This window comes from Stegostoma tigrinum, chromosome 12 (genome assembly GCF_030684315.1).
Source record: "Stegostoma tigrinum isolate sSteTig4 chromosome 12, sSteTig4.hap1, whole genome shotgun sequence".
Classification (NCBI taxonomy): Eukaryota; Metazoa; Chordata; class Chondrichthyes; order Orectolobiformes; family Stegostomatidae; genus Stegostoma; species Stegostoma tigrinum.
Genome location: NC_081365.1, coordinates 69,795,598 through 69,939,776, shown reverse-complemented (window position 1 = coordinate 69,939,776; position 144,179 = coordinate 69,795,598). Strand labels below are relative to the sequence as shown.

The 144,179-nt window shown below is 43.7% G+C and overlaps 1 protein-coding gene across 3 annotated transcripts; it reads right to left on the bottom strand.

Moving 5' to 3' along the window:
- Positions 1–23,228: 23,228 nt before the first annotated feature.
- mid1 (midline 1) lies at positions 23,229–129,134 on the bottom strand. 3 transcript variants are annotated; one of them, XM_059650415.1, is made up of 11 exons: positions 129,083–129,134; positions 128,239–128,957; positions 109,254–109,355; positions 82,151–82,246; positions 62,891–62,998; positions 56,781–56,929; positions 48,512–48,639; positions 44,989–45,132; positions 43,640–43,801; positions 31,052–31,259; positions 23,229–27,341 (listed from the first exon to the last, which is right to left on the bottom strand). In XM_059650415.1, exons 1-11 carry the CDS (start codon positions 129,132–129,134, stop codon positions 26,993–26,995), a joined length of 2,217 nt encoding a protein of 738 aa, XP_059506398.1. In that variant the 3' UTR covers positions 23,229–26,992. The 3 variants fall into 3 exon arrangements, with proteins under 3 accessions (XP_059506398.1, XP_059506399.1, XP_048396945.1); XM_059650416.1 differs by lacking the exon at positions 109,254–109,355 and adding an exon at positions 85,022–85,033 and having other exon boundaries at positions 129,083–129,133; XM_048540988.2 differs by lacking the exon at positions 109,254–109,355 and having other exon boundaries at positions 129,083–129,131.
- Positions 129,135–144,179: the final 15,045 nt, after the last annotated feature.

Sequence of the window (144,179 nt, the reverse complement as noted above, 5' to 3'; positions counted from 1 at the left end):
TAGAGTTTGTGGCTCAATTTTTCCCCCAAAAAAGGTGTGCAATGACCTTCAGTCCCAGGGAGAACTGTTGAAGTGAATGCCTTAGACACCAGCAGGTTGTGTGGTGCACCCCTCCATGATGATAAATCACGAGAGTAGACCACACAGTGATTTATAATCAGGCTTTCACAATGGGCTTTCACCACTGGTTGCCTCCAGCTACTACTTGATAAATTGCCCACATGTGACAAGCCTAATGTTTGATCAGCATTTGCAGCCTCTGGGCTAATTGGAAAATATTGCATCAATCTCACTTTGGAAAGCATTGACACTCACTCATAACACATTTTCTCCTAAGTTTTGCAGGAATAACCCTCCAAGTTACTGAGTGCATGATTAGCTAGTACAATATATAATATCTCCAGGGCACTGGGCGTTGCAACTTGCAAGCTTTTGCCTCCATTATTTAAAGATAATGTAAACTTCATTTGAAAAACAACATGGAAAGGCCATTAGGCTTAAGGTGTAGGAAAGAGGCACAGAATGCTCATTATTGTTGATGCAGCATTGCAGATGACCTTGGAAGTGAGAAGTGCACATGCGTAATGCTGCTTCAACGAAAGCCAGTGTGGGCGGCTGTGCTTACTCGGAGCAGGACATTGGAAACCCTTGGCCTGTACTCCAACAGCTTGACTTGGCACAAACCACGTGGCACTTGGCCTAACGACGATGGCCAATCTGGAAGACACAGAGTTTCTGGGAACGAGAACAGTAGGGTGAAACACCTGCTCGCGCCTTTTTCCATTGCAGTGTGCCAGCGATAGCATTCTAGAGTATTTTTTCTTTGGGATATTTTGGTGACATCCAGTATTTTCCAGAAAGTGTTACCACGTCCTCACAGGGGCAGCACAGGAGGTGACTTGTGCTGATGAAGGCAGCGACAGTGGAGGTGGGGAGACTGAGGTGCCTCTGCAGCTGTAGGGCAACAGGGTGATACAGCAAAGGCTTTAGAGAGGGCACGCTCCACTTCAATACTCTCTGCCAACCCCAACTTAGTGGAGACTGATAAAGAAGGTGAAAGCACGTTGGATCCAGATAACTTGTTGGCACGGTGCTACGAGACAGAGAGGGGTGGCAGAAGGCAGTTTGTGTGACTAGAGGCCAGTGTGCTGTGGTGTACCACAAGGATCAGTGCTAGGTCCCCTATTGTTTGTATTTTATGAAAACAGTGGAAATGAGATTGTAGGGGTGGATTGATCAGTAAGTTTGTGGATGGCATGAAGATTGGCTGGGCACTTAATAGTGAGGAAGTTGTTTTCAGGTGACAGGAATATATGGACAGGTTGGTCAGACAAGTAGGTGCTCCTTGAATAGCAGGATATTCTCCATCCCCAAAACCAGGCTGGTGATGAAACCAATGACCACCAAAAAAGCTTTCTTCTTTTCTCCTTTTCCTTCTCTTCCACTCTGTAGACACTGCGATCGCTAAAATTGCCACTTGAATCCTTGATGAGCTTGTATCTAATTGAGTTTCTCTCCCACTGGCAAACCTGAAATCCCATGAACATTTCTCCAAACTGTAATGTTAATATTCAGCAACCCTTTTTCCTGTTTTGCTATAAAGGACACATTTTAAAATATTTTCATCTTGCGAAGTCAGTATTTGTGATTGTAGGGTAATTGGAGCAGAAGAGGAGGAAATAGCAGTCAAATTTCTCTCTATCCCTTAAACTGCGTAATAAGAATTTCCAATGATCGCCAAACCCATCCGTCAGCCCGCTATCACTTTTTTTTTACAATCTGACACTGCAGAGAGCAACCATTCGATCCATCAGGATCATGATCATGCCAATTCTTTGAAAAAGCTTTTCGACGAGCTTCATAAATCAAGGTATACATTCTCTGTTATAAAAGTGCACAGAAACTGTAGGACTCAAGTGTGCAGTCACAAAGCAAATGGCACTTAAAGGGCAATGCGTTCTGGATAAGTTAGTAGATTACCAACGTGTCCCTTGCATGCAGACGATGAAATTTGTTCAGACAGAATGAATTGCAACCCAAGACAGTTTGAAAATGTTAAAGCTTTTTCTCTGAGACAATGATTTGTCTTGGACTTCTGCAATCAGGGTGGGATTCAGTTCGCATAGAACTCGACAAAAAATTAACTGCCCAGAGACTATGTTACAATTTAAGGACCAATGCCAAGCATACTTTACATACTGTTTAAAACTGAGTACGTGCATTATGATAATGAAATGTGAGGCTGGAAGAACACAGCAGGCCCAGCAGCATCTCAGGAGCACAAAAGCTGACGTTTCGGGCCTCGACCCTTCATCTGACGTGCATTATGTCTGCATTTCACAGCGAAATATCAAACCTTTACAGGAACAGAAAAGAACTTTAGAAATGCTAAGTAGGGGATTTCCCCATCCAGCTTACGCATTTTCTGTAGAATTTACAAAATTGTGATTATATTTGTAAGGTTCTTTTTGCTAATTATGTTTGTGGCTTCCATAGTTCACTCACGTTGCATAAAACTAACCAAAAACTAAAATGTTTGACTGTCACAGCTTCAAGATCAGCCCCAAGCCCCTTCCAATCGATGATGCACTTTTTGGAACATAATCAGTTTTGTGTTGGAGGAACCAAAGCAGCTAATTCAAGTCAAAACAGCAATGATCTACAGTGCAGGCAATCATTTTATAGTCATTAAGATTTGGTGCAGGATGTGGAGAGAGGTAGCAATGCTACAGTAATGCACAGACAAACTGAGAAACCAATGACAGCTGACAGCCTTCACGATGCAAGTGAGGGCCCGAAAGCAGTGCCGCAAGAAGTTTCATGACTGTGTAAAAAGGGTCAAGGTCATTGAGCTCATCTTCTCATTGCAATATCCCTACAACACGTTGCTCAATGCACCAATCTCCAGCTGCTTCACCAACCTCTCAGCAACCTCCATCAATCAGAGTTCAGCTTCATAGCCTTATCTCACCCTCACTGGATCAGCACTTTTGCATGACTCACACCCACACCTCACAGCTTACACGCAGCTATTCAATCATGACAGGCGTAACACCCAATCACACTGTCCCACCCTCAGTGACACACCTCCCTCTCTTCACTTTTGGAAGGCAGATTGAGTTAGAGATGGGGAAAGCAGCTTCTGACCAGTGGGGTGGGGTGTTGGGCAGTGGGGGGAGTATGCACAGATTCATTTCCTTATCACCAAGGAGGAGAGAGCCCTGGCCATGGTTGAGAGCTACCATGCATAATATAGTGACCTGAGTCTAGAACTGAAAGCCAGACTCAGCAAGGATGACTGTGATATTATCATCAATTGTCATAAAGTTCTATCCAATTCGCGAAGGAAACGGTGTCTGGCACTCCTACCTGGTCTGGCCTAAATATGGCTGCAGATCCTCAGCAATTCACATCTCACTGTGAGATAAGAACCTCCTGCTGAGAGTGCCTTTCCCCTCCTGCTCTCCCTCTGTCTGCGGGGGTTTCCTCAGGGTGCTCCAGTTTCCTCCCACAGTCCAAAGATGTGCAGGTTAGGTGGATTGGCCATGCTAAATTGCCCGTAGTGACCAGGGATACGGAGGCTGGGTGGGGTTAGCTATGGGGGACTCAAGGGTAAAGCGCTAAGCTTAGGTGCAATAACCTTTGGAGAGTTTGTGCAGGCTGAATAGCCCTGACTGTGCTGTAGGGATTCTAAGAGACCAGGGTACATTACATTGCAAATTGCAATGTAAGCATTGTGTTCTTTTATTTGTCTGTGCTTTGCTAATCTTGTTCATGAGTTTAAACTTGATTGATCCAAAGACTGCTTTCACTCAGTGCCAGGCAGATGGGCATCCCACCACCCGGAGGACTCAACACGAGTTCTCCAATTTCAAATAACTTTCCCATCCCTGGCTCCCTTTCCATCCCCATCTCCTCCCTTCCATTCCACCTTCTGACCCTCCCTTCCAGCTACCAACCGGATTGATCCGTCCCATCGACCAACTAGGTCACACCTAAGGGTCTAGGCCTGAAACATCAGCTTTCGTGCTCCTAAGATGCTGCTTGGCCTGCTGTGTTCATCCAGCTCCACACTTTGTTATCTAGTTCATAACTACTACACCATCATTCTGCTACATACCTCCCCATTTCTCCCCACCCACTTTATCTGCAGCTCCCCCTACCCCCACATCGAGTCCTGAAGAAGGGTAATACCTGAAATGTTGACTGCTCCTTTCCTCCAAATGCAGTGTTCTTCCAGCCTCCTGGTTGTCTATCATGGGCAAGTTTCCTTTACTTGTTGCAGATCACTTTATTAATGGGCATTATGTCAATGCCTAGATTTTACAATGGGAAATGCTCAGGTTTGATCTTGTCTAACAATTCCTCTCATCTTTGACATGTAATGATTATTTCTCTATCAGAACCTTGTCTGTACACTTGTAGATTTTAAACACTAGGTTCCTGTTGTTGTGAGACTGTTTTCAACATTTGCAGTTTCTCTTGCTATTTTTAGTTGTGTCTATGGTGGATTTCACTAATTTGATATTTGGTTGTCACTGCTGGGTCAGTATTTAAGAGCCATTCCTGGATTGTCCTGGATATAATAGAGTAGTTGGTTTATTAGAAGAAAGTTAAGAGTCAGTCACGTTGGTGTGGACTGAGTCATGGTTGGACTGGACAAGGAGGACACATTTTATCCCCAAGAGACATTGGCAGGAGAGAAGCATTTGGGTTTTTATGACAAACCTATGGCTTTATGGTCACTCTCATGGAGACTGCAATTTTAAGGACAAAATTCAAGGCCAGGTTTTGAGATTTCAACTCTTGCTCTACAGCTTTTTGAGTATTATCATCATGACACAACTACACCCCTATGGCTACACCATGATATTTTCAATTAACATCTGCTTCATTTATCTTCACCTTTGTCTCTTACTCATTCTCTTCATTTCATTCTTTTTCCTTTTGCTGTTCGCAACATAGTTTCTTCTATTATCCTCCTTTACATTGTCAGCATCGAGCTCTATCAGTAGCTGGGACGTTTGACTCCTCCATCCCAATGCTCTTCTCTTTTTTTTAAAGATGGTAGCAATGCTAATTTAACAACAAAGCAAATGGCCATCCCTCTCACCCTCCAAATACAAGCAGATGAAATCAGTAGGCTGGAAAGATGGGCTGTTCCAACAAGCCTGTCACTATAGTTAACCAGACAACTCTTCCCTCACCTGCACCTCTCCATCTCACCCCTCATTCTAAAGAAAAAATAGTACAAGGATTACTCACAATGTTCACTCATACTCTTACATCATTACAAATTATTTCTGTTATTAAAATGGTAAAGCCTTCACTCACACCCTGACAGCATCAATATCATGTAGATTGACTCCAGAATCCTTTAAGGATAGTTGATGCAGATTTCCATTTAGATTCACATCACTGCAGCAACTACAAGCCCATTTCTTTTTTAAAGGTAAAGCTGCCATAGTCTTACCAGACAGTGCACTCTTTCATGAGAGAGAGGTGATTGAACCTGAGGGGCTACCATACCTCAGGCAAGGGGAAGAGTTTGAGAAAGGGAGTCCATCATGGTAACCTCTGCTGGTGTAGGAATTGATCCTGCTCTGTTGGTCATCACAAACAGGCATCCAGCCAACTGAGCTAACCAGAGCCCCGAAAGTTCTTGTGATAATGGGAACTGCAGATGCTGGAGAATCCAAGATAACAAAGTGTGGAGCTGGATGAACACAGCAGGCCAAGCAGCATCTCAGGAGCACAAAAGCTGACATTTCGGGCCTAGACCCTTCATCAGACCCTGAAGGTCCTTGTTTTTTAATGCCTTGCTGTCTCATGCTTTGATGCTCTCTGTCCATTGTTGGGGCCTGATTAGGTCTACGATTACCTGATCCTCCCAAAGCTGTCATACTTTACTGCATCACATCTCAAATTACTCATCATTTACCTTTAGTGACTCAACGTTTGGTACAGTGGCTTCTCTATTGGTTTGACATTAAAGATGAATCATTGTTGAAGCTGCACTTGTGTCTTAATGTTGATGGTAAATATCACTGGAGATTAGCTCCACAGTGAATTTAACTGAAATAAAACAAAACAGAATATTCAATAATTCCTGCCATTCTCAGGGTCATTGGGAAAAATCATACTTCCAAAAGACCTGAACTCCCAGTCTTGACAGGGAGGAAGGGTTTTATTCCCATGCATGTTATCACTAAAAACAATGGTCTTTAAGTCAGACACATCTATTGTTAAAACCAAAAATTCAAGAAGCTGCTTTTAGAGTCCCGAATTCACAGAAAGACAATCAAACTTTTCAAACCAATGAGCAAGGTTTGCTAAATTGCCTAATTACTATAAAATTAGACTGATGCGTGCAGGAGAATGGAAAATTACACACTATTGCTTGACTGTTATTGTGTGAGATTCATCATTCAAATGCACATAACATTTGCAGCCACTAATTGTTTGAACACTGTTACAATCTCGTCAGCTATTTGGGACATTTGACCCCTGGGATGAATGAGACAAGCTTTGTTTCTCTTAAACATTCAAATCTGCTTTGGTGGTAAGATGACAACATGTATTCAAAAATATAAAAAAACTGAAACAATTTTTTCATACCCATGATCAGGTGAAACACATTTTTATAAGCCAGACTACTTTTGGTTGCCTTGATACGGGCAAGTAGTGGTGCAATGATAATTTTAGCTAGAATAGATTAATTCTATTGGGAGGCAATGGCCTAGTGGCATTATTGCTGGGCTGTTAATCTAGAGACCCAGGTAATGTTCTGGGGACACACATTTGAACCCTGCTCATGGTAGAAGGTGGCATGTGAATCCCATAAACAATCTGGAACTATGAAGCTATTGATGACCATCAATCGGATGGTGGGGGGAAAACCCATCTGGTTCACTCATGCCGTTTAGAGAAGGAAACTGCCATCCTTACCTGGCCTGGCTGACTTGTGACTCCAGACCCACAGCAATGTCGTTGGCTGTGTGGGATTTGGGATGGGCAATATATGCTGTTTGGCCAGCAACATTCTCAACCCAGTAATTAATAAAGGGAAAAAAATCCAGGCTACTGATTTTAGAAGTATGGGTTTAAGTCTTGCCTTAGCAACTGGCAAAATTTAAATGCAATTGATAAATCTGGAATATACAGTAATGAGTCCAAAAATGTACAAGCTAGGTGGATTGGCCATAAGAATTGCAGGATCACAGGGATAGGGTAACGGGGGATAGGTCAGGGTAGGATGTTGTTTGGAGTACTCGTGGGCCAAATGGCCTGCTTCCACAATGTACAGACTATCTGATTTTGGATCGACAAAGCATAGATCAGGGTACTTTCTAGACAGTAAATAGAACAGATGTCCAAACAGATTTGGGCGTTCAAGTGCACAGATCTTTAAATGCCACATTAGATGCAGAGAGTAATTGAGACAGCTAATGGAATATAGGCCTTTACATCTTAGGGACTGGAATACAGGATGCAGAAATTATGCTGCAGTTACACAAAACCCTGGTTACACCCCACAAGAAGTGCTATGGACAGACCACACCTTAGGAAGGATGCATTGGTCTTGGAGGAAGTACAAGGTGGGTTCACAAGAAAGCCACCTTCACTTCAAGGGTCAAGTTATGAGATGAGATTATACAGATTAGGCCTGTTTTGTCTAGAAATTAGAAGGTTACATGGTGACCCGATTGATCAATAGATTGATTGGTTGATTGAATTTATTGTCGCATGCACCAAAATACAGTGAAAAGTTTGTTTATGAGCGGTACAGGCAGAGAACAGCAAGCAAAGGATGTACAGATCAAAAAGGCTTACAGCTTACTTTGCAGGTTACATTATTTGAGGCTAGAGCCCATTCAATGTTCTGACAATGGCTGGAAAGAAGCTGTTCCTGAACCTGCCTGTGTATGTGTTCAGGCTTCTGTACCTTCTGCCTTACAGAAGAGGCTGTAGGAGGTCATTACCAGGGTGCCATGGGTCTTTGATGTTGGTGCCTTTCTGTGGCAGCGAGCCGTGTAAATAGATTCCATGGATGGAAGGTTGGTTTCTGTGATGGTCACGGCTGTGTCCACCACCACCTTCTGTGGTTTCTTACAGTCCTGGGCAGAGCGGTTGCCAGACCAGGCTGTTATGCACCTGGACAGTGGTGCGTCTACAGAGATTAGTGAGGGACCTGCCAAATTTCCTGAGCTGCCTGAGGAAGAAGAGGCCTTGTTGTTCCACCTTGACTGTCGCATTAACATGGGAAAGTCCAGGACAGGTTGTCTATTATTGTCACTCCGAGGAAGTTGATGCTCTCCACCCTGTTGATCTCAGCTCTGTTGATGTAGATAGGGGCGTGTTCTCCTCCTTCCTTTCCGAAGTCGATGATCAGTTCTTTAGTTTTGGCGATATTGAGAGACAGATTGTTTTCATTGCACTGTGACAGCAAGCCCTCTATCTCCCTCCTGTATTTTGGCTCCTCATTGTTAGATATCCATCCCACTACAGCGGTGTCATCAGTGAACTTTGGTGCTCATTTGGAAATTGGCAACACATTTGTCAGTGTACAGGGAGTATAGTTGAGGGGGGCTGAGGATGCATCCTTGGGAAGCTCCAGTGTTGAGTATTACTGCGGAGGAGATATAGTTACCTATCCTCACTGATTGAGGCCTGTGGGTCAGAAAGCTGAGGATCCAGTTGCAGAGGGCGGAGCTGAGACCAAGGTCAAGCAGCTTTGAGATCAGACTGGAGTGGATAATAGTGCTGAAGGTTTGAGCTGTAGACAGCGTACAGGAATCTGATGCTGGTATCTGTTGTCCAGATGTTCCAGAGATGAGTGCAGGGCCAGGGATATGGTATCCTCTGTGGACCTGTTATGTCAGTAGGCAAACTGTAGGGGATCGAGGCAGGCTGGGAGACTGGAGTTGATGTGGGCCATGACCAGACTCTTGAAGCACTGCATGATTATTGAAATCAGAGCTATTGGGCTCAAATGAGTCTTCAAGGGTCCAATATCCTTGCAGGGAGGTTTGTGTGTGCTGCTGGAGAACTTTAAACGGAATGGCATGGAGTGGAGAACAGATTGAAAGTCGGGAACAAGGCCCAATCAGATATCAAAGGAACGCCAAGACAGTCCAGTATGTGGAGAAGACATGGGCAGGATAAGACACGTGGGAGGTCCAGAAAGCTAAATTGTATTTCTTTTAATGTAACATGCTTTCCTCACATAGTTGAAGGAAGGACAGGACTGGCAGCTCAACATCCCAGGAGATATACGTTTCAGGTGGTATATTGGTGAGCTTAAGAGAGGTGAGGGCTTTGCATTATTGTTAAAGGAAACTTGCATCGTAGTAATGAGGGAGGATGTTTTTAGAAAACTCTTCAAATGAGGAATCTGGGCAGGGCTTAGAAATAAAAAAAGGGGTGATCACTTTCCTTGGATTATACTGCAGGCCTCTCAACAGTCAGAGGGAGAGAGAGGAGCTAGTATGTGGGCAAATCACAGAAAGGTGTGAGAGAAACGGAGTTATAGTTATAGGGGACTTCTTCTTTGGAAACGATGACTGGGATCATCTCAGCGTGAAAGGATCAGACAGGGTGGAACTTTTAAGCGCATCCAGGAGAGTTTTTTGTGCCAGTATGTAGATAGTCCTACGAGACATGGGGCAGTGCTAGACCCAATCATAAGGAATGAAGCCAGTTAATTGGATGTAGCTTCAATGGGTGAACGTATGGTGATAATAACCTAAATTCTACAGGTTTGAAAGTCAGTATGGATTAAGCGTCTAAATTGGAGGAAGGCCAATTTTGTTATCATCAGACAGAAGCTAGTAAACGTAGACTGGGAGCATTTACTTGCAGGTCAGTCTATATTTGGAAATTGGGCTCTTAAAAGTAGGATAGTGAGCGTTTCAGGGTCAGTGTGTTCCTCCAAGAGTGTCAGGCAAGGGCAGCAAGTCTAGGGAATTCTGGATGTCAAGGGATATTGAGAGTTTGATAAAGAAAAAGAAGAAAGCGCATGTCAGGTACAGTGTATTAAAAGCAGGGGTGAACCTTAAAAATATAGAGTGTAGGAGGTTGCTCAGAGAGGAAATTCGGTGGGCAAAGAGGGTCCTCAAGACATCATTGGCTATCTGGATTACAGCTCCTCGCACACATCCTCCTGCAAAAAGTGACCCTGTTCTCCCAATTCCTCCACCTCAGCTGTATCTGCTCCCAAGATACATCATTTCCACTCCTGAACATTCCAGATGTCCTCCTGTTTTAAGGACTGTAGCATCCCTCCTCCAGCGATCAAAAATGCTCTCAGCCACATCTCTTGCATTTCCTCCACTCCTGCCCTCAGAAGCCCTCCTCCCAACAAAAATAAAGACAGAATCCACCTTGTCCTCACATATTATCCCACAAACCACTGTATCCAGTGTATCAATCTCTGCCACTTCTGCCACCTGCAATCTGACCCCACTACGAAGGATATATTTCCCTCCCCGCCCCATCTGCCTTCCAGAAGGACCGCTCTCTCCACGACTCCCTCGTCTGCTCCACACTCCCTACCAGCCCCACCACCCCCGGCACCTTTCCCTCCAACCGCAGGAAGTGCTACACCTGCCCATACACCTCCCCCTCCATTTCCTGTCAAGACTTCCACATCCGACAGGGATTCACTTGGACATTGCCAACTTGGTCTACTGTATCCGTTGCTCCCGATGTGGCCTCCTCTACAAAGGTGAGACCAAGCGTAGACTCGGAGACCATTTCATGTAGCATCAACGCTCCGTATACAACAAACAACAAAACCTTCCGGTCGTGAACCACATCAACTGCCCCCTCCCACTCCCTGGGTGACTCATCCTGAGCCTCCCCCAGTGTCATAATGATACCACCCAGAACTGGAGGAGTAACACCTCATATTCCGCCTTGGGAGCCTACAGCCCAATGGCCTAAACATGGAATTCACCAGTTTTAAAATCTCCCCAACCTTGGCCTCATCCCATGTCCAACCCACCCACTCATATCTGCCTCCTTGACCTGATACAACTTGTCCATCTTCTCTCCCACCTATCCAGCCTTCCTATTCCTCTGACCAATCCCCATCATTCCCTACCTGCATCCACCTATCACCATCCCACCTACCTTCCCCAGTGCCACCCCTCCACTCTATTTATTTCCCAGCTTCCTCCTCCCTCCCCATTTCTGAGGAAGGGTCCCTACCTGAAATGTCAACTCTCCTGTTCCTCTGACCTGGCCTGCTGCATTCCTCCAGCTCCATACTGCGCTATCTCTGACTCCAGCATCTGCAGGTCTTGCTATCTCTGAAATATCTTTGGCACATGGGAGCGAGGAAAACCCTAAGGCATTTTATAAGTATTTTAAAAATAAGGTTACCAGGGAAACAGTGGGACTTATTAGAGATGAAAGGGTCAACCTGTGGATGGAGCCAGTGGACTTGGGTGAGATTTTACATCAATCTGTGTTCGAAGGGAGGAAGGTGTTGTAGCTGGGGATTTCAGTTGGAATGCTGAGGTTCTAGAATTTGTTAAGATTAATACAGAGACGGAATTAGATGCTTTAACGGACACACAATTCAATAAACCCCCAGTACCTGATGGGATATATTGTAGACTGCTTTGAGAGGCAACAGAGGAGATTGCTGGGGCCTTGCCTGAGATATTTACCACTTTGCTGACCACAGGTGAAGTGCTGGATGACTGGAAGATAGTTAGTGTGGTTCCTTTGTTCAAGAATGGCAGCATGGATAGGGCAGGTAATTGCAGACCAGTTAGTCTGAAGTCAGTGGCAGGGAAATAAATGTAAAAAAACTCTGAAGGACAAGATCAATCAACACTTGGAAAGCCAGGGATTGATGAAGGTTGGTCAGCACAGATTTGTTAGAGGGAGAACTGTTTAATTTAATAGAGTTTGTTCACAAGGTGCTGGTGGCATAGTGGCTCAGTGGTTAGCACTGCTACGTCACAGCACTAGGGATGTAGGTTCAATTCCAGCCACAGGCAACTATCTGTGTGGAGTTCCCACAGAAGGATGGCCCAAGGCAAGTTAGCAAACTAGCTTACAATTAGGAGGCAGAGGGCAGTGGTGGAGATTGGTTTTTGTAATTCAAAACCTGTGGCCAGCGCTGTATCCACAGCATGTGACCAAAGAAATCCAGCTAAATTTCTTAACATTAGCTTTTTTAGTTGCCCTCACAATCTCGGTGAACCTAACTGTATACTGTGTAATGGCAATTACTTAAAACATCTTAGATAGTGGTGGGATCAGACTTTCCCCTGAACACTTTACTAAATAACAAATTTTCTCTTTCCCACTAAGATTTCTGTGACAACCTTCATTATCTTATCTGGTTGCAGTGAGTGTGATGGCCTTCATTCTGATTTTGGAAACTACTGCCTCGTCTAAAAATTCCCTTCAGGCATAGTCAACTCCAGCAAGTACTTACCGCAGGCACTTGTTAAATGCCTCAAGCCTCTCAGGCAGCACTTTCCATATCCTTTATACCGTCTGGTGAAAAAAAAACGTTCTCCGGATCTCCTCCAGATTTCAACAAACAGCAATGGATGCTGGAGCAGTTGTTAATGTCAAATCTGGGATAGATCAATTTTTATTGAGGAAAAGTATGTGGAAAGGGAGGTCAATGGAGTTAGGCTACGTGTCAGCCTCAATCGCATGGAATGGTGGAAGAGGCTCAACAGGCTGAGTGGCCAACTACTGGTTGTATGTTCCTCTGACTTGGTATTACAAATGTATCTGATTCACTGAAGTCCTTTAGGGTCCTTTAAATCCTTACCAAGTTTGCCCCACATGTGACTCGAGACTCCAGGTAATGTAAAAACCAAAAGAACTGCGGATGCTGTAAATCAGGAACAAAAACAAAGTTGCTGGAAAAGCTCAGCAGGGCTGGCAGCATCTGTGGAGGAGAAAACAAAGTTAACGTTTCGGGTGGGGTGACCCTTCCTCAGAACTGATGGTGGCTGGGAAAATGTCAGTTTATGTGCAGAAAATAGGGATGGGGATGGGGTGGGGAGTAAACGTTAGGATAGAGCCCAAAGAGAGAGAAAGACAGTTGGACAGACAAAGGAGTTGCTAACGATCAGGCTGGGAGGATGAATAGTTGTTAATGGGGACTGTTAGTGACTAACAACAGGGGGTGTGTAATGGCAGGCTGTGTGGTGACAAGGCCTAGTGTGTGGGGTGGGGGTTGGGCCATGGGAGAGTTTAGGCCCTAAAATTTTTGAACTCAATATTGAATCCGGAGGGCTGTCGCGTCCACAAGCAGAAAATGAGGTATGGTTCCTCCAGCTTGCGTTGGGCTTCATTGGAACACTGCAGCAATTCAGGAGGTAAATAATCTTTGGAATTCCCTATCACAGAAGGCTTTGGAATCTTTGAGTCCAAGATGGAAATTGACAGACTTCAAGGGACTAATGACATCAAGGGAAATGAGGATAGCATGGAAAAATAGAATTATGACAGATGATCAGCCATGATCTAAAATGGTGAAGCAGTTTTGATGGGCTGAGTGGACCACTTCTGTTCTTGTGTTGGCAGGTGTAATTTGAATGATTTTCCAGCTTGATGACATCACAACACTTTCAATATCAATAAATCACATGTTCACTTCCCTTTTATCTCCCCAGTGAGCTTGTGAATCCAGGGTATACTTATGGTACAACCGTGGGCTATGTCCCTTGGCATTGCTCTTCAGTCTAGCTTGCCCAAAAACTCCGGCTCAGATGATAAACTGGTGAGACCCTGAAAGGCGTGAGCTTTTGGCTCAATTAGTAGCGCTGACACCCGGGAGAAAGTTGTAGATTCAACCTTCCACACCAGCAATGGAACATATAATCTGGGTTAATGCTTCAGGGCAGTCCTGAGGGAGTGCTGCACTGTTGGAGACAGAGTCACAGAGCACAGAAGCAGACCATTTGCTCCCACGCCAACCAGATGTCCTAAATAAATCTTGTCCCATTTGCCAGCATTTGGCCCATATCTCTCTAAACCCTTCCTATCCCTATACCCATTCAGATGCCTTTTAAATGTTGTATTTGTACCAGCCTCCACCACTTCCTCTGGCAGCTCATTCCATACATGCACCACTCTCTGTGTGAAAAAGTTGCCCATTAGGTCCCTTTTATATCTTTGCTGTCTTACCCAGGGAAAAACACCTTGTCCATTGTCCCTATCTATGTCCCACATGATTTTATAAACCTCTATTTGGTCTCCGACGCTCCAGGGAAAATAGCCCCAGCCTATTCAACCTCTCCCTGTAGCTCAAACTCTCCAATGCTGGCAGCATCCTTGTAAATCTTTTCTGCAACATTTTGAGGCATGTTTTCAAGATGCTGTCTTTCAGAAAAGACGTCAAACCAAGGTTTGCTCAATTGGAAGTAACAACATTACATCACACTATTCAAATGATTGAAGAAGAGTGGGGACTTCTGCTGGGGTTCTAGGCAACTGTTATCTCTTGAGCAACAGGATGGACGTGAACGCATTGGAACACAGAAGAATGAGAGGTGATCTTATTAAAACATAAAACAAAGAGTGGTGACTGTGAAGATGCTTTTTTCCACGTGTTGTGGAGATGAGTATTAGAGGATATGTTTGAAGAATAAATGCCTTCCTTTGAAGAGACAGATGAGGAGAAATGATTTCTTTCACAGGGTTATTAGTCTATGGAATTGTTTTCTCCAGAAAACAGGAGAATTTGTGGCATTGAAGTTATTCGAGCTCGTTATATTTTTGATAGACAAGAAAGTCTAAGAGTGATGATCGGAGGTGTGGGGGGGATTAGTGGGGTGGTAGCAGAAAGTGGTAGGTCAGGTCAAACATTATTTTATTGAATGGCAGAGCAGGCTCAAAGGGCCAAATAGCCTACCCTACCCTCCAGTCCTATGTCATTTTGCTGAAGTAGGTTATCGGTACAGCCCTCATTCACATGGCCTAGCTTTGTTCAAATTCTCCTCTTTCAGCAATACTTCATTGACCATAAATGCCTTGCGAAAGCTGCTCTGTAAATGTAACTTCTGACCTTCTTTAACTTCAACTAACAGTGTGACAGTCCTCTATTAGGGGCTTAATATGGAGAGTGGTGCTGAGGTTTGTACAGTAACAATTTAATGCATTCCTCTGATTGTACCAGGCGGTGCCTTGTTTCCTGCTCTCATTGCAATGACCTTTTCCTTCTTTCTGCAGGAAACTGTCAAACTGACCTTCAGTGTTTCGCTGTTAAATTGCTCAGCAAGTTTGAGAGGAATTCAAGCAAAATAAACAGTCTGAGCTTACGTTGCCAGGCAAAAGCCAAACTGGGGAGAATCCAAGGGAACAACATGCTCACTAATCTTCAGTCTTGTTAACATTCTGTACAGTTCTTGATTTCTTTGACATTGTTTGACATTTCCTCGTAGAGTTCAGTGAATTCCATAAGAGAGAGAGTGTGTGTGTGTGTGTGTCTGTGTGTGTGTGTGTGTGTGTGTGTGTGTGAACACATTCCTTTATTGACTTGGAATTTGGACTTGAGTTAAATCCACATTGTTAGGAAGAAAATCTCTTTTCACAGCTTTCAGAGGAGTCATGTTCACATTGGGTGGCATGGTGGCTCAGTGGTTAGCACTGCAGCCTCACAGTGCCAGGGACCCGGGTTCGATTCCAGCCTCGGGCCACTGTCTGTGTGGGGTTTGCACATTCTCCCCGTGTCTGTGTGGGTTTCCTCCGGGTGCTCCGGTTTCCTCCCACAGTCCAAAGATGCGCAGGCTAGGTGTATCGGCCATGCTAAATTGCCCATAGTGTTCATGGGTGTGTGGGTTTGTAGGGGTGTGGGTCTGGGTGGGATGCTTCAAGGGGTGGTGAGGACTTGTTAGGCTGAAGAGCCTGTTTCCACACTGTCGTGAATCTAATCTAATCTAATCTAGACTGAGTTTACAATCGAGACTGATTCGTTTCTGGGGTGATTTCACACCGGATTTGATGGGGTATTTAATGGCTGTGACGATAGGTCATTCTAGCAGATGGAGAATTAGCACAATGTTGAAGCAGCAATTACAGTGAGTTCTGGTGGGAATTAGCCCCAACTGAACAGCCCAGTGGGCCACCTGTTCTGTTCCCAGTTCTAACAGTTATAGTGTCATAGAGATATGCAGCACCGAACGGACCCTTCAGCCCAACACCTCCATGCCAATCAGATAGCCTAATTAAATCCAGTCCCATTTGCCAGCCTTTATTCCATGCCCCTCTAAACCCTTCCTATTCATGCACCCATCCAGATGCCTTTTAAATGTTGTAATTGTACCAGCCTCCGCCACTTCTGGCAGCTCATTCCATTCATGCACCACCCTCTGCATGAAAAAGTTGCGCCTAAGGTCCCTTTCAAATCTTTCCCTCTCAGCTTAAACCTATTCCCTCTAAATCTGGATTCCTCCACCTTGGAGAAACACCTCGTCTATTTACCCAACCCATGCCCCTCATGATTTTGTAAACCTCTATAAGGTCACACCTCAGGGTCTGACGCTCCACGAAAAACAGCCCAGCCTATTCAGCCTCATCCTGTAGCTCAAACCCTCCAAGCCCAGCAACATCCTTGTAAATCCTTTCTGAACCCTTTCAAGTTTCACAACATCCTTCCTAAAGAAGTACAGAGCAATTTCTCACTAATTTCTCTCATCATCATTTCACTTCTGACCAATTTGTCTTTAATTGAGATCTAACTTTACAACAAGTACTCATTTACAATCTGAAAAAGTTTTTCTGTAAAAAAAAACCACATCCAGTGTCCACCTAATTAAATCGAGTGCAGAACTTTGCCTGGTACCTGATGAGCTTCTCATATGAGCCTGCTTTGCTCCTATATGGCATCACTGAGATGCTATGGGTAAACTGGAAATGCTGTTTGATTATTATCACTGCAGGAGTGACTGAAACAGATGGAAGTAATATTACACTGTGTTTTACGGAATGGAAAAGCTAGGAATTAAAAGACTATGTCCTGCAAGCTTCGTAGAATCATTGAATCCATACAGTGCGGATGCAGGCTCTTTGGCCCAATGAGTCCACACTGACCCTATGAAGAGCATCTCGCTTAGAATCACCCGCCCTACCCTATCCCTGTAACCCTGCATTTCCCATGGCTTTCCCATAGCCTGCACATCCTTGGACACTTAAGGCAATTTAGCGTGGCTAATCCACCTAACCTGCACATCTTTGGCTGCACTTACTTTCCACTAGTTCCCCATTGAATGGAAAAGAGAGAGGACAGAACCAAAGCTTCACAGATGAGCAGGAGAAAGGAAAGCAGCATTTCCATTTGGCAGACGTAGCTGGGTCTCGGAACAAGGAGATAAAGATTAAGTATTAATACTCGTGCTGATGTTCTTGATGTTTTAAATTACACTGTATCCCCACAGCTGGGCAGTGAATGCCCATTTCTTGCATGGAGGCAGCTGCCAGACATCACATGCCAACTTTTCCCACTGACAGATTTAAAGGGCTATTTCTCCACCATTTGTCAGACCTAATGTGAGTAAAATTGGTTGTTCCATTTCTTACATGTAACAGTGAGCACACTTCAGAACAGACTGTGTGGGTTTTAATAAGCTTTGGGACATGGTAGAAAGCAATGTAAATTACAATGCAATACTCTCAAAGTGAATTTTCCAGGATAAATGCAGTAAATCCAAAAATGTTGCAGTTACACAGTTCACTGCAGACCCTTCCAGGGTGTAGAGAGGGCTTTAAACTAATCAGGTACAGAGAGGGTTTGGGAGATGTGGAATGTAGGTTTACAAAGCAAAAGGATTAAGGCACCACAGCTATTTGAATTACAATAGTGAGAGTGGGACAGATAGGGACAGAGCGTAAATAAACGGAAAAATAGCAGTAGAGTCAATGGGGAACGAAGGCAATAAGGCAAAATTAGTATCTCTTTACCTGAACGTGCACAGTGTTCAGAACTAAATACAAAAATTAAAAGGACAGATAGAGGTTGATGGGTACCAATCTTCTATTCAGAGTCATACAATATGGAAACAGCCCCTTTGGTCCAAATAGTCCATGCCAACCATTTTCCCAAACTGAACAAGCCCTATCTTCCCGCACTTGGCCCATATCCCTCCAAACCTCTCCTATTCATGAACTTATCCAAATGTCTTTCAAATGTTGCAACTGTAGCTGCATCCATCACTTTCTCTGGCAGTTCATTTCTACATACTAACCATTCTCTCTGTAAAAAAAAGTTGCCCCTTGGGTCCTTTGTAAATCTTTCTCCACTTATCGTAACAATTTGCTCCCTAGTTTTGAATTGTCCTGCCTTAGAAAAAAGACCTTTCGCTATGCCCCCATGGGGCATGATTTTATAAACCTCTACAAGGTCATCCCTCAACCTCCTACACTCAGTGAAAGAAGTCCCAGCATATTTTTATAACTTGGTAACTCTTTCCTGAGAGACGTGGTTGCAATGAGATCAAAGTTGAGAAGTACACGTAAGGGGTTTGTGACTTTACAAAAGGACATGCAGGAAGACAATGGGGTTGACATAGCTTTGTCAGTACAAGACAGAGTAAGTTTGACAGCAAGAAATGATCTTGGATTAGAAGATGTTGAATGTGAATTGATGCAGGCAAGAAACAACAAGGGGAAGATGGTACAGGTGGGAGTAGTCCAGAAGTTGTCTAATGGTAGCTACATTGTATAACAGAGAATAAGTCAGGTGGTAATGAAGGCCTATAAAAAAAAAAGCAGTATATTAATCATGGGGAATTTTAATCTTCCTGTAGCTTTGGAAAATCAAATCGACAGGATAGCCATGAGGAAGAATTTATAAAGTGTATATTTAATTAATAACATTAATAACAATGTAACAATAATAGAATAATATTTTTCAATGACACATTAACCGAAGTGACCTTTCTCATCTCCTTCCATTTTGAATAATAGCGATACATTTGCAGTTGTCTAATCCCCTGGGACTTTTCCCAGAATCAAAAGATTCTTATAAATTGACTTGGATGCATTTTAAGATAGTGGAGGAAATAGCTACAGAGATAACAGATACTCCCTACACTCTGGAAAGTCCTGGCCAGTTGGAAAGTTGCCAATACAACACTGTTATTTAAAAAGAGGTAGGGGACAAAAACAAGCAACTATATGCCAGTTAGATTAATATCTGTCACTGGGAAAGTACAGAGTGTTGTAAAGGATGTAATAGAGCATTGAGAAATACACAGTTTGATCAAGCAGGGTCAGCATGATTTCTTAAGGGAGAAATCCTGCCCAACAATTTTATTAGAATTCTTTGAAGAAGTAACAAACAGGATAGATAAAGGATAGATGTAATATGTTTGGATTTCCAAATGGTGTTTGATAAGGCGAGGCTACTTCACAAGATAAGAGCCCATGGCATTGAGATAATATATTAGCAAGGATAGAAATTGTTCAATTGACAGAAGACAGAGTTGATATAAGTGATGCATTTTCAGGATGGTAACCTGTATCTTTTGGAGTGCCACAGGGAACAGTGCTGAGGCCACAATTGTTTACAGTATATATTAATAAGTGAGGAAAATCTTAGCGTGTGGAACATAATGTGAGTTTATGCATTTTGGCAGTGAGAATAGAGGAGCTGAATATTATTTAAATGGTGAAAGACTGCAGGAAGCTGCAGCAGAGAGGGATGGGAGGGATCTTCGTGCATGGTCACAAAAATCTAGCATCCAAGTTCAATGGGTCAAGGGAAAAAAAAATTAGTTATTGGTCTTCATGTCAAAGCGAATAGAGTATATGGAAGGTTTATGAAGGGCAAGCCATGCTTGACTAATTGAGTTGATAAGGCGGGATCCAGTGGATGTGATTTACTTCAACTTTCCAGCATTTTTTCATAAGGTACCATTGTAAGAAATTAGCCTGCAAAATTAGAGCACATGGGATTAGAGGTCATGTACTGAAATAGATCGAGAACTGTCTGGCAGACAGGAAACAGTATAGAGATAAATGGAGATAATGGGAACTGCAGATGCTGGAGATTCCAAGATAATAAAATGTGAGGCTGGATGAACACAGCAGGCCAAGCAGCATCTCAGGAGCTCTGATGAAGGGTCTAGGCCCGAAACGTCAGCTTTTGTGCTCCTGAGATGCTGCTTGGCCTGCTGTGTTCATCCAGCCTCACATTTTATTATCTAGAGATAAATGGGTCTTTTTCTGAATGGCAGGCAGCAACTGTGTATATTCAAAGCCGTGATAGAAGTAGGGTTATCAATATTTATGATAATAATAATTAGGAACATGGAGTTGAAGATTATCAGTTCAGCTATGATCTCAATGAATGGCAAACGTGATCTGATGGGCCACATAGACTACTTCTGCTGCAAAGCCTCACAGTGTTAAAGGAAGAATGTTAAAGAGAAACATGAACCTATCCCACTGAATATATTTTTTCATATGGTCAGGGGTGGGGAGGGAGATCCAGTCATTGTTGTATTCTTTGAGCAGAATTCAGTCGAAATTTGACAGAATTACCACGCAGCCAGGACCAATTTTCAGGCACATCTCTCACCCCACCCTCAGCATCAACTCTTCAGGGACCTGCAATCTTCAGCTCCAGAATTTTGGATTCAAATCCCTCCACAACAGTTTGAGAATAAGACGTCAATTTGAAAATTACAGACTGCTATCATTGAAAGTTACCGGGTTGTTTGACTAGTCCAAAGAGCTTCACAATGTCCTTTAGGAAAAGAAAGGCGTCTTCCTTAGCTGATTGGATGTGACTCCCACCCCTCAGAAATGTGATTGGCTTTTAATTTTTCTCCCTCACAGGGTCATGTGAGCCTGTACGTTGAATCAAAATGGTTCAAGATTCATACAGTGCAGAAAAGACCCTTTGGCCCATTGAGTCTGCACCACATAAATGTGCTAATCCCAATTTCCTGCACTTGTCCCATATTCTTCAGACCAATAGAAATGGTCAATACATGGTGGCTTTCATAGCAAAGACCTCAATGAGTCATACAGCATGGAAACAGACCCTTCGGTCCAACCAGTCCATACTGAACATAATCCCAAACTAAACTAGTCCCACCTGCCTGTGGCCCATATCCCTCCAAACTTTTCCAATTTGTGTACTTATCCAAATGTCCTTTAAACATTGTAATCATTTTGAGACTGAATTGTTCTAAAAATGCCACTTAATATTACCGCTAACAAACTACTTGAAACATGAAAAGAAAAGCTTTCCTATCATATTTGGACTTGGACGAGGGAATTGAAGGATGGGTCAGCAAGTTTGCAGACGACACAAAGGTCGAAGGTGTCGTTGACAGTGTAGAGGGCTGTTGTAGGCTGCAGCGGGACATTGACAGGATGCAGAGATGGGCTGAGAGGTGGCAGATGGAGTTCAACCTGGATAAATGCGAGGTGATGCATTTTGGAAGGTCGAATTTGAAAGCTGAGTACAGGATTAAGGATAGGATTCTTGGCAGCGTGGAGGAACAGAGGGATCTTGGTGTGCAGATACATAGATCCCTTAAAATGGCCACCCAAGTGGACAGGGTTGTTAAGAAAGCATATGGTGTTTTGGCTTTCATTAACAGGGGGATTGAGTTTAAGAGTCGTGAGATCTTGTTGCAGCTCTATAAAACTTTGGTTAGACCGCACTTGGAATACTGCGTCCAGTTCTGGGCGCCCTATTATAGGAAAGATGTGGATGCTTTGGAGAGGGTTCAGAGGAGGTTTACCAGGATGCTGCCTGGACTGGAGGGCTTATCTTATGAAGAGAGGTTGACTGAGCTCGGTCTCTTTTCATCGGAGAAAAGGAGGAGGAGAGGGGACCTAATTGAGGTATACAAGATAATGAGAGGCATAGATAGAGTCGATAGCCAGAGACTATTTCCCAGGGCAGAAATGGCTAGCACGAGGGGTCATAGTTTTAAGCTGGTTGGTGGAAAGTCTAGAGGGGATGTCAGAGGCAGGTTCTTTACGCAGAGAGTTGTGAGAGCATGGAATGCGTTGCCAGCAGCAGTTGTGGAAGCAAGGTCATTGGGGTCATTTAAGAGACTGCTGGACATGCATATGGTCACAGAAATTTGAGGGTGCATCCATGAGGATCAATGGTCGGCACAACATTGTGGGCTGAAGGGCCTGTTCTGTGCTGTACTGTTCTATGTTCTATGTTCTATGTTCTATATTAATGATGGTGGTCCATTTCCAACAAGCATGCTAATTCGCTCACCCAGAAATAACACTCATCAGCCATTTCCCTGAAAGAAGCTGAACTACACCAATTTTCAGAAAGGTTTCTCAAAAGGTAAAAGAAAGGATCTTCTACATCAAGTTACCACACATCTCAATTGTGTAGGGACCAGGGATCAGATTGGGTGAAATTTCCACAAGATTAGGTATGTAGAGCTGGTTTTCACCAGCCTGATATCAACAAACCTTAAAGCAGGTGAACTGTACATAACAAAAAAAGCCTCCCGCAATTGATAACAAAGAAATGTTGTTTGAGGAAAGAAAGAATAGTGTCTTTCACATTCTCAGCATCAAAGTGAATTTTCCAGGATAAATGCAGTAAATCCGATGAAACAAGCAAAAACAAATTGCTGAAAAATACTTAGTCTCTCTGTCAGTTCTGGTTGACTGTTTCTCTCTCATTAGATGCTGTCAATCCTGCTGTTTCTCCAATAATCTGGTGTTGGACTCAGCAAGCTGTTTTACAGCCAAAATACTTTTAAAGTGTGGTCACTTGTATGTGGCTGCCAATCTTCACACAGCAGAGTCTCCCCCCCATGCCCCCTTCTCCTCCACCACCCACTATCTGCAATCCCCCCTCCCTACTGCCCACTCAGTGACAATGGCCAGATCATCTGTTTTAGTGGTGTCAGGTTGAGGGATGCATACCAGCCAGAATACAAGCTCTTCATCAAACAGCATCATGAACTCATTCATGTCCACTTTGGAAATCAGAAGGTTTAATATTTCATGTCAAAGATGGCCACTGCAACAGTGCAGCACTCCTACAGCACCTGCAGCAAGCCTCTGCAGTGGGAGAGTGTTCCCGATGCGGACACCAATTCGAGAAATTCATTACCTCCCACCACACCTTGCTTGATACTAATCATAACGCATTGACACTCTGGGCTTCTGGTTTAACCCAGACAAACAAAACCCCGCACGTATACACACACACACACACACACACACACACACACACACACACACACAAATCAGGCTCGACATGAATAGTCTTTTATTCTGGAATCAGGCATTGAATTCAGTACTGCAAAATTTAAAAAAACAGAGGCTGCTTCATTAAAATCATAAAGAACAAAAAAAACAAAATCAAGCTGGTGGTGGAGTGTGTCTGTTGACGCTAATTACATGAAAATGTCCCTCCAGCCACTGAGCTGCATCTAAGCTGAAGAAAAACAACAGAGCGAACAACAGAGCAGTCTCCACAGTGGAGGGCAATGCAATTGTCCAAATGTCGACTTCATTACCGAGCATGCTAATTGTTAGCAGTCCACAGGAAGGAATGTGTTGGCTCGTACTGAATGGCTCATTTTGTAGTCCAGCTTGAAGTGACTGTTGCAGTTTGTGGTCCAGAAGCTCCACTTATTAGCAGAGGATAATGTGCCTTTCCACGCAGTAACCAGCATAGTCAAATAGAGGTCACTGTGACGTCATCTATGAACAGATTGTGTTACCTGCTTCAATGCCTGAACTCGGCATCCTGACATGCCACAGTGCACCTTGCATTCATTCCCAAGAGTTCAATTACATGCGGGATTTGTAACTGGATACGTTTAAGTCCATTTGTCTTGCCTTTTTAATACCAGTTTGCAAAGTTCTTGGACTTCTGACAGCATTTTCTTTTTTACTCATCTTCCTTCGTCCAAAAAATAATCAATCAATCAGTAAGGAACCATTTCCCATGAAAACTTGCAACAACAGTGGCAACATTCAATGCTCAGCTTTTCAAAGAAAAAACTGTTTGCAGTGCAACACCGACATTAGTATATTTCCCTCATAATGTCTCGTGTGCTGTCTCATTTCAGAGATTCTCTTGTAACCTAGTACCTTTGTCCTTGGAGCAGCAACTTTGGCCCAAGTCAGACAAACCACCTCAGTTTTACGGAAATTGTCACCGGGTTATTGAAACAGAGGCACAGAAGGCACAGAAATATGCTCAATTCTGCAATGAGACATAACTGTATTTTCAAGCAACATTCATATTCCATTTCTGAATTGACTCTTTTTGAAAATCCCTAAATGAAAAATGCAACAAGCCCTACATGTCAAATTCTCACAGTAGTGGTACAAGTGAACACTGGATTAATTTAAGGTTGAGAGGACTTTAAAGAGGCAATATCCCTTTAAATCCTGACCGAAAGGTTTACAATGTTTTATAATGTTTATAATGGTTTATCCTGTAATGATGTTCGATGAGCTGCAATAACAAGGTATTTATAATACATACACATAGGGACAAGAGGCCATTCAGCCCCTCTAATCTGTTTGGTCGTTCAGTTAAATCACACTTGACCTGTATCTCAATTCCATTTACCATCTCTTGAGTCATATCCGTCAGTCCTCTGACCCAACAAGAACTGAACGATCTCAGTTTTGAAAATCTCAATTCGTCCCCCCCCAGTATTGACAGCCTTTTGAGTTACAGTATTTCAGATTTCCACCACGTTTTGCGAGGCAAAATTCCAGCCCTAGATGGCCTATGGTTAATCTCCAGATTCTGTCCTCTGGTCCTGGACTCCTCACAGTTGCTTTTTAGTCACTATACCAAATGAATATAAACTTCCAGTTCAATGATTCTCAAACTTCAAAAGCTCTGGGAAAATACATCCAAGTCTATGCAGCCCATCCTGCTAATTTAACCCTTGTCTTCCGACAAATTCAGCTGATTTCTGAGGCCTGTACACCATTTGAGATGTGGTGCCCTAAACTGATTGCACCCGGCCAATAATACAAATGCCCCATGGCAATTACTTAAACCAACTTACAATTTCACACTCTGATGACATAGTCACGTACCACTAAAGAGAACAGGTTCCCAATTTGACCACCGAAATCAGGTCCGAGTACCAGATATTGGATATGGAAAAACCTCTATGCAGAGGCACCAGCGAGGTTCACCTCTGTGTGCAGTTGTGTATAAACAGGATATTGTCTCTTTAAGGCCAGATCAGCTCGGTTTGGTTTCGGCAGCACATTTGCTGTGTCTGGAGGACGATTTACAAATCGAATGAACCTTACCATTCACTGCACACTGTGTCCAGGGCAACATCCTGTTAATCAATACAGAAGTTCTTGACAGTACTGTTGGGAAATCCATAGTTTCTCTCTAAATTTTCTTTTCATATATTTCAAATCCCCAACGAATCACCAACACATAAATACGATAGTAAACATTGAATGTGCAAAAGCAAAGAGTTCTACAATTTTAGTCCAAAAAAAAATTTCACATAAATAATTTATAAATCCCCCTATATGAGTAAGTACAAAATAAAGGAGTGTTAGAGTCACACGTGGAACATTACTGGGTATAATTTCCTCCGGGTATAAAGTGAATATAAAAGTAAACATGAATGTGTGGTGAGAGAAAATGCAGGCTAGATTGTCCGTTGTTACCTTGAGCTAAAGATACTCCTGGGATGAAGACTAATGGGCACTGGATTCACACTTCATGAATGCCCTCAATTAGCCAACTTTCCTCCATTCCGAAGCTCCATATAAAGGAGCTGTAAAGATGGAATTATTATTCCCACGGCTCACTCCCATTGGTAAAAGGGCTGAGAATTGTTCAGCAAGAAGAAAAAATGTGTACAACAGTGAATGGTTCAAGTTCACATTGTGTTGACATTGTTAAAAGTCCTGACTGAGAAAACAATGGGGACAAAATGCGGGTTCTGACCTGTCAGTTGCTACAGGAAATTAACCGTCTCAAAAAGAAAACGCTGCAGATTTGGGCATCTGAGAGTGCTCGAAAACAACAGGTGGCAGCTTTATCTGTGACTGGATGAGACCAATTTCACCCAACGTGACAACCACTGACCCAAATCAGCCTTCAATTCTGCATGATATTGGACTTTCAGCCGAGATACCCTGCATTTGAGAAAGATGGTCAGATAGGATGACCATATCCAACACCTGACTTCTGGTTTTGAAGGGGATAAATGAATTGAAATAAAACTAACAATGGACCAAATGGTGTGGAGCTGGAGGAACGCAGCAGGCCAGGCAGCACTAGAGGAGCAGGAAAGTTGAAGTTTTGGGGCTGCACGCTGTGTTGTTTCTGACTCTAGCATCTGCAGTTCTTGCCTACTCTGAACAGACCCAATAGGTTGGTCAGCTGGAAGTCTGTGTGGGCCTGTTTGGCATCAAAGGGATTGGATTCAGCAGAGTTCGATCAGGAAGAGAGAGGGAAGTAGTTTGGGTCTGGACACACCAACAATGGTGGAAAAATGTTGGAAGCAGCTCAGGAGGCTGACTGTCGCCCTGCCTCAAACTATTGAACTGCACGAGCAGATTTCCCAAGCAGGCTTCACAAACTCCTACTGGGGGTTCATTGAAGTGAAAAATTGCTGCATTCCACAACTGGGATCAATTAGATCTCTGTTTCTGAGGAGGGCAATGCAGTCCTGCTGCCCATGACAGGGATAAACGAGACAAATCAGAGGAAGAGCCTGATTGATGAGCTTTCTGATCTCAATTTCTGACCCGAATCGGCCACCTTAAAAAAGGACACAAATAAAAAGGGCAGCCGAGAGAAAGAGGAAAATATACCCAGGTGGGAGCTCACTGATTGGGGGTCGGGGGGGGGGGGGGGGGTGCGCGGAGGATAGCACACATTTTGTTTTAACTTCCAGCTGGAGCTGGACACTGAGATGAAGTCTGATTGGACAAGGCAGCTCCAGTCAACTGTGCAATGCACTCCCATTGAAAAGGCCAGGAACTGCCGTCCTCAATCACCACACCCTGCCTAAGGTACCTGTTCTGTGCAATCCAGGTGATCCGGTATAGGGAGCCCCGTTAAGACTGTGAGGGCTTTGTTCCACACAGTGAAGGTGGGGCACACAGGCTGAACAAATGCAATGTCAAAGGTGTACAGGTGCTGAGCATTAACAGCATCGTAGAAGGACAAAGATCCATTGTCATAGTCCAGTAAAAGACCCAGGCGTCGGAGGTGGGGCGAGGGCTCCACAGGTATCTCCTTGCTATTGTGCCTTGCAACCCAGCTATTATTACACCGGCAGAAAACCCAGGAGAAGGCGTTCTTCCCAATCCACTCGTGTTTTGGTGCTGACTTGTAGGCGATCCCAATCGCATACCTGGAAATAAAATTGAAACGGTTTTATTCTCCGCACGCTGCTCTGCGTCCAGCCACATTTCATTGGACTCGCAGCCAAAGAATAGGCCACTCTATCCATAGGGATTTATCTATTATACCGGTCTCCTTTAACCTTGCTCTAATCCAACATTCCAGAATAACCTTCTATCACCTTGCTCCACATTTCCACATCTAGTTTCCCCTTAAACAAACAACAGCTGTAGTTCCCTTTTTATTCCAGGCCAGGCCAGCATCCCTAATTGCCCAGAGGGCAGTTAAGAGTCAACCACATTGCTGTGAGACTGGAGTCACGTGTAGGCCAGACTTGGTAAAGATGGCAGTTTCCTTCCCTAAAGACAATTAGTGAACCAGATGGTTTTCTCCAACAATTCACAATGGATTCATGGTCATCATTAGGCTCTTAATTCCAGATTTTCCATTGTCTTCAAGTTTCACCATTTGTCTTGGTGGGATTTGAACCCAAGTCTCCAGAACTCGATTTGGGTCAACATTTAATAGCCTTGTGACAATGCCACTAGCCACTGCCTCCTCCCACGTTAAGCACTATATTAAGCAATCTAGAATCAAGGTTGAAATACAGATTGGAAGTACAGATCAGCCAGCCAAGAGTAAATTTTGCCACAACTAGACCTAGTCCTAGTTATAGACCACATTGGGATATTTTGTACAGTTCTAAGTATCATTCATTACATTAAGATTGGTAGGAATGCAGCAGAGATTCAGTAGAACATTTCCGGGCTTCCAAGGAGTAGGTTAAATGGGGAGATGACATAAACTGGATTTGTAATGCCAGAAGGACAAAGGGTAATTTGATGGAGGTTTTAGGAGTTGTTAGAGTGGACAAAAGGAAGCTTTTCCCTCAAGTCGGGGAATTTATGACGAAATAATATAATCTTAAATTAAGAACTGTAATTTGTCAGAAAAGACATGAAACACTGGCTGCTTCACTCTGCTGGTGGTAGGATATGCACCTCAGACACAAGCTGATGGATTCTCAATTCATCATTTTAAATCTGAGTCCAATCGCTCTTTGCTAAATATAAATGTGTGGGGATATGGAGCCAGGATAGGTTGCAAGGGATGAATGCCCTCTATCTGTTCCTATGTTTGCTGTAAAATCTGCGAGCACAGAGATGAGCAAGTTGTGCTGAGAGTGGGCTGCTTCGGTCTGCTGTAAATTAAAAGCATGGGTAGGAAATCCCAGCAATTTCTTAAGACCACTTTGCAGTGTCAGAGAGGAGAGTTTGAGAAATAATCCACAGGTATGTTGCCTTCTCTCGACCACCCTCTCCCACAAAAACAAAGGGTCTGTTTCCTTGGAAATGGAAAACCTATAATTGGCTGGAAGAACACATTTCATAATGTCTGCTGGGCAAACAGGAGAGCATCCTGTCAAATTCTTCAGCTTTTCACACTTGCCTATTGAGGATACCCACATAGTGAACCTGCTGTATTTACGTAGCATTGTTCACTGTATAAGTAGACACAAGGTGCTACGCAGAAGTAGCATTTGATAAAGGTTGATGCCAAGCTAATGAAGAGGGCACCACAGACTGACTGAAGCCTTGAGCAGAGAATTGGGTTTTACTGAGTATTTTTAAAGAGGGTGCCAGCCTGGAGACGGTGTTCTCAAGTGGATCTTAAAACATTGTGAAGAAGTCATAGCTGACGGCACACAAGGGCTTTTCAAAATAAGTGACTTATAGTGAAGCTATGTCCTAAATCAATGCCTAAGTTTTCTTTGTTGTGATTTGCTGGCAACAGTTTACCTGAAGAATGAAGTCTAATGTCGTGGAAAATTAGATACCATGGCAGTGCGAGTGGTTTGGGTGAATACTGAAGCTGGCAGAGTGTATGATGATCTCCACTTTTGTGGGTAGTGTTACTCCTATAGGCTTAAGACTGCAACAATGCCCCTTCTGTGAGTTTACCTACCACAGGTCTCGGCCGTTGGGTGCACTACACTATTTGAGGCTGGGCTATTCTATCCCTATCTAAAAGTAACTTTCCGCACACGCTCAGGTTTTGTAATCTGGTTATTAGCACTTTATTAGTATTTCTAGCTCTCTGTTTAGTGTTTCCATTCCACTCCTCTGAGTCCCAGTCTGCTGATGTCAGAATAGCATCATGATTATTAGCATATTAATTTCCCATAACACTCAGGGAGGGAACAGCTGTTAAAATCTATTGCAAAGAAGCCATTTGGGTTACCATGGGATTGCTTATTCCTGATACTGAAGAGGGGAAAAGAAAAAAACTCCATTACTTTACAGCAATCTAGGAAATGCAAAAATACAGGAGCGACTAATGCTGGACTGTTTTGAAATTTGCAACGAGGCAGAGGCAATATTAATTGACGCCTAACTGAATGGCCTCAGGGGCTTCCAGTGGGAAGTGTAATGTTCCACTTGAAATTCCTCCAGCTACACTGCCTCAATGTCCAACCAATCCACCAGCGGGAAGCTCCTTTGGGAAGCCTGGTTTCTCGGCAGTTTGGCTGCAAGGTCAGGGAAAGGCATGGTGATGCTGGCCGAGCTTGAGCTTACATAGCAGCCGTCTCCAGTAACTGCCACAAAACTCCAGAGTAGTTGGGTTTGTTTGTGCATTGGATCGTCTTGGATACCAAGGCCACATTCTGAGTCTGCCCAGATAAACACAGCTCCCACTTAACACATTCCCAAAGCATCCTTCCACAAAGGCAAACAAAAGAAGGAACGAAGCATTTCAAAAGCAATCGATGCAGCTATTTCCAGTTACTTCAAAGCCATTTTCTGCTCTGGAGTTTTGTAAACACGACCTGCTGCCTGATATGCAAACTCATTTTTGTGCATCATTTTGCCGTATTTCAGATCCAATCAGGCATTTAGTTGTTTGGTCATACAGAACGCGAGTATGACTGAAACGAGACAGCTAGCTGAAATTTATTCAACCTGTCTGGTATAGAATTTAAACAAAGCCTAGCAGATGACTGTCAATCATCATTAATTGGTGCATTCTTTGTAGCATCATACCGAGTCCATGTGCCAATGCATTATCACTCTTCTCTCATGCCGGATAAATGCTCTTTTTGCTTTTGAACTGGAATACTTGCCCATTGTCCAGATGAAGGCAGGACTAAAAGCTTTGGCAAAAAGTGTCCTTTTTGGCAAAAAAATCGATAATTGTTGCAGTAAAAATAAGACCAGGTGCAACTGATTCTATAGCCAATTCCTTGAGTTTTCAAATGTAATCTTAGAGCGTAACTTTGCCTCAACTCTACACTAGGTAAGACCTTGATTATCTGTGACTTCTTTCCAAATGCAGAGAACGGGATTATTTTGGTCCTGTTATATCCCTGGTATTCATAACAAGTGCAAAGAAGGAAACAGCTTATGGGTGGACATGGAAATGTGGGTATGGAAAGGGGAAGACATGTAGACATGCTTTGTAAGAGCTTAAGGTGTCTTGTGAACGAATTAGCTCCTGAAAAAATGCTTGAGAAATTATCCTTGTGAAAATGGTAGTGAGTTGCCTATTTAAGTTGGTCCAGTCCATGTGGTGAAGGCTCTTCTGCAGTGCTGTTAGGGCAGGAGTCTCAAGATTTGACCCAGGGACTACAGAGTCAGGGCATAGCTGGTATGAGTTTTAGTAATGCAATTAAGACATGGTACATATACCAACACCGCCCCGCGCAACAGTATGTACTCTCACCATGTGCTTCCTCCAATGAGGATCTCCCAGTAATGACGGCCACTATCGATGTAGACATTGCCAGTTATCCCATAGCTCCCTTGGCTGGTGAACCGCTCTGGAGTGTGGCTCTTCTTCGAGGTGGTCTCATCCCGTTCCACACTGAGGTTGTCGTGGGAGACTTTCAGCTTCTTGTGCGCGGATTTGGGATCCAGCTTGAATGGCTGGCCTGGAGTACAAAGGAGAAAAAAGGTCGTTACCACAGGCATGGAAAACATGGCAGATCCCATGGCGCCTTTCATGACCTCAGGCTAACCCAACGTGCTCTCCAGCCAATGAAGTGGTCGCTGTTGTGACATAGGGGCCGCAGTTACCAACTTGTGCACAGCAAGATTCCACAAACACCAATGTGACAGTGATCAGGGGATTTTCAAAATTAACACTGATTTGAAGGATGAATATTGTCCACAATACCAAGGGTAATTTTGTCAATCTTCTTCAGTGGAGTGTTTTATATCAACCCAACAGACCAGACAGGATCTCAGTTTAACACCATCTGAAACACTGCAACACGGCAGCCCTTGCTCAGTACTGCATTGAAGAGTCACCTCGATTTTGTGGTCAGTTCCTGATTTATCCAGATCAGTCTCAGACTTGTATTGAAGGACCAGCGCCCCTCAAATTTCAAGCTGCAGTCAGCCCTTTCATGGTGTCAGGTATGGTTGACTAAGTAGTACCATTGCTCTGAGACAGAAAATTGTGGCTTCACATTCCACCCCAGAAACATGAGCACAGACATCTCAGCAAGTGCTCCAGCACAGTATTGGTTGTTGGTTGGGGGACGGGGATGGATGGGGAAGCTGAGATACAGCTCGAGGTGCTGTTCCTTGCATGAGGCCATAAACCAATGTCCCATCTCCCCTCTCGGTTGTAGATTTGTCAAAGCCAATGGTACAACTTTAAGAGAAGCAGAGATCTGGCCAGAATCCCGCACCTCAAATCAGCTAAAAAGAAACAGAATGATTGGTCATTATTACATTGCTGTTTGTGGGAACTTCTTGTGCACTCAACAGTCTTTGTTGGTATCATGAGGTCTTGAGAGGAGCTATGTAAATGCAGTCTTTAATTCATTTCTTACCCAATGTTCACATATATCTATATTTACAAGCATTTCATAAGAAGCTTTCATTGGTCGTATGATGGTTTTGTCAACTGTATATAAGATATAGCACATAGTTAATAATTTCGGTCAGTTTACGATCCAGGAGGCTAAACGTCAACCAGTCTCTTCTCCCCTGTACTCACCTTCTCAGTGATACTAAAAATCTGGATCTCTCTCTCACTCTTCTGGAATAATCAGAGCCCTCAGCGCTGAGATTGATAAGATGTTTTCTTACATAAAAGCATCAAAAATATGGAACCAAGATGTGGATATGATAGCACCTGGACCGAGGCCTGCTGGGATAGAGAGCTACAAGGCCTGAGCTAAATTTATCCTGGCACGGAAACAGCTTTACTCTGTTCTGAGTCCCACATTTTATATGTGATGGGATTGGGACGAGATAAGGGAAAAGCAGTCATGTTGAAGCTTTGGGGTCTTCTGAGTATTTCCTTAAGGATGACTGATGGAGCTGCTCGAACCTTGGACCCTGCATGAGAGAGGTGTGCAAACCAACCTAACCATCTGGCCGTGGATTGGCCACAGGAGTCTTGGTTCAGTTTCAAGATTTCTGGAAGCTGCAAGAGGCTCTTGAAGAGAAACTCCTACAGATGTAGTAGCATCCAAACTCCTGTGCTAATGGGTAGGTTGGCTTTGATTATCGTTAGGTGCTGCAGCTGTTTCCAATGCCCAACCCCATGGTGCAGCCCGCTTCAGCTCCAAACCCAGTTACTTCTCCCCCTTTCAATGAACAGGCAGGTTCCTGATACTGTCAGTCAGCAGCCAAGGAGAGCTAACAGGGACCCCCGGAGCATGACTCAAGATGTGTGGGGGATGACCCGTCGAGGCTATTCAACCCCACAGCCCCATCACTGGGCCTTTGGCTGTAATGGTCACCTAGCTCACAGTCTCTGCGCTTTGGTGTGTTTCCACCCTGATGCTGGGATAAGCCCAAAAGAGAGAACGCTCCGATTAACCAGCTAGCCACTGGTCCCGACCGAGTACTACGGTAACCCACCCTCCCTAATCCCCCCTCACCCCCCACAGGATTGTCTGAAGGTAGGGCGTCAGTGCCCCAGTGTGTTCCCACCTCAAATTCTCCACGGGGCTGGGAAGAATCCGTTTGCCGGATTGGGAACGGTTAAAATCAAATCTTAGAAAAGAACTGAGGGATAACACACATCTGCACAGCCTTCCCGTTTTCTGAACAAGATCTGCTCACGAGGCCTGGCTTTCCTCCAACACATTCAGAACTACAGCTGCATATATTAAAGTCATGAGTTCTTTCAAACAGTCCAGGAGATAAATGAAAACAGGATCTTATGACAGGGTGCAAGAATTCAGCTCATTAGAAAGACACATGCTCTTAATATACGCAGGGTTTAGGTGAGGGTGAAGGTCAAGTACAGTGGGATTTTACAAATGTGCTCCAGCAAGCCCAGCATCTTTGAAACAATACAGAGAACGCTGGAGAAACTGGGCAGATCTGGCAGCATCTGTGGGGAGAAAGCACAGTTTAATGTTGAGTCCAGTGACCTTTGTGGGAGCATCTTTGAAGACTGCCATAAACTCTGTTCTCTTGTCACCGATTGCGTTCCCTCTGTCTGGCCACTGACTCAAACTAAACTGTATTGTGAGGTCTGTGTGTTCTATCTGATCTTGGACTGAGCTCATGTAGCCTCTTTATGAGTAACACATGGTGTATTTTCGTACATGGTGCCATCACAGTTATCTGCCACCTGTATCCTACCTCACACCATCACCTCTGTTAAACCGAAAGAACTGCGGATGCTGCAAATGTCAGGGACAAAAACAGAAGTTGCTGGAAAAGCTCAGCAGGTCTGGGAGCATCTGTGGAGGAGAAAACAGAGACACCGTTTCGGGTCTGGTGACCCTTCCTCAGAACTCATGGTGGCTGGGAAAAACGTCAGTTTAAAACGGGGGAAAGAGGGAAGGGTTACTCTTATGAAAAGTGCAACCTTTAGAAACAGTTTAGATGAGATGGAAGAGGCCTGCACTAAGCTTTGAAATCATTGAATCCCTACAGCGCAGAAGCAGGCCATTCAACACATGGAGTCCACACCAACCCTCTGAAGAGCATCCCACCCAGACCCACGCCCTACCCCAACCCTGCATTTCCATTGGCTCATCCAACTAGCCTGCATATCCCTGAGCAGTACAGGCAACCTAGCATGGCCAATCCACCCAACCTGCTCATCTTTTGACTGTGGCAGGAAACCGGAGCACCCAAGGGAAACTCACCCAACTTAGAGAGAATGGGCAAACAACACTCAGGCTGAGGATGGAATCGAACCTGGGTCCCAGGCATTGTGAGGCATCAGTGCTAACCACTGAGCGACCATGCCGCGCTTTGTTAAAATGGGACACTCTTGCTCAATAAGATACTTAACTTTTCTGTTGATAAATAATGTCCTCAGGCTATCATCTGGCACAGAAATCCTTCAGATAATAGTGTTGGACATCAGTCAGAAAACCCAGACCATGGTTGATATGCCCTGTCTGTGGCAATTTGACTCTAGTTCAGGTAGTCTTTGCCGCTATGATTGGTCTCTCAGGCCAACAGCGACATTGTAACATCCTCCTTTGCAGAACTGTGAGGATTACTGGCACTCGGGCCAAGTAAATGTCCTGATGTTACAAATCGAGAGGGAGACAGCATGCTCCACAGATGCTTCTCCCCAAGGTGCCAGGATCAGGGGTCCCGAGTGGAAGCAGCATTTATCTATCAAAAAACAACAAAATATGTTGGGACGTTCTCGCTGGCTTTGCGCTTTGGGTACATGACCTGCTCATTCATAGCATCTGCTCCACTGTTTGGATTTAAGCAGCAATGCTTAAGCAAGTCCACAATATATGGGAGATTGATATCGCAGTAACAATCAGTTTGCAGTTACTTAAGTTCAAAGTAAGAGATGAAATGTCCACAGGAATACCCAAATACGAGAGAGAAAGTAATTGCAATGTTGGTTCCATAAATGGGAGGATGTTGATTTTCTGGAGCAAAAAGGGATGATCCAAATTTCCACTAATAATGATGGCAGAAGAGGAAGGGTGTTGACCCTGGAGAATTGACATAGGTGTACGCTGTTTCTGAGAGGGTCTCAGTGACCCTGCAGTAGGAGACAATCTCTCCATGAAAATTCTACTCCTGTTGCATGCTGCAGCATCCACTGTAGGTTAAAGATCTGCCAGCAATTTCCAGGTTTGCTGGGTTCTGTCATACTGAAAGATGTGATGCCACATTCAGAAATCCTGACCTTCACACTATTATTCCCAGATTGGTTCCAATGGTGTTGAAACAGAGCATGACCTTGAAATCTGGAAGTGGTGATCTTGTCCTGGTCATTTTCATAATTTCCAAGATTGTCTTTCTCACGTTGTTAAGGAAACGGGATTATTTAAACAAAGCCAGGCGGAAAGACTTGCCTAATCTGTATGTAGTGCAGCCCACAATCTCAGATAAAGCTAAAGCACCCTCTAGTCAATTAATGTTGTAATTTACAAAATAATTTCCAAACAGCAAGCTTCGATGAAATAAAGGAGGTAATGATTTGACAGGCAGTTTTAAGAAGGTGCAATATTGCTGAAGAAAGACACATGATGTTGAAGATCTTTGTCTTGCTAATTCTTCACTCTGCAAGTTTGATGTTATAATAATTTGCCATCATACACAATAAGGTGCCTGAACAGATAATTTCTCGCTATATATCACCTAAATTCATGAACGAGCCTAAGGACGTCTCTATTGTCCCGAAATGAGCCCAGTCTATGTCAGATAAGATGTCTCAAAATTTGGAACAACAGGTGAATTCTAGCTGCTACTGTACAGGAACAACACAGACAGCATTTTATTGTTTAGAGATTTAGGCCACAATGGGAACAGCGGATACAGTTTACCACATCAGCAGATTCCGGATCCAACACAGCATCCTCCGACATTTCCGCCATCTGCATTCCGACCCCGCTATCAAAGACATTTTTCCCTCCCCACCCTTATCTGCTTTCCGGAGGGACCACTCTCTCCGTGACTCCCTTGTCCGCTCCACACTCCCCTCCAGCCCCACCACACCCGGCACTTTTCCCTGCAACCGAAGCAAGTGCTAAACCTGTCTCAACACCTCCCCCCTCACACGCATCCCAGACCCTAAAAAGACCTTCCACATCAAACAGATGTTCACCTGCACATCTGCTAATGTGATATACTGTATCTACTGTTCCTGTTGTGGCCTCCTCTACATCAGGGAAACCAAGTGGATGCTTGGGGACCGCTTCACGGAACACCTACGCTCAGTTTGCAACAAACAACTACACCGCCCAGTCATGAGCCATTTCAACTCCCCGTCCCACTCCTCGGACGACATGTCCATCCTGGGCCACCTGCATTGCCACAATGATGCCACCCGAAAGCTGCAGGAACAGCATCTCATATTTAGCTTGGGAGCCCTGCAACTTAAGGGTATCAGTGTGGACTTCACAAGCTTCAAAATCTCCCCTCCCCTGACCGCATCCCAAAACCAGCCTAGCTAGTCCCTGCCTCCCTAACTATTCCTCCCACCTCAAGCTCCACCCTCATCTCCTATCCACCAACCTTATCCTGCCTCCTTGACTTGTCTGTCCTCCCTGGACCGACCTATCCTCTCCGTAACTCCCCACCCACATTCACTTTCACTGGCTCCAAACCCACCTCTTTGACCCGCCTATCTCCTCTCCACCTAAGTTCTCCTTCATCCATCTTCTAAACGCCTCCCCTTTTCTCCCTATTTATTTCAGAATCTCCTTCTCCTCCACCATTTCTGAAGAAGGGTCTTGACCCAAAACATGAGCTTTCCTATGCCTCTGATGCTGCTTGGCCTGCTGTGTTCATCCAGCTCTATACTGTGTTATCACAAGTGAGTAATATGGGATGTGAACCTCAACGCTGGTGTAATGCCAGGTAAATCGGCTGTATATCCCAAATGCTTGTATTTGAAACAGCATATCCCTTCAGCATTGTACAATAAATAAGGAATTGATCATACCTAACCATACCTAATCATACAGAGTCCAACATTTGCTGGATATAATCCTGAGTTTGCCAAGAAATATGCTGACTGCCAATTTAACACTGTCAGAGTGGGGAGCTACATCTATTCATACACAGGCCCCTGGTCTTTGCAGACAGAATGGCATGTTACACACACACTGCACTTGTTTCAACTCAAATGAAATACATTCACAGCCATTCTCTGCTTCATTTCTCAGGACACTGCCTTGATCAATCAGAGTCAAGTTTAAAATTTAAATAGGGCCTGGTCGTTAAGTGTCAGTGACCATTGACTGGTCGTCTCTCCATGGCAATGGTTCTAATTCTAACAATTGTTGTTTCCCTCTTTCCTATGATATTCTTGTGAAGTGTCCTGGTGAGTCAAGGTTAAAAAGTTTGATAAAAGTTTTGCTCGACCATGTCCTGAAGCAAACCAGTTACCACAGTCACATCACCTTCCTCAGCACCTGCACACAGAACCAGATCATCTCCAACGGACTCTTCCTCTCACCCATCCCCTCCTCCCACCCCAAGCCGCACCTCCATCTCCTACCTACGAACCTCATCCCGCCTCCTTGACCTGTCCGTCTTCCCTGGACTGACCTATCCCCTCCCTACCTCCCCACCTATACTCTCTCCACCTATCTTCTTTTCTCTCCATCTTCGGTCCGCCTCCCCCTCTCTCCCTATTTATTCCAGAACCCTCACCCCATCCCCCTCTCTGATGAAGGGTGTAGGCCCAAAACGTCAGCTTTTGTGCTCCTGAGATGCTGCTTGGCCTGCTGTGTTCATCCAGCCTCACATTTTATTATCTTGGAATTCTCCAGCATCTGCAGTTCCCATTATCTCAGATGCTCAGTGGACATGGGTTCAAATCCCAAAAAGATGGCTGGTGGAACTTAAATCCAATTAATAAATCAATCCTTTCAAAAAATAGTTAGACGCATCAGTTACCATGAAAAAAGCCCACCTGTATCCCTCCACGTGACTCCAGACCTACAGCAGTGTGGTTGACTCTTAAATGACATCTGAAATGGCCCACCAAGTGATTAAAGTTTTGCCAAACCACTGCAAGAGCCTCAGTAAAGAATGAGATTGGACAGACCACTCATTATCAGAAACAACAACAGGAAAACACAACCCTACTGACCCTGAAAAATTGTCCTCAGTAAATATCTGGGGGTTTGTGCCAAACATTCTCCCACACAGCAGTCAAGCAACAGACTGATATAATCATATTTATAGGATAATACATCTTGTGTTCCAGTCACCGCTATCTCCACGTACATCCTGCCCCAGCTTCAGTAAAGACTCAGCAGAGATAGTTCAAAGTAGCTCGGCAATGGCATGACTGAGCAAGTTGTCCAAACACATAGCTGCTAAACCAGGCCTGTGGCAGGTGACTAGAGAACCAATAAGATGGAAGCATCTACTTGGCCTCATCGTCTTCAAACGATCTCTTGAAAACATGTCTTTACCAACAGCATCAGGACGAGGGACCAATACAAAGCCATCACAGAGAGGCAATCCTGTCTTTACTTAAGGATAGGCTCCAGCGTGCTATGGAGCACGGTGCTAAATGGACAGATGTCCAACAGATTGAGCAACCCAAAACTGGGCATCCTGTGAGGTGACATGGGCCACCAGCATCAGTTGAGTTATATTCAACCTCCATCTGCAAACACATGGCTCACAGCATTCCTCTGTCCCACCATGAAATTCTTCTGGACCTTTAGGGACTGGCAACTGACAGTAAGTGGATTGCCCTTACCCATCCCACTGCCAGCCCTTAGTAAATTACAAACTAATCTGGAAAAGTCAAGGATTCCATGAGGATTTCAAGGGCTTAAATTTTCAAATCCCACTCACAATCGGTTCTGGTCCTGTATTTCAGTGAAAATCTGGTTCAGAATATCTGTAGCATCTACATAAACAATTTGCCCTGTTCGTCTATACTGGCCAGCTTCCTGCACTCTAATGATCTCTGAACATGGCTCTGTTGGGTATTGTTGTTTGCAAATTGGCTGCCAGCTTTTCAGCAGCTGTGAGCACATTTCAAAAATATTTCATTGATGTGGGATCTGTGAAGGTCATGGAAGGTTGCTAGGTATGAAAGTTTTGCCTTATCAGAATATTTTCCTTCCAGAAATTCTTCCTAAACACTTCACGGAATAGGTTTGTGGCGTCATATCGATGTTCCATTATTCTGGACTCAACTCCAAGTGGGAAGAGTTTCAGCACCTTATTAAAAGCCGTCATCTCTGAGGGCATCTGTTGGATCTAGTCTTAGACTTGCTTCTCCAGAGTAAACAGCCTGAGTCTACATCTGCTAACAACAGCTGTGTAAACATTGTCTCGCAATACTCCCAAGTGTGCTCTAACCAACCCTTGATGTGACTGGAACAGTACCTCCCTGCTTTTGGAATCTCTTCATCTAGCCCCACTCTTTGTGATCTTATTAACTTGTACGGCTACATTCAATAATTAAGAAGACTGTGTAGCCAGATTGCTCACTCCTCCTCTAACCCATTTATAGAGTCATACAGCATGGAAATAGACCTTTCAGTCTAACTTGACCATGCTGACCAAGTTTCGCAAAACTAAACTAGCTCCCAGTTGCCTGCATTTTTTATTCTAACCATTTGAGAAGTAGCTGCTCCATATCCTTCGTATCCAAATGAAGGAGCTAGAGACAGAATCCATCTGCCTTGGTGTTTCTTCTATTTCGAGCCCCTCAGCTCCACCCTGCCCATCAACAGATGCTGTCTCCTCTCATCACCACTTTTTGTAAACCCTTTCTCACCCCCCAGCCCTTGCAGCTGCTGTCTCTTTCACCCCTTCTCCTGTGGTCACTTCCTACCCCAAACTTCCACTCACCCTGGGCTACCTTGACCTTCCTCCCCTGGTACCACAGCAGACAGCAGGCCAGAGCCCTGTCCAACAGTAACCCCGCAGGCCTTGATTCTGATAGATAACCCTCGGTGCCTGCTCCCACAGCCAGCACTGTTTCAGGCCAGGGGTTGTGCTCAGCAGCTGTCTCTCCACCACCTAACTTCCCCCTCCCTCATTCATGGCCTGAGATCATGCTGATGTTGCTGCTCTCATTTAATACTCCAATTTTATATCACCAGCAAATTTCAGCACTTTCCTGGCTCAAATCATTGAAACAGATCAGTGAACAATATAGAGATAATGGGAACTGCAGATGCTGGAGATTCCAAGATAATAAAATGTGAGGCTGGATGAACACAGCAGGCCAAGCAGCATCTCAGGAGCACAAAAGCTGCCCGAAACGTCAGCTTTTGTGCTCCTGAGATGCTGCTTGGCCTGCTGTGTTCATCCAGCCTCACATTTTATTATCAGTGAACAATATAGATCTTGGTGTAAATCACAACGCGACTCCATTTCACACTTCCCACTGGTCTGAGAAACTTACTTTAGATTTCCATTTCTGTAGCCTCCTTTAAACACATCGTTCCAACTATCCCTGAGTCCACACACATTCATCCTAGTCGTGAGTCTCAGGATGAAGACCTTCTGAAAGTCCACATCCACTGCTGTGTCCTAGTTTATAATTGGTTATTTCTTCAAATATGTCAATTAAAATTGATTAAAGAATATTCTTCTCACAATATAATTACTATCTCACCTTTTAAAAAAATATTCCTGTGAATTGCCTTTGCTAACAGCAACATAGAGGATAGTTCCCTGTTTGACCTCCCTTTTTGGAGATAAAAATTACATTTGCTGATCACTGCTCCCCTGGTTCTGCCCATTTTTCAGTTCAAGTTTTCTCTTTGTGGCCTGGTGATCTCACTATCTCCTTGCTAATCACTGTGAACATTTGAGGGTGCAGGAATTAAGTTTGGCAAGTTTACTGATATATCCTTTCTCACTATCTTAACTCATGTATATCTTTTTTTGCCATGTTCCACTGCTGTCGTTTCCTCCAGTTGTCCCTATTCCTGAGACTCAATTTTAACCCCTTTCAAAAAGCTAGGTTAAAGTCGTGACCAAAGAATTCACTCTCTCATTTTCACATCATCCTCTGCACATTTATCTCAGTGACCCTTGCACCTTTGTTTCTCATGTTACTTATGTGTCCATAGAATACCAATTTTTTGATATTTTCATTGCATATTGCCACTCTGCCTTGCTATCTATTTAACTTCCTTCCTACACATATCACTTTGCCTTTTGCATTTCTCTCATTTACTGTTCATCTCTTAATGAATATCTTATGTTCAGGTTCAATTTTAAAACTCATCTCTTTGTTCACCCTTAGCATTTCATTCTTAGTTTGCTTTGTTTCAGCAGAACATCTTTCTCCTGAATTTTATTGATCTTGCTTTAAATAATGACATCTGCCCTTTGACCTCTGTCTGTCAATACTCATCTCCATTTTAATTCCCTTAGCTCCATTTTCATTCCCATGTAGCTGGCTGCCCTCCAATCGAAACAGACAAAGAGGCCAAAGGGCAGATATTGGCAAGTTCATTAGGACATCTGTTTTGCTTGCTTCTTGTGCCTTTAGGACCACACATATCAATTGGGAAGACAGGAAATTATGCCTTTAATGCTCCTCCATATGCTGTACATCACTTGTGAACCCTAGTTATCAGCTATTGCAATGGTGTAGAAATCCAGACCAAGGGAGTCCAATAAATTACAGCCAGTCCATTTTGACATGAAAACACGAAGTGTATTTCTCTCCCACACAATGGGTAGTGGAAGTCTCTGTGGATAGTGACAATAAATTGAAGGTGGATAGATTTCATCAGGTAAACTGATAGGGATCTAAGGAGGTAAATGAAGTTAAGCCACATTCACAGTGCTCTTAAAGAATGGCAGAGAAGGCTTGAGGCTGAATGGCCTGTTGTTGTTCCTAATAACTTCAACCTTGTGCAAGATAGGCTTCCTTGTCCAATATTTGATTTGCTGCCTCAAGCTCATTGGAGGAAGCGTGCAGGAGGTTTGGGCAAAGTTAAATGGTTCACCATTAACAATCCCGATGGTTTGCTGACGATAATCTGAAGCCTGTGTTGGTCACTAATGGTGGCTTTCTACCTGCTCAGTCATACCAAAGGCTGGATCTAGAGCCAGAAGAAGTCAGGTCCATTTCAATAGAATTTTTAGTTTAAGGTTTCTTTGTGGACAAGGAGGAGGCGCTGTGAGTTCCATGGAGCACATAATCAATCTGGCCAGTCTGGACAGTGATCAGATGCGAGGGCCATAAAAGCTGTCTGGGTGTCATGTATGAGAGCTTTGGTTCTTGACAAATGCATTAAACCCACATCCTGTTAACATCAAGCTGGTCTTAGCCTAAATCCAAATCAAAGCCTTCTCCTTTAAGTGCCACTTAGATGGTCAATTCTCACTGATTCAGCTTTCACTAACAGTAATTGAAGAGTTTCCAGTTTATGGTAGAAGAATAGACTGAACTGCCAATATCACAAAGATGTAACAGTGACCTAGCTGAAGACCTTGAATGGCTAAATTCTGGGAATTAAGGACCTCCATTTGGGAACAATGTAGAACCAATTGAATGAAGGGAATCCGTCCCTTTCCTTGGCAACAAGGCCAGACTGTTCACATCTTCAGTGCTGCACACAAGCCTGAGATGAGCTCCCAGTACACATCCAGTCATCAGGAGCAGGGATTTTCATCTTTGCGTTGTCACCCAACGCCACTCAGCCTATTTGCTGTGGAAACCCTCTTTCATCCATTTGTGAACTCGAGACTTGACTATTTTAATGCATACTCAGCTAGTTGCCCGCATCCTATCCTCTATAAACTCAACATCATTTAAACCACTTGCTGCCTGTATCATAACTTATGGTAATTCCTCTTCCACCATCACCCTTGACTCATTTACTCAACTGATTCCCAGTTAAACAAGATGTCAACTTAAAATATTTTTGTCCTCTAAAAACTTTCATGGCCTTTTCCCTCCCTAACTCTAACTTCCTCTTACCCCACGACCCTCCATGACAACTGCTCTGCTCTAATTCTGTTTGTTGTTCTACAATTAGGGACCAGGCCTTCAACTTCCTGGGCCCAAGGCTTCAGAACCCTTCCCTGAATTTGTCTGACTTCATATATCTCTTTCCTCCTTCAAGATGCTCCCTAAAAACTACTGAGTTGACTAAGCTTTCGGGGTCATCATCCCTAATATCTCTCTGCGTGACTCGGCGTCAAATTTTGTTCCTTCCTTCAAATGCTTTGGTTGGGGTGAGGGGGTGTTCTATCAGGTTCTACACAAGTTGTTGTTGTCAAGTCACCACTGATTAAAAGGAAAAAAGATGCAAAATCAATGGTCACACATGGAGTTTGTAACATGGTGTCATTGGTAACAGGTCATTGAGCGGCCTTTCCCAAGCCAGGCAGCGAAGCTTGTACAACTCACTGTTGGTCTTGAGCCTGTAGGGTTCGCTGTTGTGGCTGCCGGCCTGGTTTATAGCCTTGACGACGAAGATGTACTTGGTGCCACTCTGCAGCCCGTGCACCGTGTAGTGGTTCTGCTTGATATTCGGGACAATCATCCAGCTGTCAGCCGAGCTACACAAACCTGCAATGGAACCGGAACAGCAGCGTGATTCGGTGGGGGAAGGGGCTCCGACACCCACATGGGAACCGACCGGGAACATCAGCTCCGGCATGCAACAACTGCTGCTGATACAAACTATGGGAATATCGAAATGATAAAGGGATGTGAGCCCTGAAAATCTATCGAAAGCCCAGCTGCACATGGTGTTGACACTACACAATTTTAGTGTTAATATTGATTCAGGTATAGTACTATCACCTCTGACTCAGACAGTAAGAGGCTCAAAGACCCACTCCTAACACTTGAGCAATGTTGCATTTCTGACTTTCAGATGACATATCAAACTCAGGCCCTCACAGATGGAAGGAAAAGACCCGATGGGACTTTTCCAAGAAGTAGGCACAGCTTGTCGGGTTTCCTACATCATATTTATCCCTCAACCAACACCAGTGGAACTGCTAATGTGGTGACTGGCCCACTGCTGTCCTTCCTTGTTCACAGAGATTCACCCTCTCCAGCTTTCCCGCTCTGAGTTCCTAGCCGGGTTACAGCTCGTTGGAACCAGAAGCCTTACACCATTCACCTGGCTGCCATTATTTGTGCAAGCCTCAGATGTGAATATCAGCAGGCTATTCAGCTATGTAAGGCAGTGCTGAAACCATATTTCTGTTCCAAGCTATGGGATTTCAGTCAAACTGCAGATGTTCAAAAGCAGCATTAATGCGCTTGACTCACTCAGCCTCACTGGATTTTATGCTACATAATTAAACAGTTGGTTGAAGGTATGCTTAATTTAACTCAGCGGATAAGGCAAGAGGATTGAGGCAAATACTGGGAGCATCAGAAATAAAAATCAAAGATGCGAATAATGTAAAATGTGATGGAAAAGTTTGAGCTGCTATACTTTTCTTCTGGGATCACACGTTAAAAGTTTGATTAAGTCGATCTGAATGCATAAAGTTACCGTGGGCAAGTTTTAACTCAAGATTATTGGGCAGTTTTCAGTTCCATTCTGCAGTTCTCATGGGCGCAGGAAAAGCTACCATTTTCTTAACAGTCGAATGATTGTTCTGCCAGCAGTATCCAAGCAGATTTATACTTGATTCCAGAAAATTCTGACTAATGAACTCACAGCAGTTTCTAACTTCAGTTTTGAACTTGCTGGATATTCCCTGAAATGACAACACTAACAGCGACCGTGAACTCACTAACAACATTGGCCAGGCCAGTGAAGATGGTGTACTGAAGCTCGTACGACACCACGCTGAATTCATCGTCAGAGGTCCAGTGAACTGTGATCGTGTCATGTGAGGCAGTGCATAGCTCCTCTCGGATAGCCGGTGGATTTGGAGCTGAAAAGACAGACACAAAAACCTAGGATAAGCATTTGACTCAACAGTTGCTGCATTTCTCCACCTAACTTCACTCTCCTCTAAGGTTAAAAATGTGTAAAGCTCTGTAAGGCTAAACATAAACTTAAATATCATTAAGCTCAATGGAAATTTGAAATAAATAAGAACAGAAATTGTTGGAGAAACTCAGCGGGTCTGACAGGAGTGAGCACATTAGGTGGAGATTGAGATCAGAGAGATGGATGGGAAGAGGGAGAGAGAGAGAGAGAGAAAGAGACAGAGGGGATGAGAGAGATAGGTGGATACAGACAGACAGAAAGGGGGTGGGGTGCAGGTAGAGAGAGAGGTAGAGAGAGAGAGAGAGAGGAGAGAGAAAATAGTACAACAGGGAAGGTAGGTAAAAAACATCGAGAAAAGCGTTCATGCTGTAAAATTATTCAACTCGACACTAAATCCTGAGGCTGTAAGGTACCTAGCTAGAAAATGAGGTGCTGTTCCTACTGCTTGTGCTGAAGTGGCTTGCAACTGGAAGCTCAGGGTCTTTTTAGCAGACAGAACGTAAGTGTTCTGTGAAGCAGTTACCCAGTATATGCATCATTTCCCCAGTGTAGAGGAGACCACATCGTGAGCAGCGAGTGCAGTAGACCGGATTGTGTGAAGTGCACTGTTTCATCTGGAAGGTATGTTTGGGGCCCTGGATACTGAGGAGAGAAGAAATAAATGGGCAAGTGTTACACCTGGTGCAATTGTGATGGAAGGAGCTATGGGAGTGTGGGAAGGTTTTGCGACTGGAGGAGAGTGGACCAGGGTGTCCCAGAGGGAATGGTCTCTGTGGAAAACTGACATGGGACATGAGGGGAATATGCATCAGAGAGGGTGTCATCCTACTGGCAGAAATGATGACTATTAATCCTCTGGATGTGGATGCTGATGGGATGGTAGATATGGTGGACCCTATCACTGTTGTGGGAAGGGGTGAGGGCTGAATAGCAGGAAAGGGTCAGACATGAGAGCCCTGTTAGCCATGGTGGCTGAGAATCTAGCGTGGACATTTCTGAGGGACACCCTGCAGGAGTTGGCATCATCCAAACAGATGAAATGGTAAAAAAGCGAGAATTGAGTGGAATCCTTACAGGGAGCAGGATGTGAGGATATATGTGGGAATCAGTGGGTTTCTAGAGGATATCTGTGGCCAACTTATCCCCAGAAATGGAAACAGAGATTTCAAGGAAGGAAAGGGAGGAGTCAGAGATAGACCAGATGAAGGTGAAGACAGGGTGGAAATAGGAAACAAAATTGACAATTTTTTTCTAATTCCAGATGAGAGACGGTAGCACTGATGATGCTATTGTGGGAACAGAGCTGTGTAGGACAGGAACAGGGAACCTTCAATCTATCCCACGAAGAGACAGGCACAATTGGGGCCTATTCAGGTACCCATGGCCAACTCTTTGACCTGACGTAAGTGAGACGAATCAAGGGAGGAGTTGTTCAAAGTGAGGATGAGCTCGGCCAGGTGGAGGAGGGTGGTGGTGAATGGGAACGGTTCAGGCCTCCTTCCAAAGAAAATCATCAGGAGAATCATGGATACAAGTGGGGAGTGACTGGGCAAGGGGCAAAATAATAGAATTTAGGTAGGGAGAGATACGTTCAGTGAGGCAGGAGTAGACAGAAACAATAGGTCTGACTTGGACAGTCCTATTTGTCCATTTTGGGGAGAAGGTAGAAAGGTTTGGGGAATGGGGGAATATGAGCTGGGAGGCTGTGGGATATGGGGGTTGGGGGTGGAGATCCCCAGAGGCGATGAGCTTGATGACAGAGGGGACACAATGGCTTGATGCTTGATGGTGGGGTCATGGTCCAAGGGGAGATAGAAGGTGGTATCTGAGAACTGGCATTCAGCCTCTGCAGTGTAGATATCAGCATGCCAGACACCAATAGCACCACCGCAGTTGGGGGGCTTTCTGACAAAGTCAGGGTTGGATCTGAAAGCACAGGGTGCAGTCACTTCTGAGGGAGATAGGTTCTAATAGGGGCGGGAACACAGAAATCAAGGTGCCTGACGTCATGATTTCAAGACAAATTTAATTTCAAACATATTCCAAAATGGGGATGATGCACCGTATCAGCTTGTTTTTAAGACATTCCATATCCATGAACAAATTAGTTATGAATGTCTACACGCTTAGTCAACACTCTTTTCTACCACCATTGTACTAAGATTGTGATGTGTAGCAGGACAATGCTAAGAGGTGCACAGGAATTCCAACACCTCCACTTTCCCCTCCAAGCCATCCGTCTTTCCAATTTGGCAATATAATCACAATTCCTCACTGATGCTGGGCCAGACGTCTGGAACTCCCTCCATGACAGCAATGTAGGCACACCTTCACCATATGGATGGTTACAGTTCGCAAAGGTGGTTAGAAGCAGCTGGGGATGGGCAGCCTGGCCAGCAATGGCAACATTTCAAAATTGGATACGTTTTAAAAATAGGTCTCACCTATAAAGCCTTTCTGCTGTTATCTTTTTCTGTTAACATTGCTCCAACTATACATTTCAATGTCACCATTGAGAATAAAAACTGCTTATGCAGACCTGTCACACTGTAATTAACTCACTATGTGGAGGTGATGCTGTTGTGCTTCATTATGCACAGAAGCTGCTATGCTCAAACCAATTCTTGCTCTCTACTTGTCAGATTTCAGTGGATTTTGCTACTGAACTGTGAATAGTATCGAGGTGTTATGTAAAAGTAACGAGTGCGATTGAATTACATTCTCGTGTCCCAGTCGTATGACATACACTCTCTTAACCCTCCTTCAACTGAAGGCCAGTCATGCCCTTTAATCCCCTGTGCAAATCTGTGGCTGCTTCAGGTCAAGGTTGATAGATTTTTAGATGAAGTGGGGATATGGATCACGGACGGATATATGGAGATGTGGTACAAATTAGTCACAGTCTCGAGGAGCCAAATGGCTTACTTCTTTTCTCAATGTTCCCATGGGAGATCAATCAATATGTATTAAGCAGGAATGAATGGGAATGACCATTAGTTGTAATATTAGCCATGTGGCATGTGTAACAAAGCCGACAGATAATTTTGGATTGATGATTTGTAAAAGACTCAATGGGGGCGGGTTTGGGGGGGGTGGGGGGGGGGAAGTGTTTTCCCGGAATACCTCAGCTACTGCAAGTGGAGATGGAGAATCCTTAATTAGCCCAATTCCCACCGAATTAGCACCTTGCCCCGTGGAGAGGGCACAGGTTTGTAAAAGGCTCTGTTCCTGCTGTTGGTTAAGAGCTGAAACATTGTTGACAGCGCATTCCAAAATTCATATCGAGGGGCCAAAGATGCACTTGTCTCCAAATCTCCTACCTGTGAGGTAATCAAGGCTCTCCAGCATCTTCTTCTCTCGGGAAAAGTCTAATGCAAATGTGTCAAATGTATCATTTAGGTTGATTTCTGGGATGAGCACTTGAGAAGATGCAGTTGCCATGGATACTCTGCGCAGAGAACAAAAGCAAGAGGTTCAGTAAACTTGACTTCACCTGCTGAGCTCCCATTACTACTCTTAATTGACTGCAAGATGTTGAGGGAGTTCTAGAGGTCACATAAGGAGCCATTTTAATGCAAGATCTTCTTCCCTGGGAATTGTGAATTGGAAATATCGCAGTGATATTCCAGCATGGACCAGACAGGTTGATTGTCTCTCAGACTGATGCAAGTGGGACTGTTCGTTTGAGAAGTGGACTGGAGCAGCATAGTGAAATAAATTGTACTTAATCAGTACAGTTCACAGTCTCAGAACAACCCAAAGCAATTTAGAGCCAGCGAAACAACTTTGATATTTAATGCTGCAGCAATTTTTCTTTTTGTTTTGGAAGAAGCTTTATCCTGCTTTCAATCCATTCGATTAATGCACTTGAGTGTTTGTAGCTGAAACATTTCACTTTTCAACACAAATATCCCACATTTTCCAGTTACTTTCTGGAGAGCAGAATTGCATTTCTCCGCAAAATTTCATGCGATGTCGAGAAAAGTTCAAATTAGTTTCCTCTTCCAGGATTATTTTGCTTGAGTTATGCTTTGAGCCTGTCTTGGAACATTGTTTCTGTCAAACTGACCGACATTGCACTGCTAATGACCAGAGAGGTGGATATTGATGAGCTGTAAAAAGGGGCCATGACGCACAAGCAACCCGGAATTAATTAGACTTGACTAGTCATTTGTCTTACTTTGCACCTCATTATGACTTCAGGCCCTTGCACATGTGTCTTGTTCAATAACTGGTGGGGAAAACAATTCCTGTCCCTCAGCTTCAGCTCTGCCAGAGCTTCTAATCCTCAGAGAGATATGACTATCCCAAAAGCACATTCAAGGCACACATTTTCCCTGTTATCAACATCAACTGTCGAGGAAGGGCTAAAAGAGAGGTCTATTGCTTTCGCTAGTAAAATCAGAGTACATCCTGGTGTAGGTTTCCTGTCAGTGACTGAACAGCGTAGATTTTCCAATGTGTTGTGTAACAGGTATACAAGGGCCATTAGCAATGGACAGAGCTTCAGGCCATAGCACTAAGTTTTGCTGATGGGTTCTCGGCGAGATGTGGAACAGACACTTACAACATTTTAAACAAGGTCCTGGAGACATTATCAGATTCTTTCACAGTTTGTGAGAACAGCGTGGAATCACACATCGGTGGGGGTGGGGGGCATGTATTATCCGTGGATGTGCACATAAAGAGGCTTTTTAAGTGTGAAATTATTGTTTATGTTTCCTCTGGGTCAGAGTTTGATTGCACACAGAGTCTGGTTTTTGTCATCGTCTTTACTGTCATGTCACCATATTGCCATACGTGGCTTCGTTGCCATCCCCTCTCCTCCACTTTTTTTCTAATTTCCTTATCCTCCGCGTCTCACTCCTTTTCCCTCTCCACTCTTACCGCTGTCTTCTCTTCAATTTTGCACGAATCATCTCTGCTTCCACCCCCCATCCTCTGACCCTAAGAGCTATACTCAATTCTGCGGGTGAACATTGCACAGAAGTTGGCAATGCCACAGGTTTAACTCTCAGTCCTGGGGAATCCGTGCTTTACTCTTCCAAGGCCAATCATTCCGGAGGCGCAATGTCCAGAACTGAATGTAGTTCGAGATGGAGCGTAACCAAGGGATTTGTAGCATTTCTTGAAGCAATACTTCTTCTCTCCTGTATCAAACGATAGTGCCTTACTGAGCAAATGCAGCAGATTCTAGGTTAACCATTCATACTGCAAGGGGATATGCACAGGACTTTCCTAAGGGAACCACCCCTTAAAACAGAATCTTTGAGGAAAGGGTCTAGCTCAAATTTGGAGAACAGCTTTCATGAGCTTAGGGTGCAGAAATTAATTAAGCACCTTTTGAAGTGTGATGCCCATTGTAATATCAAACAATCAATTCGGCCACACTCTTCTCAACTGCATGGGTTCACTAGGGGCTTACGTGGTCAAGTGTTTTTCAGGGTAGCTGCTTCCTGGTCTGAGTAAGAGTCTTGCAGAGTAAACAAGGTGTTTATTGCACATCTGCAACTATGCACAGGTTATAATAGGCTCTAGATGATAACTGCCGGGAGGAACAAGCTGTCAACCTGTCTGCTACAAGATCAGACTTTATTCACACTAAGCCCTCATGACACCATGACCATGGGTGGTCCTTGTTGCACTGAAATATTGACCCTTTTCAGCCCTTCTGGGCCTACATAAAACACATACCAAGGTTTTGGAAACAATAATGTGAAAATGACAATGCAGTAATGATTTAATGATAATTATTAGTGTGGAATACATATCCTTGCTCTTCATCCAATAGCAACGTGGGGTCTTTTAAATCCTTGAGAGGAAGTGATATTAATTGGTGCTCCAATGGCACAGCTCTCTCTCAGGGCTGCAGTGGGCTGTCAGTTATATCAATGCTTAAAATCCACAACTTTCAAACCCTGAGGCTAAAGTGTTACCACCAAACCACAGCTCGCATTGCAATGGAGACGATGGTGGGGACTCTGCTCACTGACAAGGCTGGCTCACATCCCTGTACTTATTCACTTCAACAGAACATTTACAGACATTTAAAGCATTAGTTGGGTCCAAGATTTAGTGCATCCCTCAGCACAAATTCCTAGACCTTGGAATGTGCCAGGCCGCAATATTTAGTCGAGGTCAGCTCCTTATTCTGGAAGACCCACAAGTTTCAGGCAGAGCGAAGAATGTCTTCCAGGAGTAGCCAATGTTTGGCTCGGTGTCCCCCCCAGGGATGAGACTGTATAGCTCAGACCTGTTATCTCCTCCCCGTGCCTCAAACATACATAAAGATAATCTAAAACAAGTGAGAAATGCCTTGAGATAACACAGTGTGGAGCTGGATGAACACAGCAGGCCAGGCAGCATCAGAGAAGCAGGAAAGCTGACATTTTGGATCTGGACCCTTCTTCAGAAAGAAATGCCTTGGGTTTGTTTGCTGGGTACAGTCAAACTCCAATATTTGTTACTTTTCTTCATAGGTTACTGGACAGAACCGAATTGCTTTAGTGACAACATATTTGAAGATATTTTTATGAATAAAGTATAGTTTTGTAATAAAAAAATTATCCAGTTAAACAGAGTTTCCATTCTTGCCTTCACTGCTGCCTTAAACAATATGAACTAACAGCCTGAAATACACACGGTTTCGGGATCAATACAGATCAGTGAGCGTGTTGAGCCCCACTGCTGAGAGGAAGCAGAATTAGCAAGGCACTGAGCTACTGAGTTAATGATTACACCTCTATTAACCTTAATCCAACTTCACTGCTTTGGAGAGGTACTCTGCATGACAAGCTATTAAAAAAGGTAATTGTGACGCTTTGTAGTCTCTCAGTTTTTAAAAGAATATTGACAGCGAATATTTAGCAGCAGCAAGAACTGATATTTATGTTACTATAGCAACAAAGGAGACACCATTAAAATGATCCTTGTAGCTGCTCTGCATTTTGAGTTATTTGTTTTCCTCAAGCATTTGAAAGGCATATGCCTTATTGTTTCTCATTCTAGTGGCTAACTGCGCTCATGCTATTGAAGTATTCCATAAACAGGTCAGTGGCTCCCTGCTTCCTTCCCCCCAGCAGAATTCCTTTTGCATGGAATGTGGTTATACTGAAGAAACTCTCATTTAATGCGGGGAGTAGCAGACTGAAGTATGAATTACAGCTTAGTGCATCAGTTAGCTCGGCGATCCCTGTTTTTTTCTGGGAGAGGAAAGAACTTGTACTAACAGAAATCCTTTCACAAACCAAGGACATTTGAAAGTTCTTCATAATCAATGAAGTAACCAAGATGGAGGACAGGACAAAATGGTGGCTGGAAGAAGTGCTCCTTGTTTGAGGTTTTTTTTCTGGTGTTGGAGCTAATTTCTTTGATTTGTTGGAGCAGTAATTACTGTTTCATAATCTATTGCATTATTTTGAAACTTCGGCAAAGGAAAGATCAGGATAAGGTACTTTAAAATGGGAGGAAGAGGGGCAGCAGGTGGCACATGGGAGGTGAAATGGTGTAGACGGGTATAATTACAACATTTCAAAGGCATCTGGATGGGTATGTGAATGGGAAGGGTTTAGATGGAAAGGGGCCAAATGCTGGCCAGTGGGTCTAGATTAATTTGAGATATCTGGTCAGCATAGATGGGTCAGACTGAAGGGTCTGTTTCCGCGCCGTATGTTTTTACAAATCTAAGTACATAGTCCAGCCTTGCCCAGTGGACATAGATCATAGAATGGTACAGAACAGTACAGGCCCTTCGGCCCACGATGTTGTGCCGACCTATTATCCTACTGTAAGATCAAACTACCCTGCATGCCCTACATTTTACTATCATTCATGTGCCAATCCAAGAATCGTTTAAATGTCTCTAATGTCTCTGACTCCACTACCACAGCTGGCAGTGCACTCCCACACCGACCACTCTCTGTGTGAAGAACCTACCTCTGACATCTCCCCTATATCTTCCTCTAGTCACCTGAAAATTATGCCGCCTCGTAATTGATGATTGATGATTTTTGCAAACAGCAAGGGTGACAGATTGCGCAGTATGGACTTTTATTCCAGGTTGCAAGCTTTTTGTAACCGTTATTTTTGTACAGCAGGTTTAAGACACAGCAATGATATTAAGTGATCATCTGCTCTCACTACGAGTTGGGGGAATCCATATCAGCATGTTGCTCACTAGTTCCTCTGTATTAGTACAGGAACATCAACCTACATGATATGTTATAGTCTGTGGAGTCAGAACCATGGGCTTTTAGCTCAGAGCAGACAGTGTGCTAACCATCTGAGCAATGGTTTGTGAACCCAGCCAGTAAATTAAAGAATATATTTCACTGCTGTTGTGCAATTCCATTTGAGTGCAATCTGTCTTGCCATTCATTTGAGAAGAAAACCATCAAATGAGAAGGACTGGCAGCACAGGGTGTGAGCTCATCTGAGCAATCAGTGACTTTATTGTGCATTAATGCGAGCTCATTCTGCCAACTGGATCAGTTGCATTTCATAATCACCCGATCACCTCATAATGAACGACAGGAATCAAATTACTGGGAATTAAAAAATGCTCTTTTGGTATTATAATAGCAAGAAAGGACTGCAAAAGATGTGGAAATGTTTAAACCTCTGGCTCTCTAAACCCATTGTCCTGAGGGTGGAAGTGCACTTGCCCGGTTCCATTTATACCAGACGAAGCTGGCGAATTCCTAGAATCATAGAATCCCTGCAGTGTGGGAGCAGGCCATTTGGTCTAACAATTCCACAGCGCCCCTCTGAAGAGCATCCCACCCAGACTAAACCTCCTACCCTATCCCTACAGCCCTGCATTTCCCATGGCTGACCCAACGATCCTGTACATCCCTGAACGATATGGGGAAACTTAGCATGACCAATCCACCTCGTCTGCACATCTTTGGACTGTGGGAGGGAACTGGAGCACCCACACAGACACAGGGGAGAATGTGCAAACTTCACACAGTCAGAGTTATACACAACGGAAGCAGACCCTTCGGTCCAACCAGTCCATGCTGAACATAATCTCAAACTAAACTAGACCCACCTGCCTGCTCCAGGCCCATATCCCTCTGAACCTTTCCTAGTCATGTGCCTATCTAAATGCCTTTTAAACGTTGTAACTGTACCCACATTCACCTCTGGAGGTTCGCTCCACACGTGAACCACCCTCTGTTTAAAAAAAATTGCCTCTCATGCCTTTTTTAAAATCTCTCTCTTCTTACCTTAAAAATGTGGCCCTAGTCTTGAAATCCCCGTCTTAGGGAAAAGAGGACTACCATTAACCCTATCTATACCCCTCTTTATTTTATAAACCACGACCAGGTCACCTCTCAACCAGTTACGCTCCAGTTAAAAAAGGCCCACCCCATCCACTATTCTTTATAACTCAAACCTTCCATACCCAGCAACATCCTGGTAAATCTCTTCTGAACCCTCTCCAAGTTAATAATTTCCTTCCTATAGAACGGGACACAGTATTCCAGAAGAGGCCTCACGAATGTCCTGTACAATCTCAACATGATTTCCCAACTCCTACACTCAAAGGACTGAGCAATGAAGGCAAGTGTGCTAAACGACATTTTAGCCATGCTGTCTGTATGTGACGAGAATTGCAAAGAATTATGTACCTGAACTCCCAGGTCCCTGTTCTACAACACTACCCAAGGCCCTACCACGAATTGTGTAAGCCCTACCCTTGTTCATTTTGCCAAAATACAATACCTCACATTTGTCCAGATTGAACTCCATCTGCCATTTTTCAGCCCATTGACCCATTTGATCACGATCCCTTTCTAATCTTAGAAAGCCTTCTCCACTGTCTACAATGCCATCGATTTTGGTGTCATCTGCAAGCTTACTAACCATGACTTCTATATTCTCACCCAAATCATTTGTATAAATGACAAACAGAAGAGGGCCCAGAACCAATCCCTGTGGAACACTGCTGGTGGCAGGCCTCCAGTCTGAAAAGCAACTCTTCACCATTACTCTGTCTCATGTCGTTAAGCCAATTATGTATCCAGTTGGCAAGCTCACCCTGAATCGCATGTGATCTAACTTTACTAATTAGTTTATTGGATTAGAACCTCATCGAAGACTTTACTAAAATCCAAACAACATCTACTGCTCTGCCATGTTCCATCTTTCTGTCCGAGGCTGGAATCGAATGCAGGACTCTGTGAGGCAGCAACACTAACCACTGAGCCTACGTGGCACCCCAATTCAGCTCTTCATCTCCTACCATTGGCCAGTTTCTCATCCACTCGTTTCTCCTTGGCAACATTGTCGAAACTCTCAATGCCAGGTTTCATGTGGACACTCGAAGACATCCAGCTCTCTCTCACCACCTCTGTTTTCAAGCCCTCAACCGTCTCTGACTGGCAAAGCTGCCAGTCCAACTGAGTGAAGTTGCTCCAATTAAATGCCGTGAAGACCAGAGCTATTGTCTTCAGTTGCTGGTACCACCATTGTTCCTGAGTTGTTTGCTTCAATCACCTCTCCCTCTCAGCTGTCGGAGATACTTCCAAAGCATTCCCTACTTTCTCCTCCTAATTATCCCCACAAGTGTCTTCTGACCTTGCCATCTCCACAACATCTTCCATCTCAGCTAATCTGCTGCTGAAACTCCTATCACCTTGATACAATTATTCTGATATTCTCCTGGCCAGTTTCCCTCACAGCTTGACCGAAATCTTCCAGTAAAGTGCTTTGGGATGTTATATCGTATTACAGGCGCTAAATAAAAGTGAAAGCTGTTGTTGGTTTTCTAACTGTTGTATTTTGAGACCACCGATTGGGTGATCTTGAATGACACTCCACTGGTATACCATGAAAATATTGCACTGTATCGGTATCCATGCCCCTGGTGATGAGATCAAAGAAAAACCTGACCCAGTCATCTAGGTGGATGCACATTTTCCACAGCACTTTTCAAAGAAGGGTGTGGAGTTCTCCCAGTGTCCAAGGGGACAAAAAGTCCCACACACGTTCCGAAAGCATGAAAGTCTTCGACATCCCCAGATGCCCTGAGATTGCAGTCCTGTGCTATCTTCTTGCAGTGCTGGGCTGGTTGGTACAAGTGAGTGATCTGTGAACGGTAGGGAACTGTTAACCATGAAAGGTAGGAACTTCAGACTCCCTTCCTTAGTGAATCAGCGCTGGCTGTACAAACCACCTGACAGCTTCATGGTCACTTCTATTCATTAAAACCTTTGATTTCCACAATGCTCTATCGCACAAAACTCAGAATTGTGAATGGGCCACGTTGGGATATAAACTCACATTTTCTTAATTATTTGACTAGACTCCCAGAGATGGGAACGCATGCAACACCTTTGATGCTATTGTGGGGACAAGGGAAAACGGCAATAGAATGAAATGCATTTGACAATTCACACTGTATATTAAAATGACCATATTAGGAAATGAGGGGACACAAACTAGATTTGAAAAGATGCAAGGTTCCAGCTGCAGTGATCAGAACAGACTGAGAGTGCCTTTGCAGTGGTGTGATGTACATTTGGTCAATGGGATCATTACAAAGACAGAAAACAACGAGTGAGTGGCAATGCGCTCCCTTACCTTTCAGAGATATTTTTAGCTGTCTGCAGGAAGCGAGCGTGATCAGTCTCTTTCAGTGTCTGCTCTGCTTGAGTGATGAGGGAGCCTGATCGTTCAATGCACTGCTTGCAGTTTGCGATTTGCTGGGCCAATTTCCGCAATCGTACGACCTTTTAAGGCAAAGAGAGGAGCTCAGACCGAAGGGCATTGGGCTACTTCAACCTCTTTCAGATTTTCTATCACACACCCTCTTTTTAACTGGGTCGGGGGCAGGGGATGGGGGTTGGAAATGGAGGGAGCATGAGAAATCTGTTCATGCAGGGAGTTGTGATAATGTGGAAAAGTAACGCTCAAAGGGAAGGAGAGTCAACAGTAACATTCAAAAGGGATAACACAGTGTGGAGCTGGAGGAACACAGCAGGCCAGGCAGCATCAGAGGAGCAGGAAAGCTGACGTCTCGGTTCAGGACCATTCTTCAGAAAAAGGGAGAGGAGTAGGGGGCTCTGAAATAAAAAGAGGAGGGGTGGGGCTGGGGAAGGTAGGAGGGGTGCTGATAGTGAGTGCAGGTAGGAAATGGTGGGGATTGGTCAGTGAAGAGGGAGGGGCAGATAGGTGGGAGAGAAGACGGACAGGTCAGGGAGGTGGGGCTGAGAGGTAGGTGGGACGGTGATAGGTGAGTATAGGAAGGCAAAGGTGGGGGTTGGCCAGTAAGCCTGCGACCCAATGGTCTCAATGTGGACTTTACTGGCTTCAAAATCTCTCCATCCCCGACCTCATCCACATCTCCTTGACCTGTCTGTCTTCTCTCCCACCTATCCGCCCCTCCACCTCACTGACCAATCCCCACCATTACCTACCTGCATTCACCAATCACCACTCCACCTACCTCCCCCATGCCCAACCCCTCCTCTCTGTATTTATTTCAGATCGGCCCTCCCAGCCCCCATTTCTGAAGATGGGTCCCGACCCGAAACGTCCGCTTTCCTGCTCCTCTGATGCTGCCCGGCCTGCTGTGTTCCTCTAGCTCCACACTGTTTTCTCTGACTCCAGCACCTGCACTTCTTACTATATCTAACATTCAAAAGGGAATTGGATAATTATTCAAAAAGGAAAAACATCTGCAACATTACAGCGAGGGAGCAGGATGAATAGTTGGACAGCTTTCTCAACAGACTGGAAGTTCTCCCTCATCTAAAACACTCTACGCATCATATTTGTTTGTTCGTGCACGGCTTGAATATGGTTGAAAAACGAATTTGCAAAACTCATCACAATGACCAGTACATCCAAGTAATGTGGTATGTGAATTTCAGTACTGGGGCAATGTCAGAGAAGTAGGCCAAATATGTCAAAGACTGGTGGATCACATCAAACAGCCTGTCCCTTTGTCTGTTCACAACAAGCAAGATTCTAACTGTAGTCAACCAATCCACGCTTGCAAAAACTCTCAACACAACGTCCAGCATGAAATGTGACTCTACAATTGGACAACATTTGCTGCATAATGCTGAGTGGGTGAAGAGTCATGCTGGCACCAAATTTAGGATTGTCACTTGGACTGGCATGTACAAGGAGGAACAGATAATCATACATGGGACCTTGCCCTTTGTAGAAAGAACATAGTCAGAAGCGGAACTCCCGTGGATGAAGTTGACTTCGCCTGATGAAGGAGCAGCACTTAGAAAGCTTGTGATTCCAATTAAACCTGTTGGACTATAACCAGGTGTCGTTTGACCTCTGACTTTGTCCACCCCAGTCAAACACTGACACCTCCAAATCAGAAAGAGCATGTGGACGTGCTTCACTGATCAGAGTCAACCTGCCAGGCTTTTATGCTTAACCACAGCTTGGTAGCTAACAGTTAATCATCTTTTATCTTAAACTGTACATCTTCCTCAGAAGCCTTCTTTTGTTTTCCAGAGTTCAATACGGGGTATTCAAACTACCAAATATGGGGTATTCATACTCCCAAATACGGGGTATTTACACTACCAAACATGGGGTATTCACACTACCAAATACGGGGTATTCACACTACCAAATACGGGGTATTCACACTACCAAACATGGGGTATTCACACTACCAAATACGGGGTATTCACACTACCAAACATGGGGTATTCACACTACCAAATACGGGGTATTCATACTACCAAATACGGGGTATTCACACTACCAAACATGGGGTATTCACACTACCAAACATGGGGTATTCACACTACCAAATATGGGGTATTCACACTACCAAATACAGGGTATTCACACTACCAAACACGGGGTATTCACACTACCAAATACGGGGTATTCACACTACCAAACACGGGGTATTCACACTACCAAATACGGGGTATTCACACTACCAAACACCACCCCTCCATGTGCCTTCACGTGAGGTAATTAATTTCAGGGAAACAAAAACAGCAATTGCTGGAGAAACTCAGCAGGTCTGGCAGCATCTGTGGAGAGAAAGCAGTTTTCACGTTTCATGTGGATTTGAAACATTAAGTCTGTGTTTCCCTTCACAGACGCTGAGTTTCTCTTTCAGTTTTTGTTTGCCATTTCCAGCATCCACAGTTCTTTGTTTTATTTTAGCACTCAAGGCGTTTGTAATTTAGGAGTGGGTGTGAGCAGATAATTGGAGAGAAGTATCACAGCAACATTCACCACACTATCACCTTAAATTGATGTCCCTCCTTATTGCCTTTTGGTTACTTTCAGATGGGATAATAATGAGAAAGCAGACTGCTAACTGATTAAATCTTTTCCCAATGCTGTGATATGACAGCCAATTCCAGCTGTCTTACTATCAAAGTAGTCGAACACAAACTGAGGATAAAACCCGCACCTTTCTTAATCCATTGATGCAATGAGATGACCCGAGTTGCTGAATACCCTTTTACAAGACCCAATTCCCGTCCAGCGAACTGTCTTAATCAGCATGTGGACGTACCTTTTCTTTATCCTTTATTCATTAACAGGAGGAGGCCGTTGCTGACCAGGTATGTCAGCCACGTTGCTGTGGGTCTGGAGTAAGATGTAGGCCAGACCAGGTAAGGATGGCAGTTTCCTTCCCTAAGGGACATTAGTGAACCAGATGGGTTTTTCCTGACAATTGACAGTGGGTTCATGGTCATCACTAGATTCATAGTTCTAGGTATTTTGTTGAATTCAAATTCCACCATCTGCCATTTCAGGATTTGAACCCAGGTCCCCAGAATGTTATCTGGGTCCCTGGATTAATAGTCCAACAATAATACCACTAGGACATCGTCTCCCTGAGAAGAAAGCTGGAGAGATACTTGACTTTCTGTTGGGAAATAAGGCAGGGTAAGTGACTGAAATGACACAGAATGGAGCTGGGGGAACACAGCAGGCCAGTCAGCATCAGACGAGTAGAAAAGTTGACGTTTTGGGTCGAAACCTTTCTTCAGAATTCTGGCCTGCTGTATTCCTCCACCTCCACGCTGGGTTATCTCCGACTCCAGCATCGGCACTTCTTACTATCTCAGGGTAAGTGACTGAGGTGACAGTGGGGAAGCGCTTTGGGCAAGTAATCATAGTTCTGATAGTTTCGTAATAGTTATGGAAAAGGATAGAATTGATCAAAAAGTTAAGTTCTACATTCGAGTACGGCCCAATTTTGGCAGTAATAGAACAAAGAACAAAGAAAATTACAGCACAGGAACGGGCCCTTCGGCCCTCCAAGCCTGCGCTGATCCAGATCCTCTATCTAAACCTGTCACCTAGTTTTCAAGGATCTGTACCCCTCTGCTCCCTGCCCATTCATGTATCTGTCTGGATATATCCTAAATGACGCTATCATGCCCGCCTCTACCACCTTCGGCGGCAACGCGTTCCAAGCATCCACCACCCTCTGCGTAAACAACTTTCCACGCATATCTCTCTTAAACTTTTCCCCTCTCACCTTGAAATCGTGAGATTAGTTTAATATAAAAGGAACTTTCGAAAGTTGTTTAGGGGATGCTATTCACATGTAAAGGGATGGCTGGGAAGTGGGAAGCCTTTAAAAATGAGAGAACGAGAGGTCAGAGACAGCGAGTTCCCGTACGTTTTAAGGGCAATGCAATGCCAGGAGCACTAGATGACTAAAGAAATTGAGGCACTGGTCAAGAAAAAGAAGGGACCATATGGCAAATAGAGACCACTGGGATTAAGTGAATCACTGCAGAAATATAAGGCTAATAGGAGTATACTTAAGAGGGAAATCTGGAGGGCCAAAAGGAGACGAGATAGCTTTGACAAATAAGGTTAAGGAGAATCCAAAGAGATTCTGTAAGTACATTGTGGACATAAGAGTAACTAGGGAGAGAACAGGGCCCCCTAAAGATCATCGTGCCAGCCTATGTTTAGATCCATAGGACATAGGTGAGGTACTAAATGAATATTTTGTGTCGGTTTCCATGAAGGGCATGGAAGCAAGTGAACTTGGGGAAATAAACAGCGATGTCTTGAAAATAATCCACGTCACAGAAGAGAAGGTATTGGAGGTCTTAAAAATGTAAAAAGGTAAATAAATCCCTCGGACCTGACCAGGTGTTTCGCAGAAGTTTGTGAGAAGCTAGAGAAGAGATTGCTGAGCACCTTGCTGAGACATTTTTATCATCGACAGCCATATGTGGTGTGCCGGAAGCCTGGAGGTTGGCTAATGTGGTGCCATTACTTAAGAAAAGCTATGAGGAAAAGCCAGCGAACTGTAGACTGGTGAGCCTTACGTCAGTGGTGGGTAAGTTTTTGGAGGGGATTCTGAAGAACAGGATTTACATGCGTTTGGAAAGGCAAGGACTGATTAGGGATATTCAATTTGGCCTTATGTGTGGGAAATCATATCTCACTAGCTTGCTTGAGATTATTTTTGAAGGGGGTGACAAATAAGATTGATAAAGGTAGAGTGGTAGATGTTGTCTAGATGTAATCCTGCAAAGAGTTTGACAAGGTTCCTCATGGTAGAGGGATTAGTAAGGTTAGATCACATGGGAACTAGGGGAAGCTAGACAAATTGGATAGAAAATTGGCTTGAAGGTAGAAGACAGAAGGTGGTGATAGGGAGATGCTTTTTGGACTGCAGCCCTGTAACCAGTGGTGTGCCACAAGTTCAGAGGTGGGTCCACTGTTTTCCATCATTTATATAAATGATTTGGATACAAGTATAGGAGATACGGTAAGTAAGCTTTCAGATGACACCAAAACAGATGGCATCTTGGACTGTGAAGAATATTATCTCAGAGAACAATGGGACCTTGATCAGATGGGCCAATGGGCTGAGGAGTTAGAGGTGGGAGTTTAATTTAGATAAATGTGAGGTGTTGCATTTTGGTAGGGCTAACCAGGGTTAATAGTAGAGCCTTGGGGAGTGTTGCCGAATGAAGAGACCTAGGGGTGCAAGTTGCTTACTTCCTTGGAAGTGGGTAGATAGGGTGGTGAAGGAGGTGTTTGCCTTCATGGGTCAGAACACAGAGTGTAGGAGCTGGGATGTTACATTGCTGCCGTACAGGACATTGGTGAGACCATGTTTAGAATACTCCATACAATTCTGGTTGACCTTCTAAAAGGAAGGATGTTGTTAAACTTGAGACGGTGCAGAAAAGATTTTCATGGATGATGCCAGGACTGGAGAGTTTGTGCTACAGGGAGTGGCTGAATAGGCTGGGGATGGTAATGCAGAGGGGGGTGCACGTATGGAGCGAGCTGCCAAGTGGAAGTGGTGGAAGTGGGTACAATTATAACATTTAAAATTTGTCTGGATGGATATAAGAATTGGAAAGATTTAGAGGGATATAGTCCAAATGCAGGCAAATGGGAGTAGTTCAGTTCAGGGAACTTTGTCAGCATGGACCAAAGTTTCCTTGCTGTATGACTCTGTGACTCCAAGTGTGGATCTAGGAACATCAAGGGCTCTAGTATTGCATTGGTAGTGTCCTACCTTCGGGCCAGGAGGCTTTGGCTCAAATATCACTTGTTCCAGAAATGTTTAATCACATTTGCTACCAAGTTGATTAAAAATGTCTACACTTAGGAATGTCAGAACTGAAGTTGGTCATTCAGCCCCTCAAGCCTATTCCATCAGATCTGCTGTCGATGATGGCAGTCGTCAGTAGCGATCTGTCTCTTACCTTTCCTTCCTTGATTTTTGTGCCAATGATTTGCCTTCTTTGCTGAATGATTTCAATCAATTGGTCACACTCTTCAGTTAGTTTGTCTTCTTGACGTGTTGCATTCACCTGTAAACAGACAAGACCGTCTCCTTTAGTACCATCCTGAACTATCCCAGTTCGCATTATGCATCCAATAGGATTTGTCAGGCCTATTTCTGGCAGTGGAGGAATGTGGTCAGATGGTTTCATGTGCAAAACAAAAGCTGCAAGAAACCTAACCAACAGCTTGCTGACTCAGACCCAGACAATCTGAATGGACAAGTCCCATTCTGCTGTGGTTACATGTACCAAATGTACCTCCTCTTTACCAATGTTGCTTGACCTAAAACTTTTTATTTAGGAGTCTACAGTCAGGAACTATGACCATTTCCAATATTATTCATAAAATAACGGGGCTTAAGAAAAATCTAAATGACCAGTAGTGACAACAGACTTACATGAAGACTTGCAATCTCAACAGCCTTAAATGCATTGTTTCCAATCTACTGTCTTGCGCATTGTCCCTCCTCTTCCAACACCGAATCCACATCTTCAGCCACATAAGGCCCGTGGTCTAGAAATCCCTCCCTAAATGCCTCAGCGGCCTCTCCCACTACACTTAGTCTCTCCAACTATGACTCTTTATTTCAAAAAAAAAGTTCTGCAAATTGCCTTTGAAATATTCACCCATGTTAAAAGGTACGACATGAATATGTTTTTTCTTAAATGGAGTACAGTGTGCAAAGCTGACTGAAAGCTTTAAATATTTTCTTTCATACTTTGGTCCAGAAGATTGAAATGAAGCTGAATTTACTACTGAGTGAGTGGTGGTCTTTGAGGAGGTGAAGGTGCTGTGGTAATATTATAAGATAGACTAGTAACCCAGATACCCAGGCTAATGTCCTGGGCATAAGGTTCAAGCCCCAACACAGCCAAGGGGTCAACCCTGGTTTGATGGGAAGTGCAGGAGGGTATGTCAGGAACTGTACCTGGCATACCTAAAACTGAGGTGTCAACCTGGCAAAGTAACAATACAGTTCTAGTTGCACGCCAAACAGCATAAGCAGCAAATGTCAGGCAGAGCTAAGCAATCCCAGAACCAATGGATCAGATCCAAACTCTGTAGTCCTGCTACATTCAGTGGTGTACGGCGGCAGACAATTAAATAACTCACTAGAGCAGGAGGCTCCACAAATATCCCGATCCTCAATGATGGGGGCACACTGCACATTAGTGCAAAAGATAAGGCTGAAGTTACAAAAGAGGATGGTTGACGCTGTTTGAAGTCAGTCATCCTAGGCCCATGTCATCTCGGTCTAAGCAACTTGTTTGGATGTGTTATTACACACCTTTGGACCGGGTGGGCATTAAACCTGGGCAGCTATTCAGGATAAGGCCCTGGGATCAACCATCATCAGCTGCTTCATCACTGACCCTCCATCCAGCAAAAGATCAGAAGTGGGGATGTTCGTTGTTGATTGCACAATGTTCAGCATCATTCGCGACTCCTCACGTACTGAAGCAGTTTATGTTCAAATGCAGCACAACCTGGATGATATCCAGGCTTGGGCTGATAAACTGAAAGCAACATTTGCACTACACAAGTGTCAGGCAATGTCCATCTCCAATAAAGGAAAATCTAATCATTGCCCCTTGATATTCAATAGCATTGCCATCACTCAATCTCCCACTGTCAACATCCTTGGGGTTAACATTGACCAGAAACTGAACTGGACCAGCCATATAAACACATGGCTACAAGGGCAGCTCAGCGTCTCACTTCCTAACTCTCCTACAAGCGATAATGCAAGACTGGACTGGAATGAAATACTTCCCACTTGCCTGGATGAGTGCAACTCTGATTACATTCAAGTAGCTCAGCACCATGCTGGGCATAGTAACCCAATTGATTGGCACCTCATCCACCAGATTAAATATTTACCATTTCGTACAGCACCCACAGTGTGTACCATCCACAAGATGCACTACAGTAACTCATTAAAGATTGTTCACCACCAACCTCTGTGATCTCTGTTAGCTAGTACCATGCACCAGACCAGACCACCTCAAAATACATTAAGGAGGTAGCCTATTCCCTAATGTTTTCTTTATTTAAAAGGTAAACGTTAGGTGCTGTGTTCCAGATGCAATTTGATTAGCCACACTACTTGACATTAGGCAAAACACAATTTATGCAAAACACCATAGTTAAAATACAACAAGAAAAGGAACGGTTTGGAATAACAACTCAATTGGAAAACTTAACAGTAATTAATTGTTTCAATATAGTAACATTCCATAAACTCACCCCTTGGCAAAAAAGCAAATTCAGAAATCAGATTTTCTCACATATAGCACCCGCTGAAGGGAGAGAAATCTCAGCTTCTAGCTGTAACCGGGAGAGGAGGAATAACAGCTTCTACTTCAAGACTGCAGCAGCTTCCAGAATGTACAGGCTAGAAAAACGCTAGAAATCCTGCTCTGTGCGAGATAGATACACCAAGCCAGGCTGTTTCTATGGCCCTAGAGACCCTTCTGAGGAAGGGTCAGAAGGGATTGATCAGGAGGATCTGTTCTGAGAAAGGGTTGCTGCACTTGAAATATTAACTCTGATTTCTCTCCACGGATGCTGCCAGACTTGCTGTGTTTTTGCAGCAATTTCTCTTTTTGTTACCCATATCGTGTGTGTTTATCTGTACATGGTAGACAAGTTTATCTTCAGTTTAGAAGTTATGATCTTACCAAATTATTTACTCTGAGTGTCTTTAAATTCAATGTTATTTACTGGATGAGTATTGCTTAGTCTTATTAACATTGCAGCAATGACAATTCTAGAACATTGTTCGTTTAGTTTAAGAATGGTGTAGACCACATTCACCACCGAAAATTCTCTGTAACTTCATTTCCAAAAAAAACTCCTACACTGATGTGGAGTGATTGTTTTCTTGTCTGAAAAAAAATGAGTGACAACTTTCCCTTTTGATCTAGAGGTTAAATCCTTTTCCATGTTCCCTTCAGACGTCCTGTGAATCGATAATTCATGAAGACTGATGTGAAACCAGAAGCTAATGCAATTTCACAAAATGCAACTGATGGATAAAAGTAGCCATGAGCAAACTGATAACAAGTAAACAGAGGAGATCTTCCTGCACAAAAGGCTGATTAGAGAAGGTAGTTGCCATGGTGACCTGTAACCAAGTAGTCCAGGCTGCCCTATCTATCTGTGCTGGCCCACTAACATTTTCCTATGCTTCTGGCCCTTAAAGATGTCCTCCTCAAGGAAAGATATAAGGGTGAAGAGGGAAAATTGCAAACCTCAGTGTGAAAATACCTGTTTGCACAGTTACCTGGTATCCCGGTTCCTCTGGAATCTGATCTTCAACAATGTAAACCAAGAGTTCTCACAGAACCAACAAAGGTGCACAAATACAGCTGCATGACTGACCCTTATTAGACTCTCTCACTTTAAGCAGGCCCCGCTCACTCAGTATGGAGAAGGTGAGAATGGAATGGTTCATTGACAAAATGATGAACCCTCCCATTGTTGACACCTTAACATGGCTTTATACTTTGAAGATTGCTCCGTCACAAAGATGTGTCAAGGTTTAGAGAGTGGCGGGGAGAATAGTTCAAGTGCATTCAATCCCCTACACCCCACACAACAGGAAAAACATAAAGCATCTCTGTTTGGCGTAATGAATAGTTTCCACAGCACTAGACGGAATATCTGCCATTTGGTCCAAGAATAACATACTCCACCTTTAACTCATAAAGACAAATATGCTTGAGCACAGTGAGATGTCAGCAACCTCAGTGGGTCTGATCCAACAATAACACTCCAAATACAACACTGCCTTCCTTTTCTCTAATTAACAGGCTTCTCGAGGAACTTGACAGTGGAGAGCATCCCTCCAGGGTTAATACTGACAGAGTCACTTCTGCAATGATAAGCCAACTGCAATTCTTATAACTGTCCCTGGGAGGCTATTAGAAAGAGCTTTGGGGCTGGTGCTGAGCATTGATGGTTAAGTTATTAAAGCTGATCGTCTGTCAGGTAGTGTTAGTATAACTCCTGCTGAGGCCGAAGCTGTAATTAGGCTAGGAAGAGAGACTGGTCAAAGCTCATTATAAAATGGGAAATATAATTGAGCCCTTTTTCTCACTTGACTGCCTCCATCATGCACCCATCATTCACAGAGATACTCACACAGAGGGAATGGGTAGCGTCAAGCTAACAGGGCAACATACAAATACAGATCAAAAGGAGGACATGTGCAGTCTTGCTCTCACTACTCTAGTGTTCTCCTGGCTAGCTGTCCCCCTTCCACACTCTGCAAACCTGACCTCATCTAAAATTCTGCACTCTCTGTTTTAACCAAATCCCTTTCTGCCATCATTTCTCTGTTTCTGAAGTGCGTTGATTCCCAGTCTGGAAGTGCCTTAAATTCATAATCCTTATCCCTTGTATATTGCTGCTCCATACTCTCTTCAGCCTCCTTCAGGTCTGCAACTCTCCAAGATATCCACACTTTTCCAATTGTAAACCTTATTGCATTTTTTCTTCAACCATTAGCAGCAAAACCTTTTCCTTCAGCTGAGCTTTTCGTTATCTGCCCTCAGTGTCAAATTCTCAGGGTCAAACAGGCATAGAGATCTACAGGTCAGGAAAAGGTCCTGTGGCTCATCGCTTCCATGCCAGTCAAAAACAACCACCTAACTATTTTAATCCTATTTTCCAACACTTGGCCCAACGCAAGTGCAAATCTAACTACTACTTACATGTTATGAGGGCATCTGTATCTACCACCATTACAGACAGAGAGTTTCAGATTTCCACTAGCAACTGGGTGAAAAAATTTTCCTCAATTCCTCTAAATGTTCTGTCCCTCATTTTAAATTAATGCCCCCAGTCACTTATTGCTCCATCGAGGGAAAAAAGTTTCTGCCTGTCTACCCAATATATGTCCCTCAAAATTTTAAAACGCCATGTCCCCTTTCCATCTTCTCTGCACAAAGGAAAGAAACCCTTGTCTGTCCAATCTCTCTCCATAAATAAAACTCTCCAGCCTAGGCAACAAGCTGATAAACCTTCTCTCCAGTGCTCTCACATCCCTCCTGTAATGCAGGTTCCAGAACTATACACAATGCTCTAGCTGTGTGCCAGACTACATTTTATACAGTTCCAGCATAACCTCCCTGATCTTAAACTCTATGTCTTGGCTAACAATGTGTCTCAAATGGTTTCTTAACCACCTGATTGACTTGCCTCGCTCCCTTAATGGATGGCTGCAGATGCAGACCAAGGGTCCTCTGATCCTCAGTGCCTCCTGGGGTCCTAGCGTTCACCGTGTATTCCCTTGCCTTGTTTGTCTAGCCCCAGTGAATCACCTCACACTTATTCAATTTGAATTCCCTTTGCCACTGATTAGTCCATCAAAGGAGCCTGGCTATACCATCCTGTAATCTCAGGTTATCCTCCTCCCTAGTTACCACCCCACCAATTTTTGCATCCTCTGTGAACTTCCAGATCAGCCCTTTTACATTCAAGTCCACTTCATTTATATCAGCCACAAATAGTCAGGGTCCCAACACTGACACCTCTGGATTCTACTGGACACAGACTTCCAGTCAGACAAGGTGACCCTCAAACATCACTATCTGCTTCTTGCGACTCAGCCAATGGTGGATCCAATTTGCCAAATTTCTTTGGATCCCACGGACTCTTACTTTTGCTATAAGTCTCTCGTGTGGGACCTTATCAGGTACCTTGTTGAAGTCCAAGTAGACCACATCAAACACAAGGCCCTCACCTATACTGCTGGTCACCTCTCTGAAATGTTCAATCAATCTGGTCAGACATGACCTCCCTTTAACAAAACCATGCTTCCTGTTCTGGATTAATGTCTGGATCTCCAAATGCAGATTAGTTCTGTCCTTGAGGATTGCTCCCAAGTTTCTCCACCAACAAGGTTAGACTGACCAGCCTATGGTTTCCTGGTTTATCCCTGCTCCATTCTTGAATAACAGTTGCACATTGGCTATCCTCCAGTCCCCTGTCACCTCTCCTGCGGCTACAGAGAAGTTGAAAATTATTGCCAGCATGCCTGTTGTTTCCTCCCTTGCCTCACTCAACAACCTGGACTGTGTTTCATCCAGCATTGGCGATTTATCTAGTTTTAAGCCTGCCAGACCACTCAGAACCTCTTCTCTGTCTATATAAATTTCTTTAATTATATCACAGTCCTTCTCCCTAATTTTGATAACATCTCTCTCACCAGTGAATACTCATTTAGAACCCAAACACATTCTCTGTCTCCTTGCACAAATTACTGCTCTGTACTTTGCTATCCTTTTACCTCTAATGTATCTGTAAAGCAATGTAGATATACATACATACATACAGAATCTCTACAGTGTGGAAACAGGCTATTCAGCCCAACAAGCCCCCAACCTTCTGAAGAGCATACCACCCAGACCCATCCCTCTACCCTATCCCTGTAATCTTGCATTTCCCATGGCTAATGCACCCAACCTCCACATCCCTGAATACAACGGGCAATTTAGCATGGTCAATCCACCCTAATTTGCACATCTTTGGACTGCGGGAGGAAACCAGAGCACCCGGAGGAAACCTACACTGACAGGGGGAGAATGTGCAAACTCCACACAGATAGTTGCCTGAGGGTGGAACTGAACCCGGGTCCCTGGTGCTGTGAGGCAACATTGCTAACTGCTGAGCCACCGTGCTGCCCTTAGTCCAGTACTCTCTATTTACTCCTTGAATGCATCTGACTGCTCTGAGACAGATTTACGTGAAAGGAAGTATATACTCCAAGTCAACTCTGTCTAAATCATGTCTAATCATATTAAAATCAGTCTTCCCCCCAGTTGAGAAATTTGGTTTCAGGCCCATCTTCATCCTTTTTCATAACAACCTTGAATTTAGCGGAGTTACGATTGCTGTTTTGCTTCATTACCTAGCATTAAGTCCTGGACCTCACCCTCTCGGAGGGCCTTCTGTGTACTGGTTTAAACAGCTGCCCTGGATACACTTCAAGAATTCCATTCCCTTCAAGCCTTTTATGCAATGGCTACCCTAGCTGAAATCCCCTACTCTCACAGCCCTATTACTTGTACACTTCCTTGAAATTTGACTACTAATCTGCTTTTCTATTTCTCTCAGACTGTTAGGGGATCTATATTACACTTCCAACGTTGTGATTGCTCCTTTTTGGTTTTTCAGTTCTATCCATATGGCTAAATTTAAGGAGCCTTTTCAGACTGTAAATTAACTTGCTTTGCCTGCTTATATTCCTTCATTATACTGGCCTTGGCTTTCGCTTAATCCTATTGTTTCACAGTTAATTGCTTCTTCCACAAAAAAAATACACTATTTTTTTAAAATCACAAATCCTGTCTTATCATGTGCCTCTGAAGCGGCTTTGGGCACACTATTCTGCTAAAAGCACTAGATAAATGCAAGGTGTTGTTCTTTTCATTCAGGAGCAGTCGAAAACTTCTCTGTGGGGTCAACTGAACAACATTACAAGGTTGCAGCAAAATGTTACATGAATGATTTCCTGAGATTGGAGTCACTGCAGTAATGTCTAACCAGATGTGATCACCTTGCTGCCAAGAAGGGTCAGTAATGGTGCATATCTGGCCACCAATTATGGGATAGCTGCAGGCAGAAGTGCTGGAAAAGCAACATAGTGGCTCAGTGGTTAACACTGCTGCCTCACAGCACCAGGGACCCAGGTTCAATTCCAGCCTCGGGTGACTGTCTGTGTGGAACTTGTACATTCTCCCTGTGTCTGCGTGTGTTTCCTCCCACCGTCCAAGGATGTGCAGGCTAGGTGGATTGGCCATGTTAGATTGCCTGTCGTGTTCAGGGATGTGTAGCTTAGATGGTCTATAGGGCGATGGGTCGGGTCTGGGAAGGAAGCTCCAAGGTTTGCTGTGGACTTGTTGGGCCAAAGGGCCTGTATCCAGACTCTAGGGGTTCTATAGAAAGAAAACCCGTCAGTCCAGTACTGTAAAGCCCACCGTCAGAATTTTCAGATCCACCAAGCAGGGAACTTTAAAGTTGCTGATTTGAAAATTCAGCAAAAGGAATTATAGGGACCTTCCACTCATGGACTGCTGCGTTGCTTGTAGAGAAAGCCAGTGTGGACATATGCAGCTGATTGGCCTCCTTCCATGCATTCACCATTCTATAATTTATATTGCCTTTTCAATCATCTATTACTGGGTGATGTTTCTGTCTCTGCTAGCTGGGATTTTTCAGAGTTACCCCTGATTTGTACTCACTGAGTGTACGTTCATCTCTGTTATGTCCTGTCTCAGTTTATCTGAAACCCTCATGCACGTTGCTGTCACTCCACAATTTATGATTTTTGGGCTAGTCCCTATGTATTCCATGCCCCTAACCTCACCAAATCCCATTCAGCTGACTGAACAGCAAGGGGTGCCAAGGGGAGTGTTAGGTGGGGGAGAGAACGGGCAAGTTTCTAGGGCTGAGGGAGGACGCCTCTACAGCTCGTGGTATGATTACAGCTGCTGTGTTCACGACTACTGGGGGGCCACTCGATCCAGCTAAGGCTCCAGCTCAAGACCAGCTGACAGACCTGAAACGTGAGCCCTGTCTCTGTCTGTCTCTCCACGGATCCATCCAAACCTGCTGAGCATTGCCAGCCCTTTCTGTTTCTGCTTCAGATGTTCAACATCTGCAGTAGTTTGCCTATAATTCCTGAAGGCTTCCTGCCTGCAATGATTAACAAGAGCTTCCACCTCATCCATTTAATTCATAGAGGTGATGTTTGAGCTCTTTTGTCACTGGCAAACTACAACAATGCTTAAATTGTATGCCTACTTTTGTTCCTGAAGCCTCAGATGCTCATTTCTTTGGCTGTTTGACAGTAGGGAAAATTAAAGTACACTTTTTGTGACACTTAGCAGACCCTTTGCAAGTTGTTACTGTCTCAGATTACAACTGGACCCCAAAGACGCTCCAAACATCTGTGTTGCACATTACTTTAGATGTTTGTTTTTTTGAAAAAAAAAGGAACTACAACAAAGCTGTGCTAGTTTGCTGGATCTCACATTAATCCTCAACAGTGTCTGGTCAAGGGCACAAAGAATCTTCAAACCCAGGCCAATATATTGACCAATGCTATGTGTAACCTGTGTTTGAGATATTTTATGCAGTCACTTCTGAAGTGGATGGAAAGGAATTTTTCTTCAAATCCCAAACAAATGGTAGCAAAATTTCTTTTACTCCTGGTGTCACTCTCAACTGATAGCATGTGGCACCGAGCATCTCTGTTGGACATAATGTGAGTGAGTTTTGGTGTTGATAGCTTCTGCATTCCAAAGGAAGGCTGGGATTGATTAAAACATGCTGGGGAATATTTTCATTGAAATGTCCTGTTTAATGTATATAAAGTTACGCTAAAAATTTAGTGCTGCTCACAACAATTCTGCAGGCCAGAGGAAGCATCTTGCCCCTTGTTTAACATCGCCTCCTCCAAGCACCTTGCTTCCCACAGTAATATTCCTCTGGCAGCCATCTCCCCACTTTCTGCCTTTCCTCAAGTTTACCCTCTCGCTATTCCTGGAGGCTCACTGAGGTTACAGCAGCCCCAGGGAGGCAGCATCTGAGTGGCTCAGGTTTTTGTTTTATTTCAAAAATATGTGTACATTGAAACAAAAGCAGCTTGGTTCTGCAGAGTTGCATATCCATGCAGCCCAGCATTCTCAGATAAGTAAGAGGCAGAAACAACTCCAGTGTGGAGCAGGCAGAGCAACAGGACTGCAGAGTCTTGACTCCACCTTTGACTGACTGTGGGAAACTCTGAATGGGGACGAGGCTGGGGGTGCTCTCTTGTGGGTAACTGCGTGGAAGCGACGAGGGAGACAAAGCAACTGGCAGAAAATTCTATAGAAAACTGCAGCAGGACAACAACACACGCAAATAGTAAACGATTCAAAACAGTGTGAGTGGGAAGGGGCGCAGCCCCGCAGATTCAACATTTGATGTAATGGTTTGGTGTCACATGTTCATTATATGTTGTAAATGTTCCTATCTTCGTCACAGCATGTTACTGGATTAAAGAAGGCTCTTTCTCACTCACAAACTGCCAAATCCCTCTACTTCCTGGGCTGAGAGATACTCCCCAAATGGAATCCTTAGTTATACTCACTTTAGCCCTGGCTAGGCTTCCCTGCTGGTTTACCTTATTCCAAGGTCATTGCTGAATTCAATATGGCCTAAGCACCTGATTATCCCTGTACTCACTGATTTGCATTAACTCCTTGACCTGCACAAGACTTAGTCACCATTTTTATTTTCAAATCTCACCCCAACCTTTGCAACATCCTCTAGCTGTAAGTCCTTTCTTACTTCCATCCCTCGTCTGAATATGGATTGAATGATTCTCTATCCACGCCCCAATTTTAATCACTTATAAATCACTTTCACAGTGACCCCTACTGCTCTTTTCACCTACAGAAGTCTTCTTGGTACCCATTGTTTTGATTAAACCATTGATCTTGTCTCCCCACTCTTACATCATGGTCTAATATTCATCTATACATTGATCTCTTGTCTGTTTGTTAAAGTTCCTTGAGATGTTTTCTACGTGAGAATCCATTATATGCCGAAGCACCAAAGTTGAAATGCAAACAGAAGACAATGGTGCTTTGTCTTTTGACTTCCTCCATATTTTTCTCAGTCTCCCCACAAATCTGCAAAATCCCAATCATTCCCAAGAACATCAATCCTTTAACGCAAACTGCATGTGCAGCCCTGCTCCATTCCCAAAGCTCCATCATTGGTGGCTGTGCCTTCAACCAGTATCGCCACACACATTGGAATTCCCTCATTTTAAACACCTCCCTTTCTTCAAATCGACTGAAAATCATCCCATGTAACAGATCCTATTTGGGCCTGGTGCCAGTTTTCTCTTATTTTCCTGTGAAGCAGCTTGAGCATTTCACTGTGTAAAACATATGCATCACCCTGCATCTGGTCCGTCAGTCAGACATGCCAGCCCCCATTGAAGGGGAGACTCTAGTATGTATTGAGCTGCTCCCGTACCTAATCAGCCAGCTCTCGTAAAATTGATGAGGAGATCCAAGACTACCTCAACCTTCTACAGGATGTATTTGACACCATAGGCCTCAGATCATCAAAGACCACATGCACAGAGTGCTTGTTGTCACTCCTATAGCCAGAGAGCCCTGCACGGTGTACTAATAAATACATTGCCTGTGCACTGCGTACACATAAGAACACTATAGCAACTTCACCAACAATGTATCTGTCAAATCCTCTCAATGCAACAGGAGGGCCATCATTGAAACACGAGTATTTTTCTTGAAGGCAACACCACAAGGAGTTGGCCAAAGCTCTTACAAAGTCAGCTTCAATGCCCTGGAGCTTGTGTCCAGAAGGCAAAATCATCCCTTACCAAGTCAGAGATTGTAGGAACTGCAGATGCTGGAGAATCTGAGATAACAAGGTGTAGAGCTGGATGAACACAGCAGGCCAAGCAGCATCAGAGGAGCAGGAACGCTGATGTTTCGGGCCTAGACTCCTTCATAAATGGGGGAGGAGAAGGGGGTTCTGAAATAAATAGGGAGTGAGGAGGAGGCAGATAGAAGATGGATAGAGGAGAAGATAGGTGAAGAGGAGACATACAGGTCAAAGAGTCAGGGATGGAGCCAGTAAAGGTGAGTGTAGGTGGGGAGTTAGGGAGGGGATAAGTCAGTCCAGGGAGATGGACAGGTCAAAGGGGTGGATTGAGGCTAGTAGGTTGGGGGTGGGGGTGGGGCTTGAGGTGGGAGGAGGAGATAGGTAGGAGGAAGTACAGGTTAGGGAGATGAGGATGAGCTAGGCTTGTTTTGGAATGCGGCAGGGGGAGGGGAGATTTTGAAGCTTATGAAGTCCACATTGATACCATTGGGCTGCAGGGTGCCCAAGCAAAATATGAGTTGCTGTTCCTGCAACCTTTGGGTGGCATCATTGTGGCACTGCAGGAGGTCCAGGGTGGGCATGTCATTTGAGGAATGGGAGGGGGAGTCGAAATGGTTCGTGACTTGGAGTTGCAGTTGTTTAGTGTGAACTGAGCGTAGGTGTTCACATTCTCTCAAAATACCTAACCTTCCGGGGGAGGGCTAAAGATGCTTCAAAACAAATTTACTCAAACTCTCCATGAAGCATGGTAGTGTTAATCTGAACATCTGGGAGGACCTTGCTACTAACTGTTCAAAATGGGGATAACCTGTCCATCAAACTGGACCATGCTTCAAGAGCCAATGCCCTACTGATGAGGCAGAGTGACAGCAGGGAAAAGGAAGGAAAAGAAAGCTCTCCAGATGCTGCCACCTCATATAAACAGCCTGGCCCAGGCACCCAAACATCAGTGAGAAAGGAAGCCAGCAATTCAGTCAGCAGAAAACCCACTGTAGAAAATCACAACCCAGAGTAAACATCACCTTTGAATCAAGTTCAGCCAGTGATCAGACAGAAATGACACCAGAGCACATGATAGTCAATCACATGACCTCTACAAATGCTATTGTGCCGACTTTAAAAGAACTGGATGACCTTATCCCCAAAACAATCAATGCCCAGGATTTTTGTGATTTGGTCACATTAGCCGCCATGTGATAAATTTCAGGACTCAGAAGGACACCCATGACCAGAAGAACAGTATGTATTAAGACAATGCCTCCGCACTGTTTCAGTGAGCCCCATGTCAATTTCAGACTGTGTCCCAAAGGCTGACATTGCCCGACTGAGGAGACCAGCAGCCCACATCTAACCACCCACACACAGGAGTTGCCTCTGCCGACTCTGCAGCCTTGCTCATGTACTCACAGCTCTGTGGGCAATGCCACCAAACTAGAAGCTGCTTTAACACTATGTCAGGGGACAGGGGCCACAATCGCAAGAGTCTTAAGATTACTGAATCGCCTGGGCATCCAGAGGCACAACTCGGAGAGGAAGCATTTCCCTCTCTTGGAATTTCAGGAAAATGCCAACTGCTCCAGGAAGCCTACACTGTGTCTCAATGAAGAGCAGTGGTACAAACAATTCAAAAATTCTGGAATTAAGAGTATGATAATGACTATGAATGCATTGTCGATTGTTGGAAAAACCCATCTGGTTCACTAATGTCCTTTAGGGAAGGAAACGGCCATCCATACCTGGTCTGGCCTACATGTGACTCCAGATCACAGCAACGTGGCTGACTCTTAACTGCTCTCTGGGCCACTAGGGATCAGCAATAAATGCTGGCCCACCCAGCGATGCACTCGTAATAAAAAAAATACTCTGTCAGTGCAAAATAATCTAAGCTAATTCAGTTTGAATTGGACCATTTGTTCTGTTGAAATGGTGCCTGGCTTGTGAGTATAGATGCTATTCCTCAATTGCTTGACAGTCTAATTCTTCACACTCTCAGAATCAGCCAGCAAATGTTGTCCAATCGCACAATTACATGTAACATTGGACACTGCGTTGTGAATTTTTCTTGCTTGTTATGAATGGCTATGCATCTGCTAAAATACTCTCGCAAGCAACTCAGTTCAATATTGCAACAAATACTGGCACTTTCAGGGATGCACACATCCTGAAAAAAAAGAAGTCACAGGGCATTTGTGGATCATCTATCATTTCAAGGAGGAAGCATCAATAACACACTTCCACTGAATTTTGTAATCCTGTCTCTTAACACCAAATGGTTACTTTTTAAGAACATATTCACATACAACTGGAAACTGCATGTCTATTAAACCAAAACAAAGCCCACCAACAGCTCATTAGTTTTCTAAGAGGGTGATGCAGACGATCTGTACACTGGATAAAGTAAAATCCTCATCAAGGACCGATTTTACGATTTCAACATACCACATCCACTTGGAGGTCTTCCTTTCATATTATGTATGGCAGAAATGCAGCAGGTATTTATAATGGCGGTAAAACATTGCATAAGGTAACGGCTAATCCCCCAGCAGGCAGCTGAGATTGGAACACACTTTGGGCTCCAATTCACAGCCGCAGTAATGATTGAAGTAAATGGGACAGATTAAAGAGGTTGTAAGCGGAACGATAAATGCACCACTCGACAACAAAATAAGCTTCAGTGCACATCTGTGCCGACGGCTTCTTGCTGAGAGAGAAAACGATGTTGCAACATCAGTCACTTTTATTATACGCCACAAAACAAAGCAGCAAATGCCAATGTGCACTGCACTTCTCACGACTGCTAATTCTTTCCAGCAAACGAAGTTCTTTATTGAACTGTAGTCACTGTTTAACGTAGGAAATACACCAACGGCAATGAGATAATGACAAGATAATGAGCTCTGAGGAAACATTAACTGCTGTTTCTTTCCACAGATGCTGCCAGACCTGCTGAGCTTTTCTAGCAATTGCTGCTTTTGTTTCTGGAAACTGCGGAGAGGTCCTCAAGGCACTCCATTGCTTGGATTGTCCTCCTGGCATCTGTTGCAGATTAATTGATAGAGACTTGTTGCTGGAAGTTATCAAACTCTTTCATCAGAGCCGTATCATTGTATCACATCACTGCTAGGATACCAGACTGAACAGGTAGCTTCTTTTTTTGACTAGCGCTGATTATGACGTTCCTCCTCCATACTGGATTCGCTGAGAATCTCACATGGATATGTCATTAACTTAACAACAAGAACCTTTCTGCCACCCTTTTCACCCAGTACATTTGGGGGCTAGCTCATTGTAGTGGTAAGAACAGCAATAACGGTCGTAAATTTATTCTTTCATGGGATATGTCACTGGCACCATATATCTGCCCTTAAGATGAGTGGCTTGCTGAGGTTAGTCGCAGGGCAGATAAGGGCTGTGGGTCAGGAGTCATGTGTAAGTCAGAGCAGGAAGTGAATGGCAGATTTCATTGCCACTTTACGTTGGTGAACCAGATGGGCTCTTACAACAATTGATAATACTTTTGTGACCACCGTTACTGAGGCTAGTTTACAGTTATAGATTTCATTACTAGAATTTAAATTGCTTCAGTTGGCGTGGTGGGATTTTAACCTGTGCCTGAACCGATGGCCACAGAGCAATAGTCTGGACACCATCTTCCCATAATGCCTTCACATTTTATATCATTTTCTCTGACACACTTGCTCACATCTCTTTTGTTTTCCTGCTGTGAGTAACATGGTGTAAAATACCACCTTAAATAGTTTCCAAAGGTTAGGCTACTTTTAGAATACTGCATACAATTCTGGTCTCCCTGCTACAGGAAGGTTATTGTGAAATTCCAGAAGGTTCAGTAAAGATTGACAAGGATGTTGCCAGGATTGGAGGGTTTGAGCTACAGGGAGGGGCTGAATAGACTGGGGCTGTTTTCCCTGGAGCGTCGGAGGATGAGGGGTGACCACACAGAGATTTATAAAATCATGAGGGGAATGGATAGGGTAAGTGGACATGGTGTTTTCCTCAGGGGTGGGGGAGTCCAAAACTACAAGCCAAAAATTTAAGGTGAGAGGGGAAAGATTCAAAAAGGGACATAAGGGGCAACATTTTCAGGCAGAAAAAGCTGTATGGAGCGAGCTGCCGGAGGAAGTTGTGGAGGTGGGTATAATTACAACATTTAAAAAGGCATTTAAATGGAACATACGTACCAGCTTCTGTATGAAAAAAAAGTTGCCCCTTAGGACCTTTGTAAACCTTGCCTCTCTCACCTTAAGCCTATGTCCTCTAGGTTTTAGACTGCCCGCCCTAGGGAAAAGAACTTGGTTATTCACCATGTCCATGCCTCACATCATTTTATAAACCTCTAAGATCACTTCTCAGCTCTGACACAGAAGGGAAAAAAGCCCCAGGCTGCTCAGCTTCTCCCTTTCGCTCAAACCCTCCAGTCCCAGCAACATCCTGGGAACTCTTCTCTGCACCCTCTGAAGTTTAACAGCATCTTTCCCATGGAAGGGCGATTAGAATTGTATGCAGTACTCCAAAGTGGCCTCACCGATGTCCTGTACATCTGCAACATGATGTCCCAACTCCTATACTCAATGTTATGGCGAGTGAAGACAAGCGTGCCAAATGTCTTCATCACCCTGTCCACCCTGACTCCAATTTCACCTGCACCTCTATGTCTCTCTGTTCAGCAACACTGCTCAGACTCCTACCACTAACTGTGTAATTCCTGCCCTGGTTTGCCTTAATGAAATGCGACGGCTCACATTTATCCAAGTTAAATTCCATCTGCCACTTCTCGGCCCATTGGCCCATCTAATCAAGGTCACGTTGTACTCCGAGGTAATCTTTATCACTGTCCATGACACCTCCAATTTTGGTGTCATATGTAAGCTTACTAACCATATCTTTTACCTTCAGATACAAATTATTTTATATAAATGCAAAAAGCAGTGGATCCATAACTGATCTTTGTAGCACAGCACTGGTCACAGGCCTCAAGCACAAAAATACAACCCTGCACCACCATCCTCTGTCTCCTACCTTCAAGCAGTTTTGTATCCAATTGGCTAGCTCCCCTTGGATCCCATGTGATCTAATCTTACTAACCAGTCTACCATGCGGAAACTTGATGAACACTTTGCTGAAGTCCATGTGGGCCCTGTCCATCGCTAAGCCTTCATCAAATTTCTTGGTCTTCAGAAAACTCACTCAATCAAGTTAGTGACATATGATTTCTCACACACAAAGCCATGTTGACTATCCCTAATCAGTCCTTGTATTTCCAAATGCAAGTAAATCCTGTCCCTCAGAGTCCTCTCCAAAACCTACTCACCACTGACACAAGGCTCACTGGTCTATCGTTCCCTGGCTTTTCCTAACAGCCATTCTTAAATAATGGCACACATCAGCCAATCTCCAGTCTTCCAGCACCTCACCCATGTCTGTTGATGATGCAGATATGTCGCAAGGGGCCCATCAATCTTGTTCCTTGATTCCCAGAAGTTTGTGGGAATCATCTGATCCCAGGGATTTACTATCTTTATGCGTTTTATGTCCTCCAAAATCTCTTCTTCTGTAAAATGAACTCTTCTCAAGACATCACTATTTATTTCCCAAGGTCCTTAGCTTCCACGTCCTTCTCCACAGTAAATAAGGACACAAGATATTTTTTTCGTATCTCACCCAACTCCTGTGGTTCCACGCTTCGACAGTCATGTCAATATTTAGAGGGCCCTATTCTCTCCCTAATTACTCTTTTGCCCTTAATGCATTTATAGAATTACTTTGGATTGTCTTTAACTCTATTTGCCAATGTTGTTGTCTCATATCTCCCTTTTGTCATCTTGATTTCCCTCTTAAGTATATGCCCACTGCCTTTATACTTCTCTAGGGATTCACTCGATGTCAGTTGTCTATACCTGAAATACAGCTCCCTTTACTTGACCAGAGCCTCAATTTCTCAGGTCATCCAGTATTCCCTACACCTGCTAGCCTTGCCCTTCACATTAACAGGAACTCTTGTTACATCCTTCTAAAACGTCCCTTTACCTGCAAATAGCCTCCTCATATCAACTTTTGAAAGTTCTTGTCTAATACCTTCAGAATTGGCCTTACTCGAATGTAGAACTTTAACTTGTAGATTCAGTCTACCCTTTTCCCTTATTATTTTAAAACTAACAGAATTGTGATCGTTTGCCCCAATATGCTCACCTACTGATACCTCAGTCACTTGCCCTGCCTTATTTCCCAATAGAAATTCAAGTATTTCTCCTTCCCTTTTAGGTACATCCGCATATTGAACAAAAAAAAAGTCTTGATGTACACACTTGATAAATTCCCACCACCTCCCCACCAAACCCCTACATGCCCCATCCAAACTATGACAGTCCCAGTCTATGTCTGGAAAGTTAAAATCCCTTACAATTAGAATCCTAATTTTCTTACAGATATCTGAGATGTCCTTACGTATTTGCTTCTCAATTTCCTGCTGACCAATGGGAGACCTGTAATACAATCCTAATATGATGATCATTCCTTCCCTATTTTTAAGTTCCACCCATATAACTTCTCTTGATGGTCTCCTAGGAATATCCGCCCAAAGTACAGCTGTAAATGCCTCCCAACTAAAAATGCCATTCCTCCTCCTCTCCTGTCCCCCTTTCTCTCCTTCCTATAGCATCCCAGAATATTAAAACCGCCAGTTCTGTCCATCCGTGAACCAATTTCTTTCAATTGCTATGATATCCCAGTCCCATGTTCCCAACCATGCCCTAAATTCATCTGCTTTACTTGTCTTGCTTTACTTCTTGCTTTGAAATAAATGCAGTTTAATTTATCAGTCTTACTTTGTTCTCTGCCAAGCTCTTTTTCGCCTTGACTGTTCGACTTCACCCTGCGCCCCCTCATCAATCTCAGCCTTTTCTCCTTTCTCATCATCACTTAGGTACCCCTACTCCAACCCCTTACTAGTTTAAAGCTCCTGAGTAGCAAAAGCAAATTGCCCCGCAAGGATATTGGTCCCCTTCCAATGCAGGTGGAACCCATCCCTTGGCTAAAGGTCATTTCTACCCCTAAAGAGATCCCAATGGTCCAAAAATGTGAATCCTTGCTCCCTGCACCAGTGCCTCACCCACGCATTCGCCCACTCTATCCCTGCTGTTCCTACTCTCACTGGCATGTTCTTGGTTTGTGCTTGGTTGCCGAGCTAACTAAATCAGTGAGGGCTCGCCCATGTTCATCAGAAGGATGGTAGTTGTACACCCAAAGACCTTTGTAAGCAAGCTATGAAGTTGGCAGACATGGGCGCTGACAGCTGGCAGACTGGCACTAATGGCCATGCCCTGTGAACACACTGTTTGAATGGGAATCGGAAGAGACAAGCAGAAATGAATCACTCAGCTGGTCAAAGACCACAGAGAAAAGAGAGGGAGAGGCCAAGGAATCGTGTATAGCCCAGTCCAGTGTCTTTCTCCCCAGCAAATGTTCTAGAGATTATTTTGTCAGAGTTGTACTTTTGGGCAAAACCAGGTAATGTTTACTGCAGTGCAACTCAACATGGCACAACATACAGTGTTTTTAGATGGGAGGTTTCGGACTTAATTTGATGCAACCCGTTTACTTATGTAAAACCTTCCTAATCAGCTAACCTATCTGATGTGATAAAAAATACATTCTCAGAATACAATATTAATACTGACTGCTGAATTATTAAACTATTCTTCTTGTATCATCCAGCTTCTGTTTAGTGAACTGCAGTGAGCACTCACCTCTACATGTTGACAAGTCTGAATTAATCTTCCCATTAGTGTTTCCAGCTCATTGTTCCTCTTAATTAAACTGGCCAAATTCGACTCCAAACTTTGCTGTTTAGGACAGAAATTAAACATAGTTAGTTATAAACTGTGGGCACCACAGTCCTATCACATGGAGAGTCAAGTCATAATTGACAATCATGAAGGTGTGCTGAAGGAAATTTGTATGTCTTTGTTTGCGACCCCTACTGGTCATGGGTCACTTGCTGGTGGGTGCTTTCAACTTGTCACTCAGGTATAAAGCCAATGTCTGTCACCTGTTATATAAACCAATGAAAATTCAAATTGGATCTCCCTTCTGCCATCTGTCTTCACACAAGTCTTACCTTGTGGGAACCAAAGCGCCTTGCAGGATGCCTCAACAGAGCTCAATGCTTTTTACGGGCGAGTTTGGATGCTAGTGTAGGTTTGCTCAAAATGGTCTTCTTCATCCACAAAGAATTCATACTTTGTTTGCAGAAATACTTGGCGTAAGCTTATTTATATTGTCATGACCAGCCATACTTTATAAGCATGGGTATTTTTTTCATCACATAATGTTTTACTTTAACTTCTCCAAAGTGGCTATAGCTGACGGTGGTCCCAGTGGTATTACAGAAACATTGCAAAAAGTCATTAGTAATTGAAAAGCACTTCAGAATTCTGAACCGTAGAATCACTACTAAATTATCCAGCAGACATTTCCAAACTGGAGGGAAAATAACTGCATGACAACGCTGCTCTTGCACTTCATATTAACCCAGGGCAAAGAGAGAGCCTTTTCTGAAACATACCAGAAACATTAACAAGGCTCTGAATCTAAGGAAAGAAATCCTTGCATGCTTACCACAACTTTTCATAACATTAAGATGTTCTAATATGCTTTCCATCTATTAAATATTTTTTGAAAAATAGTCACTGTTGTAAAACAAGAATTATAGCAGCGAATTTATACACAGCAAGTCAGAACTATGAAAATAATCTGCAAGCATATTTTTGTATATTCAATGGAGGAACAAACACTGACATGAAATCCTTCACATCCACCCCAGAGGACCCACAGTCTTGCCGTTTAATGTCTCATTTGAAATGTGGCACCCCTGACAGTGTGTCCCTCCCTCAGCAGTACACTGGGAGTATCAATATGGATCATATGCTGCAGTCTCATGAGTGGGACTGATATGAATGAGGGTGATCCCGACCGAGCACAGGTTGACACCCAGGAATTATGATCTCCAATTTGCTCTTTTCCACATAATTTAATCATAGAAACACAAATGAAATCATGGAATCTTCTGGCCTACTGTGTCCACGCTTGCTTCGAAATTGCTACACAATTAGTTCCATTCCCCTGCTCTTTGCCTACAGTTTTTTTTTCTTTCTAAAATAGCTGCTCCTGATATACTCCACAAAAAATCCCTCTAATTCTGGACACTTCTTCTTCAACCTTCCCTTAACCTCTTCTCTAAAGGGACAGCAATTCCATAATCTCTAACCTCTCCACATTAGGAATGACTACATTGCACTGTGGCTCAGTGGTTAGGACTGCTGCTTCACAGGTGGACCCAGGTTTGATTCCACCCTTGGGCGACCGTCTGTGTGCAGTTTGCAGGTTCTCCCCGTTTCTGCGTGGGTTTCCTCCAGGTGCTCCGGTTTCCTTACACAGTCCAAAGATATGCAGACTAGGTGGATTGGCCATGCTAAACTGCCCATAGTGTTCAGGGATGTGTATATTTGGCGGGTTATAGGGGATAGGCCTGGGAGGGTTGCTCTGAGGGGCAGTGTGGACTTGTTCAGCCGAAGGGCCTGTTTCCACACTGTAGGGATTCTATGATTGTATCATTAGGGTTATTGCAGTAAGTGTGACAGAATGTGTCACATGTGCTTGTGAATGATATTGATTTGATGAAAATGAGGGCCATTTCTTCTTTCCTTACCCTTAACGCTTTACCAAACTCTGAGCCAGAAGCTCCAGGTTCAAGTCACACCCCAGGGCTGATGGCCAAGAAAGGAGAAGTCATGGTGGAGTCACACCCCAGGACCCAAGGGCCAAGAAGGGAGTAGTCATGACCCAGTCAAACAGGTTGATTCTCAATTTGTAAATCTTCCCAATGGCAGGCAATAAGAGTGGGTGAGTTTCCCAGTCAGTTATTTGACTGAAATCAGTTGGAGCTGTCACCGTCATGATCCATAGCTCCAAGCTGCAACACACAATGTGAAAGTTTCCATTGCCACAGCAGCTCAAAATGCAATTGGTTGTTTGGTTCATGAGGAACAGATCATGCCAACTGCAGGGGGTTAGATTCCAGTGTGACTAGGGTGGCACTGAACCTACTCCCTGGTGGCGAAGATCACACTCACCTTCAGCAGGAAAAATCAAGAAGAAGAAGAAATGCCTTTCAAAGGTCAAGAATCCTCAATGTAAAGAACATGATTTTGGTTCAAACTGTGCCTGCAGCTATACAAGGCTGAATCTCATGTATTTTAGGCTACGTACCATTGTATCATGTTTTTCAGAGGATTTCTCACCATGATGACTAGCAATATCTCTAATTGCATTTTACCAAAACTTGTCTCATTAGCTACCCATGCATTTGAGAATCAACTGGCTTTTTTTTTAAACTGGTAAAACAGCAGCTTCATTTGTCATCATCACAGTTACCAGGTTGAAACATTTTCAGATTCTCAAAACAGTTACATTTCTCGAACTACCATGGCGTGATACGGATGCAAATTCCCCGGATTAGCTTCTATATTAGGAATAATGTTGAGAAAGGCAGATTGACAGAGGGGAAGAAAGGAGTCAATGAAGGGATAGAGAATGGGGGCGGAGGAAGTGTAGCTTACCTTTTCGAAGGGCTTTATATTCATGTTAAGCATAGATGAAAGAAAACAAAAAGAAATGCAACATTGGCAACCATTCTTTGTCCTCAGGCAGCTGTTCAATGAAATCTCAGCTCATTATATGCTTGGTTCTGACCCTCAATCTCTTTGCTGCTGCAAGACTGCAAACTGAGTCTTCAATACCCTTTCGGAGGTTACCATGATTCTATTCATCAGGACTACTGCAGGTACGAATGCCTGTTCATTTGGTTTGCTAATATCAACAGAGGGTTTTGGATAAAATTACAACCCGCCTTGGCTACAGCCAGTAGAGGCCTGTGTCTGTCAGGGCTGCCCATTCCCAGGGCTGGAACACTGGCTAATTCTCACCCTCTGCTCAACAGCACGCTAATGAAGCCAAAGCAGCAAATACCAGAGACCCTCCATGGACCAGCAGGAATATTGGTAGAGCAGCAACTCTTCAGCAAACTGGGCAGCATTTAAAAAGAAATAGAACAAAGGAAGGGAGGTGGGGTGCAGGCAAACATAAATACAAACGTACCTTACTGAAGTAGGGCCATGAACATGCATAACAGGCATTTTGTACAAATGTACTGAATAACTCAGAAACACATGCATACAAACAAGCACACAGTGACACACATTTATTCTCACACCGAAAATGAAATGGCACGTGCATGATGATAATGAAACAAATCAGAAATGCCTTATGGATTCAATGTGAAATTCAGAGTTACAGACCACGTGCTTACAACCCCACAGCCTAAACCCTGTGTGCTCAGAAAACAGCGTTTATAACTGCAAATTCCAGGCACGGAAACATAATTGAGCAGACGCCTAGTGTACTCAAGCAAAGGTACGGTGCATTAGAATATGTACACGTGTCATTTAACTTCCCAAGCCTGTTCAGTCGTTTTCTGCAGCCATGAAAAGGTGTCATATCAAGGTAAACAGATCCCTCTCCCGTTCCTAAAGCAACTTCAGGCAAGGGAGTGCAAGTAGCAAAAGAGCCAATCACCAACTCTTGCATTGAGAGTTAAACTCTACAATACCATCCCGTTATTGTTTCTGTGACAGAACTGTGGGGATTTCCTCACTGACCCGCCAAGCATAGACCAGTGTTCCTATGTTGCCACTGAGGAATATTTTGCCATCTGTTGCGGATTGCAATGTCATTGGCATGACTGCTGCTGTCAACAAGAGTCCATAACGCAGAGAAGCTGTGATTCATGAGACACACTAGAGTTTGATGCTGAAATGCATAGCCCAAAATGAGGAGGGAGATGACTGGTGCGATTCTTCAGTCATGAGTTACCCTTATTTCAGGAGGTAGAATCAAGCTAAGTAATTAGCCTAAACCTTTATTAATCACTGTTGACATCTCAACCTGCATCTGGTACCCAATTCAGTGCACCATCCTTTTTAAGTGATTTCAAGGCCTTGGAGGAAATTTGTCAGAATGGTACCATGGATGAGGGGGTGCCAGTGATGGGAGACTAAAAACCAAAGCTGGAGAAAAGTTAACAGCAAGTTTAAAAGAGGATTTCAAAATTATCAATTAGCATAGCCAAGGGAAAACCATTTCCACTAGAATCAGAAGATATAAGTTTAAAACAATTATTAAAAGCCAAGAAGCAGTGACAGAAACTGATTTTTGCAGCAAGTTATTACGTTCTGCAATGCGCTGTTTTATAGTGTGAGGAGGCTATTCCAATAGTAACTTTCAAAATGATACCCAGTCATGGAAAAGGGAAAAGCTTAGGGTGTGTGGAAAGAGTGGACTAATTGGCTAGCTCTTTCAAAGACCCAACACAGACAGTTTGGATCAAATGGCCTCCTTCTGTACTAATATTCTATGATAGCTGGGACAGTGATTCATAAAGTAACTTCACCTAGCCTATGGTAGGGCTGTCTATCTGCAGGGCAGCAGCCAGATCTTCTTCAGTTTCAGTCCCTGTCAGAACAATGTGAGATAAATCATCCTAAAGAACCCTGCAGAATGCCTGCCTTCAGGCTATTGCACATATGAATAGCATGGAAGTTAAATGCTGCAGGGACGATTTCTGGAGAGACAGCTCTTCAGGTCATATGTGATAACTCTAACAGGAAGAGATGGCCGAGTGATGAATTCAACACACATAGCATTGGCAGGCAATCAGGCTGTACAGTCCACATCACAGCACTTCATGACTTCACAAGTGCTAATAAATTGTGCGCGATTCGGGTTTTGCTAACAATAGAGTAGCATCCATGCCTGCAGTCTGTATCTCACAAATAATGTCTTTCCAACTACAATAACATTGTCAAAATTAGGGGAGAGGTTGGACTGCCTTGCTATCTCTTTCATTTTACACAGAATAAATGCAAGTGTTAGTGTCAACACAAAATCAAAGCTGCTGGAAAAGCTCAGCATGTCTGGCAGCATTTGTGAAGGAAAGAAAGAGAGTCCGGCAACCCTTTCTCAGAAGCTTTAGTATGTACATTTCAGGCAGGGTACAACTGCACGTCTTGGTTTCACCTAAGTTCTTGTAAGATGATTTGAGAGTTGAACACATTTTACCTGGTAAATCTTTATTTGAATAATTATACTTGCTCTTTAACCTTTCTTAGCTGCCTCACTCTGAGTTGCCACTTATTGTTCTTGTACTGATTTTCTTCCACTTCTATTGTTCCTTTAGCAATATATGACAGTCTGTACATACAGTGTACAACAGTCTTCACATAGGATAGTTTCCATATAGGCTAATCGCTACAAACAGCAGTCAACAGCCATTTCTGATGAAAAGTCACGGACCTCACCTGTTTTTCTCTCTCCACAGATGCTGTCAGACCTGCTGGAGTATTTTCAGCATTTTCCATTGTTATTTAAGACACCAGTCAGTGGATATGACAGCCTTATAACTGTTTCCTATGTAGAGCATCACTTTATTTACAATATACCTGTGTCCCAAGAATCTCCAGGTGGCAGGAGATATTTATTAAAGCTCATACGCATTTCTCTTTCATGACATTTCTTTACGGTCTGAAATTTTCTTTAAAATATTCCTGAGGCTCTCCTAGACTGTGACCCTGCAGTGACCTCCACTGTTGGCCTCCTATTTTTCCCCCTGCCCCTGGCTATTGTTAGCTTACTGCTTTGCTTCCCCACGTGTCCTTTAATGCGCTCACATCATTAGTAACAAACGGCCGATCATGATCTGTCTGTCTTGGTCTACTGCCTTCACACACTCCTGTGGGTATTTTGTTCCCCCTTGAATAACATTGAGCAAGACAAAGGGAACATTATACCTTTAAATGTTAATATTATTCCTAGTACCCACAGGCACTTTATGTTTTGCAGTGCCCACCCATTGTGGAGGAACACAAGTTTAATCCCATCCCGGGACCACTGGTACTTTTCTTGGTCTCGTGCTCAGTAAGAATATTTACAACCCGCTGAGGTGAGGAAAACGTTTACTTTCTTCATCAAACATCTTTACTGTGGTTTCATTTTGCCGCAAGGCTGTGAGACAGAACTGAAATATGTGACATTCCTGCAATGATGTCTACTTGATTCATTGGCAGACAAGGATGGCTCTCTTCCACTTTCAGGGTGAGCACGTAGGTCGTTTTACAGACAAACACGGGCTACTGCAGGCTCTGTTACACTTGAGGCAGGAGGCGGAGGCGATCACAGGAAGGGGTGGGTGGGGGATTGGTGTGGCAGCAACCTCCAGGCTTCCACTTATTCCCCAGCAGCAAGTCTCGAGCTGCTCGATAGCTTCCCAGATGTCCCTCCTCCACTTTAGGCCAGTGAATCCCAGAATCCCTGTTGGAATGCCACACTCGGCCAGTGAGGCCCCGAGGAGTTTCCTCTGTCCACCTGGGTTTGCCTGCTCGTGTTGGAGCTGGGAGTTTCATGTTGGTCATGCAGACAATGTGCCCGACCCACTGTAGCCAATCTAGGGCAGTCAGCAACTTGACTACTATGGCCCATTTCACACAATAAGTACCCTGAAAAATCCAAAGATGTACTGGAGAACAGCGGACTCTTGTGGATGATAACCTTAGCCAAGTCCAGGTAACGATCCCATTAATGGGCAAACCTGGTCCTTTGACTTGTCTGTCGGCACCCTAACACACCAAGTGGGCCATTAGAAAGCGCGCACACCTCATGGCTATAAAAACCCGCAAGCCACTGCTTATACAGCTGTTTAGCAAGTTTGGCAGCATTTCCAGCAGCTGTATTTAATCTGCACTGTGCCTTAAACAGCTTCTCCGAACGACAGCATGAGAGCAAGGGCAATGTACCTTAAATCGGATAGATTGGAACTCAGAGGGACGGACAAAGAATAATGAACAATACGACACAGAAACAGGCCCTTCGTCCCTCCAAGCCTGTGCCAACATATTTTGCCCATCCACACTAAAACTGTCTTCACTTACAGGATCCATATCCCTCAATTCCCTTCCAATTCACCTATTTGTTCAGGTGTTTTTTGAGTACTGCTATTGAGTCTATTTCCTCCACCTCCTCTGGCAACGTGTTCCAGGCACTCACCACCCTTTGAGTGAAAAACATGCCTCGCACATCTCTTTTAAACTCCTCGCCCCAGCCACCTCACACCTTAAACCTTGTACCCGAGTAATTAACCCCTCCACCCTGGGAAAAAGCCTCATACCTTCTACTCTATCTATGCCATTCACAATCTTACAAACTTCTATCAGGTCACACCTCAGCCTCCTGCTCTTCAGTGAAAACAAACACAATCTATCCAACGTTTCTTCGTAGCTAAAATTCCCCATATCAGGGCAACATCCTGGTGAATTTTTTCTGTACCCTCTCCAAAACACTTCCTCTCAAGTTGGGGTGGAAAAAGAAGGTAGGAGGGAAGAGAGACTCAGAGAAAAGCGGACATGGTTGGAGGACCATGGAACGAGGGAGTGTGCATTGAAAAACCTAGGAAGTTGCACAGAAACTGTTACAAAAGGAGATTAGCAATTGAAAAGTGATGTTGGGCTGAAGGAGGTAACAGAAATTGAGTGGGGCAAGGCCAATGAAAGGATTTATAGCTCAGATTTAGAAGATACTGGGAGATTACAGAGATAAATAAGGGTAAGAACACAGGGAGATTTCACAAGCTGAGCGTTGGGGAAACAGGCTCCAATTCAGAACGGAATACATTTTATCCCCCACAATTTTGCTCCTACTTGAGTTATAATTGAGTAGTAAAGTATATGCTTTTGACAGTTGTAATAAATTGCACTTCAGTGAAAAGCCATAAGGTATGGCTCTTGTTGTGTTTAGCAGGACACCAGTGTTAGAGATGGCTTTGTAGCGTTTAGCACGCAAAGAGTTAAAAAAAAGTGCAACATTATTGAGCACCCCACATTTCCTGTGTTCCTTAAGCACTTGGATAGAATTCAACAAAAGCTGTCTGGATCCTGTTCCACTTTGGTCAAACAAAGCTATAAACTGGTATTTGGAGTATTTTGTGATATTACTCCAGTTACACCCACAGGCACTGTAGGAATGTGGGCTGGAAAAGTCTGCACCAGCAAACGGGGCTGTTGTAGACATTGACAGATTAGCATATTTCTTAGATGAGTGAAAACTTAATCTTTGAATGCCACCTCACATGTTGATAGCGAAAGTGTAGGCACACAAGCACTAATGTGAGCCATGGACTCGGCTGCAACACACATTGTTTCTATGCTTCTTCTGTTCTAGGAGCCAATATTGGACCCAAATTCCTTCTCAACCACATCCTTCTCAAAATAGATCCTAGGAAGTTTGTCTGATTAATCACAGAAACATTTTAGCCAGCTGCTATCTATTTCTTTGAAAAACTCACTTTCACTGCCTTCAATGTCAGAGACAGAAGTGAAACATACAGAAGGGGTTTTGCTATTTTCTAAGGAATGCTGCTGTTGAGCTGAATAGGAGAAACTCAGCTTTAAATATTCTGGAAGGTTAATTAATACAAGTTGTGAAGCCTCATCATAGATTGTGCTCTAGAAGCTTACTAGAACCAGGGAGCATAGCCTCAAACTAAGGGGGAGCAAATTTAGGACTGAGTTGAGAAGGAACGACTTTACCAGAGGGTTATGAGTCTGTGGAATTCCCTGTCCAGTGAAACAATTGAGGCTACCTCGTTTAATGTTTTTAAGGCAAAGATAGATAGATTTGTGAACAGTAAAGGAATTAAAGATTGCGGTGAGCGGGTGGTAAGTGGAGCTGAGTCCATGAAAAGATCAGACATGATCTTATTGAATGGCTCGAGGACCTCCTATTTCACATGTTGTTATGAAGCATCATGTCTTCTACCTGGGGAATCTGACAACAATATCAGAAAACGCTGCTTAACTTTTAAAATTACAGCTTGGCCAATGTCACAAACAAAGGGTAGACAAATCTCAGACTTTCTTCCACAAAAAGACAGTGGGGGTGGCAGTGCCTGTGGCTCAGGTTTCAGTCATTTGATAATGTCAAAGCTAAGTGAGCAAGATTGTTGCAACGTGAGAGTATTGGGAGATTTGGAGTTAAGATGGCTAACTGAAGTTGAGATACGGTACAGCCAAGGAGTAACAGAATGAGTTTCCGGGCTGAATGGCCTGGGAGGCATCACCGATCACAGCCAACCACTTTAAAATATACTTATCATCCCTAATCTCACTCTCTCAATCTTACCTGCTAACCAATTCCTTATCAATGTCAATACATTTCCTACAATTGGGTACAATCTCATTTTAATTAAACACAGCCTCTTAAGGTAAAATCTTGTCATATGCCTTTTGGAAATCTTCTTGGATTTCCAAAGAAATGTTTCTTTGGAAACATTCTTAAACACTCCCTTACGCTGGACACATCACTAACCACTGAGAGACAACAGCAACATCACTAGTAAGTAGCGCAGCATCATAATACCAGCTGGAAGTGAAGTAGCATCAGGAGCATGAGCAAGATCAGTAGTAACATGTGACACATCACCAGGACAACATACCAACCTATCACAGGGTGATAACTATGGAGGTGCACTGCCCAAACAATACTGGGAGTAATACTTTTGAGAAAATAAAACAAACTATAAAAGAGTTTTGAGGTGTTCAGTTTAATTATACAAGTCAATTTAAAGAGAAGTTCATGATTTGAACAGTTTTCTTGATACACAGGGGCATTATATATATTTTTGTAAAGAACCGCCATATTATTCTGAAGCGGGTTAGGGACTACAGTGTTATCTGGATCCAAAATGCCACTTCACCCACTAATTGCACTGCAGGCAGCATTTGGAATGACAATGGATCAGTCTACAGCACATGGTGTGACCTGAGAAATACTTCTGTCAAACTCCAACATTTCAGTCTAAAAATGTATAACTCTTTCAAATTTGAGAACAAAAAAATGTAACTAGTCTATTTCTGAGTCAAGAGATCAATAAATGGCAGACAGGCCAGTGACATCCATATCCTGAGAATGACTTTTATAAAAGGTACGAACTCTGAGGAAGTTCAAGGCCAGCAAAATAACAACAATGAGGTTCAGTAGAAATTGTAAACAAGGCATTTGCTGCTGTGTTGTTTTCTACACAATTTCTGGATTTAATTCTAGTTAGTTCAGCATTTGCATTAAAATGAAAGCTGAGATGTTTCCCATTACATCATTCAGCGGTGTCAAAACAAGATAATTAATGCCTGCCTTGCTCGTGACACCCACATTTTCTGAACGAACAAAAGAAAAAGTAGGAGAATTTACTTTGTAGGAGAAAATTACTGCAGATGCTAGAATCTGTACTGAAAACTAAAACATGCTGGAAATCACAGTGAGTCAGGTAGTATCAGTGGAGAGACAGCAAGTTAACGTTTCGAGCTAGGTGATTCCTCATCAGAGAACTTACTTTGCCCTAGACTAGGCAAGTTTCAGTGGAGAATTTCAGTCATCATCTTTGAGAACTTAAAGACCAACAACAATCTCGTTAAAAGTATTTAAGTATTATGAGAGCTGCTGGCATTAATTAAATGAGACATTTCTCGATCTGACACAGCATCTGATTGGCTTTGTGGGAGCAGGTTCAATGTCCTCACAAAAATACATTTGTGAACATTTTTTCAATCCAGTGCAGCAATAGAACCCAGGGGAACTGAAGAGATTCCCAAATGCAAAAGTGAGACGTTTTCAACATTCCAAGCTGGGGCCAGTTTTCTAATCATCCTTTCCTGTGTAGATATACAGTAACTAACAGCACTGCACCTCAATAAACGTCATTGCTATTTGGGATGGGTATGATTAGGAGAAAGAGGAGCGAAACTTCAAGACAGGAGAGGCCCACAGTTTCTGAAACTCCAGCACCTTCACCTGGTCCACAACATAATCTCGAAAGTACAAACAAAATAATTTATCCTTTTAGAATCCCTACAGTGTGGAAGCAGGCCATTCAGGCCATGAAGTTCTAACTGACCTTGCAAAGAACATCTGACCCAGACACAATACTCATTCTCACCCACCTTGTCCCTTCATTTCTCATGGCTAATCCACCTAATCTGCACATCTTTGGACTGTGGGAAGAAACCAGAGCTCCCGGAAGAAACTCAAACAGAGAGTTGCCGGAAGGTGGAATCGAACCAAGGTCCCTGGCGCTGTGGGGGAACAGTGTTAACCACCGGGCCACTGTGCTGTCCCACCTCCCCCCCCGCCCCAACTTTTGTGCCTACTGTTTCCTGGCAACTAATGTTCCTGACAAGTCCAGCAGTGGACAACAACTGCATGACAAACCATTACATAATTGTCCAGGATTTTGATTTGTGTCATCATTCTGTCATGATTGCTTCTCAATAATGGTTGGTACCTTGCTGGCGTGGGTGGGATTGAGGGGACTGGGGAGGGGGTTGAGGATGTAAATTACAGTCCAAAGGACAGCTTCTTCCCTTTCATGTCTGATGTTGGCTGGGAAGGGCCTGAAAATTGGGAATTGAGTGGGGATCTTCCTTCTTTGGAGCTTCACAGAGATTTTAAAAAAATAGCTGAAATCTGCACAAGAACACGTAGACTATATGACAGAGAAATTGGCTAATGAGCCCAATTTGTCCACATTGAAGGTTTGGTGCCTTAAATCTCTGCAGCCAAATCTATCACCGTGATCCTCATGTGCTTACCCCACCTCCCCTTTTATCAGTCTATACTACTCACTCCAGCCATGCCCACTGAGAGATGGTAACACATTCACACCAAGCTTCTGGTAAAGAAGTCTCTCCTTATTTCGCTGTTGGATTGCTTGGCGACCATCGTATACTGGTGGCCTCGGGTTACGCTGTTGTTCGCAAGATGAAACCACTCTGTATCCACTCCATCAAAACCTCCCTTTTTTGTTTTAATGACTTCTATTAGGTCATTTCAGTTTTCTTTTAATACGAGAAAAATGACCTACCCTGACAATCCTTTCCTGGTCCGTACCCCCACACACATCTGGTAAAATCCTTGCAATCTTATGCTGCACCCTCTCCAGTCCCATATCCCTCTAATCCTGCCTTTTTGTAATTTAGCAAACAGAACTGCGCTCTGTACTGTAAGGACACTGTAACCAAATTTCAACAGCTTCTCTGCTTTGTTTCAAGTCTGGACTGATAGAATTGCAGAGTACTTTGTTTCTTTCTGTTTAAGTGGGCCCTTGGTGCAATCTTTACTGGTTGCTATATTTGTATTGAGAACTTTTACTTCTAGCTCACCTGCTTCTGCGCTTTCCAAGTAACAAGCTGCATGTATATTCCACCCACCTCGCGCACGGCCTCAAGTTTGTGTGCTGGTCCTCATTTGCCAATCATTTGTGCATGCCGCCAGTTTATTAATGTCCTCCTGTAGTCTTTTGCAGTTCTCTTCAGTGTTGATAACCATCTCCCCTTTCTCTCATGTAATCCGCAAGGTTAGAAATTGTGTCTTTCACTCCAAAGTCCCATCATAAATGGTTAAATTGTGAACAGCAGTGCCCTCAATCCTGCTCTACTTCACACTTCTGTCACTCTGGATAACAACCCTCTACTCCCACAATTTGCTTTTGGTCTTGAAGCTGTCCAATGACAATCCAATCTGCTACTTGTCCCTAATCTGATTTGTTAATCTATTGTAAGGCCCCTTGCAGGCCTGGGTTCAAGTCCCAACTGCCCCAGAGGTGAGTAATACCATCTCTGGGCAGGTTGGTTGGAAAAATAGGTTAAATTACAAAAAAAAAAGGCCCCTCTGCAAATCCAGATTAATTGCATTTACATGCATTAGTCTCTCTGTTACTGCTGCAAAAGGAAAAAAAAGTGAAGCTGTTTAGGGAAGGTTTTCTTTCTGAAATCCTTGTTAATTATTCATTATTGGGTTTTTATTAATGTTCTTCTTTCTCTCCCTTAGGAAGAATTCCGTTATCTTTCCTACTACAGATTTTAAGCAGAATCATTTAGACTTCATCCCGGACATGTACAGACCCCTTCTTATTAAATATAGGAATTTCATTAGCTATCAGAAAATCCTCTGTCATCATATCTTTTTGTGAGAAACTATTATGTACATGTGATAATATTATTTGAAATATGTGGATGCAATCCATCTGAACCAGGAATTTTATCCTTCTTTGAGTTTAGTTAGTTTATTCAAAATATCACAATTTTTTTTTATTCCAGAGTAATGACCAAAACAGAATAAATTTTCAACATTTCTATCTCCTCTCTATGGTGACCTGTGTATAATCCTACTTAACCGTCTTATGATCCTATTCCCATCACAGCCTTTCTTCTCTCACGTCGTAGAGATGTACAGAACAGAAACTGACCCTTTGGCCCAACTCGTCCATGCCGACCAGATATCCGCACTTAATCTAGTCCCATATCTCCCATTCATATACTCATCCAGATACCTTTTAAATGCTGTAATTGTACCAGCCTCCACTGCTTCCTCTGACAGCTTATTCCAAACACACACTACCCTCTGCAGGAAAAAGTTGCCCCTTACATCCTTTTTAGAACTCTCTTCTCTCACCTTAAACCCATGCACTCCAGTTTTGGACTCCCCTAGACTGAGAAAAAGACCTTGTCTATTCACCCTATCCATGGCCCTTGTGATTTTGTAAACCTTTATAAGGTCACCACCCAGCTTCCAACACTCCAGGGCAAATGACTCCAGCCTATTCAGTGTCTCCCCGTATCTCATACCCTCCAAACCCGGCAACACCCTTGTCAATCTTTTCTCAACCTTTTCAAGTTTAACAACATTTTTCCTATAACAGGGAGACAGAATTGAATGTAGTATTCCAAAAGTAGCCTCAACAATATCCTGGACTGCTGCCACATGACCTGCTATACTCACTGCATTGACCATTGTACACTATTTGACTATTTTGTTTTGTATTCTTTGATAATTTACTACAAGGATGCCACTTTTCCTTCTCCTCAAAACCCTTTGTATTCTCACCTCTCCAGCACGGCTTGCCGTTATTAAATCAGGGCATTGAATATAACAGCAAAGAGATGATGATGGAGCTATTGAAATATCCTGGCAGTCACACTGTAGGAAGGATGTGATTGCACTCGAGAAGAGATTCACCAGGGTGTTTTCTGGGCTGGAATGTTTTAGCTACGAAGAATAGCCCGGATTGTTTCCCTTAGAGAACAGAAGGCTGAGTGGGGAGGGGAAACAATTGAGGTATGCAAAGTTTTGAGGGAGATAGATAGGGAGAAACGTGTCCCCTTCAGAGACTTCAACCATCGGGGGGGTGCAGTTTTAAAGGTAAACAGCAGGAGGTACAGAGAGGATTTGAGGAAAACTTTCTTCACCACGAGGATTGAGGGGTATCTGGAACTCCCTGCGAGAAAGGCTGGTAGAGGCAGAAACCCTCATGACACTTAGAAACCACTTAGATGGGCATTTGAAATGCAAATGCATACAAGGTTATAGGTCAAATGCTGGAAAATGGGCTTAGAATAGATGGATGTTTGATGACTAGCACAAACACAATGGGCCAAAGGGCCTCTTTCTATGTTGTAACAATTCCATGACTCCTCTGCTGTCTATGAACTCAATGTATTCCCCTTGCACAAACCCAATTGTTAGTTTATGCCTTTGTTTATCCACAGCACCTCACAAGCATTCAGGGTTTTCTTTCCTGTTAGTGAAATACATTTTTCCTGCGGTTTATTAAACAATAGTTTCAATTTCCCCACTAAGTTGTTGCTTGCCATGCTTGTTGCCCATTTTATTTTCCCACGTTCTATTCTCAGGCCCTCAAATCCAGATTTTACCCAATCTAGTTATCTGGTTTCATCCCCCTCATGTCTTTCACTAACATCACCTTACAGTGAGAAGAAAGATGGTATGTGTCAATTGGAATTGAAACATTAACTGCCTCTTTCATATATACAGTTATGAAAAAGCGTCATTGGCATGTAAATATTACCTAGGTAATAACTGTTTCTCAGCACAGATGCTGCCGGACCCACCGAGTTTCTCTGTTTTGAAACTCATATGCTTCAATCTCTCAGGAACCTACACTGCTTTTCATTAACAAACACAGGAGTGAAAAGAGAAAGACCTGCATTTATGTCGTGCCTTTCACAATCATAGAGCAAAGAAACTTCCAGCTCATGATGTACTTGACATGTAGTCACGGTCATAATGCCATAAATGAAGCAGCCAATTGACACACAGCAAACTCCCAGAAGCAGCACTATGATAACCAGCCATGGGATAGTAGGAACTGCCAATGCTCGAGTCTGAGATACCTACGTGTACAGCTGGATGAACACAGCAGGCCATGCAGCATCAGAGGAGCAGGAAGGCTGACGTTTTGAAGAAGGGTCCAGACCCGAAACCTCAGCTTTCCTGCTCCTCTGATGCTGCCAGGCCTGCTGTGTTCATCCAGCTCCACACCTGGCTATCTGATAACCAGGCTATCCAGTTTTACAGAGTTAAGTAAGGGGCAAACATTGGCAAGGATCAAGGGATAACTCCCCAGCTCTTCTTTCAAATAGCATTGCAAGATCTGTTATCCCCGGCTTAGACAGTAAATGGGGCCTCAGCTTAACATTTCCTTTGAAAGAAAGCACCTCCAACAGTGCAGCAGTCCCTCAATAATGCACAGAAGTGGCAGCCTTGATTTTTGCCCTCAGCTCCCATTGTGGGACATATATAATTACCCGGGGCAGAGAATGCTAACAACTGAACCACAGCTAACGTGTATGCTCGTTATAACAGAAACAATATTAAGACAGAACTTTAGTGCAGCCTATCTGTATTCTGAGGGTGATACAGCAGTAGGTCTATAGCAGTTGATGTGTGCTAGCACATTGGCTAGATTGGAGATCTTGGTGCCAGTCCTCACTCCGAACAAAGAACTGATGTTGTCATGGTTAAACAGCAGCAGGCAGCAATCTACTGAATTATTTTAACAGTTGGATGTGAGTTACCCACAGCAGTGAGATGCATGGCAGGTTGTGCTGTAACTACAATATACTGTCATCCCATGAGACATAAGTTGTTTTCTACATATGGCAAAAACAGAATAGGTGAAGAGCAATTGAAGATCTATCAATTAATACAATTCAAAATCTCAGCTAAGTCTCAGTTGGTACCACTCTCAGTGCTGAGAGGTTTTCAATGAAGTTCAGAAATTTGTTTGCACTGTTAGAGATGTCAACTTTCAGATCAAATGTTAAAACAAGAGTCCATCTGGACATTAAAGAACCTCATAGCACTATTTGTAGTCAGAGGGCAGTTCTTCTGGTGTCCTAGATGTTACAGTGTGTCTCAACAGCAGATGACGTGGTCTTTCATCTGAACCATTGTTTACAGTATCTTGTGCGCAGGTTGAATGTGATGCTTCCCTACGTTACAATAGTGACTGCATTTCAGAAGTACTCAATTGTCTTTAAAGCAATGGGGATGCTGAGACAGTGAAAGGTACTTGACAATACATATTGCTGAAGGTCAAATAAATGTCAAAGCAGAAAGATTGCAAGAAGCTCAAGTTGTTAAAATCAGTGTTAAAAATAGGGGGATCCCACTTAAGAGTGAAATGAGGAGGAATTTTTTCTCTTAGAAGATTGTTATGCTTTGGATCAGTGATAATGGGAACTGCAGATGCTGGAGAATCCAAGATAATAAAATGTGAGGCTGGATGAACACAGCAGGCCCAGCAGCATCTCAGGAGCACAAAAGTTGACGTTTTGGGCCTAGACCCTACATCAGAGAGGGGGATGGGGTGAGGGTTCTGGCCTCTGGGTTATGCTTTGGAACTCTCTTTGCCAAACAGCAGAGTGGGTCATCGAACATATTCAAGACTGAGTTGGATGAATTTTTAGTTGACAAACGGTCATGGGGATCAGAAGAGAAAGTGGGGCTAAGGCTACAATCAGATTGGCCAATGTTGAATGGCAATGTAGACTGGAGGGACCAAACAGTTTACCCTGCTCCTAATTTTTACAATCTTGAGTTTTCAAGCCTGTGGTTTGAAATACAGTTAATTATGTAACAACTTACACCTCCTCTGTATCTGCCTGCTGTTGTTTGCATGTCCCATCATAAACCCTTTTGACAACTAATTGTTCCTGTCTTCCTTCCGATCACAGACCTTCCCTTCTGTGCTACTCCCCCATCCCAAGTCCAGGACCACTTTCTCCCTCTATCTGTACTTACCTTTACACTGTTAAAATCTGGTGCTTTCGAAATCCAATGCAATCAGAAGAGGAGATCTGTTATACGAGGTGTCCAAAATCATGAACGGTTTTGGTAAAAGGAAAAATCAGCTCTGACTGGTCTTTTTACTCACTAAAACAAGTAACACAGATTAACGACCAAATGTAACAAAAAACAGTGAACTGATTGTGGTTTGGAATGCTGCCTGAAAGGGTAATGGAAAATAATTTAATCATAACTTTCGTAAGGTGGAGGAAAGAAACCCCAGGGATACAGAGAGAGTGTGCAAGAGTGGAACTGATTGGATAGCTCTTTTAAAGAGCAAGCACAGACACAATGGGCTGATTGGCCTCCTTCTGTGGGCCATCATTCTACTAAATCTACAGGTCTGTGCTTCAACATGGCCACTAACCTGAAAATGTGAACTTTCTCTTTTCACTGGTGCTGCCTGATATATGGGTTTCCAATGTTTGAATTTTGAAATCACTTACCTGTATTCGTTCAATATTATCGTGATTATATAAAGAAATTTAGTCATTGGAAAAGACAGTAAATAACAAAAAATCTTTGATTAATTACATTGATATTAGTCCTAGTATCAGCAAAGTAAACATGACAGTCAATTTCCGCCCAGAAAGATACCATAAAGCTTGGTAAGATAATAATCAGACAGAAAATCCGTCAGAGTGAGGCCGATGGACAAATAACGAACCCAGACTGATTTACTGACGAAGATAACAAAGTGTGGAGCTGGATGAACACAGCAAGCCAAGCAGATTCTCCAGCATCTGCAGTTCCTATTATCACTGATTTACGAAGTTCATTTTCTTCCTTACAGACCATGCTCAGTCTCTGCCTGTACACTTGCATTGGGATATTGAAAGGAAAAGGTTATAATCTAATCCTAAAACAGCAGACATTGTACAGTAATTTTAATTCGATTCAATACTGCACAAGAACAGGCCATTTGACCTACCAGACCTGTGCTGATTTTAATCCTTACTTAGGCTAGTGATTGGTGAATTCATTAGGTTAAATTCAGGCCAAGTTAGGGGGTTTGCTGGATTAAAATCAGGCTACTTTAGGGAATTCACTAGTTTAAAATTAGGCCAAAATGGGTCATTAAAATGTAAAACTCTGTGTATTTATCAAAATAGATCATTTCAGGCAATGTTATACAATTTTTATGAATCAGCACCCACATTCATTGCTTACATCTGCACATATTCATAGTCCCTTGAATATGGAAACTACATTTTGGAGCAAATTCATATTTTACTGCTGTAAATCTCCATGCAATATGTGAATGGCTCTATAATCATGGACTTAAATGTCTTCAGGAATAAAATACTTCCTCAAGTTTGCTCTGTAGTATCAAAAAGCAATTAACTAAAATGACCCCCTTCAATTTTCCACTTCTTTTTGGAAAATGCAGCTTGCCGAACAGCAAAAATTGCACAAGAATTTCACATTGTCAGGATGTGGATAGCATTGGCAAAGTTTGAATTCATGATACAAGAAAAGCTGCAATGGGTCTCCTTCTATAGTTTTGTTGAATAATGCTCCTGTGACGAGCCTGAGGGTTTTATTATTAATTAGTGAGATATGAACATTGCTGTCTAGGCCAGCATTTATCATCCATCCTAATAGCCCTCAAGAAAATGAGGGGCCACTTTGTTGACTGTTGCAGCCAATGTGGTGCAGGAAAATTCAGAGATGATGGGAACTGCAGATGCTGGAGATTCCAAGATAATAAAATGTGAGGCTGGACGAACACAGCAGGCCAAGCAGCATCTCAGGAGCACAAAAGCTGACGTTTCGGGCCTAGACCCTTCATCAGAACTGCTGCTGGGAAGGGAGTTCTAGGATCTTTACATAACAATGATGATGAAGTAACATGATATATTTTCCAAGTCCAGATGTTGCAAAGACTTTAAAGGGGGGCTTGCAGTTAGTGATGCTCCTGTGCAACTACTGCCCATGTACTTGGGGGCGTGGGGGGGGGTGGTGAGTTAGTTAGCTCAGTTGGTCAGACAGCTGGTTTGTGATGCCAGCAGCGTGGATTCAATTCCCACAACAGGACTATATTTGAGCAAATTGGACTCTCCTCTCAACCTCTCCCTTTGCTTGAGGCATGGTGACTCTCAGGTTAAACCACCACCACTAGTCACCTCTCACACTAATGAGAAAGCAGCTCCTATGGTCCAGTAAGACTACGTCGACTTTATCTTTACCCTCTTCTAAGTGATCAAGGTGGTGACTTTTAAAGGTGCAGTTGGAAGAACTTTGGCGGGTTTTAGCCCTATATCTTTAGATGGAGCGTGCTGCTGTCATGGAGGAGGGAGTGATTGTTTAAGATGACAGGTAGAGTCTAGATCAATGTATTTGTGGAGATGCTAAAGGAACTGATCACTTCTGAGGGTGGAGAGAAGGTGTTTGATGAGGAAACTGAAAACAGCTGCAACAGGCAATCCTGAGGAACTTTTGCAGCACACCGTCTACAGGCTGAGATTGTTGGCCTCCAACAACCATTACTGGCGCTCTACAAATGCAGATTGCTATATTTGCTGCAATTAAGACAAGGGTCATTTCACCATTGTTGATAGTTCCCTAGATGAAGGCTAGCTTGAGTTGCATTCCATACCATAGTGGGAGTGAATCAGGACCCCAACAAACACATGTGGCAGCTGTTTTGAAGTCAGCGATTTATTATTGCAAAGACTCATTGCATACCACATACAATAAACTCTCATGATCACAAAACAGTCCACTCCATTCTCCATAATGGAAAGCTTCCAACTGAACCTCTGTTGACCCTTCAGGGAGATTATACGATTGTAGCACTCGCTCACTCACTGATAATGAGCAGATTAATGGCTGATTAAACTTTTTTGTACATTTGTTTTAATCAGGCTATAAACTGCACAATTCACCTTGAGTTTATTTAATTCAACAATGGTACTTCAAACATTTTGTGTATGGGAATCCTAATTTAATTCCTCACAAAGGTGAGGTGAACAACAGCAGGGAGGCACAGTCATTAGTTCTGAGGCTCTCAGCTATTTGTGACATTTAATACTGTCTTGAGGAGCTTTAAGGGGGTCAATGCAAAACTAATCTGTGGGAACAAATAATTCAGTGCACAAGTGATTAGCTCATGGAAGAGGCTCCCTTAGGAGGGCAGTGGAAACTGTTAGTATTGATTGAGCCAAGTACAAATAAAACATAGATTTATTTCAGGAAATAACATTTGGATTACAGTATATCAATAATTGTAGTTATGACAATCAATGTGGCGCACTTGGGAAGTACAGCTCTATGGTTTCCAAAACTCACCCAACATTGAGGGCTTTCCTTATAGAACATAGAACATAACAGCACAGTACAGGCCCTTCGGCCCTCGATGTTGTGCCGACCTGTCATATCGATCTCAAGCCCATCTAATCTACACTATTCCATGTACGTCCATATGCTTATCCAATAACGACTTAAATGTACCTAAAGTTGGCGAATCTACTACCGTTGCAGGCAAAGTGTTCCATTCCCTTACTACTCTCTGAGTAAAGAAACTACCTCTGACATCTATCCTATATCTTTCACCCCTCAATTTAAAGCTATGCCCCCTCGTGCTCGCCGTCACCATCCTAGGAAAAAGGTTCTCCCTATCCACAGTATCTAACCCTCTGATTATTTTATATGTCTCAATTAAGTCACCTCTCAACCTTCTTCTCTCTAATGAAAACAGCCTCAAGTCCCTCAGCCTTTCCTCGTAAGACCTTCCCTCCATACCAGGCAACATCCTAGTAAATCTCCTCTGCACCCTTTCCAAAGCTTCCACATCCTTCTTATAACGCGGTGACCAGAACTGTACACAATACTCCAAGTGCGGCTGCACCAGAGTTTTGTACAGCTTCACCATAACCTCTTGGTTCCGGAACTCAATCCCTCTATTAATAAAAGCTAAAACACTGTATGCCTTCGTAACAGCCCTGTCAACCTGGGTGGCAACTTTCAAGGATCTGTGTACATGGACACCGAGATCTCTCTGTTCATCTACACTACTAAAGAATCTTACCATTAGCCCAGTACTTTGCCTTCTGTTTACTCCTACCAAAGTGCATCACCTCACACTTGTCTGCATTAAACTCCATTTGCTACCTCTCAGCCCAGCTCTGCAGCTTATCTATGTCTCTCTGCAACCTACAGCATCCTTCGTCACTATCCACAACTTCACCGACCTTAGTATCATCTGCAAATTTACTAACCCATCCTTCTACGCCCTCATCCAGGTCATTTATAAAAATGATCTGATTATCTCATCCCTCTCTTGGTCTTACAGAGTTTATAGCCAGTCTGAACCATACAAGGTGCCTTTGAAATGCTAGTCTTTTTTCTGGATTTGTTGCAAACTAATTAGGAGACTGCTTTCCATGGCTGCTAATAATTAATACAACAACAACAAACCTCCTGCAGATTACAACAATAGCAGGAGATCTCTGCAGGTTATTACCACAAGAAATCGCCTTCAGATTACAGCAGCAACAGGAAACCTCCTTCAGATTACAACAACAACAACAACAACAGGAAATCTCCCGCAGATTATTACAAGAACAACAAAACGGGAACCCCCCTGCAGATTACAGCAACAACAGCAGCAGGTCTCCTGCAGATTACTACAATGACAGGTAATCTCCTGCTGGTTACAACAACAAAGTAACTGCTTCACAAACTGAGATTCTCAACCTGCATGGTGGAAACTGAATGGGATATTCCCTGTATTAGTCAATGTTGGCATGAACGCTATCCCCATTGTACAACCATAGCTCTATTGCCCCCGATCAATTGTCCAATAACAACAAGTGAGTATTGTATTCCAGCTGTTCTGGAGATAGCTTTAACACCTAATCCTCTTCCAAATAAACACAGAGTTTCACAGGAACATAATGATTAAAGGCGATTGGAGCTGTATGAGCTCCCTTCATATGTCCATCTTCAAAAAGACTGGCATGTTCGTTGTGACTGGGACAATGAATCTTGCTTTGCAGTGAAATGAGGACCAAAAGCACCAGAAATATTTGTGTTCAAACCTGTGCTCTTTTCCCAGCTTATCACAGAATTTGTTAACAAAGGAGGAGATAAATGCCACATTTTCTTGTAATGTATTTTTGAAGGGTGTATTTTTTCAATAATTTATTGTATCCTATTGCACATAGTCCCACAATGACCCCTCCACAGGTTTGTACCTTACATAAGACAAAGACCTTTCTTTACCATGCTTTATAATTCCACACAGTTCCAAGGTTGAAAGGTTACTGAAAACTTGTAATCTTTTTCAAAAGAGTATTTATTACTTTGGTGTATTAACCACCAGACACCATACTGGTCAGATTTTTTGTTAATGGCCTAGCAAAATCAGATCATTAATAATTATCATTAGTTTCGTAACTGTGGACAATATGACAGCAAATCAGTTTGAGTGGAAATCAATCTCTCTGCAGTTTTTGCTCCCATTGCCTTTGCAATCTTGTTTGCCTTATCTGTCTGTTTCTCCTGTTCTTTCTGCAACTCACTTCTTGTGCATTGGTGTCCAGCATCTGCAAGCAGAAAATGCGCGCCTGATCTGTTATTCCTTCAAACTTCATGGCCCGCCATGCCAGCTGCTTTCGAGCAAGTTCCTCTCTGCTGGCTGCCCCAGGGCTCAGCAAATCTCTGAACAGCATTGTGATGAGAGGTAACACGCCTGCTCTCCTTAAAATCAGAATATCCCTTCACAAACACACGCTGCATTGACCGCCACGATTGTAAACAAGGAAAATAGATCATCAAGGTGTAGAGAGGATGATGAAGGCAGCATTGGAGATGTTAGTGGTTGTGGTTGGAAAGAAATGCAGAGTTTCTGGGATAGTGGGGAGTTGTTAGGGGCCAGGGGACCCTCAGGTAGTCAGGGGGGTCAATTCTGGGCGTCTGGAATGGAGCACCTGACAGTAGTGCTTTATGAAGTCCTCACATGAGTGGTCAACGACAGTGAATGCACCTTTACATGACACCTGATTTCGCCATCACTAACATCTCTCACTGCTCCAAGTCCCTCCAGCAGCCCTTGCTAACTCACTATCTCACACCTACTAATGATACCAGGCTCCTATTCTTGCTGGTGTTCTGCTACAGTGGGCACATGGTCATCGGGGAATATCCTTGCTGATATTACCCCGTCTGCTCCTGTAAGAATGAGGCGGGGCGGTGGGGGGGGGGGGGGGGGGGGGCGCGTGGATCTCAAACATTGCAGTAAATAGTCACCACTCCGAGTTTCTGCTTTCAGACAATGGAGAATTGGTGCACACCAGAAGATGAGGAGGAGTGAGAAAGTGAATGATTGGACAGCACTGATGAGGAGGCCTAACCCCTCCCTAACATCATGTGACAATTGTAACCACCGGCTCAGATCCTGTCCAGGCTGACAGTGCGTGGAATATGACAGGGCTGGGATCGGTATGTGATGTGCATGAAGCCTGAAGCCAGGCCTGGTGTGAGGGATGGTTTGTTTGCCAGCTCACTGCAGGGCAAGGTCACAGGTAGGATGTTTCCACAGAGGACTCAGATAAAGACCTCGATGGGCAGTATTGGGGTGGACACCACATACCGAAGTGATGGGGGGTGCTGACTGCCTCGCCAGCCTGTCTCCTGTCATTGTTGACAAAGCTGGCACCAAGTTGGCCAGATGCACTGTGTGGAGCCTGGCCTCTTTCCCCCACCCCTGCTCAGACCTTACCACATTCACCCTGCAGTAGTAATCCTTGTGGCGTGGCCACCATCATCTGTGGCAACCCAGACTGGTCATTCTGTTGAATCCAGGAACTCACTGCAACACCTCCAAATCCTAAACTCTCCCCAATGCTTCCAGGTACTTGGCAGAAACTTATAAAAAGTAAGTACAGGTGCATGTTAGTTGTCCGGCCCTACAAATAAACACTCACTTTACAAGCTTTGTGTGTGTTTCTCAGGTGGTGAGACATTGACTACAAAATTGGGACCGTGGTTTCACATCAGCCAGTTAGGCTGCGAGGTGTCAGCATGGTACACAAGGTGTAGGATCCATGTCTCCACATACTGGGGATGATCCCTTCAACAGGAACATGTCGTGAGGCCTGTGTCCGAAGCAACTGAGGGAACAGTGCACTGTAACAAAATGACAAGGTGGCACATGAGCGTGGAATTTGCATACCATGTCTCACTTGCTCATCCAATTATCTCTCTCTGTCTCTTTTTCTGAGCTCAAGTACTGCTTTCCATTCCAGACTGTTGTTTCTTCTCTCCATCCCTCTCTCAATCTCTCTCTCTTCCTGCCAGTTTACCCGTGGTTGGAATAAATGGTAGAACATTTGTGAGGGGCTGAATGGCCTCCTTCTGTGCCCACATTCGCAGCAAGTATCATGCAACACTAACAACAGACAGTCAATTCACATTTCTGTCAGAGGCTAAAAACGGTCAAATTAAAATAAAGTTTACTTGACCAGCTTGGCTGCGTGAGCCAAATTGAAATATGACAATAATTCTGAAACAGTACAATTCCTGGTATCAAATTGATGAAGTACTGCAGGATTTTATAAAGAAAGGCTGGTTAGGCTGGGAGCTTTTCACTGGAGCACAGGAAGTTGAGAGGTGACCTTACAAAGGTTTATAAAATCATGAAGGGTATGGATAAGGTGAAAGGCATATGTCTTTTCCCTAGGAAGGGAATTTCAAGACTAGGGGACACGTTTTTAAGGTGGGAGGGGAGAGATTTAAAATTTTTCACACTGAGAGTGCCTCCTGTGTGGAATGAACTTCCTGAGAAAAAGTGGCAGATGTGAGTACAATTGCAATGTTTAAGACATTTAGATAAATACATGAAGAGGAAAGGTTGAGAGGGATTTGGGCCAGGAACAGGGAGGTGGGACTAGTTTTTGGGATTATGCTCAGCATGGGCTGAGTTGACCAAAGGATCTGTTTCTGTGTTGGATGACTCTATAACTCTGTATAAGAGCTCAAAATTGTTGGTATTTTGTTATCACTGCTGCTATTAGTTCTTTAGTCATAGGCTTAATTCATTTGAAAAAAAAAGGTGATAGAATGCTGCCAGAATTCAACTGTAACTCTTTAAAGTACCACAACAAAGAGGAAATATCAGCCTAATGCAAGTCAGTAGCATTGCCCATAATCAGTTAACCCTGGGGCGACACAGAAACAGCTCAGACATGGGAGAAGGTTTAACATTGCTGTCAAACTCAGCACTATACCTCTACACACATTCTGGAATGTGTACAATCATGCACAAGGAGCAATTTTTAGTGTTTGCAGCTCCCAGAGTCAACCTTTTACACTGTGAGATTTTTTTCTCTTTCTCCCTTGGAAGTAAGTGTAATGCTGCCGTTTGCAACTGTGTGGCTTGCTACTCTGCCTCAGAAGGCAATTCTGCAGGATGACAGTGGAGTCACAAAGGCCAAACAGCTTAAAGACAGCAATCTCTGCCTCTCACGCCTCTTGAATGGTTTTTGAGTGACCTTTTGGATCCCTGTCCAAATACTTGGCTTATGCCATAACAGAAATACACAAATTGTCATCTTCTTTTTCCCTGGGGTAACTTAAATGAACAAATTTGATTTAAAAAAAAAATCATCTTGACAGACACTTTTATTGATGCCAATTTGTGAAAAATGATTTTCAGGTTTAAATATTCCCCCACAATAGAATTTAAGCTGGGTTCTACATCACACAATCATTCTCTTTGTGACTCAACAATGGAAGTCAGCAAATCTTAGAGAATCTATCATCCTCTACGGAGAATGAATCCTAAAAAAATCAACAGCCCCTCTCTGAATGCATGATTTAATCTGCACATGGGTTACTTTAGCTGATTGAAACTAGTCCAGTCCAATGTAAAATCACTATAGAGACAGCCAACCTTGATAACAAATTGAAGTCTGCTTTGTGTAATTCCTTTGCTTTTTTCCCTTGAAGGCGCAAATCCCAATTGGGCCCTAGCTCCAGAGATAAACTGTAATTCACAACTAACAGAACTAACTACAAACTTTTCTGATGGTACTTTCGGATGCCGAGGGTCAAAGTTCGGGAAACAGAACTGGAGAAGCGCTTATGGGATTATAGGTACGACAATCCTTTAGACATAAATGCTGCTAATTGTTGCATCCTCTCTGTCCAAAAATAACATCCTCTCCAACACCAGGTTTGCACTGAATCGCTCCACATAAATGTTTATTGCTCCAGGAACAAATTCAAATGCAGTCAGTCAATGTGGGACACACACGAAATTTTGCAGCACTTTTTGTCACTAAGTAAGGCTGTACTTGAGGATAATGTTGCAAACATAAGCATAGTGGTGTCTGATTTTCCAGTCATCAGTGGTGAGACAAGAGCATGGTAGTATTATCACTAAGCTGTTAACCCAAGGACACCAGGTATTGTCCTAGGAGAACAGGTTTGAAACCAGCCATGCGGAGGTGGAAAACTGTACTCAATAAAATATCTGAAATTAAGATTCTAATGAAAACTATTGTTGACATATCTTTTAGGGAAGGAAGTTGTCATCCTTACCTGAGTGACTCCAGGTCTACAGCAATGTGGTTGACTCACAACTGCCTCCTGGGCAATTCTGGATGGGCAATAAATGCTGGCCTGGCTGGGGATGCCCATATCCTATGAATGAATAAACAAATTCAAGGAAATGACGCTATGCTTCTACAGAATAAAACCTTAGAGGCTTTCCATCTAAGATCCATCCCTCATGAACACAGACGTGATATTTGTCCATTAAAAGATGAGAGGTCTTGAGGTAGTTTTGCTGGCAGGACAGTTCCAATGACTGTGTATCCAAATTTATTTGTTTCACAGCCCCTGGCAAGAACTACTGGCAAAGGTTCTTCACCCTGGATCCATGTCGTCTTGATGGTCCTTGCTGTGTGCATCTGGACAATGAGCATTAATGATCCTCCAAAAGCCTTACTCTCCTCTGATGGGAACACACCCTTCAAGTGGTCATTTGTTGAGAACTTGTGTGGGGTGGAGAACTGAAGATGGCATGCTGCTGGGACGCCTCCCGCTTGCCTAACTATCTTGTCTTCCCACCTCCAGGTCTGTCACCTTCACAATCAGAAGATTCTGCCCTATGTCTCCTCCAGTTCTACAGCCAGCACACTCCATACTAGCAGCTTGGGCCTTGTGTACGTCCCTCATTATCTTCCTTCCATCCCTGGAGGCTGTGCTTCAGACGTCCTGGTTCTAAATTCTGGAATTCTTACCCTAAACCTCAGCAGTTCTCTTTCCCCGCATGAGAAATGATACAAAAAAAGTCAGAATTGGGAGGTTTTACATTTCAAAAAGGCTGAACAGCCTGGAGCCAATTTCTCAAGGATACAGATGACTGAAGAGTGAGCTGATCGAAGATTTGTGATTATGAAAGCGTTTGTTCGGACAGACGGAGAGAAGATGTTTCTCATAGGCTGGGACTTCTTTCCCTGGAGCTGAGGAGACTGAGGGGCGACCTTTTAGAGGTTTATAAAATCACGAGGGGCATAGATAAGGTGAATAGCTAAGGTTTTTTCCCTGGGGCAGGGGAGTCCAAAACTCGAGGGTATAGGCTTAAAGATAATAAAATGTAAGGCTGGATGAACACAGCAGGCCCAGCAGCATCTCAGGAGCACCTGAGATGCTGCTGGGCCTGCTGTGTTCATCCAGCCTCACATTTTATTATCTTGGATTCTCCAGCATCTGCAGTTCCCATTATCACAGGTATAGGCTTAAGGTGAGAAGTAAGAAAGATTTAAAAGGGACCTGTGAGGCAACTTTTCATGCAGAGGGTGGTGTGTATATTAAATGAGCTATCAGAAAAAATGGTAAAGGTGGGTACAATTACAACATTTAAAAGTCATTTGGACAGCTACATGGATAGGAAAGGTTTAGAGGGATATGGGCCAAATACAGGCAAAAAGCAACTAGTTCAGTTTAGGTAGCTTTAAATAAGCCTGTTTCCATGCTGTATGACTCCATGACTCTCCCCATCTTTAAGACCCGATTTTAACACTCTCTCTCTCTGTCATTTTGTTTCAGTCTAATTCCAATACATTATAGAGTTTTCTGATTTTAAAGTCACCACTTAGAGATAAATAGCTGTTAAGATACCTTCTTAAGATTTTTTCAAATGGAACCAAAAATGTTAGTCTGCTTCACTTTTTAAGAAGTATTGGTTTAAAATTTTAATGGACAATTACTAAGAATACTTTAGAGAGTGTTTGGCATTGTCTAAATGTGGACAAGTTATGGTTCAGTGGAGATTCATGGGAAAACTGTGCACACTCCTCCAAATCTTAGTGATGAAGGGAAAAAATGCAGAAGACAATTGCTGAGATAACAAGGTGTAGAGCTGGATGAACACAGCAGGCAAAGCAGCATCAGAGGAGCAGGAAAGCTGACATTTTGGGTCTGGGCCATTCTTCAGAAATGAGGGAGGGGAAGGGGATTCTGAAATAGATAGAGAGAAAGTGGGGGGAGGTGGAAAGAAGATGGATAGAGGAGAAGATAGGTGGAGAGGAGAGGGACAGGTCAAGGAGGTGGAGATGGAGCCAGTAAAAATGAGTGTAGCTGGGGATGTAGGGAGGGCCTAGGTCAGTCAAGGGAGGACACACAGGTCAAAGGGGGCAGGGATGAGGCTAGTAGGTAGGAAGTGGGTGTGGGTGTTGAGGTGGGAGGAGGGGATAGGTGTGAGGAAGGATGGACAGATTAGGGAGTTGGGGACAAGCTGGGTTGGTTTTGGGATGAGGATGGGGGAGGGGAGATTTTGAAGCTTGTGAAGTCCACATTTAATACCATTGGGCTGCAGGGTTCCCAAGCAAAATATGAGATGCTGTTCCTGCAACCTTCAGGTGGCATCGATGTGGCACTGCAGGAGGCCCAGGATGGGCATGTCATCCAAGGAGTGGGAGGGGGGAGTTGGAGTGGTTCGTAACTGGGAGGTGCAGCTGTTTGTCATGAAACTAGTTGTAGGTGTTCCGCAAAGCCACCCCCACGCCTTCGCTTGGTTTCCCTGTTGTAGAGGAAGCCACAACGGGAGCAGCGGATACAAAAAACCACATTAGCAGATGTGCAGGTGAACAGCTGTTTGATGTGGAAGGTTTACTTGGGGCCTGGGATGGAGACGAGGGGGGAGGTGTTGCACTTCTTGAGGTTGCAGGGAAAAGTGCTGGGGGTGGTGGGGCTGGAAGGGAGTGTGGAGCAGACCAGGGAGTCACAGAGAGAGTGGTCTCTCTGGAAAGCAGATAAGGGTGGTGAGGGAAAATGTCTTTGGTGGTAGGGTCGGATTGTAGATGGCAGAAGTGCCGGAGGATGATGCGTTGGATTCGGAGGTTGGTGGGGTGGTACGTGAGGGTGAGGGGATTCTGTTTTGGTTATTATTGTAGGGAGAGGGTGTGAGGGATGAGTTGCAGGAAACACGAGAGACACGGTCGAGGGTGTTCTCGACCACAGTGGAGGGGAAGTTGCGGTCCTTGAAAAGTGAAGACATCTAGGATGTCCGGGGGTGGAATGCCTCATCTCGGGAGCAGATGCGGCAGAGGTGAAGGAATTTGGAATAGGGGATAGCATTTGTGCAGGAAGGTCGGTGAGAGGAGATGTTCTCTAGGTAGCTATGGGAGTCAGTAGGATTGAAATTGCTGTAACTTAGAAACAGCAAGACTTCAATTTTCTGTTTGCGTGTGTTCTTTTGCCAAGAATTTATATTCCTTTGTGGTTTGCTGCATTGTTTGAGTTAGTTCCTATTAAGCAATTGCTTCATAATAACACTCACTTAACACAAACAGCTACTGAACTGGAATTGGAGCTGAGGGATTGTTCCTCCCGGCGCTGGGTTCAGGTAAAAGGTTATCCGAGAATAGCATGGGAATGTTGACCTGATCTTCCCCTTTCCCACCAGATTGTCCTGAGGACCAGTGCAGAGGGTTTCCAGCATTTCCTGCTTCTTTTCCAGACTTCAGCATCAATCTTGTGGCTTGCATACGGTTTGTGGCAACACCTCAGAGGGAACTGCAGGAAGTTAAATTGCAGTCCTTCGTTATTCCAAGTGTAAATTAGAGGTTCATTTCTGAGCGCAGGCAAAATTGGGAAAGGATCATCCCAGAGTGATATTTGCTTAGTGTGATGATCATGAGCCAGGGGAACACAAAACTGGGTTGCATTAGCTGGCGATACTTCAAATCAGATGTGCAGGTCACAACTCTAGTTCCTCATAGAATTAACTGACACTATACTAGAGGAAGCATAGGATAGGATAGGAGGGAACGACAGATAAGAAGAATTTATATAGTTTAAAATCATATCAGACTTAAAACATGAAATCTCTCTTCAGATGCTTCTGGACCTGAGTTTCTCCAGCATTTTCTGTTTTTCTGGCATTTATATAGGATCTTCCAAATATCAGGATGTTTCAAAACCGTTCATAGCCAAAGTACTTCCATAGTCACTAAAATACTGTACAAAATTGTGACAGCTAATTTACACTTCATAATACCCACAAACAGAAATGTGGTAAAAATAGGACATCTTATTATTAAGGACTGGTTGAGGGATTAATATTTGCCACGATACCAACAGAATAGACATGTTCCTTTTCAAATCATTTTACTTCTCCCTTTAGGCCACATGGGATCCTGTTTCACCGCCTTATCTGAAATGTTTTATAGAAAACAAGTGTGGAAAGTTGAAAGAAGGCATGTATAAACAAGTCATCCTTGTAACACAATACAAGAACTTCAAACATGCAGCACATTAGCCCATCATTGGAAAATCTTTGCAATTCAGACTTTAGACACTGTCAAGAAATCTTTGCTCACTGTTAAATTCTCAAACTTGATAGTGATTTTTAAATGGTCTAAAAATGTTTCATTCTGATGTTGGAGATATAATTTTGTCAGGCTTCCCGCCTAACACTGTCCACACTAAACAGGAGTTTAGTGATCCCAGAATGAGGCCTTTAGTCCCCAGTTGACAAGGTTCTGGAATGGATACCACAGCTCCTTTCTCCAGTTAGAAACTTGGAGACAGACAGAGAGAGATTAAAACAGACAGACACACACACACACACACGTTCCCAGTGCTGTGGTTTCCGCATCCCTAATCTCAAGTATTTTATTGATGCAAACATTTAAAATAAGTACAGCAAAGATGTACCTGCTCCTGGAGATTTAAAATAATGCAATGGCATTGCTTTATGTAAGATGCAGATTTACTGTGGATTCGTTTACAATGGACATGTTTGTGAATAACCTAAACCAGAATAAACAAAGCCACCCTGAATTACTCTAGTGAGCTAAGAATAGATTCCTTTAGTCAAGGTAATTTCCACAGCTGGGCCAGTTATGGTTGTGGGGTCTGTCACAAAAGAAAGGGAAAGACTGCTCAATCTACTCAGTCTCATTATGCAAGATGCCGGTCGAGCTTTATCTTAAATTTTAAGGAAATGTTAAGTGTTAAATGTTAAATGTTAAGCTTGCATTTGCCTCTTAGATTTCTCTTGCAGCCAATGGAATAGATTTTCAGGGTGGACTTTGAAAGCAGTAGCCAATTGACTCAAGATCCCATAGGCAGCAATGTGAGAGCATGCAGATAACCTGCCGCCAAAGGAGGGATAAATGGTGGTTCAGACATGAGATCACTGAGCTCCTTTCAATCATGCCACCTTCAAAGCCTACATAAGAAGTCTTCGTTTCTTGGGCTGGATTTAGCAGGAGCACTGAAAGCTCCTCTGGGCGTACAGGGGGAAATTTCCAAGCATTCCGACCAGGACTCACCCATGCTCTTCCCGAAAAAGGACACGTCTGGAAATTTCCCTGCAGTGACCTTCCTGAGTGCCAGGCATCAGGACCAGGATATTGCCCAGCAGCAGCAGGCCTGGGAGCTCATAGGGTTTCAGTTGATGAACCTGGTGAATTACAACACACCCGGTAATTCACACTGCTGAGCTCAAAGTGGCTGCCTCCTTGCTCCTAGCCGCTTTAGTCCCGTCCAGAGTTAAAAACTTACTCATTCTGTTCATGAGCCCTAGCCTGGGACTGCTCTCATATTTTCATCATGTTCAACCTGTCAAACACCTTCTTATTAATACAGCTCTCTGTTGGGTCAGCCTTTTCATCTCCTTCAGTCTCAGGTAGAAGATCTACGGAGATGGAGGAGGGTCTGGCAAGGTGCTGGAGCTGGGAGAAGAGAAAGTAGAGTCGTGGGTAGACAGGGATAGTGACGGCAGAATTTGGTATGCTCGCCCTTATTGATCTGTGCATTCAGTATTGGCATTGGGAGGTCATGTTGCGGGCTATACTGCTTTTCCTCATTTATGTGAATGATTTGGAATGAGAGCATAGGAGATCTGGTTGGTAAGTTTGCAGGTGACACCAAAATTAGAAGTGGAGTGGACAGTGAAGAGGGTTACCTCAGTACAATGGATCTTGATCAGGTGGGCCAATGGGCCGAGCAGTGGCAGATGGAGTTTAATTTGGATAAATGTTAGGTGCTGCATTTTGGAATGGCACATCAGAGCAGGACTTATATACTTAATGGTCAGGTCCTGGGGAGTGTTGCAGAACAAAGAGACCTTGGAGTGCAGGTATATCGTTCCTTGAAAATGGAGTCGCAGGTAGATAGGACAGTGAAGGAGGCATTTGGTACGCTTGCCTTTATTGGTCAGTGCATTGAGTATAGGAGTTGGGAGGGTCATGTTGCAGCTGCACAGGACATTGGTTCAATCACTTTGAGTCTTGTGTGAAATTCTGGTCTCCCTCCTATTGGGCGGATGTTATGGAACTAGAACGGGTTCAGGTAAGATTTACAAAGCATTGCCAAGTTTGGAGGACTTCTGCACGGAGCGGCTGAATAGACTGGGGCTATTTTCCCTGAAGCATTGGGAGTTGAGCGGTGACCTTATAAAAGTTTATAAAACCATGGGGGCAGGGAGAGGGTAAATAGACGAAAACTTTTCCCCAGGATGGGGGAGTCGAAAACCAGAGGACATAGGTTGAAGGTGAGATTTAAAAGGGACCTAAAGGGGCAGCTTTTTCACGCACAGGGTGCTACACCCTCTGTGTTGAATGTGTTGCCAGAGGGAGTGGTGGGGGCTGGTACAATAACAACATTTAAAAGGCATCTGGATGGGTACATGAACAGGAAGGGTTGAGAGGGATATGGCCAAATGCTGGCAATTGGGACTAGATTAATTTAGGATATCTGGTTGGCATTGACAAGTTGGACCCAAAGGGTCTGATACTGTGCTGCACAACTCTATGACTTTATGAAATGCTTTCAGTATTAACGTTTTAATACATGCAATTTCACTGAGATGTTTCAGCCACTCCTTCACTTTGCACATGCAATGACTGCAGTGTGCACTTTCTGCAGGATGCACTGCAGTAATTCCCCTGGGATTATTCAAGGGCATCTCTCTGACTTGCAACCTCCACCAATTCAAAGGATACAGGCAGCAGGAAGATAGGAACACTAACCACTCCAAATCTTACAGCAACCTGGCTTGGGCATATTTCACTGTTCGTGCAACATTGCTGGCTCAAAACCCTGACATGCCTGACTTAACGTACTTCACCATACAGACTGCAGTGATTCAAGAAGGCAGCCTGCCCTCTGAAGAGTAACTAAGGATAGGCTCAGAATGAATAAAAACAAGTTAGTTTGTTGCAACAACATTGCTGAAAATCAAATTCCTGGATGACTGACAAAACCACGGACTAAATATTACAAGGAGATTATCTTGACAGTTGTAAAAGCAGGATTATTGTCTAGGGCTTACATTAAAACACTTTCTAATACAAAGAGCTATCATGGCACAAGAGTTGATCCCTCACAGATTAATTGTGACTTTCTATTGTATAATGCCCAGCCGAATACACGTGCTCTGAGAGAGCACACAGATTAGTGCAAGCAGCATCCCCTTCTCCCAAACCAATCTGGGACACCAGATCTGACGGCAACATTAAGGAATGACAGTGCTCGACCATTCTCATTCCGAGGGCTTTCTCGCACAGACTATTAAGTTGAAGTGAATAATTTTGAAGCATTTGAGGGGAAGCTGGATAAGTATGCACAGGAGAGATGAATTGAAGGATATCTGGACAGGGTGAGACAATGCAAGATGGAAGGAGGTTCATGCAGAACAGGGACTGTTGGGCTGAATGGCCTGCTTCTCTGTATTGTAAATTCAATGCAATGTACATTTTTAACAATACTGCTGTATTGATCAGGAGTGATCAAGTATAAACACAACTTCTTGAGTGTTTCAAAAGAGCATGAATTGTCACTGATGTTGAAGGTAAAACAATAGTGGAAAAATATAGCCTTCAGTATGTTCCTTGCAATCTGCAAAGTACCTCAAAGTTAGCAATGAGCAGGTAAATAGGACATGATAGGCTATTCATTTGAATTGGTATGCTTAACCTCAAATTTAAGCAATTAACTTATCTGCTGACTATATAAATTGATGAACAAATTGGAAAGAAAGCTGTCTTTGTGGCAGTTTCAAAACTGGCTTGCAGCAGCAGCGGCCCCCAGCAATACACCGATCTGTTAATCGGAATTCTCCCATATTAAGCATGACCGACTGAGAAGGATGTTATCAAGTTACAATATCCCACAATAGACACACTCTCCCAAGGATACTATTTTTCCCCAGGAAAGAGGCAACTCCCACCCTGGAGGCTGAGGAATTGAATAGAAAGACGTCTCCTGGCTGCCCGTTTCGGATATTTTGCTGACCTCTTAGATAGATCTGCCTTCCCTATGAGGAAATGCATTACCTCTGCACATTTACAGCTCCCTGGACAGCACTCATGCCATGAATATTTGAACTTACATTATCAGCTCAATGCAGGAAACTGTCAGCTGAAATTGCAGCAGCTTGCTTGAGGAAGTTTATGATCTGACCACCTCCCGACTGTTGTTAAAAGAAATGTGTGCTTCTGGAGTTTTCATTAATTAAAGCAATTAGCAACCCCTTAAATGCACCCATGGCTTCTTAATTTGGTTATCTAAACTGAATTTTGAACAATTAACAGTCAAAGCCATTCAACTCATTTGCCGTTTTCTGGTGTAAAATGGGAAACAGATATTTCCGAACTGAGGAAGAGTCGTCTGACTTGAAATGTTAACATTGCTTTCTTCCCACAGATGCTGCCAGACCTCCAGAGTTTCGCCAGCAATTCCTGTTTCCATTGCTGTTTTATGGGATCTCACTGCGCACCTTTGGCTGCTTATTATTAACTCATGCAACTAAAAGGAGTGTCTGCACATTAGAAGACTGCTGCGATTGCAGAGTCCTTTGCAGAATTCTGAGGGCATGCCCCCACATACGATCCAACTCCGAGGTAATTATTATTTAGAAATCATGAACCCTGGGCGTGGGCTCCCCTTTGTAAGTGGGAATGTGGCTAGGCTTGACAAATAATGGTTTGCCAAATACTGTGCCTTTACCTCCCTCCTCCTTTAAGAAGACGCTAATGCTCTTTACAAAACAGCAAAACTCTCTTACAGATCTGTTACGCACAATGATCTGCTCATCAAAGACGTCACAGTTGATGGCATTTTCAGGGAATGGTCAGGAACCTGAAAACGTATGCTGGGCAACTCTTCCAAACAGTATGCCTGACAACTGCAACCGAGGACCTGACCATCTGCCAACAGTAACACACAAACCGAAACATCCGCTGTCTGCTAGTCCTGTGTACGAAGGCTCACAGCACAGTCAGCTGGGGATTGCTCCTGCTATTAAGCCAGAACTCTGCAGATTCAATGCGCATGGCTGGGTTTTGAGATTGGCTGTCACATCAGTGCAGCAATAACGGAGGGCTGCACTGTCAAAGGGGCTGGCTTTCAGGTTTAACATCAAACGGACGGTCTGTCTCACTGCCTGAGATCCACATAAACATTGTGAAGAAGAGCGAGAGATAATGGGAACTGCAGATGCTGGAGAATCCGAGACAACAAAGTGTGGAGCTGGATGAACACAGCAGGCCAAGCAGCATCTTAGGATCATCCAGATCCACACTTTGTGAAGAACAGCAAGTCAGTTCTCAGAGTTCACTGGCCAATACTTATCACTTAAAATCATAAAAGAGGATTAACAGGTCTTTATTACAATTCTGCTTGTGGGAACTTGCTCCACACAAATTAATGACCCCTGAGTAACTATTAGCACAGTAGTATCACTTTATTCTGACATCTTTTGGCCATGAAAGGTGGAGCATTAGTAATATTCTCTTTATAAAAATATGTATTTGAAGAGCAAGTCAGAACAGAGAACGATCATGGAAGGTATCCAGCAAGTCTCGGTAGTGCAGTGCAGAGAAACATTCCACAATCTCATTTGGAATCCTGCCCAGATTGAGGGAGATGAAGTTCTCTCCTGGAAGAATACAAACCAAACAAGTTTGAGGACTTCAGCACAGTCCCTAATGATCAAAGGCTCTGTCTAATTCAGACTGACCTGCCCATCTTACTGAGCATATGGACAACGTTGCATGGTGTAGGAAATGGAAAAATCCGCACAGCTGCAGTAGGGAATGGTCCGCAGAGTGGCAGAAACAATTCGTTCTTACGTCATTGTGGAGTAGATGTAAGTTTGTAAAACAATGAGCCATGTTTGCTGGCCTGTTGTCTGGAGAAGGATTCTTTTCCAAAATATTTAAGACTGTCCCAATGATGAACAAAAAATGTAATCCTTGGCAAAGTAATAAAATGTAAAGGTGCAGCTATCCTGGATGACTAGTTCCAATCTATTCCAAAAACAAATCAAAGTGCATCGGTCTAGAGTAAATTTGGTGAAATGTGTTGTAATTTTCACGCTTTGAAATATTTCTTGAAGCTCAAGGTTTATCTGCAAATATCAATGATGCATTACGCATGGGATGCCGAATAGGCATTCCATTGAAACTGTAATGTAAACTAACTCTCATGGGAAATCTCAAGTTCACTTTTTTTAGGCCACAGTTCAACCAGAACATTATTGATTGTCAGAACAGGCTCAAGAGGCTGAATGGCCTACTCCAGTTCCAACATTTTGCATTGCTGGTAGACGGTACTGTGATAGCATGTCCATGTTGGATATGGACATAAGGTCGAAGGCACAGTACAAATATAAGTTGTTGAAATGTTGCCCAAATCACACAATCTTTAATTTTAATAACAGCCAGGCTATACAAGTCCACATCCAGGTGACTGGATTCACACCGCTGGGTCCTACACTTGCAAAGCAAAAAATTACAATCCTGGTGTCGGAAGATTTTTCCAAATCTGCAGGAGGGACTGGTCAAGAGGAAAATCTATTTTTCTTGCCAATGAAAATGAAAAGAACAGCCTCAGTATCAAATACCATTCTGGCAATGACGTACACAAAACAGTTTTTACTATTTCCAGGGAGCCCACTTTTAAAGCAGACAGTACATTTTAGCAATTATAATGGGAACTGCAGATGCTGGAGAATCCGAGATAACAAAGTGTGCAGCTGGATGAACACAGCAGGCCAAACAGCATCTCAGGAGCACAAAAGCTGATGTTTCGGGCCTAGACCTTTCATCCAGCTCCACACTTTGTTACAGTTTAGCAATGATGGCCACCAACTGTCCTCTGGTTTGGAAATCTCAATTTGGGACTTGCCTGAGGATCTTTACCCACACCTTTACGTCTCTTTTTACACACAGTTAGCCTACATTGGCTGGAACTTTCGTTGAAATTGCCTTTAACTTGCTTCTATCAGAACCTTTAATGAGCTTTTTTTCAGATAGGATACTAAATTAATTACTAAATTAATCAGCCCTTTCAGGTAGACATTACAGGACTCCTTTTTTATCATTTATTCATTCATGTGATATAGGCGTCACTGGATAAACAGCTCCATCTCTAATTGCCTAGAGGGCAGTGAAGAGTCAACCACATTGCTGTGGGTCTGGTGTCACATGTAGGCCAGACCAGGCAACAGTGGCAGATTTATTGTTCTATAAAAGGACATTAGTGAACCAGATGGATATTTATAAAAATCGACAGTGTTTGTATGATCAAACTTTTATTGAATTCAAACTTCACTAGCTGCCATGGTGGGATCTGACTGATATCCCCAAAATATTAGCCCAAGTTTCTGGATTACTAGTGCAGTGACATTAACGCTATGCTGCTGCCTCCCCCTCTGCCAAGCAACAGCATGGAAGATTTCTTAGGCAAATTTCTCTCTCTGTTAGAGATCTTTCTGTGTGTAAATCGGCTCTGCATTTTTCTAAATTGTAACAGTGAGTTTTTTTTTAAAACAAAGAAGGCTTCCCTGTTTGCATTTTGGGATGTTCTGCGATCTGCAAATGCATGATGTAAATACAAGTATTTCTTTTGTAAATGGAAGATCTTGTCATCACCTTGAGAAATTTAACAGCATGACATAACTTAGAGGGATGGAGGTGCAATCATTGGATATAAATAGAAACACAGTCAAGTGTGGTTAAAGAATTAGTACAAAGGGGGAAAGAAAGCATTTCAGGATGTGCTTTAGTGCACTTGATGAATTCTTTATGGTTTTTCTGCGTAAATGACTCTGCTAGTCATCTTGCTCAGATGTAGGAAAATGACGGAGTTAGTTAAGCGAAGAATTCCCTGAGAGAGTTACATCAATCAATGCCATGCAGTACCTGCAAATGGCAGACAAACACATTCAAAGCAAAGATAGCAGCCTAAGTTGGGCAGCCTGCTTTACTATCCACCAGTTGTGGGGAAAACAGCGAGCTGGTATGCATAAAGTGGACTGCCTAATCAGTACTTCAAGATAAACATACGGTCTCCCTCCTCCTTTACAGCCTGCAAGAAATATTCAAATTTGTACAGTTGCTGCTCAGCTTGTAATTCCTAGGTGCAGCAAACATTCCACTGTTACCTCAGTACTATTAGCTCCATATGTACAGGGACATTGTAGTCCCAATTCAAACCCAGAGCCCCAGCAACCATTATCACTCAATTTTACCAATGTCACATGACAGCTTGCAGATGTACCAGGAGCGGGTTGGCGTCTGCTCATGAGTCCCACTGCGAAGCTCCACCTACTTCTGGAGTGATTGGCTTTATCAATGCAAATGTCCATACTTAATTCCTCCACTCTTTCCAGAAAAAGGATCACAGCATCCAACAGAGGGACGGAAACTGAAAGGGAATCCAACTACTCCACACAAATTACACACCACTTTCACAGGATATAAACCCAGCTCGGCTGCCAATCCATCACAATGTGTTAGCCTTGCCCCCACCTTTCTCTCTGCCGACGGCAACTGCTGTGATATATGTTTGCATAATTCGTCCAATCTCCCTTGCTTGGGTTTCAATGTTGAAAGCTCTGTCTCTGCGGTTTACGCAACAGAGACTACTGCTCAGCTCACAGCCTGAGGCAACATCTCAGAAGAATGACGTTGACTCTCTCTGAAAGCAGGGGTCATTGTAGCATTGGACGATTAAACCCCAACTCCTACCCACAACATTTCCTCTCCCCTCACTTGGGAAATGGAGAAACACATCACAAAGCCTTCCACGTCCCTCGGTTTTCATTAGGTTGGATATCAGTTGTCAAGAAGTCCTTCCTTCTTGAGCTAATCTGTTCATAACTTATGCAGAAAATTTTACCAGAATCACTCTTGGAACTGGTATTAAAGCTGACATGATGGAATGCATTTCTTACTTTGTTCAATTGTTGACTGGGGCCCTGCTTGTTTGGTCTCAGAGCCTCACAGGATTAAAGATAGAAAGCACAGCAATGGTATTAAACACTATCATTTTCTTTCTGATTTTAGGTAGCAGGCCATTCATTTAACAAGCTACTCCACTCAGTAGGAATTAAATTGGCTCCAGAATGGATGATCAAGGTCATATTTCAATGGGAAGAAATTAATTGAATATGTCAATGAACATTTCTCTGAAGTTGCACCAAATTACACAAGTATTAATTTCTATTGATTAAAAACAGAACCTATAATTGTAAGAAGAATTGTACAGTGCAGAAGGCAGTTGTGTGATCCAATGGGTCTGTGCTTGTATTCTGAAAGAACCTTGCAGTCAGTTCTACACAAATCAGAGTACAGGAAGTGGGGATTTGGACACTATGGGGCAATTTAGCATGGCCAATTCACACAACCTGCTGATCTTTGGGCTGGAGGAGGAAACTGGATCACCCAGAGGAAACCCACACAGACACGGGGAGAAATGGTTTCACAGACTCCCCACAGACACAGTTGCCCGAGGCTGGCAGCGAGCCTAGTTCCCTGACACTGAGGCAGCAGTGCTAACCACTGAGCCATCTCACTGGGCAGAAGGGAGGAACCATAATAGAAATTCAGTAGTCTGTCTTCCCATGGCCTGTTGTTGAGATGATCCTTTTGACTCTTCTGCTGGCCAGCTCGCTGTTTTGCAGCTGTCTTTCTCCAGGAACTACCATTGGTTGGTAAGAGAGACAAGGTGACTGGTTCACTTATAAAAAGGTCTCTGACTTTCCAGTTAAAAGTCACAGCTTGTAAAAACAGGGAAGATAAACTGGTTCTTTTCAGAGAATAGAGAGACCAGTCCAAAGCTGGGGAAGAAGTGAAAACTTCTCTCTTTCTTTCTTTAAATTGTCCTCAGCTCTAAACTATTCAGTTATTGGAGAACCAACCACACAGTTGTTGACAGGAAAAGGTCTCTACCATTAATCTAGGTCACTAGCTCATAGGCCAATCAACTTTCCAGCCATAGCTGTATCTGTACATCATCTCATGGATTAATGGTCTGCAACTCAACCTCCTGCTCGCTCATGGCTTAGGTGTTAGGATACTTACTTTTCAACAAAATGCAGTAATGCTTTAAGACATTTTTTTTTAAAAACAGCACTTTCGCAGTTCTGCCAATAATTTTCAAAAGCACAAAACAAAAAAAAAAGCCATGGTCCCTGAAGTGTCTTCTAATGAAGTCAATTTCCTACAGGTGTTGTGTCAATCTCTCTTTCCGTTGGGATTTGTACACATACACCTACTCCTGTTCTGGTACCCTTTTTAAAAAAATGGAACCATTTTCATTTATATTGCCTATTCTAATTTTTCTGACCAAAATGCATTACCTCACTATAATAAATTTCATTAAACCCGTGTCTTCTCAGTTCACCAGTCTATGTCCTCCTGTGACTATTCTCTGCTTTGTTAGTTATATTTCTGAATTTCGGGTCATTTACAAACTTGGAATCAACACCATGTTTAGCTGAGTCCAAATCAATAATACAGTGTATACATATGTATTAACAAAGTATTCCTTTCACCTGGGGAGCACCACTTTGACTTCCTTTGGATTGGATGAAGTAGTTTTGCCTCTGCTCTGTTTCTTAGCCTATTTTGTATTCACACTGCCACTATTCCTTTGATTCCAGAGTTTAAATTATGCCACATAGAATCAACCACACCACTCCTATCAACCCTCTCTGTTACTCCAAAGAACTCAATCAATCAAATACATTTTCCATATAACTAATCCAGGCTTTCATTTGTTAGTTGTAGGAACAGGAGTAGGCCAATCAGCCCATTGAGTCTGCTTGACCATTTAATACAATCTTTTTCTCATTCATTCATGGGATGAGGGCATCATTAGTCAGGCCAGCATTTATTGCCCATCCCTAATTGCCCAGAGGGCAGTTGAGAGTCAATCACATTGCTGTGGGTCTGGAGTCACATGTAGGGCAGACTGGGTAAAGATGGCAGTTTCCTTCCCTGAAGACTTTAATGAACCAGATGGGTTGTTCTAACAATCAACAATGGATTCACGGTCATCACGAGACTCTTAATTCCAGATATTTATTGAATTCAAGTTGCACCATCTGCTATGGTAGGATTCAAGCCCAGGTCCCCAGAAGATCATCTGGGTCTTCATCATATTGCTTGAACACTTACACACATGAGCGCTGTAACACCTTGTCATTGATGAACAAAAATGATCAACCACTCCTTTAAACATATTGAAAAACTGAGCTTCCACATACATCTCAGGGAAAAAAATCCCAAAGATTTGCCACTGTCAGGATTAAACAGAATCCTAAATGGTGTCCCTCGTATTTATAAATTGTGTCCCCTGGTTCCAGACTCTCCAACCAGGGTAAATAACATATGTATTTACCCTGTTGCTCCTTTTGGTTTCAATGATATTATGTCTCACTCTTCATAACTCTAGAGAGAATACAGGCCCAGTTTGGTCACCATCTATTTATAGGACAGTCGCACCTCCCCGGGAGCAAGTACAGTGAATCTTTGCTGTACACCCTCTATAGTGGTAAAATCTTTCCTGAGGTAAAGCGGACCAAACTGCACACAGTACTCTCCATGTGCAGTCAAGCCTAACTTCTCCACAGTTGAAGCAAGACTCCACTGCTCCTGTTCTCAATCCTCTTGGAATAAAGGCTAACATTCCATTATCCTGCCGAAGAGCTTATCGAACATGCATGTTAGCCATCAGTGACTTTTTGACAAGGAATGTACATTTATACTTGCCAGCCTATCAGCGTTTGCAAAATATTCTGTACATCTGCTCCTCCTTACACTTTTCCACGTTATATTGCATCTACCATACCCTCGACCAAACACTACACACTTCTAAATCCTCCTGGATTGCTGCAACGATATATTCAAACCTCGACAAAAGAAAGGCACCAAAAGGAGAAGAGAGTCATTGATCTTATTGTAAGAGTTTTCTAGCTTCAAGGCTCAAAGCTTCTGCCTCAGAGACTAGAATACTAGCGCTGGGCCAAAGGCTCAACATACTGAGAACAGTTGAGAACATGTACTTTTTCTTGCCTTGTGAAAAAAGAAATGAGCTCAGGATGAGCCCCCCCCGCCAAGGAATGCAACATGTTTCAAAAGTGCTGTTAGTCAGTATTGAAAATACTTAATAATGAATTAAGATGTAAAAATGCCTTCACTTTCATAAAAATGTACCTCAGCTTCATGAAAAGCTTTTAGTGTCCTGAACTTAGATAACAGCACTCAGTTGAATCATATTTATAGACAGGCAATACAATTGATGGCACTCTCTGCCATTTAAGTTTCCAAATTTATCATGCTGGTCATTTTCAACTCCCAGCCTTATTCATCAGGCAGAAATATGGAAGAACATGACAAATAAATGGGAGCTTCTCAGTAAATGAAGGCAGTAGTTGCTTCTCAGTGGTAGCCCCCTCACGATGGGATGGGGGTAATGTGTTCAGGTCACACTCCAGAGCACGAGACGCAGGCTGGAACACCAGTGCAGTACTGAGGAAGTGCTGTACTGTCAGAGGGGCTGTCCTTTTGGATCAGACATTAAACCAAGACCCTGTCTTCCCTCTTGGACGGGAACAAACACAATCCCATTATGCTACGTGAAGATGAGGAGGATTTCTGGTGCCCAGTGTATCCCTTCCACAACATCACTGCAGTAGATGATCTGATTATTTATACTACAGTTTGTTTTGGACAAGGCTGTGTCATACATCCGAAATGGCCACAGCCTCTCAATTCATTGCAGGATTTATCTGGAGAGCTACAATATTTGGAATGCTCCGGTGCCATGAGGAGGCGTTAACTAAGTATTACTCAAATCAAAATTGGGGACGGGAGTTATGAAACTTGGAAAAAGGACACTCAAGGAAGGGACGGAGAGGATAAGCAAAAAAAAAAATAGAATGCATTGGAAAGTCAGCAGGGTATGACAAATAGAAAGAATCCTGGAAGAGGTGACAGAGAGTAAGAGTGAGAGGAAAAGAGCCAATTGGGATACAAAGTAAAAAATGTGAAAGAAAGTACAGCAGTGAGAGCTCAGGAAGTGATAGCCTGGAATAAGGAGGAACAGACTTAGCAGAGGCGGAAATGAAAGATAAGCAACTCATTGTACAGAGATGGATATTTTCTTTTAAAATTCAATCTTGAAATGCGAGCATGATTGACGAAGTTGCCTTCATTGCCCCTGGATTCCCTGAGGGGCGGTAGGTGTCCTCCTTAAGTTGCAGCAGTTTAATGCAACTTGGAGGCTTGAGAGGCTATTTCATAGGGAGCCATTCATCTTGGCAAGGGACAGGAGCCACAGAACTGAATCCCAATGCCCCACACCCTACGCCCCCCCAGAATCTGCCGATCAGCAATGGCTCCCCCCACCCCACCAAATCTTACAATTCCAGCAAAGGCCAATTTCTGAAGCTGCTGTAGAGTCAATTCTGGATTTCCATGACCCTTTATGGGATGGGGTTACGTAGGGGGGATGGGTTCTGCAGGGAGTAGGGGGGTCACATCATTTGTCTGGGTTCAGAAGAATCATACCACGTAGCGGAATCAGCCAGGGGCAGATTGCAGCCTGGCGCACATTGGTAGGAGAACAAATATTCCCTATTTTCACCAGCACTCTGACAAAGAACAAATAAGGGCAAAATACAGGAGGGTTGGGAACCCAACATGATGAGGTGGGTGAGGGCTGTTGTAGAGCATAACAATCTGTTTCTATGCCGTGGGCATCGGTATTTGTGACTAAAACTGTCCGGAGATCCAAAAGTGTGCAAACTGTGATCTGCCATTGGGTTCAGAACAGTGCAGCAAATTTCCTTTACACCCAGAGAATGTAAAACCATTAGTCAGAGTCAGAACTGATCATAGAATTCCTCAGTGTGGAAGCAGGCCATTCAGCCCATCAGATCCACTCCGACCCTCTGAAGGACATCCCACCCAGATCCCCAACCTGCAACCCTTCATTACCCATGGCTAACACACCTAGCCTGCACATCTTTGGACTGTGGGAGCAAACCCACACAGACACGGAGAGAATATGTAATCCCCACACAGACACCTGAGGCTGGAATCAGACTCAGATCCCTGGTGCAGTGAGGCAGCAGCTCCGTCCACTGAGCCACTGTGCCGAGACTGTCAGAGATGTAACAGAAGAGAAGATAGGAATTATCCATTGCAAATGATTTGGTCAATCACCAGAAAGAGGTAAAAAAGTGTGTACACAAGTGATCTCTGCACAATTGAAAATAAACCTTCATTTGAGTCTCATAAAGGTAAGCTTCAACTTTTTTAACACAATATTATTCTACACAATGATGTTTCCTTGTTGTTCTTTTGCTTACTTTAAAAATTAAAAACAGAGGGACAAATCTCTATGCGGTGAACTGCAATTAAGGTTTTTGACTCCGTTCCGATTCTAATGTCTTTCCGATTGAGCGGATCCCCTTCTGCAAAAACAGCACCAGTCAAACTGCTTGCTTCACTCTCGGCTTTCCCAATCCCTGCTCGGTTACAATGGGAAGCACCCGCTCGTCGGTCGCAATCTCTTAACGCAAGTCGACTGCGGGCTTAAGCCAGGCTGCGCTGCAACAAAAATCCACATGCATTTATGTAGCGCCCTCGATGCGCTGAAGCATTCCTAGGTGCTTCGCAGGAGTGCAAGCAGGCAACATCCGACACATTCCACCCTCTGGGAATGCTCCGTCAGACAGATGAGAGAGAACTGAAAGGTCGGAGTGAAAGCCACATACCTTTATTTTCTCAAAGCGATCTCCGAGTGCTGCCACTTGGTGGTCTCGGTGACGCCCCACCAGCTTGCAGAGAGCACAGATGAGCTGCTCGTCGGTTACGCAGTACATGTTGACCTTCTCGCTCTCGTGCTCCAGGCACATGAGGCCACGGAGATGCGAGTCGGGCACGGGCTCGATGAGCCGGTGCCCGGTGAAAGGTTTCTTGCTCGGGTGGGTGGCCTTCAGGCACCCGTCGCAGTAGGAGACCTCGCAGGTCACACAGGTTTTCACAGCCGCCCGCGGGGGGTCCTGCTCGCAGAACTGGCACGGGATGCGCTCCACCGCAGTCATGGCGCTGCCGTCGAAGGGGCGCTCGCGCCGGCTCTCGCCCGGGGAGTTGGGACCACTGACCGTGGATGCCTTCTGAAAGCGGTCGATGATGTTCTGTAAAGTGACGTTACGCTTCAGCCCCTCTAAACCGCGGTGGTTGAGGGCAATGACATAACGGCACGTCGGGCACTGGAAGGCAGCAATTGACTCCACGCTCTCGTTCGACGCACAGTGAGAAACCAGGATGCGGTGGGCGCAGCTGAAACACAGGCTGTGGGCGCACGGCAGAAGCAGCGGGTCTTCGAAGAGCTCCAGACAGATTGGGCAGGTCAGTTCCGACTCCAGTGTTTCCATCTTCAGGCAAAGCAATCCTGTGTCGTCAGCAAAATCCAGGGAAGCTGGCGAGCTATCTGGAAAGGCAACACAGGATTGGATTAGACGACATTGTGCACGTGCTGGATGGAGGAAGTGAGGGGGGGGGTGATGCGGGGGGAAAAGAAACGCGGGGCTCAATTTAGGGAGATTGCCGACTTACGCTGCAGCCCGGGTTCTGCCCCTTGCCACGCTACAGCCCCAACGCAACCCATCGCGGTTACGAGCCAGCTGGACTGAGGTGTGCAAGATCGCCACTGCATCGCACAATCCAAGTATTTCGATCCCTCTCTCCCCCTGCCCATCACTGTGCACAGTCAGGAAGGCTTCCCCTGAACATTGGCCGGGCAGTAACACCCCCCACCCACTGCTCGGTGCCCGGTTTGACAGCCACTGACTGCTGCAGGCAGACAGCTCGGTCAGGCAGAAACCCTCTACCTCTGCACACACTGATACATCCGAGCTGTGCGCTCCATTCACCAGAGGCAGCATTAGAGAGGGCAGCTGCGCGCCCTCTCCTCCCCCAGGCCCTGTCCTGCTGCAGGACCTCCTAACCTTTCCCGAAAAAAAAACACTGCTTCATTAGCGGGGGCTTAGGCACTCATTAGTGAGCTGGAAACAGTGAGCGAGGGAGAGCGAGATTGTGGGAAGGGTGGCGGCTAGAAAAACAAAATCAGTGGAACTACGCACAGCCCAGTAGCTCTAGGCATCGTTAATTACAAACGAGTTGGCAGCAAGATTGGTAAGATTTTACTGAGGGCTAAAATAGTAGCTCAAAAGAAGCCATCACTTCTGTGAAAATGTTCTTCTCTCTATCGACAATTACAGTCAGCACAGTGATCACTGCAAACATTGTGTAGAATTACAACAGCAGTTTCTAGGTTCAAAAAGGGTCTCTTCGTGAAACAAGCCCCTGGGTGCTGCAGGCTGTGTGACAGTACAGTGTATAATCCCAGTGTGAAGGCTATGAATCCACATTTCCAACCTTACAAGGGTAGCCAATGTGACGATCACATTATCAACGCAGTAACAGGCTTCACATTGGGTTGGGGGGTCCCACCAATCAAAATTTCTCACTTCAGTTACTCCAGAGGGTCAACCCCTTTTCACTTAAAAAACAGTTTGAGCCTGGGATTATTCTCGCCTCACCTCAAACTGTTCCAAACATGACCTTTGATTGTTCTGAGCTACCACAAAGCCCCCTCTAATTTACCAGAGCAGTAAACCGAAAGAAATCATAACGGCGGAGGTGCCACTAATCCCTAACTGCATCGCATAATTCATAAGAAATTACTTTGAGTGTTAAAATATTTTGAGTTGCAAGTGCTGGTGGAATTCGAAGATTTAAATGAGGCATCTCCTCTGCACCATGAGATTTGACAAGTTGGCAAAGATGATATGTGAGGAAGGAGAGATCGGAGAGGAAGGGGATTTCATGAATTGAATTTCATGGCAGTAAAAGACTTTGGGACATCCTTACAACTACTTTTGGAATGTCGCCCCTTTCAAATGTAGGAAACCAATTTGTGCACAGCCAGCTATGGTAAACAAAGGAATGAGATAGTGACCAGCTAATTTTGGCTTGCAACGCTAGTCGAGGGATAAATAGTGGCCAAGGCACTGAGTGTGACTCTGCTGTGAATGGTGTCTCAGAATGTTTTATAGAGCATAGAACATTACAGCGCAGTATAGGACCTTCGGCCCTCGATGTTGCGCCGACCTGTGAAACCAATCTGAAACCCATCTAACCTACACTATTCCATTATCATCCATATGGTTATCCAATGACCATTTAAATGCTCTTAAAGTTGACGAGTCTACTACTGTTGTAGTGGCTGGTTGAAAGTCATCAGGGCCTCGGACTCAACACCTCAGTTGAAAGACAGCACCTCTGACAGTATGGTACTCCCTCACTTCTCCTCCTGTTTATTAGCCTTTATTATGTCAAGTATTTGGAGTGGGGCATGAACCCATGAGCTGTTGATCCAGAGGTAAAAGTGAGGAAGCATCAGCTCAAATCCTTATCCTGATGCCTCTCTCTTTCTTGAACCAAAGTCCAGCATTTTCAAACAAAGGCACTATGGGGGTCATTTTATAAACTTACCAGTGCTGACAAGAAAGTGTCTTTATTTTGCTGCACAGATTCTAAAATGGTTTCTTGGTGTGGTCATGACTGATGGTAACAGTAAGTGCAGTTAAATCAACTTGTATCTCTTCGAGTAGAAAACGCCTTGAATCTTGCGCCTTTCATCAGTTAATTAATCATTGATCTTCAGCCCAACTCCATTTATCTGCCTTTGCTACAAAGGCCTTGGTAAACTTGGTATCTGCTCCAGCAATTCCTTTGATTTTAAAACGCTTACCCTAATTTTCAAATCCCTCCCTTGGCCTCAACTTCCTGAAGTTTGAAATCTTCTCTTACAACTCTCCAAGACCTTGATCAGATGGATCGATTGGCCAAGGAGTGGCAGATGGAGTTTAATCTAGACAAATGAGAGATGCTATATTTTGAAAAGGCAAATCAGGGCAGGTCTTATACACTTAATGGTGAGGTCCTGGGGAGTGTTGCTGAACAAAGAGACCTTGAAGTGTGGGTTCATAGTTCCTTGAAGATGGAGTTGCAGGTAGACAGGGTAGACAAGAAGCCGTTTAGTACGTTTGCCTTTTTCGGGTAAGTGCATTGAGTACAGGAGTTGGGACATCATATTGCAGCTGTACAAGACATTGGTTAGGCCACTTCTGGAATAGTGCACACAATCCCGGTCACCTTGCTATTGGAAAGATATAGTGAAACTTGAAAGGGTTCAGAAAAGATTAACAAGGATGTTGCCAGGGTTAGATGGTTTGAGGTATATGGAGAGGCTGGATAGGCTGGGACTATTTTTCCTAGGGCATCAGAGGCTGAGGGGTGACCTTAGTTAAGTTTATAAAATCATGAGGGGCATGGATATGGTCTTTATCCCAGGATGGGGGAGTGCAAAAACTAGTGGGCATAGGTTTAAAGTGAGAGGGGAAAGATTTACAATGGGACCCAAGACCTCTTGCACGCAGAGGGTGGTGCATGTATGGAATGAGCTGCCAGAGGAAGTGGAGGAGGCTGGTACAATTACAGCATTTAAAAGGCACCTGGATGGGTACACGAATAGGTTTGGATTTAGAGGCACATAGGTCAAATGCTGACATATGGGGTCAGATTAATTTAGAATATCTAGTTGGCATGGACGGGTTGGATCAAAAAGAGTCTGTTTCTGTACTGCATATCTCTATGACTCTATAAGTGCATTCTTCCCATTCTGGCTTCACACACCTCCCCTAAAGTCATTGATGGCTATGCTTTTAGCTAGCGAGGCCCCAGGACCTGAAATTACATCCCTAAAACCCTCTTTCTCTTTGTTCCTTTTGACACTTATTAAAACCTGCCACTTTGAATAAGCTTTCGGTCACCTGTGTTGCTGTCTTTTTATGTGGCTGTTTGAGTTTTCTTTCTAAGTTCACTCCAGTGAAGCACTAGATGATGATTTACTGCATTGAGACTGGCAAACAACAGTAATGCACATTGATAAAATGGTCCTTTGCCCAAACGAAAACCCCTTTGGCAGCATAATAAAAAGAAATCTACTTCTTACGTTTTATTCTTATTAAAGTCTTGAGACAACGGTACAAACTCACTTGTGAGAGCTGTGTGAAAGTGACTGACTAGTTGGTCCCTTGTGGGAGAATTTCCTGACCCATTCTCTTGTTATTTTACATGCTCAATGTGCACTTATAACATTGGTTCAAATAAAGGACAACAACACAGCAAATTACCCCTGCACAGATCCATTAAGTTTCACGGAATGGTGGTCTGCCATCTTCCAGTTGGCCACTGTAGATCTTTATTAAAACTGACATAAACCATTAACTGGCTGTTTTCTCAACCTGAAATGAATGATTGACTGGGTTAAACATTGCTGGCATTGGCAGGATCCTTATTTTGCCTGATGTACTGCCGTGTATTTAAACTTTCTGCGACAGAACTGTGTCTAAAGCCACAGCACTGAAATCTTTAAATATCTAGCACTCTGAAGTGTGTATGTGTATGTGTATCCATGTGTGTCAGAGGGTGTGTGTTGTAGGATGTGGGAAGTCGAAAATATTATTTATGTCCAAGCCATGACTGCAAGCATCCCCAGGATCAATCTGGAGCCTTAGGTATTTAAACTTAATCTTCTAAACACTAAATGTGAACAATCTAAGAATAATCAAAGACAATTGATAGGAATCACTGAATGACAATTGAATACTTCTGTCCATTCTTCACAAAGTGGATGGGGAAGACTTGCATTTTGGGGTAAGAGGTCATGTACTGAAATTTCCAGGATTAATGTCCAACCCTACACTCCCAACTGTTCAAGGTGGAGACACCTCGCACGGCATCCCGCCCCATGACGCCTCACAGAAACTAGGAATGGGCAGTAAATGCTAGCATTGCCAACACCACCCATAGGCTGCAAAGCAAGAAAATACAACGTGAGAAGTGAAATTTGAATTTGCTACAGAAAAATATCCTGAGCAGCTTTGTACGGATTTGTGATCAGTCAGAATGGGAACGATGCAGAGGAGTGAAAATTTTCAAATGTTGACTCTTTGTCGGCACTAACTGATATAAACTGCAGAAACAAAGAGAAAGAGTGGCCTGAAGAATGACAAACAAATGAACAAAAACATATACATGAACATGAAAAGGGAGACAAACAGGAAGATGACCTGTAAAATGCTTAAGTGATAACAGGAGATGCTTAAATTCCAGAATTGATTTTATTTGTTCATAAAGAGTGGGGTGTCTCAGGCTGGGTCAGCATTACTGCCCATCCTCAGTTGCCCTGGAGAAAGTGGTGCTGAGCTCAGTTCTTCACACTGTGCAGTCCTTGGGACGTAGGGGCTCTCAACGCTGCTTTGAAGGGAGTTCCAGGATATTGGCTCAGCACAAAAGGAAGAGATAGCAATATATTTCCAAACCAGACTGGTGCGTGGCCTGGAGGGAAACTTTTGGAGTTGTTCCCATTGCATCTGCCCCTGTCCCACGAGGTAGTAGAGGTCAGGAGCTTGGAAAGTGCTGAAGAAGCCTTGCTAAGTTATGGCAGTGCATTTTGTAGATAGTACAGACTCTGCTACCAAACAGCAAAGGTGGAGGGGGTGAATGCTTGTGGATGTGGTGCCACACAGGCAGGCTCCTTTGTCGTGGGTGGTGTCAATCTACTTGTGGGTTCTTGAAGCTGCAACCGTCCAAGCAAGTGTGGAATATTCCGTCACACTCCTGATTTGTGCCCCAGAGATGGTGGACAAGCTTTGGGGAGTCAGGAGGAGAGTTCATCATCACAAAATTCCCAGGCTCTGACCTACTCTTGTAACCATAGTATTCATAAAGCTAGTCCATTTCAGCTTCTGGTCAATGATAACTCCTAAAATGTTGAAAGTGGGAAATTCAATAATGCTAATACCATTGAATGTCAAATGGGCGTTAATTAGATTCACTCAAAGAAGAACAAAGAACAAAGAAAATTACAGCACAGAAACAGGCCCTTCGGCCCTCCAAGCCTGTGCCGCTCGAGATCCTGTCTAACCTGTCATCTATTTTCCAAGGGTCTGTGTCCATTTGCTCCTTGTCCATCCTTGTATCTGTCCAGATATATCTTAAAAGACGCTAACGTGTCTGTGTCTACCACCTCCGCTGGCAACGCATTCTAGGCACCCACCACCCTCTGCGTAAAGAACTTGCCATGCATATCTCCCTTAAAAACTTTCCTCCTCTCACTTTGAACTCGTGACCCCTAGTAATTGAGTCCCCCACTCAGGGTGGATACAAGAAGCTTTTTCCCAGTCTACACCCCTCATGATTTTGTAGACCTCAATCAGGTCCCCCCTCAATCTCCATCTTTCTAATGAAAATAATCGTAATCTACTCAACCTCTCTTCATAGCTAGCACCCTCCATACCAGGCAGCATCCTGGTGAACCTCCTCTGCACCCTCTCCAAAGCGTCCACATCCTTTTGGTAATGTGGCGACCAGAACTGTATGCAGGACTGTAAATGTGGCCAAACCAAAGTCCTATACAACTGCAACATGACCTGCCAACTCTTGTACTCAATACACCATCCGATGAAGGAAAGCATGCCATATGCCTTCTTGACCACCCTATTGACCTGTGTTGTCACCTTCAGGGAACAATGGATCTGAACACCCAGATCTCTCAGTTCATCAACTTTCCCCAGGACTTTTCCATTTACTGTATAGATCACCCCGAATTAGATCTTCCAAAATGCATCATCTTGCAGTTGCCCGGATTGAACTCCATCTGCCATTTATCTGACCAACTCTCCAGTCTATCTATATTCTGCTGTAATCTCTGACAGTCCTCTTCACTATCTGCTACTCCACCAATCTTAGTGTCATCTGCAAACTTGCTGATCAGACCACCTACACCTTCCTCCAAATCATTTACGTGTATCACAAACAACAGTGGTCCCAGCACAGATCCCTGTGGAACACCACTGGTCACAGGTCTCCAATTTGAGAAAGCCCCTTCTACTACTACTGACTCCTGTTGCCCAGCCAGTTTTTTATCCATCTAGCTAGTACACCCTGGACCCCATGTGACTTCACTTTGTCCATCAGCCTGCCATAGGGAACCTTATCAAACACCTTACTGAAGTCCATGTATATGACATCTACAGCCTTTCCCTCATCAATCAACTTTGTCATGTCCTCGAAGAATTCTATTAAGTTGGTAAGACATGACCTGCCCTGCACAAAACCATCACTGATATGCCCATTTTCTTCCAAATGGGAATAGATCCTATCCCTCAGTATCTTCTCCAGTAGCTTCCCAACCACTGACGTCAAGCTCACTGGTTGATAATTACCTGGATTATCCTTGCTGCCCTTCTTAAACAAGGGGACAACATTAGCAAGTCTCCAGTCCTCCGGGACCTCACCCATGTCTAAGGATGCTGCAAAGATATCTGTTAAGACCCTGGCTATTTCCTCTCTCGCTTCCCTCAATAACCTGGGATAGATCCCGTCTGGACCAGGGGAATTGTCCACCTTAATGTCTTTTAGGATACCCAACAATTCCTCCTTCCTTATGTCAACTTGACCTATAGTAAGCAAACATCTATCCCTAACCTCAACATTTGTCATGTCCCTCTCCTCTTATTGAAGATGGTCGTCAACCAATTTGTTTGGTGCAAATGCTACATTCCACCAGTCAGCCCAAGCCTGGATATTGTCCAGATCTTGCTGCATTTGAAAATGGGCTGCTTCATTATTTGAGGGGTCACAAATGGTGCTGAACATTGTGCAATCATCGGTGAACATCTCCACTTCTGACCTTATGATGGAAGGAAGGTTACTGATGGAGCAGCTGCAGATGGTTGAGCCTAGAACACTAGCCTGAGGAAATCTGTTGGGTCTTAGCTCGGTTGTAGAACTGCCACCTCTGAAACAGAAGGTTGTGGGTCACATCGCACTTTAGAGACTTGTGTACTTGATCCAGATGCACCAAACAGATTCATAAACAAACAAAATGGAACAGATACCCTGAGAAACATTTAAGCACAGTAGTCGTGCCCCACCTCTGGGACAGGAAATCTGGGTTCAAGTCCCATCTAGTCCAGAGGTACGGTGTCACATCTCTGAACAGGTTGACGAGTAAATGTCTACCCTGAGGAACTTCTGCAGTGCTATTCTGGACTGAAATGACTGACTTCCTACAGCCACAAACATCTTCTGTGTGCCAAGTGTGACTCCAACCAAGAGAGAGTTTGCCCCACTGATTCCAGTTTTGCTCGGGATCTTCGATGCCACATTCTGTTGATGTCAAGGGCAGTCACTGTCACCTCACTTCTGGAATTCAGCTCTTTCTGTTTATGTTTGAACCAAGGCTGTAATGAAGTCTGGAGTGGAGTGGTCCTGATAGAACCCAGTGAGCAAGTACCACTCAACAGCACTGTCAATGGTGTCTTCCATCATTTTGCTGATGCCATCTTTTCAATGGGATGTTAAGTTGGCAATCTGCTTTTCAGGCAGGTATAAAAGATCAACTGACACTAAGGTGGTGACCATTAGTTACCCATGTTGCTCCCTTCCTCAAACATGGCCTAACCAAGTGTGCATTTTCAACACGAGTCAAAAACTAATGTTCAGAATTGAATTGTTCTGTGGGATCTTGATGTGCTGAAATTGCCTGTTACATTTTTTGCATCACAATGTTTCAAAGCGACTTCATTGGCAGTAAGAGAGTTTTGGAATATCCTGAGGTTGGGAGAGAGGCTACGTAAATGCGACTCTTACTTCCCTGCCTTGGCCAAGCAGCAGGAAGTACTGGATTTCTGTGTCCTATGGTAACCAAAACAATTCCTTCTGTACTCTATTGAAAAGTATAAAAGTTCTGTCAACTTCACTGTTGGCTAATCTGGCTCGATTTATCCAAGTGGTTTCCTGTATCCATGGGAAGAGGGTAGCTTCCATTTCACTCAAACAGATACTCAACTTCTGTGGATCGTCCAGTAATTTGATAGGACAGATTTTACACAAGTCTCCTACAGCACATTACATAACATTTTAATAATTAAAATATGGATGTGAATTTATCTGCATTGCTTTCACTCCCAATGACTAGCTTTGTTGCATTGCATGTGCAGTCTCTGTCTGGTTAGACCAGTTTAATTAAGTCTTACATCCAGTTGAGGAGAAATTGCACACTGATCAAACTGGTCTGCTGCAGCGAGCATTGCTCAGGAAACGGGTATCAGATTCCAGTGGACAGGAATAAACAAACTCACTGGCATTTCCACATGGCAATGATCCAACAACAGGGCCAGTGATTGTTTTCATTCTCTGGGGGAGAATGGTGTTAATTAAACAGAACCAGTGGGAACCCAGTGAGGCAAGAACCTCCAGGAATTCATGAGTATAGTTGGTCACCTTAGTTGTAAATTCTAGGGTGTTTCTGCCATTTCAGACTGCTGCCTGCGGAGCGTTAACTCATAACTCAAAGCGCGTACAGTTCAACATGCTAACTGGCACTCTCATTCACATGGAGATGGTATACATACTCAATGGGGGATCTACTAGTAAAGAGTTAAGGTAGATTACTAGGCCATAGCAAAAAGGAAAATTGGCTGTACTTAGAATTCCTACAATGTGGAAACAAGCCATTCAGCCCAATTAGTCCACACTGATGCTCCCAACAGCATCCCACCCAGACTCAACCCATCCCTGTAACCCTGCATTTCCCATAGCCAACCTACACATCCCTGGACACCACGGGCAATTTAGCATGGCCAATCCACTTAACCCGCACATCTTTGGATTGTGGGAGGATACTACAGCACCTGGAGGAAACTCACAGACACAGGGGGAATGTGCAGACTCCACACAGACAATTGCCTAAGGCTGGACTTGAACTCAGGTCGCGGGCACTGTGAGGCAGCAGTGTTAATCACTGAGCCACCGTGCTGTCCTATAGGGAGCTCAAGTGCAGGATTCTGAGACTGAGCAATTTCTCATTCCCCAGAATGAGGGGCTAGGGGGCATATTTTTAAGGTGACAGGAGAGATATTTAAAAAAGACAGGAGGTGCAAATATTTTACACAGACGGTGGTTCACGTGTGGAATGAACTTCCTGAGGAAGTGGTGGATTTGGGCACAATTACAACGTTTAAAAGACATTTGGATATGTATGTACATAAATAGGAAAATTTTGGAGGAATATGGGCCAGGAGCAGGCAGGTGGGACTGGTTTAGTTTGGGATTATATTTGGCATGGACTGGTTGGACTGAAGGGTCTGTTTCCATGCTGTATGACCCTTCGACTCTACAAACATCATTCACCTTGATGGGGATAAATCAATCCACCCAAAATATACGCAAACAAACATGAGATATGAGCAGATAGGAAATTATTTTTAGCTGGTCCAACTAGACTGCTCTGTATCAAGTCAAGATAATTGTTATTCTACCCTGGGTCTTGTAGTCTCCAAGGAAGAAGAAAATCAACACGATGAAAAATTAACCCCTCACCCCCTAAATCTCCTGGATTTAGGAGATCGCTCGCCCTGCCCTGATTAATCTCAGACACTATCTACTCCTTATACTGGGTAATCTCTTATCCAGCTAGAAAGCTTGCCTTGTCTTAAAGGAACAGAGATCCCCTATTCTCTGGAAAAGGAATCACTTCCTAACGTTCAACTGAATCTGCTCTTACAAATAGAGTATAAAGCAACAAATTCATAAACAGATACGGTGCAGTAACGCAGTGGAATAGATATCACTCTGTGTTCAAGACTAAGGACAGGAGTGAAGAGGACCAATTTCACGGTGAAGCTATATCACACACACACACACACACACACACACACACACACACACACGCACACAGGCCACACCTCCCCACCTTGAACAGGCAGTAAGCCACTTGAATTGCTCCACTCAATACTACCTCAAGGTTTATAAACATGCATTTACCTATCTTTATGTGGAGCTGGAACACCTCTGAAGGGTGTTGTCGGCTTTTAGATTATGCCTGATCTCTCATTCAAATTCAATTATCCACCATATCTGTTAATATCTTTGTCCTACAATATACTTAGTTTGCAAGCTTTAGTCTAACCCCAGCATCTGCAGCCTTGAAGGGGATTATGCAGCAATGTAGTGACAACGCAAACTCTAAAACCACGTGTGTAACACTGGGATGCTGATTCAGTCAAGGGGCCGATCAGGTGGTCTTTAAAAACAGAACTGACAGATGGGCAGGCAAATACTTCTTAAAATTATTGTTCTGACTCAGTGGCAGCACTGTCAGGTGGGAGTCCATTCATTGTGGGTTCAAGCCCTACTCCAGAGACGTGAACACTATTCAGGCTGTAATGTCAGTCCTGAGAAAGATGATCACCATCATAAGTGCCACTTCTAGGAAGTGATTTTAAATAAGTGCCCCACCTTACCTCTCAGGCAGGCATAATAGATCGCATGGCACCTTTTTTTTAAAAAAAGATTTCACACCATCCCATGGTCAACATCATCCCAATCTAATCAACATCATCAAAACAGATGGTTAAATCCGCTACTTTATAGGAAGGGTGTGGAGGCTTTCAACTGGGTGCAGAAGAGATTTACCATGATTCAGCCTGGATTAGAGGGTATGAGCTATAAGGAGATGGCTGCTTTCCCTGGAATGGCAGAGACTGAGGGGAGGCTTGATAGAAGCCTATAAAACTATGGCATGCACAGATAGGGCTGACAGTCAGAATCTTTTCCTCCAGAGCTGAAATGCCTAAAACTAGGGGGCATGCATTTAAGATGGCTGGGGGAAAGTTCAAAGGAGATATGAGGGGCAAGGTTTTTTTCCCCCACACAGAGAGTGGTGGGAGTCTGGAACATGCTGTCAGGGGTGGCACTGGAGGCAGATATGCTAGGAGCGTTTAAGAGACTTTTGGATAAGTACATGAATATGCAAGGAATGGAGGGATATGGATCAAAGGGAAGGCGGGTGAATTCATTTTAACTTGGCGTCACGTTTGGCACAATACTGTGGGCCAAAGGGCCCATTCCTGTGCTGCATATTTCTATGTTCTATGATCTGGTCACAGTTTTTTGAAGGGTCTTACTGTGTGTAAATTGGCTGTCATGTTTCCATCATTAAAACCATGATGACACTTCAAAAATATACTTCATTGGCCATGTAGCAACACCATGATGCCTTGAGGATGGGAACAGTGCTACGTCAATCTGAACCGTAGTTTTCAGGTGAGATGACATGGAGTACAATAGATCCCTGAGAATAGATCTGTGGCTGGAACCTAAGTAGGCATCTCAAGTGTTGGCATTGCCCGAGTATCAGTTTGTACACTGCCTATGGAGACAGCTGGATATTAATCAGTGAGTCAGTGCAAATTCAACCTTGTTGCAAAATCACTCCACCTTCAGTAACTGCCAACCAACAGCACACTCTGTATAAAACACACAATCATTCTGTGAAGCTGCTTAAGACTCAAGTTCCACAGTCACCGAGAAGCAAATGGGATTCCTCGACTCATTCTGAACACAAAATTGTCCTCTCTGCACCCAACCGTAAACAAACCAAAATACTAACTCAGGCATGAAGTCTCTGCTTTTAAAAACAAGCCAGCAATTACTTTGCGCTGATTACAGCCAACTTCCTTGATCAAAAAATCTGGGGCTTCGCAAATAAATCAGAGAGATGTGTTTATGAGCAAGCACAGTAATCGTGGATCACTGGACTTTTCCCAAGGAAAAGCCAATAGCCATCCAAGGAAAATGGCCTGCAGTTTGGTTGATTGCCAATGGGGCTTGTCGCTGGAGGATAGGAATAGGATCGGAAAGAAAGTAAGTTAATGTTGCAAGCATGCTAACTGCCCCTCAGAGCATAGCAGATATAAATATATGACATTGCCTGTCTATACTCCGAATGAATTGCTTTCACAGGCACTGACTATGTTGCTAAATAAATAAATTCAACAGTGAAATGTAGTAAAAACAAAACAAATCTGGCGGTAAGCCTGACTGGGAAAGGTAAACTCTCCCGGTAGCAGTGGGCCAGAATGATCAGCAACAACAATTAGCCATTAGATACCCACCAGTGGATTGTAACTCGGCTGTGATTGTCTGGACATGGCTGCTTTTGAGGTCACCATCACAACACTATCAAACTGGAGGTTTCAGAAGCCTTTAGCCTGGGTGATCCAGAACCCATTCTCCACTAAACTAATAGGCACGTCTGAAATGCAACAGGAAAAGAAATCAGATTTATTGCAGCCTACAATAACCGGAAAGCCAGCTCCACCTAAAACCACCTCCTCAAAAGAGTGGCACGGAGCTGGCTGGGACCTCCAATCATTAGCCAGTCAGTCTGCCAATTACTCGCCAGCTCACTCTCTGCTTTCTGTACCTGGTTTCAGCTTGAGTCAACTAAATAAACAAGGAGGATCAAATTCTGCTCAAGAACGGCAGCTTAACAATAACCTCTTGTCGTCAGAACTTTTGGAGCTTTCAGTTCCAGACACGACAGGGAGAAATGGAGCCACCTACAATGTAATTATATCCTCGCTAGAGAAAAAACAGGACCTGTGATTCCCAAGCTCCGAGCCGGAGACACTTTGTTTGCCCATGAACAAACAAATTTACTGAGCATAACCATGACATCAGGCAAAGCTCTATAGCGTGGAGTGGTCCAAAATGAAACCATAATGTGGTTGCTCAGCCAAAAACGAACTCAGTTTAGTGCATTATAGCCCATAATGATACACTATATAAATGGAGCAGACCACAGTAAAACTCTTGACTGCATTACAGTCCACACATAATACCTAGAGCACGTCACATTACATAGCGGATCTAGGAAGTGCATCCCAGTCAATACTGAAATCCTGAATATATAAAGCATAATGGAATCAGATGTGTAATGAGTGACTAATTAACTGCAGTTTTATTGACAGATAAACATTCCCAAACAACTACACAATTGTTAATTCATAAATATGGATTACTAATTGTGTACCACCAAAGCAGATCTAACCAGTTCCCAGCCTAATTGTTACACCCAGCCACTTGCAGTCAGGAATTCCTCGTTTTTCCACTTGGTGCTTTGTGATCCACTTCATTGTAACAAACTGGCAACTATACACAAACTGTGCAAGACATTCAACCAACCCTCACAGGCCTAGTGTTGCTAGGCTTGGGCCATGCTGTAAATTAAAACTGACAGGCAAGTTAGCAGCGATCGCCCATCTTTAGTTACCCCGAGGAGTTGCAGCGTGCCTTTTACTGCATGGTTTCATTCCCAGATATTTAAAAACAAAGACAGAATGCAAATACTCAAGCTCCCTTGGTAAGTAGCATCAGTAAACATTACCACGATGTGGCAGTCTAGGCTATAGCAGGTAACATCCTCCTAAGTAGAAGATACTCTCAACTAGACAGTAACAAGCTTCAGCCATTGTGTAACTGGCACTAGACTTCATCCTGCTTGTGTGTTTACATATTTATTGGGGCACAAGATGCCAGGACAGGAGATGGACTGCTTTCCTAATGTTCATATCCAGTGACACCGCTATACCACCAAGATCATGCACAATGTAAACTGGATGCAAAGTAATGCTGTATTAACAGTTCATTTGCAAACTAAGCCCAATATCGGACGAGCAATTCATTTTTGGAAATGATGACATAACCATTCCCCACAGTGGTCAACTTAGGAGCTCCAGAACTGTCAGTTATCCTCCCAACATCCAGAGATCCAGAATCAAAAGCTGCTGGGATCTAACCCAGCACAAGGAGTTTTCACATCCATTAACCCCTGAGCACTGTAAGCAGCAGTTCAACTTTGATCAAGGTCAGGTGGAGTCAGAAGACTGGCATGATTTCTGAATGGGGTTTAATGAAAGTTTGAAGGATTCCAATAGTTTGAATAAGGGAAGATTATCAGCTCCTAGAGTTTGGCAGTCAAAAGGTTAACAATGCTCAAATTAAATAAGCACAGGAAAATGTTATTATTCAGAGAATTGCCACAATATGAAATGCATTGCCACGGGGTGGGTGGTAAGATACCATTCCCTTTTACAGGAAAAATTAAAATCAATATTTGAAGCCAGTGTACGGCTTTGAGGAAAAGGTGGGAAAATTGAATCGCTTTAGGAATGGCAGAGTGCAGTGGGTACCAGAGGGCTGGCAATGGGAGTGGCTTTGCATTGATACAGGGCTACAAGGCAGCAGTAGGGACTTGCTTCACCTCACTTCAGTAGCACAGATGTGATGTCTCTTTCTTTCTTATAATCACACACAGTTCTAGGAACATCACGGAGTTTATATCATTGTATATCATAGAATGCCTACAGTATGGAAACAGGCCTTTTGGCCCAACAAGTCCACACTGACACTTGGTGCATCCCAGCCAGAACCATCACGCCCCATAACCCACCTGATCTACACATCCTTGAACATTACAGGCAATTTAGCATGGCCAATCCATCTAGCTTGAACATCTTTGGACTGTGGGAGGAAACCAGAGCACCTGGAGGAAACCCACGCAGGCACGGGGAGAATGTGCAAACTCCACACAGGCAATTGCCCGAGGGTTGAACCTAACCCAGCTCCCTGCTGCTGTGAGGCTGCAGTGCAAACCACTGAGCCACTGTACTCTCCTCTAATGTGAGCAATTACTATGGGCACATTCTTCTGTTCAGACAGCTTCAGTTGCTGC

Excerpts from the sequence above, each read along its gene's own strand:
- mid1 (XM_059650415.1), bottom strand. The coding sequence starts at position 129,134 with ATGGGTTGCGTTGGGGCTGTAGCGTGGCAAGGGGCAGAACCCGGGCTG. Across the intron at positions 45,133-48,511 it reads GAGCCTTGATTACCTCACAG|CTCCAAATCCACCGGCTATC; the intron begins GTAGGAGATTTG and ends CTGTCTTTTCAG. Across the intron at positions 43,802-44,988 it reads TGGCCTGGCCAATGTTGTTA|GTTTGTGTAGCTCGGCTGAC; the intron begins GTGAGTTCACGG and ends GTTCCATTGCAG.